This window comes from Cervus elaphus, chromosome 17, assembly GCF_910594005.1.
Source record: "Cervus elaphus chromosome 17, mCerEla1.1, whole genome shotgun sequence".
NCBI lineage: Eukaryota > Metazoa > Chordata > Mammalia > Artiodactyla > Cervidae > Cervus > Cervus elaphus.
Window position 1 is genome coordinate 8197446 of NC_057831.1, and position 142036 is coordinate 8339481.

Here is a 142036-nt window from a genome sequence, read left to right on the forward strand (position 1 = left end):
CTGGGCTTTCCCAGACACCTCAGGGAATATGATCTTTTTAACCTTTCTTGGGCTGGTAGTGCTTCAGCCAGGTCACCCTGGGTGTACACCTCACTCTGGGACTCAGGTCCGTTTCCCTCTGCTAGTGCAACCAAGGGCTTTCCAGGTGGTGCTGGTGGTAAAGAACCTGCTTGCCGACACATGTAGACATGAGAGACTCGAGCTCGATCCCTGGGTTGGGAAGAACCCTAAAGGAGGGGTTGACAACCCACTCCAGTATTCTTGCCTGGAGAATCCCATGGACAGAGGAGCCCGGCAGGCTACAGCCTGGGCTCGCAAAGAGTCGGACACGACTGAAGCGACTTAGCATGTTGTAGGACAGCCAAATAGAGAGGCTGCATTCAGACTTTAACAGGGACTTTTTGATTTCTCCAAACTGTGAGCAGTGACTTTTTATCATACCCCTTGTCATCTCAAACACCCTTCTCTTCTGTCATTTTTTTCTTCAGCTAGATCAGCTAAGAGTAACATTTAATACAATGCTTCTCTTAATGTTTTTATAGCCACTAACTATAGCTCTCTGGAAACTTTTGCCTCTGACAAACAGTATGTCAGACATTTTCCCAAACAATATTTAAAGAAAATGTTGAATGCAGCCTGTTCTATTTTTGCATATGTTTTTCTTACAGCCAATGGCTAGGATAAAGAGGATGCATAAGTTCAGTGAGACTTGAAGAAAAGAGTATTCCCTTAGACTCATTCATTTATATATAAAACAAAATGCTTTAATTCTTTGGAATATCTATTTGGAGGAAGAATCATTCCCAAATTTTATATTTTCACCCATGTATAATGATTGTGAATTAGGCCCCTATTGCTCTGTTCTATATCCTGGCAGGATGACCACAGCTGATTGATTGAACAGTCAGCTGGATTCTTGAGAGCCAGCTGGAGCCACGAAATGACAGAACTCTTACTTCTGAGATCCATATGATCACCCTAGTTTTCACTCTCCTAGTTCAGTTCAGTTCAGTTCAGTTGCTCAGTCATGTCCGACTCTCTGCCACCCCATGGACTGAAGTATGCCAGGCTTCCCTGTCCATCACTAACTCCCGGAGTTTACTCAAACTCATGTCTGTCAAGTCGGTGATGCCATCCAACCATCTCATCCTCTGGCGTGTTCACTCTTTCCTAAGGCGTTTTCAAGTCCCCTTGCTTACTCAACATATCTGAATATCCTCATTGTAAATTTCCTCTTTCAGCTCAACCAAGTAGAAGTGGATATCTGTTGCCTATAAGCTAAAGAATCTGAGTTTATTATTTAAATTTTAAAAGTTAAAGATATAAAGTATGTCAGTAATATATCAGACCTTTGTGTGTTTCTAAACATATTAAATATGGGATGAGAAAGAACATTTTTTTTCACTATAAAACCCATGCTACTTGTTTCAACAAGCAGTTCACTGCCTACAAAAATACCAGTAAAGAGAAACACTCTTATCCAGTGAATTTCTCAAAGTCACAGCTACTTCCCAGGTGGTGCAGTGGTAAAGAATCCACCCGCCAATGTAGAAGAATTGGGAGACACAGGTTCGATCTCTGGGTCAGGAAGATCCCCTGGAGTAGGAAGTGGCAACCCGCTCCAGTATTCTTGCCTGGAAAACTCCATGGACAGAGAAGCCTGGGCAGGCTACAGTCCATGGGGTTGCAAAGAGTCGGACACGACTGAGTTTACACACACAGTCCCAAAGTAACAGGGCATTTTTTAAAAAATGCCCATAACATTTCAGATTTCTTCATTTTACTCTCATCAAAATTATCTTCTTATTAAAATGACATAAATCTGTTTAATTAAAATAATAGGAGTTTCTTGTGATATTCAAGCAGCTAATAGTAAGTATAAAATTTAAAGTAGTGATATGATATACTTCTGCAAATAGGTATTATTTCTAATAATAACAGATTTTAAGCAATTTGATATACTAGGAAGTCACAGTAACTGTCTTACTTCTTTTTATAACATATACATTATGAAATTTGGCCCCAATATACTTTCTCAGTTTCTTCTCTTACTACATATGGTTCCAACATACGGTTTCTTATCTCTGTACATTTAATATTGTGGATGTGATCTAAAATTCTGTCTCTACATCTCTCCCAAGCTAATTTGCAAAGAAAATTTCTATTTTCCTGCAAGGCCCTACTTAATATCACTACCTCTGGCAAGTATTCTTCATGCACTTTCTACACCTCTTTAACCAGATTCAAGTTTTACTACTAATCTATTTTTTACCAAATCATTTTGTAAATCCTCTAGTACTTCCATGATCTTCTCTATTAGTAATTAGTTTGTCGCCTGAAATTATCCATGAATCCCTTTTGGCAAGGACTATGCCTTGTTCATATTTGTGTCTTTTTAGCAAGTACTCATCTGAACATTTCAATTCAGAAAAATGTGAGGAAAATTTGAGATGGTCTGAGTAATGATTTTGAGAATTACTAGAATGTTCTTAAATATAGTATTGGGATTTTTTATGGTTTGGATATATTTTTTTCAATTTAGGCATTTATTAAAGTTTGCTAAGAGACTTTTAAAACACTTTTAACCAAGTTCTATTCCTAGCAACAGCATATGAAACTTCCAGTTGTTCCATACCTTACCAACACTTAGTACTTTCACATTATATTTATATATTTATACATATCTACACACACACACTCTGCTTGATTTGGTTGGGCATTAAGCATTTTTGTTTCCAATGTTGTAAGTGAAACTGGCCCATATTAATTAATTTCTGCTCTTAATTTGATCATTTCCGTCATTCTATTTTCTTTGTGTACACTCTTTTTTCTAGTGTTTTATATTGGATACTTAGGTTCATACAGGTATAATACTTTATGTATATGTATATATATGCATGTATGTCTGTATGTATACAAATGTTTATATATTAGCTTGAATTATATATATAAGTAATAATGTAGTAATATATTAATAGTACTATTATTGTTATATTATTAATGGTATTATCAATATTGTATCATATATTATATATTAAAATATCTACTTTTTACTGTAGTGCATTTTACTAATACATTGATAAATAATGTAATTACTATATTAATATTAGCAGTGTTAATACTGGGCAAAATTTTTTTCTGAATAAAGAAGCTTAAGATCTGATGATATCTATTATAAAAACATAGATTATATATAAAAAGCATAATATACATTAGGTATATCTATATCATATATATATAGATAGATCTAGGATTCCCTGGTGGCTCAGATGGTAAGCATCTGCCGGCAATGCAAGAGACCTGGGTTCAATCCCTGGTTTGGGAAGATTGCATGGAGGACAGCACGGCAACCCATTTCAGTATTCATGCCTGGAGTATCCCCATGGACAGAGGATCCCGGTGGACTACAGTCCATGGGGTCACAAGGAGTCAGATGCAACTAAGCGACTAAGCACACAACATAAATATATTTCACGTGATATAAATATACATCACGAGATCTTATAGTTCTTTACTAAAAAAAAATTCTAACTGAAGATACATTTTTTTCCAATATTAACACAGCCAAATAAGTTCCCTTTTTCTTGGTAATAGCCTGATACCGTTATTTTCTCTTTAGACTTTTCTGTGTCATTATGTCTTAGGTATCTCTTTTAAAACAGAATACAATAAAATTTCTAAAATCCAATTGACAGACTAATTATCTTTGTCTTTTAACTGGAGAGTTTATTCTATTTAAAGTTTTTGAAAACAATGACAGTTTGGGAATCTTCCTATATCTGATTTTGTAATTTCGAGGTATGATACTTTTCTCCCTTCTCTTTCCATCCCACTTCCCTGATAGCTCAGTTGGTAAAGAATCCACCTGCAATGCAGGAGACCCCGGTGATCTCTGGGTCGGGAAGATCCCCTGGAGAAGGGATAGGCTACACACTCCAGTATTCTTGGGCTTCCCTTATGGCTCAGCTGGTAAAGAATCTGCAGGCAATGTGGGAGACCTGGGTTCAACCCCTCGGTTGGGAAGATGCCCTGGAGAAGGGGAAAGCTACCCACTCCAGTATTCTAGCCTGGAGAATTCCAGGGACTATATAGTCCATGGGTCGCAAAAAGCCCGACACGACTGAGTGACTTTCACTTCACTTTCCACCTCACTACTACATTCTACTGGACTGAGCAGGTTTACTAATTTTTCCTTTTCCCTTTTACTATTTTAAAATTTATACATTCTTTTTGTCTATATTGCTGGGTTTCAAGGAGGATGCTCATTACTATAAACTGTAATATCCAAAGTTATGTAAATTAGTTCAGGCACCCTCCCAAAAGACAGTCATATTCCGGGCACCCTATCTACTAGGCATGACAGGTTAGCAGGGACCGCCAGCAGAGCTTACTTAGAGTAGAGTACTGGTATTCCTGGGCTCAAGAGTTTACTTTTGTTTCTGATGTTTTGCAAAGTTTATTTTGATTCTAATTTGTGCAGGACCAATAATATTTCCCTTGCCTGCGTGCTATGTCTGTCGTATCCAACTCTGCAACCCTATGGACTGTAACCCTTCAGGCTCCTCTGTCCATAGGATTCTCCAGGCAAGAATACTGGAGTGGGTTGCCATGCCCTCAGGGGATCTCCCCTCCCCAGACATCAAACTGGAATCTCCTGCTTTGACAGGCAGGTTCTTTACCACTAGCGTCACCGTATTTCCCTTGAAAGAAAGTGAAAGTTAAGTCGCTCAGTCATGTCCGACTCTTTACGACCCCATGGACTGTAGCCTACCAGGCTCCTCTGTCCATGGGATTTTCCAAGCAAGAGTACCGGAGTGCGTTGCCATTTCCTTCTCCAGGGGATCTTCCCCACTCAGGGATCGAACTCAGGTCTCCCACATTGCCGGCGGACGCTTTACCCTCTGAGCCACCAGGGAAGCCCTTCGGTGGCAACAAACACTTAAGATCTGGTTTTATGGTCTCAGCATGTGATGAGCTCGGTCACTGAGAGATATCAAAGAGTTGTTTTTTTTTTTTTTTTCCTCCCCTTGTTTTGTCTTTTTGTGCTTCAGCTTTATGGGAAAGAAGAACACATTGCAATGTTAACAACTGTGATATAGTGTTTCTGTACTTACTTTTGACCTATTACTAAAGGTATAAAACTAGATACTAGATCTTTTCTATCTACAGTTGAGAACAGTCTTTATCTCTCAATGTAAGCATGAAATATTTTCCTACCATCACAGTCATTAATAAATTAATTTCTATAAATTAATAAATGAAAGATCTTTTAAAATAAAAATCAATTCTGATTGCTTTATAGAAAATTTAGGTGTTTACATAAATATATTATTCCTAGAATCCCACATATAAAGGAGCAGACTTCGAATACTTCAGCTGTGCTATTAAGAGAAAAATGATCCTTCCATAGCAACATTTTCTATTAAAAATGTTCATGTAATCAAGGTAATTCTTTTATGATAAATCAGACTGCTTTGGTAATTTTGGTTTAAGAATGTTTCTATGAGTTCTCTATTTTATAAGTGTGGAATATAATGCATAATGTAATTTTTTTTTTAATTTTATTTTTATTAGTTGGAGGCTAATTACTTCACAACATTTCAGTGGGTTTTGTCATACATTGATATGAATCAGCCATAGAGTTACACGTATTCCCCATCCCGATCCCCCCTCCCACCTCCCTCTCCACCCGATTCCTCTGGGTCTTCCCAGTGCACCAGGCCCGAGCACTTGTCTCATGCATCCCACCTGGGCTGGTGATCTGTTTCACCATAGATAATATACATGCTGTTCTTTTGAAACATCCCACCCTCACCTTCTCCCACAGAGTTCAAAAGTCTGTTCTGTACTTCTGTGTCTCTTTTTCTGTTTTGCATATAGGGTTATCGTTACCATCTTTCTAAATTCCATATATATGTGTTAGTATGCTGTAATGTTCTTTATCTTTCTGGCTTACTTCACTCTGTATAATGGGCTCCAGTTTCATCCATCTCATTAGAACTGATTCAAATGAATTCTTTTTAACGGCTGAGTAATATTCCATGGTGTATATGTACCACAGCTTCCTTATCCATTCATCTGCTGATGGGCATCTAGGTTGCTTCCATGTCCTGGCTATTATAAATAGTGCTGCAATGAACATTGGGGTGCACGTGTCTCTTTCAGATCTGGTTTCCTCAGTGTGTATGCCCAGAATAAACTCAAAATGGACTAAAGATCTAAATGTAAGACCAGAAGCTATAAAACTCCTAGAGGAGAACATAGGCAAAACACTCTCCGACATAAATCACAGCAAGATCCTCTATGACCCACCTCCCAGAATATTGGAAATAAAAGCAAAACTAAACAAATGGGACCTAATGAAACTTAAAAGCTTTTGCACTACAAAGGAAACTATAAGTAAGGTGAAAAGACAGCCCTCAGATTGGGAGAAAATAATAGCAAATGAAGAAACAGACAAAGGATTAATCTCAAAAATATACAAGCAACTCCTGAAGCTCAATTCCAGAAAAATAAATGACCCAATCAAAAAATGGGCCAAAGAACTAAACAGACATTTCTCCAAAGAAGACATACAGATAGCTAACACATGAAAAGATGCTCAACATCACTCATTATTAGAGAAATGCAAATCAAAACCACAATGAGGTACCATTACACGCCAGTCAGGATGGCTGCTATCCAAAAGTCTACAAGCAATAAATGCTGGAGAGGGTGTGGAGAAAAGGGAACCCTCTTACACTGTTGGTGGGAATGCAAACTAGTACAGCCACTATGGAGAACAATGTGGAGGTTTCTTAAAAACTGGAAATAGAACTGCCATATGACCCAGCAATCCCACTTCTGGGCATAATGTAATTTTTAAATAGGTCTTATATGTGCTTTCTTATGAAGAGACCAGTTGACCTGAACTTCCTAAAGCTTTCACATCAGTTTACTGATCAGACAAGGTAGCATCATTTGCACAGTGTTCAAGATGATGGAAAATATAAAAGTGTATTTACCTAATACCTAGAAATGGGAGATCTGTACATTGAAAACTACATAACATTAAGGACAAAACTGAAGTAAACAGAAACAAGTGAAAAGTTACTCCATGCTTATGAAGTAGAAGAATTAATAGTGTTACTATATCCATACTAACCACAGCATTCTACAGATTCAGTGCAATCCCTATCAAAACACAGTAAGTCCCCTGCATACGAATGAGTTCCATACCAAGAGCACGTTCGTAAATCAAAGTTGCTCACAAGTCCAACAAAGTGAGCCTGGGTGCCCAGCTGACAAAACTGGCGCACAGTGTGCTGACTTACGTGACTGGGCGTGCAAACACACGTTCACACCTGCGAAAGTTCGCAGCCGAGGCTTCGTGTGTAGGAGATCTACTGTACAGATGGCATTCTTCACAGAAGAAGAAGAAATAATTACAAAATTTGCACGAAACACTAAAGACGAGAATAGCCAAAACAATCATGAGAGAGAACAAATCAAATTGGAGGCAACATGCTTCCTGAGCTCACAAATTACCGAGACATTCAGAAGTACCTCAGCAAGTTGGAAAGCAAGATAGACGGAGGGCAGAATACAGGTTCCACCACTTACCAAAGAAGTGTTTCCGTTAATTCATCTCTAAACAGGCTAATAACGCCTACTTTGCTGTGGGGTTGTAAGTTCTGAGATTACATGTGAGAAGCATGGTGATCGGTGGTGGTGAAAGTAATGCAAAGAAAAAACTGTATTTAACTAAACTGAAATATAACTCTGACACACTTTTTTTTATCGGTAGTAATTATACTCAGTGGCATATCTGCTTAGATATAATTTCCAGGTTTTTTAGTTAACTTTAAGACCAGTACTAATATTGGATTATTTAATAAATAATCTTTGAATACTTAATTTCTATATGAAATAGAATACTGAAATATTAGTCCCAATATTTGCTTATTATTCATGTATTTACATTTTTCTTATTATTCACATTTCTTATTATGTACATATGCATGCTCATTTGCTCAGTCATGTACGACTCTTTGCAACCCCTTGGACTGTAGCCTGCCAGGCTCCTCTATCCATGGAATTTTCTAGGCAAGAATACTAGATTGGGTTGTCATTTTTTACTCCAGGGGAATCTTCCCAGGGATTGAATCCAAGTCTCCTGCTTGGCAGGCGGATTCTTTATCACTGAGCCACCTGGGAAGCCCCCTTCAGTTCAGTTCAGTTAATTCAGTCACTCAGTCATGTCTGACTCTTTGCGACCCCATGGACTGCAGCATGCCAGGCCTCCCTATCGCCCCCTTATTTACATATAAAATACTTTTTATTTACTGAACATGTCTATTTTTGCCACTTTATGGAGTTGTAAAAATGATAGCTGTAGGTAATTGCTTTATGTGTGCTCATGAAATTTGCTGGTATGCTACCAAGATTGTGTATGCAACAGTTATTCCTTATCTTTCAATTTTCTGTGTGGAAAATAAATTGGATATTTAGGTTGAAAATTCATGCTGGAGCAATCTTGGGAGCAATGATTAAAAGATTAAATGTGTAGACAAAGTAATGGGATGCACTTTTGCTTATCAGTGGGAAAACAGAGTAATTTCTTCTTAAAGCAAATACTCTGTACAGCAAGAAGATAGTTAAAAAAAAAAAAAAAAAAAACTTGTATGGACAGAGAAAGTTTAGACAGTTTCAAGAAAATTAACTTTGTCTTAGGATACCTTCCCAGATGATGCTAGTGGTAAAGAACCTGCCTGCCAATGCAGAAGACACAAAAGGCTCAGGTTTGATCCCTGGGTCAGGAAGGTCCCCTGCAGAAGGGCATGGCATCTCATTCCAGTATTCATGCTTGAGGGTCCCATGGACAGAGGATCCTGGTGGGCTATAGTCCACTGGGTTGCAAAGAGTCAGACAAAACTGAACAACTAACACTTTACTTTTACTTTTAGTTTATAATAACTGCAAATGATCAGTCTCAGTTCAGTTCAGTCGCTCAGTCATCTCCAACTCTTTGCAGTCGCATGGACTGCAGCACACGAGGCTTCCTGTCCATCACCAACTTCCGGAGTTGGCTCAAACTCATGTCCATTGAGTCGGTGATGCCATCCAACCATCTCCTCCTGCCGTCAATCTTTCCCAGCATCAGGGTCTTTTCAAATGAGTCAGTACTTTACATCAGGTGGCCGAAGTACTGGAGTTTCAGTTTCAACATCAGGCCTTCCAATGAATATTCAGGACTGAGTTTCTATATCGTCAAACTCTCACATCCATACATGACCACTGGAAAAACCATAGCTTTGACTAGACGAACCTTTGTTGGCAAAGTAATGTCTCTGCTTTTTAATAAACTATCTAGGTTGGTCATAACTTTTCTTCCAAGGAGCAAGAGTCTTTCAATTTCATGGCTGCAGTCACCATCTGCAGTGATTTTGTTGCCCAGAAAAATAAAGTCTGTCACTGTTTCATTGTTTCCCCATCCATTTGCCATGAAGTGATGGGACTGGATGCCATGATCTTAGTTTTCTAAATGTTGAGTTTTAAGCCAACTTTTTCACTCTCCTCTTTCACTTTCCTCAAGAGGCTCTTTAGTTCTTCTTCACTTTCTGCCATAAGGGTGGTGTCATCTGCATATCTGAGGTTATTGATATTTCTCCCTGCAATCTTGATTCCAGCTTGTGCTTCATTCAGTCCAGAATTTCTCATGATGTATTCTGCATATAAGTTAAATAAGCAGGGTGACAGTATACAGCATTGACATACTCCTTTCCTGATTTGGAACCAGTTTGTTGTTCCATGTCCGGTTCTGTTGCTTCCTGACCTGCATACAGATTTCTCAGGCGGCAGGTCAGGTGATCTGGTATTCCCATCTCTTTCAGAATTTTCCACAGTTTGCTGTGACCCACACAGTCAAAGGCTTTGGTGTAGTCAATGAAGCAGAAGTAGATGTTTTTCTGGAACTCTCTTGCTTTTTTGATGATCCAGTGGATGTTGGCAACTTGATCTCTGGTTCCTCTGCCTTTTCTAAATCCAGGTTGAACATCTGGAAATTTATGGTTCACGAACTGTTGAAACCTGGCTTGGAGAATTTTGAGCATTACTTTGCTAGTGTGTGGGATGAGTGCAATTCTGCAGTAGTTTGAACATTCCTTGGCATTGCCTTTCTTTGGGGTTGGAATGAAAACTGACCTTTTCCAGTTCTGTGGCCCCTGCTGAGTTTTCCAACCTTGCTGGCATATTCAGTGCAGCACTTTCAAAGCATCATCTTTTAGGATTTGAAACAGCTTAACTGGAATTCCATCACCTCCATTAGCTTTGTTTGCAGTTCTGCTTGGCTCTAGGTGAGTGACCACACCATTGTGATTATCTGGGTCATGTCTGAAGAGAAGCAGTGAAAGCCATTAAAATGTTGGTAAAGTAGCCTCAACTTTTATGAGTTTATTTATAAGATAAAAAGAAAAACTTCAAGAATTCTTCACTGCTAAAATATTAGATTAACATAGTTCTAGAATGTTGCTTTCTATCCAAATGCATATTTGTATAGGAGTATTCAGTCTGCTTGTAGAAGAGGTAGTTGTTTGTTACCTTCTATGCAACCTGCCTGGACAGATGAGTCTTTTTCTTACAAGATTAGGCAGCATATAAGTGGGTCTTGTTTTCTTTTATCCATTCAGTCAGTATATGTCTTTTGATTGGACAAATTAGCCCTTTCACATTTAAAATAATTATTAATAGGGGTGTACTAATTGCCATTTTATTAAATTTTTTTCTCACTGTTTTGTAGTTCATCTCTGTTTTGTTTGTTTTTTTTCAGGTTTCTTGCTTTCTTCCCTCGTTGTTTGATGACTTTCTGTAGTGTTACGCTTCGATTCCTTTCTCATTATCTTCTGTGCATCTATTAGAGCTTTGTGCGTTATGGTTACCATGAGGCTCACAGATAACAGTCTCTGCATACCATTGTTGTTGTTCAGTCACTCAGTCGTGTCTGACTCTTTGTGACTCCATGGACTGCAGCACGCCAGGCTTCCCTATCCTTCACCAGCTCCCAGAGCTTGCTCAAACTCACATCCACCGAGTTGGTGATGCCATCCAATCATCTCATCCTCTGTCGTCCCCTCTCCTCTGCCTTCAGTCTTTTCCAGCATCAGGGTCTTTTCTAGTGAGTCGACTCTTCACATCAGGTGGTCAAATAATTGGAGATTCAGCTTCAGCATCAGTCCTTCCAATGAATATTCAGGATTGAATTCCTTAGGATTGACTGGTTTGATCTTGCAGCCCAAGGGACTCTCAAGAGTCTTCTCCAACACCACAGTTCAAAAGCATCAATTCTTCAGTGTTCAGCCTTCTTTATGGTCCAACTTTCACATCCATACATGACTACTGGAAAAACCATAGCTTTGACTAGACAGACCTTTGTTGGCAAAGTAATGTCTCTGCTTTTTAATAAATGTACAATAGTTTAAATTGATAGCAAATTTGAATACATTCTACAAGCCTGCATTCTTGCACTCACCTTCATATTTTATATTTTTGATATCATATTTTACAGTCTTACAAGTTTGTGAATCCCTAATTAACTAATTATGTAATTAGGGTTATTTTTACTACTTTTCTCTTTTAACATTCATACTAGTTTTATAAGTAATTAGTCTACTTCCTGTACTATATATTATCTCAACTGCTGAGATTTTTACTTTCTTATGTTTTCTAGTTACTAATTAATGCCTTTTCTTTTCACCTTAAAGAAGATCCCTTTAACACTTCTTGTATAGCCAGTTTAGCATTGATGAACTTCCTTAGCTTTTGCTCATTTAGAAAACTTTTGATATCTTCTTCAAATGTGAATGATAATCCTGCATGATCAGAAGTATTTTCCTTTAAGTAGTTTCTATATATCATGCCACTCCCTTCTGACCTGCAAGGTTTCACCTGAGAAATCTGCTGTTCATGTTATGGGTGTTCCCTTATGCAAAATACCTTGTTTCTCTCTTGCTGCTTTTAAGATTCCCTCTTTAACTTTTGGCATTTTAATTACTCTGTGTCTTGGTGTGAGTCTCTTTGGGTTCTTCTTGTTTGGAATTCTCTGGGCTTCCTGAATCTAGATATTTGTTTCCTTAGCATTGTTAGGGAAGTTTTCAGCCATAATTTTTTCAAGTTAAGTTTTCTGTTCCTATCCCTGCCTTTTGTCCTTCTAGGACTCCTATAATATAGATATTATTTTTCTTGATGTTGTCCCACAGGTCCCTTAAGCAGTCTTTACTTTTTTTGTTTTTTGCTTCTCTGTCTGGGTGAGTTCCACTTCCTTGTCTCCCAGATCCCTAATTTTTTTTTTCTTCTGCTTCATTCAAGTCCACTATTGAACCCTTCTAAGTACATTTTCAGTTCAGTTATTGTATTCTTCAGTTTTGTGACTTCTGTTTGGTGTTTATTTTCTATCCCTTTATCAAAGCTCTCTCTGTTCATCCATTCTCTTCCTGAGTTCAGTGAGCATCTTTATGACTACTACTTTGAATTCCTTATTATGCAAGTTACTCATCTCATTAACTTTTTTTTCTGAAGACTTAGCTTGCTCTTCTTTTTCCTACTTTTCTATTTCCTCATTTTGCTTGACTCTTCATGTTTGTTCTATACATTAGGTAAAACAGCTCTCTCTCCCAGTCTTAAAGAGGTGGCCCCTGTAGGCCATGAGCTTTATTGTTTAATCCTGCACTGGTACTTGGATGTCTCTTGAAGTCTCCCTCTGTTTGAGAACTACAGGCTCTGAAACACAGTCCGCCCAGCCATGAGAGCCCAGTGTTCAAGGGGCATATTCTGTGTGTGCTGCATGTGCCCACTGGCTCTGGGGGTCTGTGGGGGAGGCAGGATACTCACCCACCACCTCCAATGAAGTGACTGGAACATACATGAGGGGTGAGGCACTTGCCCATCACCTCCAGGAGGACTGTGGCAGAGACACAAGGGGATAGAGCACTCACCTGCTGCCTCTGGCAGGGCTGCGACGGCATCGCGAGGAGGTGGGCGCTAGCAAGTTAGAATACACAAATGGCGCCCACTAGCACGTCCAGCCCTGGAAAGAGTCTCAGCAAGCTCGTGTCCCTCTGGCAGATGCTTTAAGATCAGCAAATGAATCTCCTTCACATACGGCCTGGGCACTTTTCAAATTGCTGTTTGTGGACTGAGTGCCAGGGTTAAGTGAATCTGCACATCAGTTCTTCAAGAGCAGATTCTCCATTCCCTATGGCCCTATGTCTCCTCAGGATGTAAGCCCTGTAGGTTTTTGAAGCCAGATGTTTTTGGGGTGTTGGCAGTGAAAACATAAGGGCTTTTCTTATGCTTTCTTTCTATTTTATTGGTGAAATAAGGTCAACAGATATGCGTGAGAAAAGGGGATAGAATTCTGGGTGTTTGAAGAAAGAGAAGATCTTTTAGGGAATGTGAGGGAAGACTGACAAAGGAAGGATTACTGGACTTCTGGGCTTAACTGGGTGCTCCTTTGAGATCTGTTGTCATAAATTTAATATTGCGGTCTTGTGGCTATAAACTGTGCACCGTGAATGCAGCTGTGATTGTGTATTTTTTCCAGCCTCAATGAGCAAGTCTGTTGTAGGTATGCAAAATGTAAAATGGTAGGTTTAACAAAGGTTAAATTTGTGCCAGGCAACTAAGACTTAGGGATAGAGAAGTAAGATGGTCAAGGCTATGAGAAAGAGATGAAGTATAATACTGGATCATGAGGGCAGGTGAGTAGGGAAAAAAGCTATCTTTTGTGGTAACTGAACTTTATGTCAGAAATGTTACAAATTTGGGCAAAAGCTTTGACAGTAACGATCAAAACAAAATGCTCAAGCCAGGAAACCTAGAGTAATCTTACCAGCAAGCAACAGGAAGGTAGAATAGGTAGGACAAAAGGAGGTCAGTGATGAAAGAGAGAATAAAGCAGCAAAACTGACCAGCTTGAAGAGGCAGTGAACTTCAGTCAGCCAAAAATCAACTAGGTTTTGGTTAGGGATAATAGTGAAATAAAACAGCTCACCCTGGGAAGTGTTATGCTAACATAGTGAGTTACCAAATAATGTCTTTCAATGGGGTGTCCCAGGGTATCTCTGAGAACCCAAGTGGTCCATCCTGGCCCTAAAACAGCTAAGCCATCAAAAATTCAATCCCAGTGAAGAATAAACCTTAACACAGTTCTCTCTTGCTGGCTCATGGGACAGCCTTAAGCTTCCACGGTAGATCAAGGACCTTGCCACAAGCTTAATGAGAGCTAAATTTCCAAAATATCTGGGGTGGTGACAGTGTGCCCCCAAGGCTGCAACAAGGGTTCCCGTAGCTGTGTATTTGACAGGGTTGCTCACAAGTCTGTTCTCTTCTGAGACAAAAGAGAAGTACCCCCAAAACAGTTCTTTTCCTATCGTTTGCCCTTGAGGATGCATATTTTATCTTTTCCATACACACTCTTAATTGGAAGAGTGAATCATTTTGAGTGGGAAACTCTTTTCATGTTGTACAAGCATATCATTTGTTAATTGTTTATATGTCTGACTACACTAAATTCCCTACATAGTCTCATTTATTTATCTCAAAATGTCTCTGAAATAGGTATCATCACGACTATATTTTCACATATGAGGCAACCAAAGCCAGCAAAGTATAACTGACCTGCCCAGAATCACATGACCCATAGAGGTAGAAGCCAGTACTTAAACCTAGAACTTTTTCCAAAATCCTTGCTCTTAAACTGATTCACACGCTTAGGCCAAGAATATGCACTGGAAAGCAGGAGGGGACTGATACAATCCATGCGAAATAGAAGAATACTCTAGCTTCCACCTTCTCGTTCACATGTTCATCTAAGTCCATTATACTGAAATAAAAAATTCCCCATTGCAGGATTGTGGGAGCCCTCCAGGGATTCTTTTATCTACCAGCAAACTTTTCAGCAATGGTGGGGATAACTTTTAAAAAATAAAAAGGAAGAGAAAAGTGAGCACTGAAAATGGCAAGTGAAACTAGTGTTCTTCCCTCATACCTGTTATCCCTGTAAGAGGACTAGAAATAATCAGGGGAGAACAGCCTACTCAATCTTCTGCATCCTGTGCTTACTTGATTGGCATTGTCCTATAGCAAATAAATTACGCTGACTACAGAAGGAACAGCTTTACTGGAGTATCAGCCGAGCAATAATAACAAAACAGGAAGAATAATGGCAAAAAAAAACCCCATATTAACCACTGTGGATTTGCCTACTGGATTGCTCAGGAATGTGAGGACCGCAGTACTGGTGTGTCTTATTGTCCAATGCCTGGTCTTCTATGGTACCTATAGACCAAAAACTCTTTACTGAAAACTCATGAGAAATTTATGTACAGTAAATTCACAGACCTCTCAGTTGTTCTTTTTTTCTTAACAGAACCTAACGATCCATACTTTTAGTATAACCTAAAAGCCATACTTTATTCCTTCTTACTTGACTTTCAACATTCAATTCAGTTGCTCAGTTGAATCCAACTCTTTGCGACCCCATGGACTGCAGCACACCAAGTTTCCCTGTCCATCACCAACTCCCAGAGCTTACTCAAACTCATGTCCATCGAGTCGGTGATACCATTCAACTATCTCATCCTCTGTCCTCCCCTTCTCCCCTTGCCCTCAATCTTCCCCAGCATCAGGGTCTTTTTCAATGAGTCAGTTCTTCGCATGACATGGCCAAATTATTGGAGTTTCAGCTTTAGCATCAGTCCTTCCAATGAATATACAGGATTGATTTCCTTTAAGACTGACTGGTTTGATCTCCTTGAAGCCCAAGGGACTCTCAAGAGTCTTCTCCAACAACACAGTTCAAAAGCATCAAATCTTCTGCACTCTGCTTTCTTTACAGTCCAGCCTTCACATCCATACAACACTGTATTATGCAGGGACCTCAAACATCACTTATAATGTACATATGGTTGGAGAAATTAACAAGTTATATTTTTATTTACTTGTACCTGGCTCAACATACCAAATTTGAAACATCTCAGAATAATCCTTATTAACTAGAATCCTCAGTTTTTTAATTATACATTTGATCAGGTACTAATTGCCATATTATAATCATTCTTTGAACAGCTGCTTTTTTTTTTTTTTTTGGTGTCTTTTGGTTTCTTGTATACTCAAAATTAGTGCATTTTATTTCTCTTGAATAGGGAAATCTAATTCATTATTTTACTCTTTTTAAAAATAAGTTAGGACACATTAGCTCTGTAAAAATATTATTTCTAATTACCTGCTAAGTATACTTCCTTTCTTTTCTTTCACCTCTAACAGAAAAAACTCAATCTTTATGCAAAGATGTAATATGGAACATATGTAATATAGGTTTTATAGAATACCTTGCCATTTCATTGCATAATCCATTTCAGTGCTTTTATTTATCAAAATACAGTATTCATCTGAAGTTTCTCTAATACTTTTCTTTCTCCTTTTGAATAGACATATATAAATGAAGTAATTGCCTTAGACAAAATGTAATTGGGCTGACTTATTTATTTGTGTTTGGGGATTTATACACTGATTTGTCTCCAAAGAGCAACTGAAGTAATTTTAAAAGCTGGAAAATATAAAAATGTTAACAAGAAGACTAGAGGAAAGGTTTTAATTAAGGAGAGTGCTGATAAATTGTCCTAGTGATGACAACTCTGACATCATTACATTTCTCTGGGAGGACATAAGAGAAGGGATAGGAGGGTGCCTTTAGAAAATCGTAGTTGTTATTACTCAAGGCAATGAACTGTTAAGTACAAGCTTAATTACGACCTCTGTTTGTCATCTTGATACTTAATAATGCAACAGATGCGCTTTTCCTGTGCCGTCAATTGCCTGCTCTGTCAGTTGTCTGAGTATTTGCTGCCAAATGTGTGGCTGCCTTCCATCTCCTGAGGAGATAGATGGTTTACCACATCTAGGCTCCAGGCAGGAACCAACTCATTTTCTTCTCAAAATATCTTGTTTCCTGGAAAAGGCTGCACCAGAAATTAGACTGGAAATTTGTTTGCTTACTTACTACATCTTAGATCAGAAAAAAAGAGAAGAAAAAAAAAATCCCTCATTTCTGACTGTTCTCATGATAAATGATTGAGCTGTGTCAGATGACAGAATAATTTGAAAGGAAAACAACTGAGATTTTTCAGATCAACTAGCTCTGGAAGTTAATGAAACAACTGTGTCCTTCACAGAGACAGCAAAGAGTACCACTAGCCCAGGGCCTGCTCTGCAGCTAACAATGTTTTGAAACTTTTCATTTATTTCTCAGAAGAGATGAGTTCAAATTGAATATAGAATTGTACTTTTTTTTGAAAATACAGAGAACAGGAGGTTATGAAAAAAAGTATTTTAGATTCTTGTAGATGAAAAGATGCAAATTATTTTTCTTAAATTTCAAATTATCAAAGAGTAAAGATTAACATTAAATTTAAAATTTTCTGAAGCATTCTTCAACTGAATCATTCTTCAACTATTTCAGATGCTCACCATTCTTCAACGATTTCAGGTTTTATTTTTTTATTTTTTGGAGTATAGCTGATTAATGATATTGTGACAGTCTCAGGTGTGCAGCAAAGTGACTCAGTTATACATGCACATGTACCTTCTCTATTTCACATTATTTTCCTATTTAGGTTGTTACATAATACTGAGCAGAGTTCTCTGAGTTTTTATTTTATAGAAAATTTAGAACCATAGTTTAGGTAAATCAGCAGCCTTACAACTTTTTGTTTTGCTTTGTTTTAGTTAGGTAAACTATTCTTTTCATGCATAACTCCAAAACTCAAGAGTTAGTTTTCAGTGTTGCGCTGACAAATATGGCCTAGGTAACATATACAATTATTTTTGCCTTTCAGAGTAAAGGAGCTTTGTTCTTCAGCAGTTATACACACACACACTCTCTCTCTCTCTCTCTCACAACTTGGAAACTGAGCTGCTGTCAGGTCCCTCTGCCATCTGCCCATGTAAGAGATCAGTCATTTGATAGGCTGTATCATATAGACGGACCATCTGCAATCCTGCTAGCAGTATTTAGCTCTGAGATCCCACCAGGAAACCTCTTTAAAGATGGGTTCATGCATCAAACCTGGTGCACTAGGATGACCCAGAGGGAAGGGATGGGGAGGGAGGTGCGAGGGGGGTTCAGGATGGGGAACACACGTAAATCCATGGCTGATTCATATCAATGTATGGAAAAAAACACTACAATATTGTAAAGTAATTAGCCTCCAACTAATATAAATAAATGAAAAAAAACCAACAAAAAATAAAGCTTCTGGGGAAATATTTTAAAACCATATAAAAAAAAGATGGGTTCACTGCGTTATGTTTTCAACTGTTTTAAAACTAAATAAAAAGAGAAACCTTGGTTATAATGGTAGATATTTCTTTTCCAAACAGAGAATGATCCAAGTAAGCACATTTGAAGTTTATATCCAGTTGCATGCAATTAGACACTGTGCATTTTTTGGAAAAATATAAGATTAGTTGGAGATATCAGTAAACAGGATTTGTAAAAAGTTATGTTCCACAAATACAGACACTGACTTTGGCATATTCATTGGATAAATATCTTTTTGGATATAATATTAGATAAAAAATTAAGTTTACATAGTTACTTTCAGTAAATTTAATCACTGGAACAGAAATAAAGCTTCCTATGCAGCATTATTAAATAGAGCACTTATAATGTATTGCTAGCCTAAGTAGAATGTGCTAGGGAAAATAAAATTAGAAGATAACTTTGTAAAGAGTTCCATGGCAAAATTAATTTCCACAAATCACAGAAAGAACTAACAGTTTCCTCTCATAAATGTACAGTGAAAATAGTTGGTTTAAGTTGTCAAAGACACACACAAAGGCTGTCCATTAAATATTTGATTAAAGTAAAGTAAAGTTGCTCAGTCATGTCCGACTCTTTGCGACCCCATGGACTGTAGCCTACCAGGCTCCTCTGTCCATGGGATTTTCCAGGCAAGAGTACTAGAGTGGGCTGCCATTTCCTTCTCCAGGGGATCTTCCTGACCCAGGGATCGAACCTGTGTCTCCTGCATTGTAGGCAGACGCTTTACCATCTGAGCCACCAGGGAAGCCCAAATATTTGATTAAGTATACAGTATACTTTACAGATACATTTCTATGTCTAGTAACTAATTTAGTAGTATAAAAATGACTTAGTGTTCTCCAATCTTATAAAACTTAGTATTCAAGAATTGGTTTGATTTCACTGTTTGTTCTCCATGTTTAAAAAAAAGAAGAAGGTCAAACAATCCAAACATATTCCTTATATTATTAGGCATTCTGGAAACACTGAGGCATCTGTGGCTCCAACAATCCTTTCTAACTCGAGGCACCTACATGCTGTAGACAGTGCAGAATGCAGCAGACAGTAAAGACTTGTTTTTCAGGATCAGTGATCATGTATCCTGGAGCCCTTCTGAGCAACTCGCTTCCTCTCTGGATCCTACCTTCTTTTTCTCTGCTCCTCCCTACCTCAGCCAAATTCCCCGATTGTTGCTTAAACATTTTAGATCTTCCAGCTCTCTCCTCTCATCTAGATTTCCTGTAGGACCCTCTTGACCATCTTGCCCAACTGTCACTTAATACCTCAGGATTACAATCTGTGTCTTCTCTCTCCTACAAGACTCAAAGGTCCTCAAGAGTGTACACCACATTTTATGCCTCACTGTGATCTCATGTAACCATACAAAGTATTCTGATGAGTAAATTCTTCAGTGAATTTATGTTAAGTTGATCTCTAGGGCCATCCTATTTTGGCATCAGGTTTACTGGACTACATCAAAAATAGAAGATTTTAAATTGCAGGACCCTCTGGTTTATTGGTATTAGCTGTCTGAAAAGTTGTGTGGAAAAAGATTGGGTAGCAATATTTGCTGTGTTTGTTTATAATGACACATATGCAAGTATTTGCTCCCAAGTACATGCATCATCTTGGCATGAATTAAGTCCAAAAAATTGCATCTTCTCATCTAATTGTTTTTAAAAGATTCTGCAGAAGAAGGTCTTTGACTGTAATATGTGTCCCTGGTTATGCTCTGCTTCTACTGAAATAAACATTTTCTTCAGATGAGTATGCATTTCACTCAGACCACTTGGTCAGACTCTGCTCAGGACTCTGGGAAATGGGCTGCATACAGTGCAAAATGAATGCTTGCTTTTGGGGGTGCAGATCTTTCTCAGTGCTCAGTTGTGTCCAACTCTTTGCGATCCTGTGGACTACAGCCCACCAGGCTCCTCTGTCAATGGGATTTCCCAGGCAAGAATACTGGAGTGGGTTGCCATTTCCTACTCCAGAGGATCTTCCCAAACCAGGCATCAAACCTGCATCTCCTACATCTTCTGCTAGGGCAGGCAGATTCTTTACCACTAGCACCTACTTCTGTCAGTCAGTTCAGTCACTCAGTCGTGTCTGACTCTTCGCAATCCCATGGACTGCAGCATGCCAGGCCTCCCTGTCTGTCACCTTAGACCTGCATAATACTATCCTTTATAATTACCCCCACTCCTGCTCTAAAGATAGGCCATGTCAAAGAACATACAGCGTCCACAAGAAACTGACTTGCCTGTTTCAGATTTTCATGTTAACAGCCATAATAATAACAATTTCTTGATTCAGAAAACTATTTCCTTTAAGTTTTATTTTATCATATTTAATAGCAATTATTGAAAATTTTATGACATAAAACTAGAAGCCAAGGCAAGTAGACTTGCTTGTATAAGCTCTGAAATTAAATGGTACTTTGCTCTTCCCAGAACTTCCCAATCCCACACACACTCAAGGATCCCGAGTGTCACCGAACAAGGGGCTTGAGCTCTCACCTCTCCATCTCACTCCCTTCGTTGCTCTGACAGAGCCAATCTTGATAAAAGATCCTTATTAGTGTGTTCTCATCACAAAACACCATACGCCACACTAAACAGCCAAGAAGTCAGCCAAGTTACCATTTGCCTTTCATCACTGTCTTAAATCTTGGAAGTTTAGATTTCAGAAGACCAAACAGCACTGCACTGGAATTATAAAGCATTACGTAACCAATTCCATTACCTAAGAAAGAAAAAGCTAACGTGACAGTTGCCTACTTGTGCCCAACGACCTACAGGTGCTTTAATTTCACTTGATTTACTTTTAGGATCTCTCAGTTGCTGTTTCTCAAGAGTTGCTAGGAACACCGTTTCTGCTAAAACTACAGAGCTCTTAATATATGTGTAGAATTTTCTTTCTACATGTACAGTAAAGAAACTAGATAATCAACATCAAGCTCTTTACTGATGGAAGCACTATTATAGACAAATTAAACATAAAGTTTCACACTTCGAGAAATAATTATTTATGAGTGTAAGGAAAAACAAACACATAAAAAGTAAAAAAAAAATAATGTATAGAAATTTAAAATACTAACAGCATGTGTAAACAAATGGTTTAGCCCATATTGTGAAGTGGTAAATGGACTGAACAAAAAATGACATGTTCCATTTTCTTTTATCTACACTCTTCATCTCCTAAAGGAGATCAGTCCTAGATGTTCATTGGAGGGACTGATGTTGAAGCTGAAACTCCAATACTTTGGCCACCTGATGTGGAGAGCTGACTCATTTGAAAAGACCCTGATGCTGGGAAAGATTGAAGGCGGGAGGAGAAGGGGACGACAGAGGATGAGATGGTTGGATGGCATCACCAACACAATGGACATGGGTTTGGGTGGACTCCGGGAGTTGGTGATGGACAGGGAGGCCTGGCGTGCTGCGGTTCATGGGGTCACAAAGAGTCAGACACGACTGAGTGACTGAACTGAACTGAACACTCTTCAAAGTTAATGTTGTGTATAAACTTTTGGCTATTTTATATTTTTTGTAAAAAAAGACCTCTGCACACTTTTTTGTGTCCTTTTTCCTGTTTGTTTGTTTTTTTTTTTCTTAATAGACAGGAGGCTTCATATATACATTTTGCTATTTTTCTCTGTCAATAGTTTCTCTTCAGGTCAGTATAACAATAGAATGATTTGGTCTTTCTTAAAAAGTACTTTTAAATAAAATTTTTATTTCATTTCTTTATGAAGGAGTTGGCACAAGAGGTTTAGAAAAATTAAACATATATCCTTTGATATATTGATATAGTTTTATTTCTCTTTTGTTACACAGGACTAAGAGCTATTTAAACACTCAAATGGGTGATCCAGTGGATGATACGATGATAAATGCCTTTTTAAACAGACTTCTTGCTGGTGCTTAACTTTTCAGGGGAAGTACTAAACTGAAGGCAGAGAATCGCATTCCATTTTCAACACATGCATTAAGAAGTGATTGTACATCATACCCTCCAGAATCTTTCCAGTTTCATGGCCCTGTCATTAAAAATGTGCAAAGTATGGTTTCTCAGCTTAAATCTAAGACACACATATATTTATTCATTTTTGTTATCACTGTACCACTCATGTCCTACCTCTCCCACTAAACAGCTTACAGGAGGTTAATTTTTACCCTGAATGTTTGTACTTTGTAACCATGTGACTTTAATTTTGTAGAAAAGAAGATGATTTAATATTCTCTCTCGTAGAGTGGGGGAGGGGACAGGAGATGTGAAAAATATCTTTTCCAAAATGGATTCAAGTTTATCTTGCACCTTGGAACATACCAAAGCATCCTGAAAACTTACCGAGTCCCACTTGCATTGAAGGGACCTAGGTATTCTCTGATGAAGAACTGTCAGGTAAGTTTGATTTGGATTCAAATACATTTTGCAAGTGAGTATTTGCAAATATGAATGATTCCATAATATACAGAGTTACACTACATATGGAAAAACTTTAAATCATGAATTGCAGTACACTTTGATATATTAATAACTATCAGAATATTTGTAAATTGAGTTTCAACTTTTTCAGATTTAACAGTATCTGTCTCAGTATCTATAATTTTAACTATCACTGAGCAGACTAAGCAAGTATTATAATAAAATGTTAGAAAAATTGTTACACTCTTCTGTAAACAATGTAACTTGTTTTAGATGTATCTTGTACATGAAGAAGATGCTTCACCTGTTCCCTTTTTTATCCCACTGTTTTAATCCTGAGGATGCTTTGACATTATTTTTAATATATGTAAATATTTAAATAAGAATTTTTGTCTACATTGGAAATTCATTTGAAAATATTCACCAGGTATCAACTACTTTATATAAACATTTTATATCACATTTTCCTCTGAGTAATCAGCCTATTTATTTTTCATGTCCACTTTTACACTTTATAGCTTTTGCCTTTTTGAGTGTTTTTTGCAGTCACAAACCTATTAAATCCAATTTCTCCACTCAAATTTTGTAGTTTTGTTGTGTGCAGTTTTTACTGTCAATTTAAGTTAGTGCTGTTTATTTCTTCTATTAACATTTACTGTGAATTTTCTCATATAACTGAAGATTTCCATATTGGTCCAGGATGAATCTACTATAAAACTATTTAATACAGCCTACCAATTGTAAACATAAACTTTTGGAAAAAAGTAATTTTTTCATAGTGACATAAAATTTTGTTGTCTTAGACTGATTCTTTTTAGAGTCAGTGGAACAGTAATTTAATTTTTCAAACACTGTGCTCACTTTGGGTTTAATGGACAAACTTGTGAAGTGAACAAGTGAAGATCAAAAGCACAGGTGCAAAGTGCATTCAGAGTCAAATCACTAGTCAAATTTGCAGGTGTCCTTTCCCCCTTCTCTATGGCTTCTGCCATGCAGCTAGGAGAGGTTTGTCCTCCCTCTCTCATGTCATTTAGGCTCCACTCAAACTCACATCAGTCAACTGAAATAGTTTTCAAATACTCAAAGAATCACCTTCTTGCATCCTGTGTGCATGCACGCTCAGTCACTTCAGTCGTGTCCGACTCTGCGACCTACGGACTATAGCCCGCCAGGTGCCTCTGTCCATGGGAATCTCCAGCAAGAATACTGGAGTGAGTTGCAGTACCCTCCTCCAGGATATCTTCCCGACCCAGGAAGAAACCAAATCGTCTGTGTCTCCTGCATTGCAGACAGGTTCTTTACCCACTGATCTACCTGGGAAGCCCCTTTTGCTGGGACTATTTTCCTTCTGGTCAATTATCTAAAAGAAATTATTCCTGGGCATACACACCAAGGAAACTAGAATCGAAAGAGACACATGTACCCCAATGTTCATCGAAGCACTGTTTATAATAGCCAGGACATGGAAGCAACCTAGATGCCCATCAGCAGACGAACGGATAAGGAAGCTGTGGTACATATACACAATGGAATATTACTCAGCCATTAAAAAGAATTCATTTGAATCAGTTCTAATGAGATGGATGAAACTGGAGCCCATTATACAGAGTGAAGTAAGCCAGGTAAAGATAAAGACCAATACAGTATACTAACACATATATATGGAATTTTAAAAGATGATAACGATAACCCTATATGCAGAACAGAAAAAGAGACACAGATGTACAGAACAGACTTTTGAACTCTGTGGGAGAAGGCAAGGGTGGGATGTTCTGAGAGAATAACATTGAAACAAGTATACTATCAAGGGTGAAACAGATCACCAGCCCAGATTGGATGCATGAGACAAGTGCTCAGGGCTGGTGCACTGGGAAGACCCAGAGAGATGGGATGGGGAGGGAAGCGGGAGAGGGGATCGGGATGGGGAACACATGTAAATCCATAGCTGATTCATGTCAATGTATGGCAAAAACCACTACAATATTGTAAAGTAATTAGCCTCCAATGAATAAAAATAAATGGAAAAAAAAATTATTCTGCCCCAGCCTAGTGCAAGACACAGAGCATGAGCTAAATAAATATTTTTAAGTCTATCCTTGAGACGTAAGGGACTACAGAAACTAGCAATTTTCTAAAGCAAGATACATTGTGTACACTTAAACATTAGATCTGTCTGGAAATACCATGTCATCTCAACACTCTGCAAGCCTTTAAATAAGCATTTTGGATTTCTTAACGCTGATTTCCACACTCCCAGTCTATTGATGCATCTGTGAAAAACTTGTTGATAACGATAATCTACATTTCATTTGTGTATACTTTAAGTAAAATTAAAGGAGTCATTCAACAGTTCTAGGAGCTCAGTCAATACACTGGAAGCAGTTGGAGGGTACCCAGTTGATACCAACAGCATCCTTTAATAGAGAATTATTCCTTCATAGCACAGAAAAGAGATAGAAAGAGAAATGATAGAAAACTCCTCAAACCCATTGTCTCTGGAAGATTGTGTCAATTGTCTAGACCAGGATAATTTAAAACCAAGTTAGCCCCTCCCTGATGTTGTTTCTCTGCATGTGTGTACACACACAAGACAAGTCAGACAGATGGCAATTTGTTTTTCCCCTGTTTAGAAAAAAAATGGGTAAAAAACAGATTTTTTTCGAAAAGCAAGTTAGACTATTTGCAATGAGTAGCAAAGAACTCCTAAAGACACAACTCCCTAGAGGGTTAATGTCCCTGAGTGTGGAAGGAAACAAACTGGACCAACTCTAAGAAAATAGCTTGAGAGATGGAAGAATGATAAACAAATGAAAAATTTTGGAGAGAGAGAGAAAGATGATGATGACAGGGGGAGCTAAGAAAAACAAAGTAAATTATGCATATGTTAGAGAGACTTTTGTTAATTCTTGCTTTCTTTTTAAGATAAAATATTTCACAGGTAATATGTATATAGGAAAATTAGTAGAGGTTTATCATTTTGACAAACCACTTCTGAAAATGTTACTAAAATAGCCCCTCTGCACGTGATGCTTGTCACTCAGTCATGTCAAACTCTTTGCGACCCCATAGACTGCAGCTTGCCAGGCTTCTCTTCCATTGAATTTTTCCAGGCAAGAATACCAGAGTGGGTTGCCATTTCCTATTCCAGGGCATCTCCCCAACCCAGGGATAAAACCTGCATCTCTTGTGTTTCCTGCATTGTGGGTGGATTCTTTACCACTGTGTCACCTGGGAAACCCAATACCCCTCCACATTTTTCAAAAAAGACAAGATGTACTGGGGACAATTTTTTAACATCTATGTGAACTTTAAGTTCTGATCACGATAGACTACAACCAGAGACAACAACAGAACTTGAAAAACTATGTAAAGCAATTGTTTTCAGGCAATGTACAACAGAAAGAACTAGATGTAATCCCTCTGAAAAGAGAAATTCATGAGGTAAGCTATACATTCATCCTTATTTTGTCCTCTTTCCAAAATGAAGTGGAGACAAGTAGAGTCCAAAAAAAGCAAGGCATGATCATTCTGACTGAAGGAAACAGAAATCAATGTTTGGGGCTGCTGTAGTAACTGGAATTTGCTGGAAAGGTACCAGAAAGATGTTCAGAAAAGAAACAACAGAAATCTTCACAGGATTCCACAGACTTTGGACCAAATACTACTTTGTACTACATACAGGACAAAATTTTACAAGGACTAGAACAGAACAGTTACTGGGTGACAGTGAGTTGAATAATAATTCTGGAGATAATATGGTGCTAGGAAAAACTGGAATTTCAATCATCTACAGTGGAGAGAACTTGTTGAACATTCTGGGCATCTAGTTGAGAGCCTAAAAAGGATTTGCTTCAGAAGAATCACAGAAAGGCCATCCTAAACACAACCAAATTAAGTCTTAAACCAGTGCTCAACAAGACCAAGCTGATACTCTAGTAAATTAACTGTCCATTAGTATAAAACGCAATGATCTTTAGGGAAACAAAGAAAACCTAAATTTTCAAAAACAAAGCATCTACAATACTCTGCAGACTATCAAAAATGACTAAATGTGTGAAGATACAAGAACATATAACATGTAACCATGAAGAAAAATAGACAAAAGAAATAATCTCAAAGATGACACATGCTGGCACTGGGAAATAAAGTCTTTAAAGTAGCCATTGTAAACATACAAAAGGTTAAAAATGTACATTCCAAGATGCTAAAGAGTCAGTTATTAAGAAGTCATAATCCTCTTCCAATGTACCTAATAACAGGGTTTCAAACTACATAAAGAAAAACCTGAAAAAATTAAAGAGAAGAACTGACAAAGCCACAATTATAGTTGGATATTTTAACACTCCTTTCTCAGTCACTGTTAGAATAAACAAACTGAGAAATCCGGAAGAATGTAAGACTTAACACTGCCAAGCAATTTAATCTAACTGCTTGTTTTTATGGATACTACACCCAGCACCTAGAGAATACTTACTCTTTTAAAATGCACATGTAATAGTCACCAAGATAAATCATGTACTGAACAACAACAAAAAAGGAGTCTCAAAATGTAACAGGATTAAAATCATGTGAATTATGTTTTTTGATCTTAATAAAAATTAAAGTAAAAGTCAATGAACAAAAAATATCAAATATTTGAAAATATCGAAATGTTTGAAAGTAAAGCAATACATTTATAAATAATTGATAGGTCCAAAAAGAAAACATAGACTAATTAGGAAACACTTTTAACTAAATAATAATGAAATCACAACAGATATAAGTTTGTGTGATACTGTAAAAGTGGTGGTTAAAGGGAGCTTTGCAGCTCTATATTGGAAAAGAAGAACTAAACTAAGTTTCAACTAAAGCTATAAAAAGATTAAATTAAATTCAAATAAATAAAAGGAATAAAATAATAAATATAAAAGCAGCAATCAGAATATAAACAAAAAGTAAAATGGAATATAAACATTAAAGTCAAAGTCAAAAGTGGATTCCTTGAAAGGATTAATAAAATTGATAAACCTGTAACTAGACTGATCAACAATAAAAGAGGGGAAAATATTAGTATAAAGAATGAAAGAGGGTATCACTAGGGAAACTGCAGACATTAAATTTCAAAAAGATAGTATCATTAAAATTTTTATGTTATTTTTTTAAACTGGACAGGGACTTCCCTAGTAGTCCAGTGGTTAAGAATCCACCTTCCAATGCAGGGGACACAGGTTTCCCTGCTTGGGGAAATAAAATCCTACATGCTATGGGGTGACCAAGCCAGCATGCCTGAACTGCTGAGCCCACTTGCCACGACAAAAGATTCCACATGATGCATGGAAGATCCCGTGTGTCACAACCAAGATCCAATACGTCCAACAATAAATAAATAATACTAAAAGACAAGCAAAAACTGGACAACTCGGGGAAAATGCAAGAAAATAATTGGGGGAAGGAGACACAAACTGCCAAAACAGATATAAGAAGTTAGAAAATCTGACTATTACAATATTTCTTTCAATTTGTAATCAGAAGCTTTCCCTCAAGGGAAATTCCAGGCTAATCTGGAGTGTCTAATGAATGCTCCTAGCAAATAAAGAAGAAATAATACTAATTCTGCACAATTTTTTTCAGAAAATAGGAGAAAAACACTTTGCAATACATTTTATAAGGTTACGACAATCTTGATCCCAAAACCAGATAAGGACATTACAAAAATAAATTTACAAACCAATATCTCTCATGAATATAGACATAAAATTCCCTAACAAACTATTAGTAATTTAAATCTAATAATGTATAAAAAAGAAATACAGCCAAGTGAAATTTTTCACAGGAAGGCACAGTTAGTTCAACATTTAAAAATCAATGGATACAGTTAACCACATAAGCATGAAAAGAGAAAATTATATGATCACTTCAATAAAATCACTTAAAAAAAAAAATCAACACGTCTTCATGATTTAAAAAAAAAAAAAAAATTAACAGGGTTTCCCTGATGGCTCAGTGGTAAAGAGTCAGAGGTAAAGAGCCAATGCAGGAGACACGGGTTGGATGATGGGCAAAGACGTCACATGCTGTGGGGCAACTGAGTCTGTGTGCCACAACTACTGAGCCTGTGCTCTCGGCCCTGGAGCCACAAGTCCTGAGCCCACGGGTCACGGCCACCGGAGCCCACGCACCTGCGCTCTGCAGCGAGAGAGAAGCCGCCACACTAGAGGCCCGGGCCACCGCTATTGAGCAGCCCCTGCTTGCCCCAGCCAAGGAAAAGCCTACGCAGCAACAGTGACCCAGCAGAGCCCAGAATTAAAGACGTGACTTTTAAAAACTAGTACATTAGGAACAGACTTTAATAAGAGACATTTGTAGAAAACCTACAGTTAAAATTATGTTTGCTGGTAAAAAACTGAATGCTTTCTTAATATTGGGAACAAGCAAGGATGTTCACTCACCACTTCTAGTCAACATTTTTCTTGAGATTCTAGTCAATGAGACAATGCAAAACAAAAATATGTAAGTACTGGAAAAAAACTAAAACTCTTCCATATTTAAATATAATAAATTATTTACACTGAAAATACCAAAAAATCTACAAAACAACTCCTAGAATTATTAAGTACTTTTAGAAAGATTTACAGGATACCAACACAAGTCAAATACAAAAATCAATTGTTTTTTTCCAGATTTTAGCAATGAGTACTTAGAAAATGAAACATAAAACCATCCTAAATAATAATATGAAAAGTATGGTACTCAGAGAATAGCAATAGCATAAGTGTAAGAGCTCTTCACTAAACTATTAATCATAGCTGAGAAAAAATTAAAGAACACCTGAACTAAGAGAAATATACATCAATAAATTGGAAAACTTAATATTGTTAAAATGTTATGTTTTCCCAAATTGATCTGTAAATTGAATGCAACCCCAATCACGATCTCAGCAGGATTTTTAAAGTTTGTTTTGCTTTTAGAAACTGGTAAGTTGATTCCAAAATGTATATGAAAATACAAAATACCTAGAAAACTAATCTTGAAAAAGGAGAAATAGATTGGAGAGTTTACACTACTTGATTTCAAGAAATAGCATAACTTTATAGTAATCAAGCTAGGGTAGTACTGGCAAAAGGACAGATAAGCTGATCAACCAAAAAGCACAGAAATTTCAGAAATAAACCCACACTGACTTAAGATCATAAACCTAAAAGCGAAGGCTAAAATGTTAATACATCTAGGGAAATTTGAGGATAATTTCTTTGCCAACTTGAGTTAGGCAAACACTTCTTAGGAAACAGAAATCACTAGCTATATAAAAAAAAATGACAACTTAGATTTCACTGGAAGGACTAATGCTGAAGATGAAACTCCAATACTTTGGGCACCAGATGTGAAGAACTGCTTCACTGGAAAAGACCCTGATGCTGTGAAAGACTGAAGGCAGGAGGAGAAGGGGACAACAAAGGATGAGACGGTTGGATGGCATCACCGACTCAGTGGACATGAATTTGAGTAAGCTCTGGGAGCTGGTGATGGACAGGGCAGCCTGGCGTGCTGCAGTCCATGGGGTCGCAAAGAGTCAGACATGACTCAGGGACTAAACTGAACTGAACCGATGCCCCATCAATTTCCTGGTGGGAGGGCGGGGGGAGCGTGTATGTGTGTGTGTGGGCACGCACACGTGTGCACGTGCACTCAGTTGTGTCCTATTCTTTGCAACCCCATAGACTGTAGCCTGCCAGGCTCCACTGTCCACGGAATTCTCCAGGTAGGAATATTGGAGCAGGTTGCCATTTCCTACCCCAGGGGATTTTCCCAATCAAACCCATGGCTCTTGCATGCTGCTTTGGCAAGTGGATTCTTTACCACTGCACCACCTAGGTATATACCTGAGATTAAAGTAAACATATGTCCAGGCTTCCCTAGTGGCTCAGTGGTAAAGAGTCCACCTGCCTGCCAATGCAAGAGACACGGGTTCAATCCCTGATCCAGGAAGATCCTACAAGCCCATGTGCCACAATTACTCAAACCCATGCTCCACAACGACAGAAGTCACCACAATGAGAAGACCATGTACTGCCAACAAAGAGTAGCCCCGACTCACTGCAACTAGAGAAAAGCCCTCGCAGCAACGAAGACCAAGCACAGCCAAAAACAAATAGATAAATAAAATTATATAAAAAATAAATGTATATCCACAAATATTTGTACAATAAAGTTCATAGTAAATTTATTCATAAGTTGATATGAAGTTAATAATTTGTATTATTTATTTATAGTATTAATAAGTCTTAAATGGAAACAATCCAAATGCATGTCGAAATGAAAATGAGTAAATAAATTATGGTATATTTGGACAACAGACTACTCTGAAGTGACATGAAGGCGTGAACCACTGCAATATGCAACAACATGGATGAATCCCCAAACTATGCTGAGCAACAGAAACCAGACACCAAATTATGCTTACTGTATAATTTAATTTCTATGAAGATCTAAAACAGGCAAAACTACTTTATGGATTTAGATTTCACAGCAGTAGCTTCCTGTGGGAGAGGGAGCCAACTGGGAATGGACAAGAAGGAACTGTCTGGGAGGAAGGGAAAATTCTATCATCTGGAAAATGTTGTAGATTAGATTCATGTGAATTTTTCAAAATCTTCAAATTATACCCTTAAGATTTTTTTGCATTTCACTGTGTGTAAATTTTGCATTAATATAATTTTAAAAAAGGAAATTTTGCCTATGCTTCATTTGCTCTAAGACCAGTTCTTTCTGAAAAACTAACAGTGTCACTGCAGGCTCAGACAAGGTGCTTTGTTCATTTCTTTCAAGGCTTTGGTTTTGCACTGGTACCTGACCTTAACCATATTTTGTACAATCCATTAACAAATGTTTTTGAAACATTACTAATTGTTTCCCTAAATTATTTGACTTTTGTCACATTTTTCTACCACTTGATGAATAACAACTTTTTCTTTCTGTCAAGAATCTGGTTGGTAGCAAGAAGTGCTTTTAGTGAGGGTTAGTCCTTTCCTGAGGCATTAACTAACTCATCTCTGCATATCCCACAGTTAAGTAATAAATCTCTGCCATTAAAGCATAATTTCCTATGTCCTTGAGCTTGGGCAGTTTTCACCTCTGTATTTTGATTTGCATTTTGCCCACAATCTAAAACAACTTCTCCATTTTTGCACTTCTCATTCATTCAACAAATATTTATTGCACAGCAACCATGGGTCAGGTGGTGGGTGAGTGTATGCAGGGTGGTAAGCATCCAATGGGAAAAAAACAGATAATGTCTCATCTTTCTTTGAGTTTACAGTCTGGAGTATCTGGGTTCAGACAGATCAAATAATCACACAGGGACATGTGTCATTAGATCTGTGAAACAGCACAATGCAGGTACTGGAATAAAAGTGAAGCAGTACATGACAGCATTTAACCAGCGGATGGCATTTACACTGTAACAAGCAGACTTAGATGAGATTCACTTTTAACTGAAATCAAGAGACTTTGTAGGTGCAAATTAGGAAATACAGATGAGATGGTGTGTAGGTGGGTTTCAGGCAGAGAGAGTGGCATGTCCAAAGCCGCTAGACCTGGAGGGAGCCCAGCATCACACAGGAACCCAGAGAAGGCCAGAGTACAGGTGAGCAGAGAGTGCAGGGTAAGATAAAGCTGGATAAGCAGACATGCTGGGTATTTCAGTCTTTGTCTCTACCAGCAGGAAGCCACCCAGGGGATTTAAGCATATGTGTGGGGATAAGCAAGAATTTTTAAATAGATTTGAAAATATCACTTTATCAGTCACACTTCTTCAAGGTTGTTTTACATACTTTGTTGGTGGTGTTTAGCCACAAAGTCATGTCTGACTCTTTTGAGACCCCATAAACTGTAGCCTGCCAGGCTCCTCTCTCCATGAGACTTCCCAAGCAAGAATACTGGAGTAGGTTGCTATCTCCTTCTCCAGGGGATTCTCCCAACCCAGGTATCAAACTTGCATCTCCTGCATTGGCAAGAGGATTCTTTACTACTGAGCCATTTTACCTACTATCTCCTCCATTAAGTCTTCTCCCTCAAGCAGAGGCAATTTCTGTTTCCTCTGAATACCCACAGACATTTTCTGTATCCCTTACTTCTGTAACACTTACACCAGTCTTGTACTATTGCTTACTTGTTTCTTATCTCTGGTGGCTCAGAAGGTAAAGAATCTGCCTGCACCTCAGGAGACTTGAGTTTGATCACTGGGTCAGGAAATCCCCTGGAGAAGGGAATGGCTATGCAGTCCAGTATTCTTGCCTGGAGAATTCCATAGAAAGAGAAGCCTGAAGGGCTACAGTCCACACAGTCCATGGAGTCACAACCAGTCAGACACAGCTGAGTGACTAACACTTTCACTTTCACTTATCTCTACACCATAAAATGTTCCAAGTCTGAGAATTCTATCACCTTAATACCTCACTGTCCTAACAGTATCCGAGGGGTCCAATGTATTTGTTGTCAAATCTATGAAAAACAGTAGGGAGAGATGTACTGGTTTATTCTTATCTGATGCTCATGTTAGGTAGTTAGAATAGAAAACAGGAGTCCAGAATGGTGATGGCTAAAAGACAAGGAAGAAAAAAGCCTGCAAAAATAGAACAAAAGAAGGTCCGAGGACCAGAGTGAGGACCTCAGGTAGAACAAGCAACACTCCTGACTAGCCCAATTTACATAGGGCAGGCCTAGGGGGAGGAAAAAACATGTAAAAAGAGGAGCCAAAGGGCTGGGTCTCTCTCTCTCTCCCCCCGCGTGCTGGGGTGCTCTTCTCTTCGCGTCTTTGGGTTGACATGCCCTCATGCCTTGAAGATGGATTTTCCTGCTATTTTCTAAATAAAATAGAACTGTAACACGGAGCTGTAACACTGATTTGTCTAAGAGCTATAGCATGGTCTGTTCGAGACCCGAGAGCTATAACACAGTCTGTCCAAGACCCGAGAGCTGTGACATGCCGAGAGCTTTAATGTCCGTCACGCCAAATCTTTGTTGTGACGAGACAGAACTGAGGAGATTACACTCCCCTGATATCTATGGTGCCGTGACTCGGATTTAACCTGGCTGAAACCACCTCGGCGTGGCCCCCACAAGGAGGAGGCCAAGCACAGCAGGAGCCCAACTCGGCAAAGCTCCTCGGATAGAAGCAGAACTCGAAGAAAACCCAGCACAGGGGAAGTGCCCGTCGTGCTGGAAACTGGGACAGCGAAAAACAAACTCAGCAGAAAGCTCACGGGACTCAGTCTCAGATTCCAGAAGACCTCCTGTTAAGGTAGGAGGGGTCCTCGCTCCCATGGCTGTAGGGACATATGCCTAACGAAATCTTAATTCCTTTACAATCTCTTGTTTCTTGTTTCCTCGAATTCCCTGCAAACAGGCGAGCGGCAGTGGGTGCAACTGAGGGACTCTGGAGAGGCTACTCTTTGGTATGTCCCAAAGGCACTATCTGCTGAGCTCCAGTAGCTGTTACCCAAGCTGGTGGGGGTTCTTCTGTCCTTACTCTTCTCTGTGCCAAGGATCAGGCCAATGAAAACTGTGAGCACCAGTGAGATATTTAGCGAATTTTCCAGGAGGCTATGAAGGCAATTCCTTGGCACGTTTGTCCCACTGCTTTTTCCTCCTGTCCTTCAGCTCTCTCTACCGGGACTCAAGCCCCACCAAAACCCAGGATGCCCAGCTTCAGGACCTAACGAAGCTCAGGATCTGATATCTCACTGCAAAAATTCAGTGAGAGACAAAGCTACAGGTAAGAGGTAGATTGGTTAGGATTCAGAAAGAAGCACACTCTGAAGGGTGCAGGCCATGGAATGCGGCCTGGCTAGGTTTTGCTGGCAGGGTGAATTCATATGCTGATGAGTGGCAGGATCATCCCAGCCACTGGGGAACCACCCACTTCTCTGTCTTTTGACAGTGCATTGAGATCAGTGGAGAAATAACTCCAGAAAGAACGAAGGGATGGAGCCAAAGCAAAAACAATGCCCAGGTGTGGATGTGACTGATGATAGAAGCAAGGTCCCATGCTGTAAAGAGCAATATTGCATAGGAATCTGGAATGTTAGGTCCATGAATCAAGGCAAATTGGAAGTGGTCAAACAGCAGATGGCAAGAGTGAATGTCGACATTTTAGGAATCAGCAAACTAAGATGGACTGAAATGGGTGAATTTAACTCAGATGACCATTATATATACTACTGTGGGCAGGAATACCTTAGAAGAAATGGAGTAGCCATCATGGTCAACAAAAGAGTCTGAAATGCAGTACTTGGATGCAATCTCAAAAACAACAGAATGATTTCTGTTCGTTTCCAAGGCAAACCATTCAATATCACAGTAATCCAAGCCTATGCCTCAACCAGTAAGGCTGAAGAAGCTGAAGTTGAACGGTTCTATGAAGACCTACAAGACCTTCTAGAACTAACAGTCAAAAAAGATGTCCTTTTCATTATAGGGGACTGGAATACAAAAGGAGGAAGTCAAGAAACACCTGGAGTAACAGGCAAATTCGGCCTTGGAGTACAGAAAGAAGCAGGCAAAGGCTAATAGAGTTTTGCCAAGAGAACGCACTGGTCAGAGCAAACACCTTCTTCCAACAACATAAGAGAAGACTCCACACATGGACATCACCAGATGGTCAACACCGAAATGAGATTGATTATATTCTTTGCAGCCGGAGATGGAGAAGCTCTATACAGTCAGCAAAAACAAGACCAGGAGCTGACTGTGGCTCAGATCATGAACTCATTATTGCCAAATTCAGACTTAAATTGAAGAAAGTAGAGAAAACCACTAGACCATTCAGGTATGACCTAAATCAAATCCCTTATGAATATACAGTGGAAGTGAGAAATAGATTTAAGGGACTAGATCTGATAGACAGAGTCCCTGATGAACTATGGACGGAGGTTCATGACATTATACAGGAGACAGGGATCAAGACCATCCCCACGGAGAAGAAATGCAAAAAGGCAAAATGGTTGTCTGAGAAGGCCTAACAAATAGCTGTGAAAAGAAGAGAAGCGAAAGGCAAAGGAGAGAAGGAAAGATATACTCATGTGAATACAGAGTTCCAAAGAATGGCAAGGAGAGATAAGAAATCCTTCCTCAGAGATCAGTGCAAAGAAATAGAGGAAAACAATAGAATGGGAAAGACTAGAGATCTCTTCAAGAAAATTAGAGGTACCAAAGAAACATTTCATGCAAAGATGGGCTCGATAAAGGACAGAAACGGTATGGACCTAACAGAAACAAAAGATATTACGAAGAGGTGGAAGGAATGCACAGAAGAGCTATACTAAAAAGATCTTCATCACCCAGATAATCCTGATGATGTGATCACTCAACTAGAGCCAGACATCCTGGAATGTGAAGTCAAGTGGGCCTTAGAAAGCATCACTACAAGCAAAGCTAGTGAAGGTACTGGAATTCCAGTAGAGCTATTTAAAATCCTGAAAGATGATGCTGTGAAAGTGCTGCACTCAATATGCCAGCAAATTTGGAAAACTCAGCAGTGGCCACAGGACTGGAAAAGGTCAGTTTTCATTCCAGTCCCTAAGAAAGGCAATCCCAAAGAATGCTCAAACTACCGCACAATTGCACTCATCTCACACGCTAGTAAAGTAATGCTCAAAATTCTCCAAGCCAGGCTTCAGCAATACGTAAACTGTGAACTTCCAGATGTACAAGCTGGGTTTAGAAAAGGCAGAGGAACCAGAGATCAAATTGCCAACATCTGCTGGATCATCAAAAAAGCAAGAGAGTTCCAGAAAAACATCTATTTCTGCTTTATTGACTATGCCAAAGCCTTTGACTGTGTGGATCACAAGAAACTCTGGAAAATTCTGAAAGAGATGGGAATACCAGACCACCTGACCTGCTTCTTGACAAACCTATATGCAGGTCAGGAAGCAACAGTTAGAACTGGACATGGAACAACAGGCTGGTTCCAAATAGGAAAAGGAGTATGTCAAGGCTGTATATTGTCACCCTGCTTATTTAACTTACATGCAGAGTACATCATGAGAAATGCTGGGCTGGAGGAAGCACTAGCTGGAATCAAGATTGCCGGGAGAAATATTAATATCCTCAGATATGCAGATGACACCATCCTTATGGCAGAAAGTGAAGAAGAACTAAAAAGCCTCTTGATCAAAGTGAAAGAGGAGAGTGGAAAAGTTGACTTAAAGCTCAACATTCAGAAAACTAAGATCATGGCATCTTGTCCTATCACTTCATAGCAAATAGACGGGGAGACAGTGGAAACACTGTCAGACATTATTTTTTGGGGCTCCAAAATCACTGCAGATGGTGATTGCAACCATGAAATTAAAAGACGCTTACTCTTCGGAAGGAAAGTTATGACGAACGTAGAGAGCATATTAAAAAGCAGAGCGATTAGTTTGCCAACAAGTGCCCGTCTAGTCAAGGCTATGGTTTTTCCAGTGGTCATGTATGGATGTGAGAGTTGGACTGTGAAGAAAGCTGAGCGCTGAAGAATTGATGCTTTTGAACTGTGGTGTTGGAGAATTCTCTTGAGAGTCCCTTGGACTGCAAGGAGATCCAACCAGTCCATACTAAAAGAGATCAGTCCTGGATGTTCATTGGAAAGACCGATGCTGAAGCTGAAACTCCAATACTTTGGCCACCTCATGCGAAGAGTTGACTCATTGGAAAAGACCCTGATGCTGCGAGGGATTGGGGGCAGGAGGAGAAGGGGACGACAGAGGATGAAATGGCTGGATGGCATCACCGATTCGATGGACATGAGTTTGAGTAAACTCCGGGAGTTGGTGATGGACAGGGAGGCCTGGCATGCTGCGATTCATGGGGTCGTGAAGAGTCGGACACGACTGAGCGACTGAACTAGAGCTGTCCTGCCTCCTCTGGGTGCGTCTTCCGGCTCACAGATTGGGGAGTAAGGTTTCCTTGAGTCTGACGTGTCATCTTGGGCCCAGCTGACTTTAACTGGTACACGCTAAGCCCTCGGGCTACGCCTTTCTTTCAAAGGTTGTGCTCTGACCTCTCCCTCCTGTTTCATGCTTCTTCCTGAGCCACATCCAGGCCCACAGTGTCGCCTCTACAACCTTCTAGACAGACAACCAGAAAGTAGCTGGCCCTTAGGAGGGAAATGCTGTAGAATATTCAACCCCTCCAGATATTCAGGTCTTCACCTTCCATATTCCCTACAACACGTGCAACAGCAGTATACCTCAGGGGACCCACTAGGGCAGGTGACAGGCACACAATGCCTGCGAGAAGTCCCTCTGTTGGTGGCATCCCTTCAAAGGCAATTTGGCTTCCAGGGATAATGTTTGCCACTTTGGGAGTTAGCCCTGAAGGCCGTTTGGGTCCAAACCCTTACCACCCTTCTCCTAAAGCTACAAATGCACCCCTGGATCAAATCTCCACTCCACTTTTATGGAACTGTTGGTCTGTTGCCTCTTAACAAATTTGTTCTTAAGCCACTTACTAACTCCTACAACCAGGACTCTGCCCTCTTGTAGGCAACACTGCTCCACCCAGCCTATTATTAAAATACCTTAATGTCCCTAATAGGGCCAGATAACCCGCTCCTTTATCGGTACTTCTGTTATTACCTAAAGGGTCTATGACAAGGAAATGGTTACCACTGGAGACACCCTAACCTACTCTTATGGAGGACTAAGGAAGAAATCAGTGACTTACAATCCCTTAGAGTAAGAGGATAAGGCTTATGACTGTTACACTGTTTCTCAGTCTCAGGGTACAGGATTGGAGTGCTTTACATCATATCTATTCCCATCCACGGTGGACAAACCAGCAATGAGTTAAGATTACAACCCTTCAATCCTACCCAGCACTGGTCATGCTGGAGATCTTGGGGATGCCCACCTCCAGTCCAGGGGTCCTAGGAGGTCAACCTGCCTTGACCTACCTAGGGATCTGGTCCTCAAAAGGTTGTCATGCCTCAGCCTGCTCAGGAATCCGCCAGTCCAGGGATCCCAGGAGGTCGTCATACCTCGACCTGCCCAGGGACCCAATTCTCAGGAGGCCATCATGCCTCAACCTGCCTGGGGATTCAATCTCTAGGAAGCTGTCATGCCTCAGCCTGCCTGGGGATCTGCACCCTGACCCAGGGACGCCTGGCTCTCTGGTTGCAACAGTACTGCGTAGGATAAGCTTCAGAAAGACTCACCCCTAAGGAAGTCCACCGACGGAAATAGAGGGAAGCCTATTACTTGCGGGACTGTGCCCAGTCTCAGCAAAAACTCAGGAGCCCAATGAGAACCCCACTGCCTTTCTGGAAAGGCTAAAGGAGGCCCTCCAAAAGTTTACCAATCTGGACTTAGACTCTTAGGAGGGACAGGTGATTTTAAAGGACAAATTCCTATCCCAATGTGCATCAGATATCAGAATTAAGTTACAACAGCTACAGCAGCAGGACCCTCCTGCCTCTTTAGATGAGATGGTCCAGACAGCCACCAGTACCTTTTATAACAGAGAACAGGAGAAGGAGGCCAAGGCCAATGAGAGGGAGAGAAGGAAAGAGACAAGGCCTGCCCAGATGCTGGCCACCCTCCAGGGAAGCCCTATGGCACACCCCGAGCCCTTGAATGACAAGGCACGAGGCAAATGCCTAACCTGTAGACAGGCGGGGCATTGGGCCAAAGAGTGTCCTAAGCGTGACAAGTCTCCTAGAACAGCTTGCCACAAATGCCATCAACTGGGACATTGGGCGGCACTCTGCCCTCGGGACCCAAGAGCCTCAAGATCAAGGGCCAAGCCTTCCCTCATGGTGGTTCAAGAGGACTGAAGTGGCCCTCTCCAGCCAGCCCGCCTGTCACAGATAACCATCACGTGGCTGGGGCCAAGGGTGCAACTGGATGTGGCAGGTAGATCCGAGAATTTCTTGGTTGACACAGGGGCTACCTGCTCTGTCTTGATCTCCTACTCCGGAGCCTTCTCCTCCCAAACTTGTACCATTTTGGGTGCTACAGGAAAAGCAACTACTAGAAGATTCACCCAAGCACTTCTTTGTTGCTGGGATGGACAGATATTTTCCCACCAGTTCCTGGTGGTCCCTGACTGTCCTACTCCCTTAATGGGAAGAGACGTACTCACTAAACTGGGGACCACCCTTGTGACGGGAAGCTTTTCAGCCCCTAGGGCCCTACAGCTTCTGGTTAGTACTGAAGAACCCATTACACCTTCTCCAATAGAGAGGGACCAAAAACTATGGGAAGACAAAATTAACCTCCAGGTGTGGGACCAGGGAATTCCTGGACGAGCCCACCGAGCTGAACCGGTCATCATTGTCCTCTGAGATCCCACTCGGTTTCCTAGCCAGAAACAATATCCCCTCAAAAGGGAGGCTCGAGAGGGACTACAGCCTTCAATAAATAAATTCCTTGCTTGTGGGCTATTGGTCCCCACCAATTCGCCATGCAACACCCCAATCCTCTCAGTAAAGAAAAAAGACGGAACCTGGCGAATGGTTCAAGATCTCTATATCATATATGAAGTTGTAGTCCCCCTCCATCCCACAGTACCCAATCCCTATGTAATCTTGGGAGAAATACCACCCAGTGCCAAGTCATTTACAGTCTTGGCTCTCAAAGATGCATTTTTTTTGCATACCACTGGCTAAAGAATCCCAATATCTTTTTGCCTTTGAGTGGGAGGCCTCAGGAGAAAAACACCAACAGGTGACTTGGACAATATTACCTCAGGGTTTCAGAGATAGCCCCCACTTGTTTGGACAGGCCCTTAGCTGGGATCTCCTAGATCTGGACCTGGGACCTAATGGGAAAATATTACAATTCATAGATAACCTACTAATCTGCTCTCCAGATGAAAAAAAATGCCCAACGACATAAAATTCAGGTTCTAAACTTTTTGGCAGAAAGGGGATATAAAGTCTCCCGTGCTAAGGCACAGATGGTTGCGACAAAGGTCACTTACCTGGGAGTTCAGGTTACACACGGGTCCAGGAGGCTGTCCTCTGATTGGGTACAAGGAATCCTCTAGTTGCCCTCCCCCACGACTCGAAAACAATTGCCAGCTTTCCTTGGGCTAACTGGGTATTGTAGAAACTGGATACCCAACTATGGTCTAATTGCCCAGCCCTTATATGAAAGCTTAAAGGGATGAGATGATTCAATCCCACTGATGTGGGGAACTCCTCAAAAGAAGGCAGAGGCTATACTAAAACAGGCCTTAACTTAGGCACCTGCCTTGAGGTTGCCAGAACCAGAAAAAGCATTCCAACTTTATGTCCATGAAAGAGAGGGAACAGCCTTGAGAGTGTTCACTCAAACGTTGGGATCTGAGCCCCAGCCTATAGCTTACTTAGCCAAGAGGCTCAATCCAACCGCCCGAGGCTGGCCCCCCTGCCTTCGAAATCTTGCAGCTGTTGCAATCATGATAGAACAGGCTTTAAAACTCTCCTCTGGGGACAAACTAACTATTTTTACCAGCCACCAAGTAAAACAACTCCTAAATGGGAAAGGCCATTTATGGATGTCTGATCAAAGAATCTTCAGATATCAAGAAATGCTGATGGAAAATCCAGGCCTCACTGTATCCCCTTGTGAGGTTCTTAACCCAGCCACCCTCCTGCCTACCCCCAAGGGCTCTCTTCCCTTTCACTCTTGCCTAGAAACCTTGGACCACTGGACAAAACCCCGAGAGGGATTGTCGGAAGATCCTCTGGCCAATCCTGAGGAAATCTGGTACGTTGATGGAAGCAGCTTTGTCTTGGATGGAAAAAGAAGAGCTGGATATGCAGTGGTCTCCAATTTTGAGATCATAGAGGTTAAGCATCTGCCACCAGGTACTTCAGCCCAATTGGCTGAGCTCATAGCCCTGACTCGAGCTTTAGAGCTAGGAAAAGGAAAAAGAGTAACCATTTACCCTGACTCCAAGTATGCCTTTCTGGTGCTACATGCACGTGCTGCTATTTGGAAAGAAAGGGGCCACTTGACCACCCGAGGGTCCCCAATCAAATATGGTGATCAAATTCTTAGACTCTTGGAGGCAGTCCATCTGCCCACTGAGGTTTCAGTCTCCCACACTACAGGGCACCAAAAAGGGAGCACTGAAGTGGCACGAGGGAACCAAGCAGCTGAGCAGGCAGCTAAGAGAGCAGCATTACAGAACCATGACCTTAGTTCCACAGACTAATTTGCCAGAAACTCCTTCATATACTGAAGGTGAGACTCTTAAAGCTAAGAGTGAGGGCTTTCAAGAAGATCATATGAGGTGGTTCCAAAAGGAGGGACTCCTTTTTCTGCCTGGAAACCTCCAATGGAAGTTGGTTAACTCCTTACCTGCCACTACTCATTTAGGGGAAAAGGCCCTCCAAAGATTACTAGAAAGTTCCTTAAAAGGAACAGGCCTTCAAACAATTATAAGGCAAGTGGTCTCCTTTTGTCCCACTTGCCAATTAAACAGCCCCCAAGGAGCTTGAAGACTCCAGCTAGCCCAGCCCATCCAAAGACGTGAGGCCTGCCCAGGAGAGGACTGGCAGATGGACTTCACCCAGATGCCAGTTTCTCAAGGATATAAATACCTATTAGCCATGATAGATTCATTCACAGGATGGATTGAAGGCTTCCCCCCTGAACTGAGAAGGGTGAGGAGGTGGTAAAAAAGCTGTTCCATGAAATCATTCCAAGATTTGGTCTGCCCAGATCATTACAAAGTGACAATGGGACATCATTTATTTCTAAGGTCACTCAAAGGGTCTCTAAAGCATTGGTCATTACTTATTAACTCCATTGTGCTTGGAGGCCTCAGTCTTCAGGAAAAGTAGAAAGAGCCAACCAATTCTTAAAATCAGCAATAAAAAAGATAACCCAGGAGAACTCCCTGGGTGGAAGGAGGCTTTACCAATAGCTCTCCTCTGCACTCGTATTGCCCCTAAGGAACAGGTTGGTCTTAGTCCTTATGAGATGCTATATGGGAGACCTTTTGTTTATATCAATGACCTCTTCCTAGATCCAGAGGTGCAGACCCTCCAGTCTTATACCATGGCCTTTGGGCAATTCCAACAGGATATACACTTACGGGGTGTCAACCAGAACCCCAAAGATTCTAAGGAGTCACCACTATATGCTCCAGGAACTCAAGTCCTAATTAAAGTCTGGAAAGATGGGTCCCCAAAGGCTCAACTCCAGCCCACATGGAAGGGCCCCTACCTTGTAATACTTTCTACCCCCACAGCAGTCAAGGTACCAGAACATGACTCCTGGATTCACTACTCACGAGTCAAGCTGTGGAAGAAAACAGAAGAGGACACTCAGTACACCTGTGAGCACCTGGGAGATCTCAGATGCCTATTCAGGATGACAAATGAGTGCCATTTAACGAACATCCCAAATATTAAGTTTCTGGAGATAAGATTTCTCAGGATAACTCTAAAGAGCCTACACAGCTTGGTAGGGATCATACTCCAAAACAGACAGGAGATAGATCTTCTGATCCCTGAACAAGAAGGGACTTGAGCCATCCTGGTGATGTGAATTTGGAATTGGTTAATGCCCCTACTAGCCCTTGTTATGCCATGTTGATGCTCCTTATGACTGTTCCATGTACTGTCAATTGTCTAACCTGTCTTGTCTCTGCCCAGGTCAAGCTACGACATGCAGCGCCCGTTCAACAAAGATACAAAGCTACAGTAGACCACGGAAAATACCACTCACCCTTAGATGGACTCTGCTATAAGACTCTGAGTCTTGAGACTAGCAAGAGGGGGAGGCCCAATGCCCCTCGCCATCCCAGTTCAGCAGGAAGTAGCCAGAAAGACCTTGACGCCCCTATTCCCAAATAATTGGGCCTCCCATCTCTTGAGGGGGGGGAATGTTAGGTGGTTAGAATAGAAAACAGGAGTACAGAATGGCGGTGGCTAAAAGACAAGGAAGAAAAAAGCCTGCAAAACTAGAACAAAAGAAGGCCTGAGGACCGGAGTGAGGACCTCAGGTAGAACAAACAACACTCCTGGCTAGCCCAATTTACATAGGGCAGGCCCAGGGGGAGAAAACAATATATAAAAAGAGGAGCCAAAGGGCTGGGGGTCTCTCTCTCTCTCTCTCCCCCGCACGCTGGGGCACTCTTCTCTTTGCGTCTGTGGGTCGACATGCCCTCACGCCTCGAAGATGGATTTTCCTGCTATTTTCTAAATAAAATAGAACTGTAACACGGAGCTGTAACACTGATTTGTCTAAGAGCTATAACATGGTCTGTTCGAGACCTGAGAGCTATAACACGGTCTGTCCAAGACCCGAGAGCCGTGACATGCCGAGAGCTTTAATGTCCATCACTCCAAATCTTTGTTGTGAAGAAACAGAACCATGGAGTGTACACTCGCCTGATGCTCAAACTCAGGATAATGAGCCAGAGCACGCCCTTACCTGGGGTCATAAGTGTTGCAGTGAGAAGGGAGCGTAAGGCAGTGAGGTCGGTTATCTCTCATGAGAGGTCTGCTGTCCTCCCAACAGACCCACAGTCAAGAGGACCTCAGGCCATCATCTCATTTCAGTTAAGCTCTGGGTGTCTGGGACTTTGATTTCTGGTACATGCAAGGGAATCAGACTCTGGGGAGCTAACTCACTGTAACCTAATGCAGAATTTTTTTTTTTTTTAAGATGCTAGTTTCATTTACAAAAACCAGTTACGACTTGTGTTCACTGATTGGTAGATTGGTGAATGTATTTTAGGTGAAAATGCCCAGGAAACCAAATCATAGGCAGTAAAGCAAAAGTATCAGAGAAAAATAAGCTAATTGTCTCCTCTGAATGGCCAGAGTTACCAAGCTGTCCCACTAGGTATGTAACAAGGGCCACATCACGACAATTGTTAGCAAAGGCAGATTGGTTCAAGATTGTGGAGTGGAAGGACATGTGTTCATCTCCCTGAGAGAGCATCAAAATCGCAACTAGCTATTGAACCACCATCAAGAGAAAGATGCTGGAACCCACGAAAAACGGATGCCCCACGTCCAAAGACAAAGAAGAAGCCTCAATGAGACAGTAGGACAGATGCAATCACAATAAAATCAAATCCCATACCTGCCAGGTGGGTGACCCACAAACTGGAGAACAACAATACCAAAGAAGTTCTCCCACTGTTGTGAAGGGTCTTAGCCCCATGTCAAGCTTCCCAGTCTGGGGATCTGCTAAAGGGACTAGGAATCTCCAGGAAATCTGACTTTGAAGGCCAGTGATTTGATCTCAGGGCTTTCACAGGACTGGGGGAAACAGAGACTCCACTCTTGGAGGGTACAAAGAAAATCTTGCGTGCTCTAGGACCTGGGGGAAAGGGGCAGTGACCAGACAGGAGACTGAATCAGACCTATCTGCTGATACTGGAGGGTTTCCTATGGAGCCACAGTTGACAGTGGCTCGCTGCAGGGAGGTGAATACTGGCAGCAGCAATCCTGGGAGGTCCCCCGTGGTATCAGCCCTCTTGAAACCACAGAACCTGTAGACGCCAGGACTGGGTTGCCTCAGGCCAAGCAACTAAAAGGGGGAGAGAGTGCAGCCCCACTCATCGGCAGACAATTCAATTATAGTTTTACTGAGCACAGCTCTGCTCACCAGAGCAAAACCCCGTTTTCCCCAGCACCAGTCCCTTCCGTCAGGGAGCATACACAAGACTCTCAGCCTCATCTACCAGAGGGCAGACAGAAAAAGCAAGAAAAACTACAATCCTGCAGCCTCCAGAATGAAAACCACATCACAGAAAGTTATTAAATTGTTAGAGTTAAAATGTAAATACAGAGAATTATGTCCCAGATGAAGGGACAAGATAAAATCCTAGAGAAACAACTAAATGAAGGGGAGATAGGCAACCTTTTAGAAAAAGAATTCAGAATAATGATAGTGAAGATGATCCAGGATCTCAGGAAAATAATGGAGAAGATGCAAGAAATGTTTACCAAAGACCTAGAAGAACTAAGGAACAAACAGAGATGAACAATAATCGAGAAGGAATCAATAACAGAATAACTGAGGCAGAGGAATGGATAAGTGACCTGGAAGACAGAAAGGTGGAAACCACTGCCACAAAACAGAATACAGATGTAAGAGTGAAAAAAAAACGAAGACAGCCTAAGAGACCGCTGGGACAACATTAAACGTAGCAACATTATCATTATGGAGTCCCAGAAGGAGACGAGAGAGAGAAAGGATTTGAGAAAATATTTGAAGAGATAATAGCTGAAAACTTCCCTAGTATGGGAGAAGTGAATTCTTGAATATCTCTTTTTCTGATCCGGTATGAACTGATTTAATAATTTATCTCTGAGAGGCAATCTTATTTCTTTACTTCCACGTTCTTGAGCATAGAGAAGTTTCCTCACTATTCTTTATTAGAAGAAAGCTATACTTATTCTGAGTAGAGAAAGCTATACTTATTTTGAGTAGCTGTAGCATCTTTTTGAAGAAGGCAATGGAGACCCACTCCAGTACTCAAGCCTGGAAAATCCCATGGAGAGAGGAGCCTGGCAGGCTGCAGTCCATGGGGTCGCACAGAGTCGGACACGACTGAAGCGACTAAGCATGCGTGCATGCACTGGAGAAGGAAACGGCAACCCACTCCAGTGTTCTTGCCTGGAGAATCCCAGGGATGGTGGAGCCTGGTGGGCTTTCGTCTATGGGGTCGAACAGAGTTGGACACAACTGAAGCGACTTAGCAGCAGCAGCAGCAGAATCTTTTCAGTAGTCACTTCAAGCAGTATTTCCTAAAAGTGCAATAAAATGTCTCAATACTCAAAAGAGTTAATTAAGAATCCTAGAGCCTAAATTATTTCCCCTTAAATTAATTCAATCTTTATTAGGAAGCATCTCAATGGGAACATAAGGTTCTGAGAGCCACAGTTTTAACCTTCAGCATATGGAGGTTAAACTCACACACTTTATGAACTATCTGGCATCAGTTACAGTGTCAGCATATCTGTAGGTCAATTAGAACAAGCTTGTTTACTTTGTTGTTCATTTCTCTGAGAAGCTAGTAATTACAGATACATGTCAACATATTACACTATGTGGTAATATGTGAGTGTGTGCTAAGTTGCTTTGGTTATGACTGACTTTTTGCAACCCTTTGGACTACAGCCTGCCAGGCTTTTCTGTCCATGAGATTCTCCAGGCAAGAATACTGGAGTGAGTTGCCATGCCCTCCTTCAGGGGATCTTCCCGATCCAGAAATTGAACCTGCATCTCTTACGTCTCCTGTTTTGGCAGGCAGGTTCTTTACCACTAGTGCCACTGGGAAGCCCTTATGGTAATACATTTCACTATCATTATGTCTTTGTTAAATTTGTCTTTATATATTGAGATGATAGTTTATTAGGTTCATTATAAATTTAGGATTATTAGACATTCCTGAAGAATATTAACCATAATATTGTTACTCTCTTTATATTTAGTAATGCATTTTGCCTTAAAGCCTACCTAGCCTGATTCTAACAACACATGCATATTTTTTGGTCTATCTTCTGTCACCCTAGTAAATACTTTCAACTTACACTTTAGACATTTTTCTTATGAATGGCACATAACTGTGCTTTTAATCTAGTCATATAATCTTATTCTCAAAGTATGATTTTCAAATTGTAGTCTGAACCCCTGAGAGTACCCAAGAAACTTTGGTTATCGGTATCTTGGTCCATTTGAACTGCTGTAACAAAAATACCATACACAGATGGCTTTAATAGCAAACATTTATTTCCCACAGTTATGGAGTCTGGAAGTCCAAGATCAATGTCCCAAAAGATTTAGTGTCGGGCGAGAGCTCACTTGCTGTGTCCTGCATGGTATAGAGCTTTCTGAGGTATCCTTTATAAGAGCACTAATCCCATTCATCAGGACTCCATGCTGACGATTTAATCACCTTTCAAAGCTAAAAGCTCTTAATACCATCACATTGGGTTAGAATGTCAACATGTAAATTTGGGGGAGACAAACATTCAGTCCATAACAGTAAGGTAGGTGAAATTAAAATTACATTCTTTTCTCCAGCTTTTCTGAGATATAATTGATACATAACAATGGATAATTTTAAAGTGTGCAATGTGATAACCATCACATTTAATACACATGCATTGCAAAATGTTCATCACAATAAGGTTAACTAACACATCCTTCACCTCACATAAGTACCATTTTGTTGTGGTGGTGGTGGTGATGATGAGAACATTTAAGATATGCTTTCTTGGCAAATTTCAGGCATACAATACAGTATTGGAAACCATAGTCACCATGTTGCACATTACAGCCTCAGAATGTACCCCTCTTACAATGGGAAGTTCACACTCTTTAACCAATATCCCCTCATTTCCCCCAACCCCAGCCCTTGGCAGCCACCACTCTATTCTCTGTTTCTATGACTTCAACCTCTTTAGATGCCACATGTAAGTGACCTCATACAGCATTTGTTTTCGTCTGAATTATTTCACTTAGCTTAATGCCCTCAAGTTTCATCTACACAGTCACAAATGGCAAGATCTCCTTTTTTAACAGCTGAATAATATTCTGTTGAATACACATACCACATTTTATTTAAGCATTACTCCATTTAAGGACACAGGTTGTTTCCATGTCTTGGAATAATTGTGAATAATGCTACAATATACATGGGAGTTCAGATATCTAAAAGAGTGCTTTCATTTCCTTTGAATAAATACCCAGAAGTGAAACTGCTGGATCATGTGGTAGTTGTATCTTTCTTTACCAAATTTTTTTTTTTTTTGAGGAACCTCCATAGTAGAGTCTTTCTGTAATGGCAGTACCGACTTATATTTCCAACAAGTGCAGTGGCATTACATAAATTCTCAGTGTTGGGTGAACTACTGTTATGCTCAAAACATTTTGCCTCCAGCCATTCTGTATCCATTAAACAATAACTCTCCCTTCCCTACTCCGCCAACCTCTGTTAACCTCTATTCTACTTCCTATCTCAATGAATTTGCCTATTCTAGATACCTCATATAAATGGAGGTATAAATGGAGGAATCATACAATATTTGCCTTTCTATGTATGGCTTATTACACTTAAAATATTATCAGTGTCTATCCATGTTGTAGCATATATCAAGATTTCATCCCTTTCCATAGTGGAGTATAAATCACATTTTGTTTATCCATCCATTTGTTGATAGACACTTGGGTTGTTTCTACCTTTCAGCTGTTTTGCACAATGCTGTATCACTGTGAACAAAGCTAGTGGGGGTGATGGAATTCCGGTTGAGCTATTTCAAATCCTAAAAGATGATGCTGTGAAAGCACTGCACTCAATATGTCAACAAATTTGGAAAACTCAGCAGTGGCCACAGGACTGGAAAAGGTCAGTTTTCATTCCAATCCCAAAGAAAGGCAATGCCGAAGAATGCTCAAACTACCACAGAATTACACTCATCTCACACGCTAGCAAAGTATGCTCAAAATTCTCCAAGCCAGGCTTCAGCAATACGTGAACCGTGAACTTTCAGATGTTCAAGCTGGTTTTAGAAAAGGCAGAGGAACCAGAGATCAAATTGCCAACATCTGCTGGATCATCAAAAGAGCAAGAGAGTTCCAGAAAAACATCTATTTATGCTTTATTGACTATGCCAAAGCCTTTGACTGTGTGGATCACAAGAAACTCAGGAAAATTCTGAAAGAGATGGGAATACCAGACCACCTGACCTGCCTCTTGAGAAACCTGTATGCAGGTCAGGAAGCAACAGTTAGAACTAGACATGGAACAACAGACTATTTCCAAATAGGAAAAGGAGTATGTCAAGGCTGTATATTGTCACCCTGCTTATTTAACTTATATGCAGAGTACATCATGAGAAAAGCTGGGCTGGATGAAGCACTTGCTGGAATCAAGATTGCTAGGAGAAATATCAATAACCTCAGATATGCAGATGACACCATCCTTATGGCAGAAAGTGAAGAAGAACTAAAAAGCCTCTTGATGAAAGTGAAAGAGGAGAGTGAAAAAGTTGGCTTAAGGCTCAACATTCAGGAAACTAACATTACAGCATCTGGTCCCATCACTTCCTGGCAAATAATGGGGAAACTGTGGAAACAGTGACAGACTTTATTTTTGGGGGCCCCTAAATCACTGCAGATGGTGATTGCAGCCATGAAATAAAAAGATGCTTACTCCTTGGAAGAAAAGTTACGACCAACCTAGACAGCTTATTAAAAAGCAGAGACATTACTTTGCCAACAAAGCTCCGTCTAGTCAAGGCTATGGTTTTTCCAGTGGTCATGTATGGATGTGAGAGTTGGACTATAAAGAAAGCTGAGCACCGAAGAATTGATGCGTTTTGAACTGTGATGTTGGAGCAGACTCTTAAGAGTTCCTTGCACTGCAAGGAGATCCAACTAGTCCATCCTCAAGGAAATCAGTCCTGAATATTCATTTGAAGGACTGATGTTGAAGCTGAAAGTCCAATACTTTGGCCACCTGATGAGAAGAACTAACTCATTTGAAAAGACTCTGATGCTGGGAAAGATTGAAGGCAGGAAGAGAAGGGGATGACAGAAGATGAGATGGTTGGATGGCATCACCAACTCAATGGACATGAGTCTGATTCAACTCCGGGAGTTGGTGATGGACAAGGAGGCCTGGCGTGCTGCAGTCCATGGGGTCACAAAGAGTTGGACACAACTGAGCGACTGAACTGAACTGTTATGAAAACTGGTGTACAAATACTTATGTCCCGGCTTTTCATTTGTTTAGACGCATACCTAGGAAGGGAATTGCTGGGCCAGATGGCAATTTCGTGTTTAACTTTTTGAGGAACCAACACACAGTTTACCTTAGCAGCTCCATAATTTTATATCCCCACAATACATGAGGTTTCCAGTTTCTCCACATCCTGGCTAACAGTTGTTACTTTCTGTTTTATTGATTATAGCCATCCTAGTAGGTGTGAAGTAAAGACCACTTGTTCTGTTAATTTGTTAGCTTGGGGTTTCCTGGACCTCACAGGTACTCAAAACCTAAACTTGTATGGGTTGATCCATGTTAACAAATCCTCAGCAAATCAGGTTATTTCCATACAGGGCCGATGACTACTCCAACAAGCTTCCTATCATCACACTGTCCAAGTGAGTAGATTTCTCTCAGCCACCATTTCCCTGAAGGGTAGACCTCCAAAAGCCCTGATATACACAGAGTATGATTCTATACACTCATCATGAGAAGAACCTATAGCTGGATCACCATTAAAACCCAAACTAACTCCCTACTTTTCCCTTAGCCCTCCTTTTCCAGCGCTCCAACAAAATCAGCTCTCAGATTTTCCCCTAGGCTTCACCTATCTACAACCTCAATCCAAGAAAGCCTGCTTCACATGCCACCTTTCTCTGTGACCCAAAAGGACTTCCCTCACTTTACTGTAATTCCAGCTATTCTTTCAAATATATTCATCTTATTTTGCTTCAAATTTGGCATTTTTATTGGGAGGATTTTCAGATTACCTAATCTACCTATTGTTAAAATATCCTCCAAAATATTACATTCAGTCTTCAGGCTTTATTTTTAGAAGCTAATCTTACTACGTGATTGGAGAATAAAAAAATTCGGAAATAATTCTACCTGTTCACCTTTTAAAGTTATGTTCAATTGTTTGATCCAAATATTTGCAAATCCATAGAAGTAAATTGGAAGTTATATCATGATAAAAGTTCATATTATTGGGCTTCCCTGGTGGCTCAGTGGTGAAGAATCCCAATGCTAGAGACATGGGTTCAGTCCCTGGTCTCGGACGATCCCACATGCCTAAGAGAAACTAAGCCTGTAGATGACAATTAGCTAGAGCCTGTGCCCTAGAGCCCACAAGCTGCAACTACTGAGCCCACGCGTCACAAATACTGAGGCCCATGTACCCTATAATCCACGCTCCACAGCAAGGGAAGCCACCACTGTGCACTGCAATCAGATAGCCCCTTCTCACCACAGCTATGAAAGACCCATAAAGCAATGAAGACCCAGCACAGCCAAAAATTAATAAGTAAGTACATATTACTACATTAGCTTTAGATTACTGACATACTGCAATATTTCTTACAGTGAGTTTGGTTAAATGATTTCCAAAATCAACTAATATGTTAATTATTAAAATAACTGTTTCAATATCAAGTTAGTAAAGTATTATATTAAACTAGATTAAACAGCTTTCATAACTATAAGACATATATAACATACAAGCTGAATTTCTAAGAATGCATTTCTCAAATTTATCTTCTTGGAGCATTATGTGGTACTAAATATTCAGACATATCACTTCTGGGAACTTTGATTTCCACATTTAAAATCCAAACTTCCAAGGTAACGATAACCCTATATGCAAAACGGAAAAAGAGACACAGAAATACAGAACAGACTTTTGAACTCTGTGGGAGAAGGTGAGGGTGGGATATTTCAAAAGAACAGCATGTATACTATTTATGGTGAAACAGATCACCAGCCCAGGTGGGATGCATGAGACAAATGCTCGGGCCTGGTGCACTGGGAAGACCCAGAGGAATCGGGTGGAGAGGGAGGTGGGAGGGGGGATCGGGATGGGGAATACGTGTAAATCTATGGCTGATTCATATCAATGTATGACGAAAAAATAAATAAATAAAAATTAAAAAAAAAATTCAAACTTCCAATTTTTCTATCAAGTTATATAAATCAGGCCATTATTATATTTGGATTATGACATACAAACGTTTTAGTAGTTTATAGAATTAATGGTGGGCTCTGATTCTTGGTAGCTACAATACTGTTACCTTTAAAAAGCTAAACTTTTACTTCTTCTTCATTTTTAATTTTAATTACCATAATCTCTGATACATATTTTACATATCAATAATCATAACAGAAAAGTGTTAGAATACTTATAGTCTTTGATATGTTATATTATGGGAGTATGGAAAAGGAATTAAGAGATCTCAATATAGAAGGGAAAATGCACATTTAAGGAGTAAGTTTTCCATAGCAACAGAGTCATATTTGTCCCATAGTGATTGTACCAAAATAACTTATTTAAAAGCCCTGGACACTTCAAGTTAATGGAAAAATTGAAGAGAACATTAAAGTCTCGTTACCCTACATAGTGATTTATGAATTAGGTTTAATAGCCTAAGTATTCTCTCATCTGCTGAAAAATATATCTCTAGAGATTAATATTAATTTTAATAATTCCAGTTCTGAATGAAGTTTTTCACAGAACATGCTAAAAAAATGCAATACTTCTGTGAATAAAAATCTTTAAAGTTTTATATGATTGAAATTGCTCAGAAATATAAAAACAAAGAACCATTAAAATACATGTAAATACCTGATAGCTCAGTGGTAAAGAATCTGCCTGCAATGCAGTAGACCATGGTTTGATTCCTGGGTCGGGAAGATCCCCTGGAGAAGGGATAGGGTACCCACTCCAGTATTCTTGGACTTTCCTTGTGGCTCAGCTGGTAAAGACTGCCTGCAATGAAGGAGACCTGGGTTCGATCCCTGGGTTGGAAAGATCCCCTGGAGAAGGGAAAGGCTACCCACTCCAGTATTCTAGCCTGGAGAATTCCATGGACTGTATAGTCCACGGGGTTGCAAAGAGTTGGACACAGCTGAGTGACTTTCACTTTCACCAAAGGAATGGAAATAACTTCACAAGAAATTACACAGTTTATTATCTACTAAAGGACTGATTTTTCAGTTTATAAATTATGGAATTTATCTAGAAATCTAGGAATTTCTAGATTCTTCTGAATTTTTTTCCTACCATCTACTCATATCTCTGTCAGTTAACTGTTTCAAAGTGTGAACAAAACTGAACATTTTTTAAATCACAAAATACTTGAATGGGAAAAGTCCTCAGGGGGATCTATTAAAACAACTTAACTACCAATGAGGAACTGATGCTAGCTTTTGCACTGTTTAAATTTTTATAAATTTCATTATCACAGATGACTAAAATTCATGCTGTGTGGGCTTTCTCTAGTTGCAATAAGCAGGGGCTCAGTAGCTTTAGTTTTAATCAGGAATTCAACATACATACATAATGGAGCAACTGCTATATACTGGTCACTGGGATAGTTGTTTGTGAGTATCAAAATTAATAAGAAATTCTCCTTTTCCTCAGAAAACTGAGAAATCTATTACAACAACTGAGCTCAGTACTGTAGAGGAAATACAATAGAAATGAATAAAGCTGGAGTACAGTTCAGGGAGACCTCAGCCTGCTTGTAGGTAGAAGGAGAAATCAGGCCTGAGGAGCAACTAGTCAATTCAAGGGCTGGCAGAAAGAAGAACATTCTGTCTTGGGATATGCAGAGATATGACATAAGGTATTATGAAATACATGGGCAAGTATGACAGTGCAAGCCAGGGGGATATATGGGAACTTGAGGCAATTATTGTGGAGATCTGTTGATCTTCCTTACTTTCAGTGGAACTTCTTTCTGATGAGAATCAGAGGGGTTCAGGGAAGAAGCTTGCCACATGTAAATTTAAAAACAATTAGCTATAAATTTCAATATGGATTATTAAATAAAGAAAGCAAAGTGGTAAGCTGATCAGGACAGACCATAAAAGAGCAAGAAGGATTAAAACACAGACAGGCACACTCATTGAAATATAGTAGTTGCAGAGGTACTGGAGCAACTAGGAAGGAACATTTAAGTAAAGAAAAGCATGTCAGAGGACTGACACTATCTGCCTTCAAAACTTACTATAAAGTTGCAGTGATCAAGACAGTAAGATATTGGCAAGAGAAGAAACAAACAGATCTATGAAACAGAATAGAGAACCAAGAAATAGACCTAGACAAACACAGTCAATTAATCTTTGACAAGGAGCAAAGGCAAATCAGTGGAAAAAAGATAATCTTTTCAATAAATGGTGCTAGAACAACTAGACATCCACATGAAAAAAAAAAAAAAAAAAAGAATCTTTGCAGACTTTACACCGTCCAAAAAGATTAACTCAAACAGATCCTAGATATAAATTAAAAATGCGAAACTACAGAACTCCTGGGACTTCCCTGGTGGTCCAAGGCTTAGACTCTGCACCTCCACTGCCGAGGGTGCAGGTTCAGTACCTGGGGGGGAAACCAAGACCCTGCATTCTGTGCAGCCCAGCCAAAGAAAGCAGACTCATTATGCTGTTCATGCTAAATTTTGTATACCAACTTGTCTGAATACAGCTTAAAAAATCTGTAGTGCTTTAAAAAAGAAACTATAGAACTCCCAGAAAAACATAGAAGAAAATCTAGACGACAGACATGGTGATGATATTTTAAATACAATACCCAAAGTACTGTGCTTGAAAGAAACAACTGATACTTGGACTTCATTATAATTAAGAACTTCTGCTCTGGAGGGAGGGGTATATATATACACACTTAAGGCCGATTTGATTTGTTGCATGGCAGAAACCAACACAACACTGTAAAATAATTACCCTCCAATTTAAAAATAATTTTGCTCTGCAACAGACAATGTCAAAAGAAGGAGAAGATAACCAACAGATTGGGAGAAAATACTTAGAAAAGACATATCTGATAAAGGACTATCATCCATTTACAAGAATTCTTAAAACTCAAAAAGAAAATCAATAATCTCATGTTTAAAAATGGGCGAAAGGTCTTAACAGACACCTCACTAAAGAAGACATACAGATGGCAAGTAAACATATGAAAAGATGTTCAACATCATATGTCATTAGCAAACTGAGAATTAAAACAAAGAGATACCATTATATATCCATTAGAATGGCCAGAATCCAAAATACTGACAACAAAAGCTGGAGAGGATGCAGAGCAACCCAAATTCACACACTGCAAACGGGAATGTTAAGATAATATAGCCACTTTGGAAGATGGTCTGGCAGTTTCATACAAAACAAACTGTACTCTTACAATACAATCTAGTAATCACAATCCTTGGTATTTACTCAAATGTTGATATCTATGTCCACATGAAAATCTGAACATGGAAGCTTATATCAACTTAATTTGTAACTGCCAAAATTTGGAAGCATTCAAGATATCCTTTAGAAAGTGAAAGGATAAATACACTGTGGTGTAAATAGACAATGGAGTATTATTCAGAGCTAAAAATGAGCTATCAATCCATGAGAAGACACGAAGAAACCTTAAGCACATATTACTAGGTGAAATAAGCCAGTGTGAAAGGGCTACCTACATACCATATGATTCCAACTACTCAAATTCTGGAAAAGGTAAAACTATGGAGACGGCAAAAAGATCAGTGGTTGCCAGTGTTGTGGGGAGGCAGAACACAGAGGATTTTGGGGGTAGTGAAAATACTTTGTGTGATCCTACAATGGTGGATACATGCCATTATCAGTTCAGTTCAGCTCAGTCGCTCAGTTGTGTCTGACTCTTTGTGACCCCATGGACTGCAGCACACCAGGCTTCCCTGTCCATCACCAACTCCTGGAGCTTACTCAAACTAATGCCCATTGAGTCAGTGATGCCATCCAACCATCTCCTCCTGCCTTCAATCTTTCCCAGCATCAGGGCCTTCTCCAGTGAGTCAGGCTGGATGAAGCACAAGCTGGATTCAAGATTGCTGGGAGAAATATCAATAACCTCAGATATGCAGATGACACCACCCTTATGGCAGAGAGCAAAGAACTGAAGAGCCTCTTGATGAGAGTGAAAGAGGAGAGTGAAAAAGTTGGCTTAAAGCTCAACATTCAGAAAACTAAGATCATGGCATCTGGTCCCATCACTTCATGGGAAATAGATGGGGAAACAGTGGAAAGAGTGTCAGACTTTATTTTGGGGGGCTCCAAAATCACTGCAGATGGTGACTGCAGCCATGAAATAAAAAGATGCTTACTCCTTGGAAGGAAAGCTATGACCAACCTAGACAACATATTAAAAAGCAGAGACATTACTTTGCCAACAAAGGTCCATCTAGTCAAGGCTATGGTTTTTCCGCTAGTCATGTATGGATGTGAGAGTTGGACTATAAAAAAAGCTGAGTGCCAAAGATTTGATGCTTTTGAACTGTGGTGTTGGAGAAGACTCTTGAGAGTCCCTTGGACTGCAAGGAGATCCAACCAGTCCATCCTAAAGGAAACAGTCCTGAATATTCATTGAAAGGACTGATGTTGAAACTGAAACTCCAATACTTTGGCCACCTGGTGCAAAGAACTGACTCATTGGAAAAGACTCTGATGCTGGGAAAGTTTGAAGGCGGGAGGAGAAGGGGACAACAGAGGATGAGATGGTTGGATGGCATCACCGACTTGATGAACATGAGTTTGAATAAGCTCTGGGAGCTGGTGATGGACAGGGAACCTGGCATGCTGCAGTCCATGGGGTCGCAAAAAGTTGGACACGGCTGAGTGACTGAACTGAACAATACCTGTGTATTTAACTATAAAGTTCAAAACTGAAGACCAAATAATGGTAAATAGCACATGCTCAGTTGCTCAGCTGTGTCTGACTCTGCGACCCCATGGATTGTAGCCTGCCAGGCTCCTCTGTCCATGGAATTTTCCAGGCAAGAATACTGGAGTGGGTTGCCATTTCCTACTCCAGGAGACCTTCCTGACCAGGGATCAAACCCATGTCACTTGCATCTCCTGCAGTGGCAGGAAGATTATATATTTATAATTGTTTAAAGTTAGTATTTCTTTTCAATATGACCTCTGTGCCTTGGCTTAAAATATTGTCATCTTCCAATAATAATGATGATAATAATAATAATGTGATAATATAATGATATGTGATAATATGATATGATATAGTATATAATATAATATAATGATAATATGTGATAATATGATAATAAAATGTGATAGTAACAATAATGTGATCCATTATGGCAGACCAAATTACAAGGACCGAGAGTCAGAAGAAAGACACGCAGAGAAGCGTGCCTAGAAAGTCCCACTTAGTGTCTCCTAATCCCACCAGAGGTGATGACAAGCTGAGTAATGCTTTTGGCAGCCTCTTGGGCCATGTGGATAGCACAAGAAATCAGTGTGATTTTTGGAAGAAGGGAAGGAGTAGGAGTTAAAAGGGGGCAATGATCTTTTTATTAACCTCCGTAGTGGTTATACAGGTGCTTACTTTACCATAACTCATTGAGCAACACAACAGTATTTTGTGCAGTAGTCTGTATGTGTATATTCCAAAGTAAACAAGCAAAAATGATATCATAGTAAGAAATGTCAATGTATCTTATGCCCTTAATTCACTTCACCAAACATATCAAGTATCTCTCCATTCTAATCACTGGACTAAGTGATTATACTGCATTACAGCTTCAAATAAGACCTGTACCTTCCTTTATCAAGCCTACAGTTACACTTACACTGACTAACTTAATAACTCCCTGACTAATTTAGTAAAGGAAGATAATGTCAGTTCTAAAGAATAAGCAAAATCCCAATTTACAAATTTGCTATTCAGGTCTTTATGGTCATAATTTAGCAGTGACTTTTAAACATGTTAAACTGTAAACTCCTCGAGGTTAGAGGCCATGTTTTATTCATCTCTGAATCCTCTGTTGCCTGCACAAGGTCTAGCTAAGAGATGTAAATGACTAGGTTGAATGAAGAAATGTCAAGATATATTGAATGTCTTCTTTAATGGATCTGGTGACCTATTTGACTTTTCATTTTTAAATGTAAGCTGGTTCAAAGAAGACACTTAATTTTTTAAATTTTATAGAAAAATATTGCCATGCATAATTTAGTGCTTAATAATTCTTTTATGATTGTTAAAAAGCTATTGTTCCACTTTCAATTTTTAATCTTAGACAGATTTACATCAATCAAATAATAACTGAAATTTTTAGCATTGCAAGAATTTGTAATTTAGTCCATGATTTTCATTTCACAGGTGAGGTAAATGAAGTCCTGAGAAGTTTAATGACTTGCCTAAACTTATAAACTAAGGCATAATACTTAAACAACTCTGACCTACAAATTCTGTCTTCATATTAAAAAAAAGAAACTTTAGATGAGATCCCTTTATTTCTCCCCAAATCTATACTGCTTGGTGGTTGCTCAAGTCAAAAAAGGAAAATAATTCATATTCACTGTAAGAAAAGCTGTGTGATTCTGTTAAACAGGAAGGAAAAAGGAAGGGGCAAATATGTATTACTTATGTGAAAAAAATAAAGGTCTACAAAGGTCAGGTGAATCACAAGCTGGAATCAAGATTGCCAGGAGAAATATCAAGAACCTCAGATACGCAAATGATACCACTTTAATGACAGAAAGTAAAGAGGAACTAAACAGTCTCTTGCTGAGGGTAAAGGAGGAGAGTGGAAAAGCTGGCTTAAAACACAAAATTCAAAAAACTAAGATCATAGCCTCTGGTCCCATCACTTCATGGCAAATAGATGGATAAAAAGTGAAAACAGTGACAGATTTTATTTTCCTGGGCTCCAAAATCAGGGCTTCCCTGGTGGCTCAGAGAGTAAAGTGTCTGCCTGCAATGAGGGAGACTTGGGTTCGATCCCAGGGTTGGGAAGATCCCCTGGAGAAGGGAAAGGTTACCCACCCCAGTATTCTTGCCTGGAGAATTCCACGGACAGAAGAGCTTGGTAGGCTACAGTCCACGGGATCACAAAGAGTCAGACATGACTGAGCAACTTCACAAAATCACGGCAGTGACTGCAGCCATGAAATTAAAAGACACTTACTCCTGGGAAGAAAAACTATGACAAACCTAGATAGCATATTACAAAGCAAAGACATCACTTTGCTGACAAACATCTATATAGTCAAAGCTATGGTTTTTCCAGTAGTCAGGTACGGATGTGAGAGTTGGACCATAAAGAAAGCTGAATGACAAAGAATTGATGTTTTTGAACTGCAGGGCTGGAGAAGACTCTTGAGAGTCCCTCGGACAGCAAAGAGATCAAATCAGTCAATCTTAAAGGAAATCAACCCTAAATATTCATTGGAAGGACTGATACTGAAGCTGAAGCTCCAATACATTGGCCACCTGATGTGAAGAGCTGACGCATTGGGAAAAAAAAGATACTGATGTTGGAAAAAACTGAGGGCAAGAGGAGAAGGGAACAACAGAGGATGAGATGGTTGGATGGCATCACCAACTCAATGCACTTGCGTTTGAGCAAACTCCGGGAGATAGTGAAGGACCGGGGAGGCCTGGTGGGCTGCAGTTCAAGCAGTCATAAAGAGTCAGACACAACTTAGCAACTGAACAACAACAACAATAAAGTATGTGTATTTACTGTAACACCAATAAATGGTTTCAATAGAGTCAATGGTATTTTCTGGGGATCGGCAACTGCAACTTAAAAAAAAAAGTCATGTCTATTACTGTAAAATTTGGAAAATAATCCACTTTCACAATCATGTTCTACTTGTAACAGCGAAGTTTAGAGTCTACGTAACCACAGATTTCACATTTTGTAATTATTGTTGTTTTAATGGTAGCATCATCAGTTTGAGGTATGTGGTGGTAGCTCAGTGGCTAAGTCATGTCTGACTCTTTGCGACCCCGTGGACTGTACCCTGCCAGGCTCCTCTGTCCATGGGATTCTCCAGGAGAGAATACTGGAGTGGGTTGCTATTTCCTTCTCCAGCATATCTTCCCAACCCAAAAATCGAACTCAGGTCTCCTGCATTGCAGAAAGATTCTTTACTGAGCTATTAGCGAAACCCCATTACTTTGAGGAGATCCAACCAAAGAGCCGAATCTCTGGCTTGAACTGTCTTATACTCAAAAAGAGAAGTGAAATAGACAACCAAATACATTATATTAGACTCTTGGAATATGTGATCACTTTCTATAAGAAAAACCACATTACATTCACAAAGAAGAGAAGGTTTTAGCTTAGAAGATTTTAGCTTAGAAGATTTTTTTCACAAGACAGGACTGAGAACTGATAGTGAGGGCCTCTAGAGACCATATTGCTCATTAATCTTTCTGTTATCCAGAGGTTTGTTTTCTATATTGGGATATGCATGTGTGCATGCTCAGTCACTCAGTCATGTCTGATTCTTTGTGACCCCATGGACTGCAGTCAGCCAGCTTCCTCTGTCTATGGAATTTTCCATGAAAGAATACTGGAGTGGGTTACCATTTCCTTCTCCATGGGATCTTTCCAACCAAGGGATTGAATCCACGTCTCTTGCATCTCCTCCACTGGCAGGTAGATTCTTTACCATTGTGCTACCTGGGAAGCCATATTTGGGTATATAAATAGGTTAAAAAAAAATTCTGACGATAGATTCATTTCTAAGCTGTTATGCTAAATAATAAAACTGGTCATGATTCAATATATCATTTATTCTTACCAAGAAGCTACTTTAGAGATTTGAGATGATGGATGAATGACATATATTTAGAAATTATGGTGACCATGGGTTTAATTACGAGCATATGAAAAAGGAATGTTTGATTATTAAATTTTTTTTCTAAAATTGCAGATTATACATTTTCTTGGGTACTTAATCTTTTTAATCAAATTCTTTTAACCAAAACTGAATAATAAGTCATTCAAAGTGAAAAATTCCTGTGCCAAAGGGATAATTTTCCTAGGGCTCAAATGTCTCTTAGGGTTAAAGGTTGAGTTAGAAAGAGATAAACATTTCATGAAGACAAACCAAATTATAAATTCAGAGAAAACTACTGCTTTGCCAATACACTGTAATCTAGAAATGAAAACAAGTATATGAAATATTTTTACATAAAAAATTATGAGTTTTCATCTACTTTCTTGTGCACTACATTAGCTCCGAAGTGTTCTTAGCAACCACATTATTTCACATTATCCTTCTAAAATGACTATTTTGATATTTAATATTTAGAAGAACTATGTTAGTTTCATGTTTTTCAGGTATAACATTCAGAGGACGTAAAGCTGAAAACTTCATAATCAAAATCCTTACTCTCTGATATATCTGGAACAATGTTTCTTTTTTTTTCTTAGGCAAATACATTTTTATTTCTTCTAATAATACAAAAATGATAGAGAATTCCTTGAATGTAATGATGATTAGAAAACAGATGAAGAAGCAGAACACTTAGCAAAAGGAGTAAATCTGTACGTGCAGCCTAACATTTAAAAATGGAGAGTGGAAAGTTTGAAGAAATTAAAGATTCTCTGCTTATTTTAAAGACTGCTTGGAACAATGTTTCTTTGAGTTATATTCTGGTCCCAAGAAAGAGTTCTAGAGGAAAAAAAAAAAAAACAAATACAGGCAAGAGTTTTAACAGAAAGAAACTACAGTCACCCCTTAATAGCCCTGGGCTATGGTTACCAAAATCCATGGTTGCTAAAGTCTTATATAAAATGGAATATGCAGTACAATGAATACTATATGCAAGACTCTCTGAGAGCCCTGCTACTTTTAAGATAACTAAAACTCCATCCCACTCTGGGAAAACTCAGAAGAGCAGGGGTATTGCCTGAAAATAGCAGTAGTCAACAAGGATAACGCTCCCACTCCCGGCCTGTACGGTACGTAAGGGGAGTCAGTGTCCCCTGTCAAGGCAAAGACAAAGCAAGCAAGCAGAGATAACACTGAAAGATATGGCTGAAGACTTTTAACCAGAAAAAATGAATTCCCTAAGATACAGTAATGGAATTTTAAAGGGAAAGATGAGGTGGAAGGATAAATAAGAGGTAAACAAATACAGAGAAAAGATGATAGAATCATGTGAATGACGGTTCCATAGAGTTGAGGAGGGTAGTGATTAAAACTGGGCTTTGTCTGATGAGGGCCTCCCTGGTGGCTCAGATGGGAAAGAGTCCGCCTGAAAGCAGCAGACCGGGTTCGATCCCTGGGTGGGGAAAATCCCCTAGAGAAGGGAATGGCTATCCACTCCAGTGTTCTTGCTTGGAGAAGTCAATGGACAGAGGAGCCTGGCGGGCTACAGTCCATGGGGTCTCATAGAGTTGCACATGAGAACAATTTTAAGAAGCATAGTAGAATTAGTCTACTAAGCCTTTCCCTATATTAGTTTACCCATGCTTACTTCCTCTTAATTTTTCCATCCGTCTCAATCTAGCCTCCCTGTCCACAGTCCATTGAAACTACTTTTGCTAAATTCATCAGTGCCTTCCACATTGCCAAACCCAGTGAAACTTTTCTTGCACATAATCTAATCCTCAGCAGGCTTAGGCACGTTCTACCTTGCTTAGTTTCCTGGCTTTCCTGCGTCACACATTCCTGCATTTCCTCTTGTTCTATGAACTGCTCTTTCCCAGGCTCCTTTATTGACTTCTCCTCTTACCCTAACATGAGATTTCCTTCTCTCTGTCTATCCTCTTCCTAGATAATACCAAGCAATTTCATGACTTTAAATATTATTATGTCTTAATGATCTCCAATTTGTATCTTCAGCCCAAACTTCTGAGCTTAAGTTACATTTATCCAACAGCTTACTTAGCATTGATCACTGAATGTCAAATTGGCACCTCAAAACATTTTTTCAGTAAGTTATTTATCTTTATTTTACTTTGGTGTATGGTTGATTAACAATGTTGTGTTTGTTCTAGGTGTACAACAAAGTGATTCAGTTATACATGTACATGTTAATGTGATTCTCACTTCCATCCTCCCTTCGGAATTACAATAATGTCAGTAGAATAAGTAACTGAGAAGAAAAATTACTGAATTTACAAGGTATATTGTGTTTCTTCCTGATTTTAATGTGATAAATTTACTTCCTGCATGCTTAGTCACTCAATTGTGTCTGACTTTTTTTGACCTTTTGCACTGTATCCGGCCAGGCTCCTCTGTCCATGGGACTCTCCAGGCAAGAATATTGAAGTGGGTTGCCATTTCTTCCTTCAGACGGATCTTCCTGACCCAGGGATCGAACCTGAGTCTCCTGTGTTGCAGGCAGATTCTTTACCGCTGAGCCATCCAGGAAACCCCTTTAGTCATCTTTATTTTACTCTTTTCTCTATATAAGCCAAATAAGTTAAAATCTGACAATAATACTGATCCATGTCAATAAATCAGAGCCCCATGACCTTGAATCACTTGGTTTGGCTATGTTCTTTTATCCTCACTTCTTTTTCTTCTTTTATTTGAGAGCAATTTCATATTTTTCTGCAGAATTCTCTTATAGTAGCAACAATTTAGAGTGGTAGTTAAGCTTATGGACTCCAGAACCAGACTGTCTGGATGCAAAGCCCAGTTCTATAATTTATCAGCCCCATGACTTGCCTCTATTCCTTCTTCTATGAAATGGGGATGATAATAATTGTATTTACTTTACAGAGCTGCTCTGAAGATGAATTAATACCATACAGCTTATGAAAGTGGGTCTGACACAGAGTAAGTACCCCTAATGTTCATTACTCGTTCTTTCTTTGACCCTCATACGCCAGTGAAAGGAGAAGCTCAGCCTAGACTCGCATTCATTTTAGTTGCTTTCAAACGAGCAGCACCGTCGTTACTAGCACTGCTCTCAGCTCCTTCTCATAGCTACAGTTCTTGGGAAAGATCAGTAACTTGCTCTTTCAGAAGGGACACACTCTTCTGAGGAACAACAAAAACAACTTAATCCATCATGTATAAATCAAACTCATCTTACTTCAAATTAGTGAGAAAAGCAGGTAACTTGCTATAATTTTCAGACCTCCCTTTGAGTAAGGGAATTCTTCTGGGAGTTATTTATTCAGACCATACAAATTAGGTTCAATGAAAGAAAAAAAACATAGTTACAAGATTGAGTTGCAACACACAGTTACAATATCCATCTATACTACTTTGAAAAGAAGTTTTAAATAGTGCCTTGCAAAAGTTAACTGAAAACTTTTCTCAAACATAGACTGAATGATCTCAAGTCTAATTGCTAAAAATTATACAAAGCTATTTGAATAGTAAAGTCAGTTTCCTCCTTCTTTATTTTGATTTCATTTGTAAAACCAAAAGTCCTCAGGTTTTAACACTGTATTCTTGTCAGAATCATGCAAATTTAAAACATCCATATTAAACTGAACTAAAAACAGAAATCACAGGATAGTTTTGAAAACATAAACTTATCTTTTACCAAGTAAGGTCCAAGGAACATTTAAGCAAGGCTAGGCTCAGGTACCATTTTAAAATAGTTTTGGCACAACAACTGGAGAAACTGAAGTGCAGAACTGACTGTGTCACATGCAGTGCCAGTAAGCTTTCATTCTGCCTAAGTGCACAGATGATAATCAGCGGGATTATTCTAATAAGAATTCCACACACAAAAACATAAGTTCTTTTAAGGTTCTATAAAATTTCACTAGCTTTAAAAATGTTACATGGATTCTCTGGATCCACCTATCAATTGTTAAACTGAAATATGAGTAATTAGAGTATGATGTACTTCAGTCCTGTTGGTTTCCCCTCTCTTAAATGCACACAACATAAAGTTAGTGCTCTCATCAGACATACAAGACACTGTAGGTTCTAGAGTTTAAGAGTTGTGATAAAGATAAATTTTTCTTATGAAGGTAATAATCAATTAGGAGAGGAGTCTGGAAAATGCATAAAAGGATTATGTATAGCGTGAATTTACTGTGACTAAATTCTAAATAACTGCTAATAACCAAACACACTAGAATAACTACTAGTCATTAATACATTTAAATTTTATTGTCAAAGATAATTGCTTGCTGTCATGAAAACATTCTGCATTCATAAAAATAATGCTTAAAATAATTATGGGAAGCTTATTAAATATATTCTAATTTTACACACTCAAGTAGTCATAGTAATAAGTACTCTCATAAATTGAAGGACAAGGCTTCATTTCTTACCCTCTAAAGTCAATTTTAAAAAAGTCTTCTGAATTAAAAGAGTACACTTAATAAACAATTCAATTATCTGCCTTCAGAAACCTCACTCTAACTGCATATTTTAAAGACAAAAAAATTACAAGACAAACAAGAGAGGTAACAACAGCAACAAACTTTTGGAACCCAGAAAAACAGATGGGAGTTAGAATACCTAATCTAAAATAAGCAGTAGCAAAATCTGAGACTTAGGTTTTAGTTTACAAAGAAGAATCCTCAGAAGGTTCAACATTTGTAACAACAGGTTTTTCTGAAATTTATAGTGCAAACGTTAGTCACTCAGACATGCCGACTCTTTGCAACCCCATGGATCATGACCTGCCAGGAGCCTGCGTCCATGGAGTTCTCCACGGAAGAATATCTGGTGTGTTGCCACAGCCTTCTCCAGGGGATCAAAGCCTGGTCTCCTGCACTGCAGGCAGATTCTTTACCATCTGAGCCACCATGGAAACCTAAAGGGTTTCGAGGTTAAAATAAGGAGGACTGGGTAAAAGATGTGTAACAAATTAGGGTTTCCCTAGACACACTTTCCTCTTCATAATCTGATAGCTACCCTTCCTCAGTACTGACTGAATACTGGAGAATTCTTCTCTGGAGAAGTGAAGGACTGAATGACTCAGATTAACTGGATTAAATGTTGAAAGTTGAGACACATAACCTGTTTTCCCACTTGACCACCAGAGCACTGAGCTTTGCATTCCAAAAAGTAATCTGTGCTATAAAAGAAAACTCTCTTAGAAATCCACAGTCTTAGGAAAATCTTAAAGTATTGGGATACTGGGGTTCTCCAGAAAAAAAATCCCATTTAGATCATTCTAGAGAAGACAGTAACTTCCACCTGTATTTTCAGAGTTTCCAATGACCATTTTCACCCAAAGCTTTTAATTATGAGGTTAATACTAAAGACACCAGAAATCTGAGTAAAGTCTTCCACATGATTTCAAACAAAGTAATTTTTAAGAAACTGACATTACAGAAGAACAAAATTTCAAAGTCTATCATTAATAAACAAGAAAACATGTTACAACCATGAAACAAGAAAGGGATGGATTAAAAAAAAATCAGAGACATAAAAGAAGTTTTTAAAATAAATATCCTGAAATGGAAAATTCAATAGAAAGGCTGAAAATGCAGTTTAAAAAGTCTCCAAAAAAGGAAACAAAATGACAAAGAAATAGAAAACAAGGAAAAACAGAGAAAATTAGAGAACAAGGGCAAAATAGCTAACACCTGGATAACAAAGACCGAAAAGAACGAAGGAGTGGGTAACAAAGATGTGGTACACATACACAACAGAATATTACTCAGCCATAAAAAAGAATGAAATAATGCCATTTATAGCAACGTGATGGGCCTAGAGATTATCATACTGAGTGAAGTCAGATGGAGAGAGACAAATATAGGATATTGCTTAAATGTGGAATCTAAAAAAAAAAAAAAAGACGTAAAGGAACTTATTTACAAAACAGAAAAGAGTCACAGGTGCAGAAAACAAATTCATGGTTACAAGTGGTGAAAGGTTTGATGGGGGATAAAGTGGGAAATTGAGAGTGACACGTGCATGCTGCTGTATCTAAAACAGGAAACTAATAAGGGCCTGCTGCACAGCACAGGGGACTGGAGTTGTTCCCCGTGATGGCCCATGTGGGAAAGTAACCTGAACAAGAGGATATATAACTGATTCACTTTCCTGTACACCTGAAACCAACACAACTTTATAAATCAACTGTGCCTCCTGAGAAACCTGTATGCAGGTCAAGAAGCTACAATTAGAACTGGACATGGAACAACAGACTGGTTCCAAATCTGTTCCAAATCCCTGACAGTCCAATATACAGTCAAGGCTGTATATTGATACCCTGCTTATTTAACTTATATGCAGAGCGCCTCATGAGAAATGCCAGACAGGATGAAGCACAAGCTGGAATCAAGATTGCCAGGAGAAATATCAATAACCTCAGATATGCAGATGACACCACCCTTATGGCAGAAAGTGAAGAGGAGCTAAAGAGCCTCTTGATGAACGTGAAAGAGGAGAGGGAAAAAGTTGGCTTAAAACTCAGCATTCTGATACGAGTATTGCGACTCCTGCTTTCTTTTGGTCTCCATTTGCGTGAAATATTTTTTTCACTTTTAGTCTGTATGTGTCTCTTGTTTTGAGGTGGGTCTCTTGTAGACAGCATATATAGGGGTCTTGTTTTTGTATCCATTCAGCCAATCTTTGTCTTTTGGTTGGGGCATTCAACCCATTTACATTTAAGGTAATTATTGATAGGTGTGGTCCCGTTGCCATTTACTTTGCTGTTTTGGGTTCACGTTTATACAGCCTTTCTGTGTTTCCTGTCCAGAGAAGATCCTTTAGCATTTGTTGAAGAGCTGGTTTGGTGGTGCTGAATTCTCTCAGCTTTTGCTTGTCTGTAAAGCTTTTGAATTCTCCTTCATATCTGAATGAGATCCTTGCTGGGTACAGTAATCTAGGTTGTAGGTTATTCTCTTTCATTACTTTAAGTATGTCCTGCCATTCCCTTCTGGCCTGGAGGGTTTCTATTGATAGATCAGCTGTTATCCTTATGGGAATCCCTTTGTGTGTCATTTGTTGTTTCTCCCTTGCTGCTTTTAGTATTTGTTCTTTGTGTTTGATCTTTGTTAATTTGATTAATATGTGTCTTGGGGTGTTTTGCCTTGGGTTTATCCTGTTTGGGACTCTCTGGGTTTCTTGGACTTGGATGGCTATTTCCTTCCCCATTTTAGGGAAGTTTTCAGCTATTATCTCCTCGAGTATTTTCTCATGGCCTTTCTTTTTGTCTTCTTCTTCTGGGACTCCTATGATTCGAATGTTGGGGCGTTTCACAGTGTCCCAGAGGTCCCTGAGGTTGTCCTCATTTCTTTTGATCCTTTTTTCTTTTTTCCTCTCTGCTTCATTTATTTCCACCATTTTATCTTCTACCTCACTTATCCTATCTTCTGTCTCTGTTATTCTACTGTTGGTTCCCTCCAGAGTGTTTTTGATCTCATTCATTGCATTATTCATTTTTAATTGATTCTTTTTTATTTCTTCTAGGTCTTTATTAAACATTTCTTGCATCTTTTCAATCTTTGTCTCCAGGGTATTTATCTGTTTTCAAGATTTTGGATCATTTTTATTATCATTATTCTAAATTCTTTTTCAGGTAGATTTCCTATCTCCTCCTCTTTTGTTTGACTTGGTGGGCATTTTTCATGTTCCTTTACCCAAATAAAGGATGTGAAAAGAGACAAAGAAGGACACTACATAATGATCAAAGGATCAATCAAAGAAGAAGATATAACAATTATAAATATATATGCACCCAACATAGGAGCATCGCAATATGTGCTGCAAACGCTAATGGGTATGAAAGAGGAAATTAATAGTAACACAATAATAGTGGGAGACTTTAATACCCCACTCACAACTATGGATAGATCAACTAAACAGAAAATTAACAAGGAAACACAAACCTTAAATGACACAATGGACCAGCTAGACCTAATTGATATCTATAGGACATTTCACTCCAAAACAATCAACTTCACCTTTTTCTTAAGTGCACACGGAACCTTCTCCAGAATAGATCACATCCTGGGCCATAAATCTGGTCTTGGAAAATTCAAAAAAATTGAAATCATTCCAGTCATCTTTTCTGACCACAGTGCAGTAAGATTAGATCTCAACTACAGGAAAAAAATTGTTAAAAATTCAAACATATGGAGGCTAAATAACACGCTTCTGAATAACCAACAAGTCATAGAAGAAATCAAAAAAGAAATCAAAATATGTATAGAAATGAATGAAAATGAAAACACAACAACCCAAAACCTATGGGACACTGTAAAAGCAGTGCTAAGGGGAAGGTTCATAGCATTACAGGCTTACATCAAGAAACAAGAAAAAAGCCAAATAAATAACCTAAGTCTACACCTAAAGCAATTAGAGAAGGAAGAAATGAAGAACCCCAGGGTTAGCAGAAGGAAAGAAATCGTAAAACTCAGGGCAGAAATAAATGCAAAAGAAACTAAAGAGACCATAGCAAAAATCAACAAGGCTAAAAGCTGGTTTTTTGAAAAAATAAACAAAATTGACAAACCATTAGCAAGACTCATTAAGAAGCAAAGAGAGAAGAACCAAATTAACAAAATTAGAAATGAAAATGGAGAGATCACAACAGACAACACTGAAATACAAAGGATCATAAGAGACTACTACCAGCAGCTCTATGCCAATAAAATGGACAACTTGGATGAAATGGACAAATTCTTAGAAAAGTATAACTTTCCAAAACTGAACCAGGAAGAAATAGAAGATCTTAACAGACCCATCACAAGCAAGGAAATCGAAACTGTAATCAAAAATCTTCCAGCGAACAAAAGCCCAGGACCAGATGGCTTCACAGCTGAATTCTACCAAAAATTTAGAGAAGAGCTAACACCTATCTTATTCAAACTCTTTCAGAAAATTGCAGATGAAGGTAAGCTTCCAAACTCATTCTGTGAGGCCACCATCACCCTAATTCCAAAACCGGACAAAGATGCCACAAAAAAAGAAAACTACAGGCCAATATCACGGATGAACATAGATGCAAAAATCCTTAACAAAATTCTAGCAAACAGAATCCAGCAACATATTAAAAAAATCATACACCATGACCAAGTGGGCTTTATCCCAGGAATGCAAGGATTCTTTAATATCCGCAAATCAATCAATGTACTACACCACATTAACAAATTGAAAGATAAAAACCATTTGATTATCTCAATAGATGCAGAGAAAGCCTTTGACAAAATTGAACACTCATTTATGATTAAAACTCTCCAGAAAGCAGGAATAGAAGGAACATACCTCAACATAATAAAAGCTATATATGACAAACCCACAGCAAGCATCACCCTCAATGGTGAAAAACTGAAAGCATTTCCCCTGAAATCAGGAACAAGACAAGGGTGCCCACTCTCACCACTACTATTCAACATAGTGTTGGAAGTTTTGGCCACAGCAATCAGAGCAGAAAAAGAAGTAAAAGGAATCCAGATAGGAAAAGAAGTGAAACTCTCGCTGTTTGCAGATGACATGATCCTCTACATAGAAAGCCCTAAAGACTGTACCAGAAAATTACTAGAGCTAATCAATGAATATAGTAAAGTTGCAGGATATAAAATTAACACACAGAAATCCCTTGCATTCCTATATACTAACAATGAAAAAACAGAAAGAGAAATTAAGGAAACAATACCATTCACCATTGCAACAAAAAGAATAAAATACTTAGGAGTACATCTACCTAAAGAAACAAAAGACCTATACATAGAAAACTATAAAACACTGATGAAAGAAATCAAAGAGGACACAAACAGATGGAGAAATATACCGTGTTCATTGATTGGAAGAATCAATATTGTCAAAATGGCTATTCTACCCAAAGCAATCTATAGATTCAATGCAATCCCTATCAATCTACCAATGGTATTTTTCACAGAACTAGACCAAATAATTTCACAATTTGTATAGAAATACAAAAAACCTCGAATAGCCAAAGTAATCTTGAGAAAGAAGAATGGAACTGGAGGAATCAACCTGCCTGACTTCAGACTCTACTACAAAGCCACAGTCATCAAGACAGTATGGTACTGGCACAAAGACAGAAATATAGATCAATGGAACAGAATAGAAAGCCCAGAGATAAATGCACGAACCTATGGACACCTTATGTTTGACAAAGGAGGCAAGGATATACAATGGAAAAAAGACAACCTCTTTAACAAGTGGTGCTGGGAAAACTGGTCAACCACTTGTAAAAGAATGAAACTAGAACACTTTCTAACACCATACACAAAAATAAACTCAAAATGGATTAAAGATCTAAATGTAAGACCAGAAACTATAAAACTCCTAGAGGAGAACATAGGCAAAACACTCTCCAACATAAATCACAGCAAGATCCTCTATGACCCACCTCCCAGAATATTGGAAATAAAAGCAAAACTAAACAAATGGGACCTAATGAAACTTAAAAGCTTTTGCACTACAAAGGAAACTATAAGTAAGGTGAAAAGACAGCCCTCAGATTGGGAGAAAATAACAGCAAATGAAGAAACAGACAAAGGATTAATCTCAAAAATATACAAGCAACTCCTGAAGCTCAATCCCAGAAAAATCAATGACCCAATCAAAAAATGGGCCAAAGAACTAAACAGACATTTCTCCAAGGAAGAAATACAGATGGCTAACAAATACATGAAAAGATGCTCAACATCACTCATTATCAGAGAAATGCAAATCAAAACCACAATGAGGTACCATTACACGCCAGTCAGGATGGCTGCTATCCAAAAGTCTACAAGCAATAAATGCTGGAGAGGGTGTGGAGAAAAGGGAACCCCCTTACACTGTTGGTGGGAATGCAAACTAGTACAGCCGCTATGGAGAACAGTGTGGAGATTTCTTAAAAAACTGGAAATAGAACTGCCATATGACCCAGCAATCCCACTTCTGGGCATACACACTGAGGAAACCAGATCTGAAAGAGACACGTGCACCCCAATGTTCATCGCAGCACTGTTTATAATAGCCAGGACATGGAAGCAACCTAGATGCCCATCAGCAGATGAATGGATAAGGAAGCTGTGGTACATATACACCATGGAATATTACTCAGCCGTTAAAAAGAATTCATTTGAATCAGTTCCAATGAGATGGATGAAACTGGAGCCCATTATACAGAGTGAAGTAAGCCAGAAAGATAAAGAACATTACAGCATACTAACACATATATATGGAATTTAGAAAGATGGTAACGATAACCCTATATGCAAAACAGAAAAAGAGACACAGAAATACAGAACAGACTTTCGAACTCTGTGGGAGAAGGTGAGGGTGGGATGTTTCGAAAGAACAGCATGTATACTATCTATGGTGAAACAGATCACCAGCCCAGGTGGGATGCATGAGACAAGTGCTCGGGCCTGGTGCACTGGGAAGACCCAGAGGAATCGGGTGGAGAGGGAGGTGGGAGAGGGGACTGGGATGGGGAATACGTGTAAATCTATGGCTGATTCATATCAATGTATGACAAAACCCACTGAAATGTTGTGAAGTAATTAGCCTCCAACTAATAAAAATTAAAAAATAAATAAATAAATAAATAAATAAACTATCACAAATTGATGACCTCAAAAAAAAAAAAATCTCAAGGTGATCTTATAGAACAAGTTTTGAAAAAGGTCTGCCTAGAAGATAATATCCAGACCGAACAACTCGACATGCAAAACTTGCCAGAACCTTGACTTAATATTCTTGAAAAGTGGTAAGAGTGCAGGCTCAAGAATCAGGCCGATCCCAGTTCAAATCCCAATACTGCCATTTAATCCTGTGAAACCTTGGCCTTGATTACTCTCCTATTACATGCCACAGGTTCCTTATCTATAAATGGCAATGACTGTGCCTTCCTTGAAGGGTTATTATAAAGGATTGCATGAGAGAACCAATGAAAAAGAAAAAAAAAGAAAAAAAAAAAGACTCAGCATTCAGGAAATGAAGATCATGGCATCTGGTCCCATCACTTCATGGCAAATAGATGGGGAAACAGTGGGAACAGTGACATACTTCATTTTTGGGGGCTCCAAAGTCACTGCAGATGGTGACTGCAGCCATGAAATGGAAAGCACCCTGCTTCTTGGAAGACAAGCTATGACCGACCTAGATAGCACATAAAGCATAAAAAGCAGCGACATGACTTTGCCAACAAAGGTCCGTCTAGTCAAAGCTATGGCTTTTCCAGTAGTCATGTATGGATGGGAGAGTTGGACTATCAAGAAAGCTGGGCACCAAAGAATTGATGCTTTTGAACTGTGGTGTTGGAGAGGACTCTTGAGAGTCTCTTGGACTGTGAGGAGATCCAACCTGTCAATCCTAAAGGAAATCAGTCCTGAATGTTCATTGGAAGGACTGATGCTGAAGCTGAAACTCCGGTACTTTGGCCACCTGATGCAAAGAGCCGACTCATTGGAGGGGACCCTGATGCTGGGAAAGACTGAAGGTGGGAGGAGAGGGGGATGGCAGAGGATGAGATGGTTGGATGGCATCACCAACTCAATGGACATGAGTTTGAGTAGGCTCCAGGAGTTGGTGATGGACAGGGAAGCCTGGCATGTTGCAGTCCATGGGGTCGCAAAGAGTTGGCCATGACTGAGCGACTGGTGAACTGGTGAACATCTATAATTCAATAGTTGGTGTCATTTCTAGACTATACTTGATTTATAAAAGTATTATTTTGTTAGGCTTGAAAGATCAACACCATCATCTAAGCTATAGCGTAGAAGATAATGACTTTCTCCACTACAACTTGGTAATATTAATGGCAAAAAATATAGGCTTTGGTAAATCGTGTAGTAATTCATATATAGCCATGAATGTCCCACTGAAGCTCCTCCTGCTTGTGATATCTGAGTAGCTAGCCACAGAGGATTTTCCACAATATTAGCAGAATTGTAAAGTTTCCTCTGATGGAAAGAAGCTTACATGGTTGGTCAAGGATGGCAATTGCCCAGTGAAATGTGTAAATAATGAAATGTGCTAGAGGAGTTGAGGTGTCTTCTTCATTTGGACCTGATAACCAGTTTTGCTTTTCCCTAGCTACACATTGACAACAGTGTATTGGGAAATCAGAATCAGTTTTATGTGATTATTGTGTATATATCACCCAAGGAATGCCTGCATATCTTATTGGTGTACATAAATCTACTTTCAAATTAGACTGATAGAGTTGCTTATAGAACACATGAGAATATGTAATATTTTTATGGGTCATACTGAATATGTAAATGATATGAAAAGAGATTGTGTGGATACTATTAAAATAATCAAGTCTACAAAAGTCTTAAATCACTGAATATTTATGCTTCTTAAGGTAGTATTTTTGCCCTTGAGGTTTTATTTTTAAGAAACCAGAATAAATAAGAGTCCCTGTTTGGCGTTTAAAAAAAAAAAAGAAAGCTGAGTGCCAAAGAACTGATGCTTTTGAAACTGTGGTGTTGGAGAAGACTCTTAAGACTCCCTTGGACTGTAAGGAGATCCAACCAGTCCATCCTAAAGGAAATCAGTCCTGAATATTCATTGGAAGGACTGATGCTGAAGCTGAAGCTCCAATACTTTGGCCATGTGATGCAAAGAACTCATTTGAAAATATCCTGATGCTGGGAAAGATTGAGGGTGAGAGGAGAAGAGGATGACAGAGGATGAGATGGTTGGATGACATCACCAGCTCAATGCACATGAGTATGAGTAAGCTCTGAGAGTTGGTGATGGACAGGGAAACTGGCACGCTGCAGTCCATGGGGTTGCAAAGAATCAGACACAACTGAGCGACCGAACTGAACTGATACTCCAATGATTTTTTTTAATGAAGTCATATGGTATGTATTCTTTGTGTTTAGCTTTTTTCACACAAATAATATTTCAAAGATTCGCTAATGTGATTGTGTCTGTGGTTTATTACTACTTTCACTACGCCCATAGTGTCTCATTATATGAAATTAACTACAATTTGTTTTCACATTTCCTGTTGATGAACTTTTGGGTTATTTCCAGTCTTTTATGAGTTGTTTGTAGTCTGACATTTTCTTCCTTAAATTGTGAAGTCCGATTTGGGTTGTTGAATTGTTATCAATCAGAATTGTACCACTGTGTTCTGACTATCTAGAAGAGGCAGGGGTGAGGGAACTTTTTCCAGTTCCTGTTCTTCCCACAATGTCAACCTTTTCTCTTGAGTCAGTGCTTGCTCTCAGATCCTTGGAGACCAGAGGGCTATCTGAGCTGTACTTGCAGTTCACATTGTTAAAGGAAGTGGTTCCACTGTCGGGCCAAAGGTGGACAAACTTCAGTTCCAAGGGCGCTTCTTTCTCAGATGGCATGCTAAGTCACTTCAGTCATGTCCAACTCTTTGTGACCCCATGGACTTTAGCCCACTAGGATCCTCTGTCCATGGGATTCTCTGGGCAACAATACTGGAATGGGTTGCCATGCCCTCCTCCAGGGGATCTTCCTGACCCAAAGATCAAACCTGCGTCTTCTCCATCTCCTGCATTGTCAGGACTCTTTACCGCTAGCGTCAATTTAATCACCCTTTCTACTGAAATCATTATATTCTCAACTTCCGTGCTTTGCCTGATGCTCTACTGGAACAAAACTAATGTAAGCGTTCTTTTTATACAAAACTTTTTGTGAACTTGTGAACTAATTTGGGGGATGGGGTGGGGATATACCTAGATGTACACTTGCAAAGTCAAAGGTGAAACTGAAGTCGCTCAGTCGTGTTTGACTCTGCGACCCCATGGCCTGGTGCCTACCAGGTTCCACCATCCATGGGATTTTCCAGGCAAGAATACTGGAGTGGATTGCCATTTCCTTCTCCAGGAGGTCTTCCCGACCCAGGGATTGAACCCGGGTCTCCTTCATTGTAGGCACTGTAGGCAGACGCTTTACTGTCTGAGTCACAAAGGGAACTAACAAGTCAAAGGTATGTGTATGTTTAAACATTACAGTTCAGTTCAGTCAGTTTATTGACGGAATAAACTGCAAAATGCAGAAAATGTCAGCTTGGACTTAAAAGCAAGACCCAGTAATACAATTTATAATTGGGTCTTGTTTTATAAGCAACCTGACATTAAGCCATTAAAAATTACGATGCAGAGGACTTCCCTGGTAGTGCAGTTGATAAGAATGCACCTGCCAATGCAGGGGACAGCAGTTTGATCCCTGGTCTAAGAAGATTCCACATGCTATGGAGAAACTAAGCCTCGATATTTGTATAATTATAAAATTATAATTATAATCTATCAATATTTATATAATTATTGATATAACTGATTTATGACTTTCATTTTTATATTTATCCACGTGTTCATCCTTTTCTGTGTTCTTTGTTTTCTTACTAAATATCCAACTTTCCAACTGGGAAAATTCTCTTCATTCTAAAAAAAACTTCTTTAACCTACTGTTCAGGCATGTCTGCTAGTGAAGAATAACCTCGTAATTTTTCTGAAGCCATTTTTACTTCATTTTAATTGTAGTAGATATTTTTATTAGGTAAAGAATTGTGAATTGACATCCTTTTAGCATTTAAAAGATGTTATTCCATTTCTCTAGCTTCTGTGTATTTAGTCAATCATCCATCTTTCTTAATCAGGACTATTTCTAGGGTTTTTCTCTTTATCTTTAGTTTTCAACAGCTTGACTATGATTTACCTTGGCAAGATTTTCTTTGTGTTTATCCTGCCTGGTATTCAGCAGGCTTCTTAATTCTGGGGTGTGAGACTTTAATCAGCTTTGAAAACGTCTAGGCTATTTTCTCTTCATATTTTATTTTCCTGCCCATTCTCCTTCTTTCTTGGGACATAAATTACATGCACACTAGGCCAGGTTATATTTTCCTCCCAGATCTTGCTTTTCTATTCAGTAATTTTTTAGTTGTCTTATCCTACATGCTTTAGATTATTTCTATTGATCTGTTACTAATGCTTTCTTCTGTTTCAGTTACCCTGGTGTAAATCCAATCCAATTAATTCTGCATGTCACTTCTCTTAAATTAATAAACTTTGTTTTCTAGGGCAGTTTTAAGTTCACAGCAAAATTGAGCTTATTCAGTAAAATTCCCACAGAGGAGAACCGGGGAGAGTGGAATTCTCCTTCAGATTCAGATGTAACATGTCCACCCCAGTGTGGCTGTTTTACCCTTGTCCTCACAGTTTTTCTTTGACCATGACAAGCCTATTACATTTGCTAGCAATTCACAGACTAACCCAGAAATGCAAGCTGGCACTGACTTGTCAAAGACAGAGAAGGTCTGTCTATGTTTGGAATTTATTTAGACTTACTTGACTCTACAACTTTTTGATAGCTTAAAATACAAACACTAATTTTTAGTTTATCCATTCTCACCTATATGGTGAAATCAGTGGTCTTTTAAACCCTCTACAACCTCACCAGAAATGTAAAACAGTGTTTGATACACTTGACCACTTACTCATCTTTCCTAGCACATACGATGTCAATTGATGAAAATATTCAAATTTTCCTTTGCCCGTACTTTTCACTTTTCCTAATGTTGTTATTCCTCAGGGCTCTTTCTTCTACCCTATCCTTTTCTCATTATCTTTTCTCTCTCAGAATGATCTTATTGACTCTCATCCATTCGTGATCCCAAAAGCCATTCTCTGCCTAAGTTGAGGGACCACATAATAGCTTTAAGCCTTTCTGAAACACAGAATAGCTTTTCAGATTAGAGACTTTAAAGACCACAGAATAAATGACTCCAGTTTCTGAAGAACTGTAAAGAGTAAGATTTTAGGGCAGAGGAAAAAATAGTTCATACTAATTGAAAATCATCTCTTTAAAAATTTCACCATAATTTTTATTATAAGGAATCACTCACAAATTTTATACAGATTCCTTAATCATCATATGATTTAGAAATATAATTTCCTTTTAAGGAGAGAATCATAGTTTTACAAATGAAAAAGTGAGGTCTTAGAGTGGTTAAAGCACCTTTGTGAATAATTTTCAAGAATCACATTAAAAATTGCAATTGGTCCATGAAACTATATGCATGATGCAACACAGATTTAGTAAACTGGAGCATAATACAATAACTATTTCTTAGGAAAACAAGTATAATGAAGATAAAATGATACCTTTTTTTAGACCATAAACCTGTTTCTTGTTAGACCTGCCATTATGTTTAGACCCTGGAAGTATATACTAATGCTTAATATTATAGAAAAGGAACTTCTACTATTTTATTGTCATTTGTGAAACTCAAATCAAATTCTGCAGTAAAGCTTCCCATCCACTAGATAATTTTGTCTCTCTTATAGATCAGAATAATCAAACATTCAAAATTTTAAAATTTAAGCATAAATGCCTCACATACATTACAAATGAATTATTAAAAATATATGCCATCTCAACTTTTGAAAGTTATATTGCATAAGTCTGCCCAGTGAAAATATCCAAGCAGGGTCCTACATAATCTCAGATTCAAAGCCATCCAAACAAACATAAAACAGTGACCTTGTTATGTAAATACGAAGTCTAGTAAATTCATTACTAGACTCTCCTTTCAAATATACTCAGACCAAACAGTTAGACCAAATAGACTCAGAAATTCTGGAGCTACTATTTCACAGTCGTTTTGCTTTCCAACTCTGATACAAAACTATATTTAATTATTGATATTGCTTAAACTTAACTAATATTTGAATCACAGAATTCCTGAGCCTGAACTTCTAAAACCATGAACATTTATAATCCCTGAAAATTTCAGAATAACAAAACACCTTAAATTTGCATTAAAGTATTTAAACAGAAATAACATATAATATGTGTTATTTAGCTTCAATTATACCTTGGTGGTGGTTTAGCCACTAAGTCATATCCAACTCTTGTGATTCCGTGGCCTGTAGCCTGCCAGGCTCCTCTGTCCATGGGATTCTCCAGGCAAGAATACTGGAGTGGGTTGCCATTTCCTTCTCCAGGGGATCTTCCCAACCCAGGAATCGAACCCAGGTCTCCTGCATTGCAGGCAGATGATTTACCAACTGAGCTATGAGGGAAGCCCAATTACACCTTAAATTTAATCAATTATCTAATTGAAAATTCACATTCCAGGGATAGTCACCTAGCATTATATGAGAAAGATCACACTTTAGAGACAGCTATTCTACAAACTTCAGCTTTCTTTCTTTGTGACCAATACTAGATTTTTAATGATTAAAATAATGAGTAACAAAGCAGGGTCTCATTTGTGAAATGAATCCTTGTGTTGTCAGCATGATAGATATTAAAAATGTGTTTTCAATGGTAACAATAGTGGTATTCCAGACATGTGGGTTACCTAAACTTTTAAGACACTCCTGCACTTGCATAAAAGTATAGTAATCTAGGAAGCCCTAGTACCTGAATCTTGGGATACAGAGCTTAAGGCTTAGTTATTAATTGCTCTGGGATCCAGACCCTAGAGTGAAGAATTCTGTTTTCCTTTCATCAGATATAAAATCAGCCAAATCCTACCTTCGGCACATTCTTGCAACTGTTTTAAGCAAATGACTCATTTGAAAAGACCCTGATGATGGGGAAGATTGAAGGCAGGAGGAGAAGGGGATAACAGGGGATGAGATGGTTGGATGGCATCACCAACTCGATGAACATGAGTTTGAGTAAGCTCCAGGAGTTGGTGATGGAGGGAAGCCAGGTGTGCTGCAGTCCCTGGTCGCAAAGAGTCGGACACGACTGAGCAACTGAGCTGAACTGAACTGAAATGCTTTATTGAAGATGGTCTTGAAAGTGAGAGTGTTAGTCACTCAGTCGTGACCCCATGGGCTGCAGCCTACCAGGCTCCTCTGTCCATGGAACTCTCCAGGCAAGAATACTGGAGTGGGTTGCCATTAGGACACCTAAAAAAGAGAGCAGGAACATAATCAAACTGACAGAAAATGCTGTATATACAGTTTTGTTCACACGTGGTAATCTATATCTGTTCAATAATTTAGTTTAAGATTTGCATTCACTATAATTCAGTAATGCTGCTGCTGTTAAGTGGCTTCAGTCATGTCCGACTCTGTGGGACCCCATAGACGGCAGCCCACCAGGCTCCCCTGTCCCTGGGATTCTCCAGGCAAGAACACTGGAGTGAAAGTGAAGTCACTCAGTCCTGTCCGACTCGTAGCGACCCCATGGATTGCAGCCTACCAGGCTCCTCCGTCCATGGGGATTTCCAGGCAAGAGTACTGGAGTGGGGTGCCATTGCCTTCTCCAAATTCAGTAATGAGGTCAGGGGGAAAAAGCTGAACATCACCTCACCAAAAACTTTCTGACAGTTATCAATGTGTTCTAAAGGAGACTTAATAACTGAACTCTGTCAATTCTGTTTGCATCAATATAGTTCCAGCAGTGGAAGCTTTCATAAGACTCACTTCTTAAGCTTCTATGAGAAGCTACGAACTAACACATAGAGAGGCTCTAGCAACTAAGCACTACTTATGAAGGTGTAAAGGTTTTCAGCAGTAAAGACAACATGTTAAGTGGGAGTTCAGGGGCCTCCGTAGCCTTAATTTTGCACATAAACTATGAATGAAGACAGCACGCACAATATAGGAGGGGACAGTGAAAGGAGTAAAGGAGAGCAACAGATCTATGCATTATAGACTGTTTGAAATTCACAAATGGGTTTTAAGTTAAGGATAGAATACCTACATAGAAACACTTTCCCTTACGCTATAGGCTGTTTATAATAGCCAGGACATGGAAGCAACCTAGATGCCCATCAGCAGATGAATGGATAAAGAAGCTGTGGTACATATACACCATGGAATATTACTCAGCCGTTAAAAAGAATTCATTTGAATCAGTTCTAATGAGATGGATGAAACTGGAGCCCATTATACAGAGTGAAGTAAGCCAGAAAGATAAAGAACATTACAGCATACTAACATATATATATGGAATTTAGAAAGATGGTAACGACAACCCTATATGCAAAACAGAAAAAGAGACACAGAAGTACAGAACAGACTTTTGAACTCTGTGGGAGAAGGTGAGGGTGGGATGTTTCGAAAGAACAGCATGTATACTATCTATGGTGAAACAGATCACCAGCCCAGGTGGGATGCATGAGACAAGTGCTCGAACCTGGTGCACTGGGAAGACCCAGAGGAATCGGGTGGAGAGGGAGGTGGGAGGGGGGATCGGGATGGGGAATACGTGTAAATCTATTGCTGATTCATGTCAATGTATGACAAAACCCACTGAAAACAAACAAACAAACAAACAAACAAAAACTTATAAATAGCTTGACAAATCACAAAAAGAAACTGTACACTGATGCCCTCAAAAGCAAGCAGAATTTTCCTGAAGTCATTTAACTTTCAGAAATCCATACTATGTGTTTAGTCACAGCTGTTTACAGAGCATTTAGTCATAGAAGGCCTACACTGAACATTCTGCTTCCCGACACAGTACCTGAACATTTTCCTTCAAGCACCAGTATTACCTAATATCCAGACTGTGATTTCTCTCTAGTCCTCTTCTTTCTTTGGGTTTCTGTTTTAGAGCAGTGATAGTTAAAGCCTTTTCTACAATGGTCTTTGAGCAATTGGTTTAATTTCTCTCACAGGAACATGAAATGGAAAAGGGGAAAAGAAGAACAGGACTTTGCTTCAAGTAGAGAATCAAAAATAATTACTATTATGATATTTTCTTTGTGTCCAAGAGTATATAAAGCAATTCCAAAAAGATATATTCTGTACTTTTTTATCGTTCAAAAGAAAAAAAAAAATTCTGATTAACTTATGCTCCCCCTCCCACACAACAAAAGAAAAGGAAAGAATCTTATCTCACTATACCAGAGGTAGAGCTCAACAAACTTCAAGAAGAGGGGGGATTTTCCTGGTGGTACAATGGTTAAGACTTTGTTTTCTAATGCAGGGGGTATGGGTTCAGTCTCTGGTTGGGGAGCTAAGATCCCGCACGATGCAAGGTCAAAAAACCAAAACATAAAACAGAAATAATATTGTAACAATAAAGACTTTAAAAAATGGTCCTCATCAAAAAGGAAATCTTGAAAAAAAATAAGAGGGGACCTTAGTAGAAGGTGTTTATGAAGTCTTAATCAGAGTCACACTGTCATAAATTACTCCGTTTTAGCTACTTTCTTTCTTGTGCGTATCCACTAGAGATTCATATTTTTAAAGTGAAGAATCATTTTGTTGGCATTGATGAGGTCATTTATCCATTCCTATGATGTGATGGTGGGGCATGTTTTATGCTAGGCAAACAAAAACAAGAGCTCCCACCCACGTACTGAAGGGAGAGAAAGACAACATGCTTGTACACAAATTCAAGTGTATCCGAAAAAAAACAAAAGCAAAACGTGGATGTATAGTCATACCATCTAGTCAACTGTTAAAAATATTTGACTAAAGACAGAGAAGTGTTTTGTTGACATCTTTAGTCCTTGATTATAAATCTCCCTAAACAGTTGAAGTTAAGATGGAGAGACATTTGCCATTATGGATCCTAGATCAAACTGATTAGTGTGTGCTTTTGAATTTGAAAATTTTAAGTCAAATCTTTAGGTTTATTTTTAAACACTGAAAAAAAAGGGAAAATCAGTGTTACTAAGAGTGTTTCATGCATTTTAAGAACAGATATTGGGTTTTATAATATCTCACAAGGAAACTGCTATAATGATGATGAAATGGCAACTCAAGAAAATAAATTCTGCAGATTCTCACTGAATACTTTTAATCTATACAAGGCACTACAAATAAGCAAAAGCTGTCTCTTGAAACACTTAAAACATAATGAGAAGTATAAACTAGAGTCTCAAATAATCATGAAAGTGAAAGTGAAGTCGCTCAGTCGTGTCCGACTCTGCAATCCCATAGACTGTAGCCCACCAGGCTCCTCCATCCATGGGATTCTCCAGGCAAGAATACTGGAGTGGGTTTCCATTTCCTTCTCCAGGGGATCTTCTCGACCCAGGGATTGAACCCAGGTCTTCTGCATTGCAGGCAGACACTTTAACCTCTGAGCCACCAGGGTAGAAACTTATAAATAAAATGGCATATTGGAAAAAAAAATAGGGAACGATTAAAAATAATTAAGAGTCCTAATTTAATTTAGGAGTGAGAAAAATGTAAAATCAAGAGTTAAACAAACCATCAACATTTTCTTATTACCTACTCTTTATTGGGACTTTATATTTATCACCACATTTAATCCTTGACACCATACTTTTGATAGATACTTTTGTCCCAAATTCACAAACTGAGGCACACAGTGACCCAACAACTTACCCAATGTCACCCAGTTGTCAAGTTGCCTAGTTCTCCCTGATTATTAAACTTCTCACTGGTTCCTGGAGATAGAGTTTGAAATACATGATAACAGAAAGTCTGTGCTTTTAAATAAGGGTTCAACAAAATCTACCCTATATTTCAGTGCTTGGGTTTGCTATCAGAGAGTTACAAAGAGTAAGACAGAATTGTAAACCAAGTATGTTTTTGTCTTTTACTAAAAGAAACCAAATTGGAAGAACTTCTGGTTAGAAAGGTTGGATGAAAAAGCAGCTATCAACAATTATTTCATTCAAAGCCCAGTTGAAACAAAGAACAAATTTTTTAAAAATAAGGGAGGAATTTCTGATTGTCTTATTAATAGAGTAAGACCCTAGCAGGCAATCTCCTCAGAAAACAACTGTAAAACCCTACAGAAAGCAATTATCTGAAGGCACTGAGAACGAACAGGACAGAGACTCTTGTGCTATATAAGCACCCGAAGGAGGAGAGAGAAGCTACACCCAGAAAATTTCCACTTTTCTGGTCCGTTATCAAGAAGCTATCTGAGCATCTCATAACAGGACAGCTGCCAGCGGACAGAATTTAGCTCTTTCTGGCCAAGCGAACAAGAAAACGGAAGTCATGCAAATAACGGACGCTGAGGAAAGTGGAAACAGATGAGTGGGAAAGTGGGAATTATATATGTGAACCAGTTACCTACTGCTATGTATTAAATTACCTCAAAACTTAACTGCTGAAAAAAGCTAACATCCATTACCTCACACAATTTCTGAGTCACATATGTCTTATTCAGTGAGAGAGGGAACTAAACAAGTGTGGAAATGCAAGGGAGTGAGAATCATTGGAGGCCATGTTGGCAGCTGGCTACATTATGTGTTCATTTCCTCATCTTTCAGAACAGGGAATTTATTAATAGTGTCCAAAGTTGAAGCAGGAGGTTACATTATAACAACTCCAAATTTAAAATAGTTTTTAAATAGCCAGGAAGTAATAAAGAGGCTTATTTTCAAGTGTATGTAATTCATTTTGGTAACTAAATCAGAATCATTTGTGTCATTTATCAATAATTTATACCAAAGTTATTTGATACTGTAACAAGTTGTCTCAGTAAATTGTATGGTTTTTATGGAATGATGTGACATATTATAGAATTTCTCTATGGAAATTAATCTTGTTTTATAAATATAATATCTAGTCTTTTATTTTAGCATCAATGTGAAGAATGATAAATCTTTAAAATCTATTTTACAAACTTTAAGATTAAGAAACTTACAATTATGGAGAATGTGTGGAAATAATTTAGGGCACTGACATGTCAAGGCAAAAATAGGAAAAGGAAAAGTCACTCTTCTGCAGTATGAAAAAAATTCCCTTTGTCTGACATCTGAACTCTTCCATTCTCTACATGGATCCTATCATCCCATCACATTTCCCATTTTTTCCCAAAAGAGGTCTTCATTCTTTGAGATCAATGTCCTTCTGTCAGAAACATGCTATTTATCAGGATGGGGAACACATGTAAAACCATGGTTGACTCATGTCAATGTACGGCAAAAACCACTACAATAATGTCAAGTAATTAGCCTCCAACTAATAAAAATAAATGAAAAACAATTTATTAAAATTTTGGAGTTGTTAAATAATGTAACCCCATGTTTAAACTCTGGAAAGTATTAACAAATCCCTTGATGTGAAGGATGAGAAAATGAACACAGAGCATAGCCAGCTGCCAAAATGGTCTTCCAATTTTCTACATCGGTTCATGTTACATCCTTTAAAGGAATCTGATTTAAAGTATGGACCTTCTCCCTTAATTTTTCTTAACATCTCTTCCTCTCCCAAAGCCTTAGGTTCTTACTATAGAATCTTCCCTATTCACCCTTCTCCAACTTACGGGTTTTCCAAAGCAAAAGTAATATTCTTAACCACCACTTGCTTAAATGAGAGAAAGGGTATGACTTTTGACCAAAAGGACCCTATCACAACAGAAATACCCTGCGTGTCAGACAAATATAAGGAACCTTTGCACCTTTTCATCTTGCTACATCCCTGCTACAGTCATCCAAGATTCTGCCTGTGAAGCATACTTAAGGGAGAGAACTCAGAGGCTGGTCTCATAGGATGAAGTGATAGTCTCTAAAGTCCATTGGTTTTGATTAGCTTTCTACTTTCTACTGCCCTGAAAGGTTGTTATTTCATTAAAAAAAAAAAAATTTAAATAATTTCTCCTCTGGTTACTAGCAAGCAAGAAAAGTGTGGTAAAGTCATATATTACCTGGATTTTATGCAATGGAATGTTACAGAACTTAACATTTATCCATTCAGTCATTCCATAAAAATTTATTGACAATGACTTTGTGCCAATCACTATACTAAATCCTGAAACTCACTGATAGACAACAGAAGAAAAATCTCTGTTCTCACAGAATTTGTACTCTGATGAACGGTTCATTCCCCTAGCAATATCAACTGGTGTTCCAACTATACATTCTGGAATAAATAAAACACCTGTGGGAGGATTTATTTTTCAAAGATGGCTCCAACGCTGTCTCCCACTTTTAATAAAATGTGACTCTGATACTCCTCCAGAACAGGAGGTTTAGTAGGGTGACCAATTCATCCTGGTCTGCCTGGAATTTGTCTGGTTTTACCACTGAAAGCCTTGTGCCCAAGAAATCCTTTAACCCATGCAAAACAAACAGACAAACAAAAACAAACCTGAGGCCTTGGTCACCTGAGATTTGTCTTTCCTCCCCTTGATCTAGACAGCCTATGACTACATCAAAAAGAACATGCGTGATTTACAAAACTAAGACATAGAGACAACAGAGCATTCACTCACTTGGAACCTGGTACCAAGCTCTGAGGAAGCCCAAACCAGCCCACGTGAAGAGACCTCATGGAAAGATCACAAAGCTACACAGATGCCAGTCAACAGATCAGCTGAGGTCCTGGCTAACAGTCCAAATCAACCACCAAAAGCATAAGTTTTCATATGACTCAAGCCCTCAGCCATCAAGTCACTCCCGGCTTTCAAGTATTCCCAGTTCAGACATTGTAGAGCAGTGAGAAGTCAGTCCAGCTGTGGCCTTTCAACTTCCTGACCCAAACAGACACAGAAAGATAATGGTTGCTGTCATTTTAAGTCACTAAGTACAGGGATTATTTGCCATTCAGGAATAGAGAAGTGAGACACTTTCCCAAACTAGGTGACTTAAGAACACAGTCACTTACATATAACTGTCAATTTTATGGACCAAGAATTTAAGACGACTTCAGTCAGGTGAGGGTTCTACTCCTCATAGCGTTGACTGAGGTACTCAGTGATAGTCAGCTAGCTAATACTCTGCTTTGAAGAGTTCAAGCCAGCTTCACTTACGTGTCTGACATCCTGGAAGCTATGGCTGGAAGCAGGGCTAGCTGGGACTGTCAGCTGGAGCACTCCTGCAGCATGGCAGACTCGGCTGAGGCAAACTTCTTAGGTGGCAGCTCAGAGGTTCCAGAGGGTGCTCTGTAGGACTGCATAACAGTTACAGAGCTTCTTAGGATCTAGCCTCAAAAGTCCCAGAAAGTATTCTTTATCATGTTCTATCAGTTAAGCAAGTCAATAAAACTATCTAAAATTCCCAGAGAGGAACTTTCCTCAACAGGAAGAGCTGAAATCAATTTGCAACCATGTTGAATCTTTCATAGTTGGTATCACAAGAACCATACATGAACACAAACAGTTAAGCTGATAAGATTGAGAGTTTAAAGGCAAGTGTGCATCCCTCTTCTTTATTTTTTGGTTTAGACACACACCTCAATAGCTATTTGGACTCTCAATCAAATGTTTTGTTTATCTATTCAGAGGCCATTATATTGCCATTTGATTAAGGTCAATTGTTGCTGTCATGTCCAACTGTTTGCAATCCCATAGACTGCAGCACCCAGGCTTCCCTGTCCTTCACTATCTCCCCTAGTTTGCTCAAATTCTTCCCTTGTGGCTCAGCTGGTGAAGAATCAGCCTGCAATGCAGGAGACCTGGGTTCGATCCCTGGGTTGGGAAAATCCCCTGGAGAAGGGAAAGGCTACCCACTCCAGTATTCTGGCCTAGAGAATTCCATGGACTATACAGTCCTTGGGGTTGCAAAGAGTCGGACACGACTGAGCAACTTTCACTTTCACATGTCCATTGAGTCAGTGATGCCATCCAAGGTCACGGTGTTATGCTTATCATCTAAAAATGGCAAACATCAAACTTGTGTATGTAGGTGTTAGGAATTTAAAGCATAGTATCTGGACTACTATTTTCAGTATATATTACTTTTGTATTAAGGAAAAGCGTCATTTTTTAAAGTAGGGCTGAATCTATAGGGCTTCTCCTATGGCTAAGGTGGGAATGAATCTGTCTAGAATGCAGGAGATCAGAGTTCAATCCCTGGGTCAGGAAGATCCCCTGCAGAAGGGAATGGGTACCCACTCCAGTATTCTTGCCTGGAGAATCCCAAGGACAGAGGAGCCTGGTGGGCTATAGTCCATGGGGTCGCAAAGAGTGGGACATGACTGAGCAACTAACACTCCTTTCTCAATCTATAGCTAATCTTTATTAATAGTCTGGGGAAATAATGTAAATTTTAAATGAATGTAAGAATCAGTGGAAATTTCAAGTATAAGGCAAAGGATGAGTGTTCTATATAAAATGAATTTTGGATTTGATATTTTCACACATATTGTTGCAACATATTTTGCTTTGTATTATAATTGCTAGTAGGATTCTGCCAAGGAGTTATTACAAGAAAATTTAACATTAAGCAATGACTTTCACATCAGCAGCTGCCTTCCAAAAGCTTCCTGTCTTAGACATACGGAGCCAGTGCTTATGTCAATGAATTATAATCTTCAGCAACTTAGTAATCAATAGATAGCTGTTGGATCTGCACTTCTTGATTTTGGTAATTTCAAAACCTCCTCTTTGTAATCTGTGATTCAATTTAACACTTATTTCTCTCTTCTAAGAATTCAATTTTAAACTTGACTTTTTTTTTCTTAAATCTAGAATATCTTCCCAGATTAAGATTTTTAAAAATTTAGAGATGGTGAAACTAATCAGAGATATTCCTCACAAAGTCTCTCTTCTTCTTTTAGGGTCTAATTTTTCTTTATCATTAGTAATGTACACTGACTTAAGGCCCACTATATGCAGGGCACAGTGGACAACATGTCATGATTTCAAAAACATAGAAAGCAAAGCCTACATTCAAAAGCTTTACAATTTTGTTGAGGACATGTGACATACAGATTTAAGATAACAATACAAGGTAATTTGGGGCTGGATGTCAGAAAGACAGGTGTTAAGACCCCTTGAATACCCTTGAACTTGAATCATGTTCTCTAATCTAAGAAACCATGATCAGAGATATTACTCTTCCCTTTTGGAGACTGTTCTGGTTCCCTGACAACTCTGTGGTCACTCAGACCCCCAAGGACATCATTCAGGACATCCGCAGAATTAACCTTCTGCTACGATTCACTCCTTATGAAAGAATCCTCTTATCTAACTCCCTAGAAGACTACCACACAAGAAGTTTGCCTCTGATAACAGACTGTTGAAAGAAGCTATTATTTTAAAACTAAGAAATTTATATCAACAGGAAAAAATGGGAGACAGACAGAGATAAAATATACCAAAACGAGGCTGGAAATGGTATGGTTCAGGCATAGGAGGAGGAGAAAGAGTAAAAAAGGATGTACTACCAAGGGAACAAAACTCCCTCAGGTAAGTGTGAGGTATCTAATAAAACCATAATAATAATATGTAACAAATAATCACAAAACCTCAGTGACATAAAATAAGTATTTTACTATTTGCACAAGTGGGAATCAGGCAGTTCTACTGATCTTTCCTAGTCGTGCTCACAAGGTATCTGAGGATAGGCTGGCTGTCACCTGATATACAATGACCTTGGCTGCCGCAGCTAAAGTAAGCTAACATCGCATTTTCCAGCAGACCAGACCAGCATATTCTTTTCGTCACAATAGAAGAAGGCAGGTGACCAAGCTCAACTGCACAAGAATTTTACAAGACTCTCCAGTAGAAACAGGAAGTCTGAGCAAGAGAAAATCACGACAGTATACATTATCCTCCGTGACCTGAGGCCCTGCAGAAATCTTGGTGAGGACAAGAGATCTGTCCTTATAAACCTGACAATTTGTGATTTGTCCTTGTCACCATAAACAAGAGGACTCCAGGCTTATCTTGACCTTAAAGGCAGAGAAATTCCAGCTAACACCTACTGTATTAGTTTTCTGTTGCTGCTATAACAAATTGCCACGAGTTTAGGAGCTTAACAACAATTTAACAACACAAAGATATTATCTCACAGTTCTGTAGGTCAGAAGTCTGGTTGGTCCTACTGGTTCCTCTGTTCTGGTTTCACAAGGTCAAAATCAAAGTGCTGACTAGCTAGTTTCTAGGTTGCTCTAGGAAATGTTCCTTTCCAAGGTCATTCAGGTTATCAGCAGAATCGAGTTCCTCGTGGCTTTAAGACTAAGGTCTTTGCTCTGTTAGCTAGCGGTTACTTTCAGTATCCAGAGGCCACCTACCTTCCTTCATCTTCAAAGTGAGCTACAGTGGATTGAGTCCTTCCCATTATCTGAGTTTCTCTGACCTTATCCTTTGGTTTACCTCTACTACCTCCAGCTAGATAAAGTTCTTGTGAACTTCCAGATATTCAAGCTGGATTTAGAAAAGGCAGAAGAACCAGAGATCAAATTGCCAACATTCGCTGGGTCACTGAAAAAGCCAAAGAGCCCCAGAGAAACATCTACTTTTGCTTTATTGACTACGCCAAAGCCTTTGACTGTGTGGATCACAACAAACTGTGGAATATTCTTAAAGAGATGGGAATACCAGACCACCTGACCTGCTTCTTGAGAAACCTGTATGCAGGTCAGGAAGCAACAGTTAGAATTGGACATGGAACAACAGACAGTTCCAAATCAGAAAAGGAGTATGTCAAGGCTGTATATTGTCTCCCTGTTTATTTATCTTATATGCAGAGTACATCATGCGAAATGCCGGGCTGAATGAAGCACAAGCTGGAATCAAGATTGCTGGGAGAAATATCAATAAACTCAGATACGCAGATGACACCACCCTTATGGCAGAAAGTGAAGAAGAATTAAAGAGCCTCTTGATGAAAGTGAAAGAGGAGAGTGAAAAAGTTGGCTTAAAACTCAACATTCAGAAAACGAAGATCATGGCATCTGGTCCCATCACTTCATGGCAAATAGATGGGGAAACAATGAAAACAATGACTTTATTTTCTTGGGCTCCAAAATCACTGCAGATGGTGACTGCAGCCATGAAATTAAAAGACTCTTGCTTCTTGGAAGAATAGCTATGACCAACCTAGACAGCATATTAAAAAGTAGATACATTACTTTACCAACAAAGGTCCGTCTAGTCAAAGCTATGGTTTTCCAGTAGTCATATATGGATGTGAGAGTTGGACTATAAAGAAAGCTGAGCGCTGAAGAATTGATGCCTTTGAACTGTGGTGTTGGAAAAGACTCTTGAGAGTCCCTTGGACTGCAAGGAGATCCAACCTGACAATCCTAAAGGAAATCAGTCCTTAATATTCATTGGAAGGACTGATGCTGAAACTGAAACTCCAATACATTGGCCACCTGATGAAAAGAACCGACTCATCTGAAAAAAACCCTGATGCTGGGAAAGATTGAAGGTGGGAGGAGAAGGGGATGACAGAGGATGAGATGGTTGATGGCATCACTGACACGATGGACATGAGTTTGAGTAGGCTCCGGGAGTTGATGGACAGGGAAGCCTGGCGTGCCGCAGTCCTGGCGTACTGTGGTCCATGGGGTCGCAAAGAGTCAGACAAGACTTAGCGACTGAACTGAATTGAACTGAGATAAAGTTCTCATCTGGGTCACATGGGTAATCCAGCATAATCTCCTTATTTTAAGGTCCCTAATCCTAATTACATCTGAAAAATTCATTTTGCTGTGAAATACATTCACAAACTTAGGTTGTTAGATGTTTTGAGGTACTGATCACCTACCATACCATGGATCAAAAGCAATCCTTTCACATGAATAGCCTACCACAAATGAGGCCAAGACTGGCCCCAATTTTGTATACTTTATCAATCATCACTTAGTCTGTTATAAACCATGTGCTCTCATTTGGATTAATATATATATATATATTATATGATGTCACATATATGATGACTATAACTGGGGAGCATCTGTTCACTTCGTGATCACTCTTTCCCCTCACCACTAGTTAAAGGAATATCTAGAGCAGAGCTAATTAAGAGACAAAAACTTAATTATCCTAGAGCACTTCATCTTCAAAGACAGCGCTGTACTACCCCCACCATAGCCCCAGATTCTCAGACCAAGAATTCTAATTCATCTCTAGGTCTTCAACATGTCCAACTGTTATGGATTGAATTGTGTCCTACAAAGTTCTTATGTTGAAGTCCTAATTCCCAGTCCCTCATTATGTGGTCTTACTTGCAAATAGGGTCACTGTAAGTGTGATTAGTTAGGATGAGGTCATAATTGGCATAGAAGTGAAGTTGCTCAGTCGTGTCCGACTCTCTGCCACCCCATGGACTGTAGTCTACCAGGTTCCACCATTCCTAGGATTTTCCAGGCAACAATACTGGAGTGGGTTGCCATTTCCTTCTCCAGGAGATCTTCCCAACCCAGGGATTGAACCTGGGTCTCCCGCACTGTAGGCAGACGCTTCACCGGATCTGAGCCACCAGGGAATTGGTGTAGGGACTGTGCTTAGTCACTTCAGTCATATTCGACTCTTTTCGATCCTATGGACTGTAGCCCGCCAGGCTCCTCTGTCCATGGAACTTTCAGGCAAGAATACTGGAGTGGGTTGCCATGCCCTTCTCTAGGGAATATTCCAAACCCAGGGATCAAATCCATGTCTCTTCCATCTCCTGCATTGGCAGGCAGGTTCTTTACTACTAGCACCACCTGGGAAGCCCGGCAAAGGGACTATATACCCCAATTTACTAGAATGAGTCTCTACTCCAATATGACTGATAAACTTATAAAAAGGGATATCTGGACAGACATACATACAGGAAGAACACCATGTGAATATGAGGGCAGAGACCTACAAACCAAACAATGCCAAAGATGGACAACCACCCACTTGAAGCTAGAGAGAGACATGGAACAGACTCTCCCTTACAGTCCTTAGGAGGAATTAGCCTTACCAACACCTTCATCTTGGTTTTTTAGCTTCCAGAACCATGAGACAATAAATTTCTGTTGTTAAGCCACTCAATTTGTGGTATTTTATAATAACAGCCCTGGCAAATAAATACACTAATTAGTTTCAATGAACCTGTAGTGAAAACTTGGGCATAAATACAATGTTTTTAAAGAAATGCACACTGGCTACTTTTGATTATAGCCAGTAGCTTTTAAAGAAATGCATTACTTAGTACCACTATAAACGAAAGAGCTGGAAGGGACTATGCTATGTTATGAGCAGGAATAAAACCATATTGACACTTATGCCAGACTGTTAGGAATACTGACCTACATCTGCTCATGCAGAAATTAAGCCCCTCCCTAACCCCCTTCTCCGTCTCACAATCTCCCTGATGTATCTCTGAGTCTTGGGTGTTATCTTGCATTTTCCTGTGATCACTCTGTTTGTGCCCCTCCTCTCTGGCCTCTTCATCTAGGTACGTCTTCATTGATTCTGTTTCTGGAACCATGTGTGGGAACACAGCCTGGCATGCTCAAAAGTTTCACAGCAATGGCCTCCCGAATCTTAGGGTGAAAAGGGAGGGGGAAGACGTAGGGCTGGGGATGTTCTTCTCATCAGATCTGTGCTAGCATTCTCATGGGTCCTGAAGCAGCACTGCTTCTATTCAATGTCTTACTGAGTCTTTTATAACTATGATTCCTCCAGCCTTCACCTCTCTCTCCCTGGAGCTCAAAACCTACCCTAAAAGCTAATAAAGAAAAAATTCAACCTCATCCCCTACACTGGCATCATATTTTTACTATCCAAGTTCCACAAACACTTGCCTCCTTCTTACCCCTCGCCACCCCCAAAAAAGACTGACAATTCAATTCCTGCATATAGACCCTGAAATGATCATCAGTCTACCAGTTCCACAAACAGCCTCACTCTATTTCCCCTTCTCTGTGTGTGTGTTTCTGTTGCTCTGTTGTGTCCGACTTTGCGACCCCACGGGCTATAGCCTGCCAGGCTCCTGTGTCCATGGGATTTCCCAGGCAAGAATACTGGAGTGGGTTGCCATTTCCTTCTCCAAGAGATCTTCCCAACCCAGGGATTAAACCCAAGGGTTCCACACTGCAGGCAGATTCTTTACCACTGAGCCATTGGAGAAGCCCTATTCGGGTTAAGCTAAAAAGAGTAGTTCAGGAAAGTTAGAGAAGGGAGAGCTTACTGAAAAAAAGGTCAGAGAGAGAAACTTAACAAAAAAGATATGTTTTTAACAAGATATTGTGGGATTTAAGTAAATGGAGAGATGGGAGGTATTCTAGGCCACTAATAAAGAGAAAAGAGAGACATGAATTTGGCTGAACAAAGGCAAAGCTAAGATTCATTTCAGTCAGTTGTTATGATTTTTCAGGGGTATCCAGTAGAAGAAATTAACTCAACCCACAGAAATCTCCTTTCACTGCTTCTATTCTCAGAAAGAAAGTCTACACTCCTGGGAATAATTTAGATTAAAAAACTAAAAAATATTCCTGTCTCATTCTCTTACAATTAGAATTTTTTGTTTGTTGGTTGGTTGGTTTAATTTTTAACCCAGATGACTCACAGCAGTTTTCTCTACAATAATAACTTCACTTTGCTTCACTTCACCTATGCCACAATTTTTTTTTCTGATGAGTTTCTATGCCCTCCCTCAGGAAAACTTGTTTTTCTTTTTTTTCCTTATGAGCACTATCATAAGCTCCACATGGCTCTTTCCACCTCTCTGAAAACCTGTATGGAGTAGAAAATGTCCCCCCCCCCCGCCCCGCCCACATTAGCTCTTCCTAGCCACTTGTCTTGCTACTAGAGGTCTCAGTGGCAGCAGGACAAACAAGCCACCTGCTATTCACACTCAAGGCAGGTGCACCATATCTGGGAAGAAACATGTCTTTTCGCCACATCTCAGGTTACTTGTACAAGCTAGAGTAAATGCCCAAGGATCCAAGCCACTGCAAATTCAGAGCTGGTTTCCATCCTTGATGGAATTGCATCCTTGATGCAATCATGACAGCCACCAAACAGGTTGAGGTCTATGCCACCAGAAGAGAGGGAAATGGAACCTGAAGAGGTCTACGCCACCTGAAGAGAGATGAAGGAAATGTTCCAGATTTCACATGCTAGCAAGGTAGTGTTCTAAATCCTTCAAGCTAGGCTCCAACGGTATGTGAACTGAGAACTTTCAGATATATAAGCTGGATTTAGAAAAGGCAGACAAACCAGAGATCAAATTGCCAACATCCATTGGATCATAGAGAAAGCAAGGGAATTCCAGAAAAACCTCTACTTTGGCTTCATTGAGTATGCTAAAAACCTTTGACTGTGTGGATCACAACAAACTGGAATATTCTTAAAGAGATGGGAATACCAGACCACTTTTCCTGCCTCCTGAGAAACCTGTATGAAGGCCCAAAAGCAACAATGAGAACCTGGAACATGGAACAAATGGACTGGTTCAAAATTGGGCAAGGAGTACCTCAAGGCTGTATATTGTCACAATACTTACCTAACATCTATACAGAATGAATCATGTGAAATACCAGGCTGGATGAATCACAAGATGGAATCAAGATTGCTGGAAGAAATATCAACAACCTCATATATGCAGATAACATCACTCAAATGGCAGAAAACAAAGTGGAACTAAAGAGCTTCTTGATGAAAATGAAAGAGGAGAATGAAAAAGTTGTCTTAAAACTCAATATTCGAAAAACGAAGATCATAGCATCTCATCGCTTCATGGCAAACAGAGAAAAAGTGGAAGCAGTGACAGATTTTATTTTCTTAGGCTCCAAAATCACTGTGAAAGCTGACTGCAGCCATGAAGAGAAAAGATGCTTGCTCCTTGGAAGAAAAGCTATGACAAACTTAGATAGTATATTAAAAAGTAGAGACATCACTTTGCTGACAAAGGTCCATATAGTCTAAGTTATGGTTTTTCCAGTGGTCATGTATGGATGTGAGATCTGGACCATAAAGAAGGCTGAGCGCCAAAGAGTTGATGCTTTCAAATTGATGGTGGTGGAGACTCTTGAAAATCCCTTAAACAGCATGGAGATCAAACTAGTCAATCCTGAAGGAAATCAACCTTGAATATTCACTGGAAGGACTGATGCTAAAGCTCCAATACTTTGTCCACCTGATGTGAAGAGCCAACCCACTGGAAAAGACCCAGATGCTGGGGAAGACTAAGGGAAGGAGGAAAAGGGGGCAACAGAGAATGAGATGGTTGGATGGCATCACTGACACAATGGGTGTGAGTTTGAGCAAATTCAGGGAGATAGTGAAGGACAGGGAAACCTGGCATGCTGCAGTCCACAAGGTCACAAAGAGTTGGACATAACAACTGAACAACTACATCAACTTGTTCTTCATCAGAACACATAGGTTATACAGATCAGATATTAATCCCAGGGATTATTTTATTGTGACTCATTTTATGGGTGTGGTTTGGTCTCAAAGGGACATATTTTAGTGAGTAGAGTTTACTAAGGACTTAAATTTCTCTAGTCATTTAGTGTATCAAGTATTCTTGCTCCAAGAAAGGGAAGGTTACTTGTCTATTAAGAAAGCAAGCATTACAATTGGCTGATAAAATTGTATCAGCCAACTGGAATTGGTTACGAAAGGTCATCTAAACAGATACATTTTAGGGTAGGGCTTTTAAAACTCCAAAATGTCTATATATAGTAAAATAATCCTAGTGTAATACAGCAGCATTTCAAAGTCTTGTTTAAGAGTCTGTTTAATGTAAAAGAGATTAAATTAACTCATGCTGAAAAGGTGATTAAATACACTCTAATCTATCACTGAAAACTCAACAAGTAAGAACTTCAGTCTGTTACATTTCAATAGTGATTTTTTTGCAGTCACTGAAACACACTTGGATCAAAAGTATGTATGGTAATCTGTGACTGTCACAGTTGTTAGGGTACTGCTGGATCTTGTTTAAAGCTTCCAAAAGAGTTTTTAAAAAATTTTTTCCAGTAAGCGCTGCTTGGAACAAAATGACACTTATTCTTCAGAAATGTTAACATTTTGTTGTTGTGACTTCTGTAAATAATTCAGCTAAAGCTATAAAATGTTGGTAGAAAAGGGAAGCAGCCTTTTCTGAAGGTCTACAATGTCTAGAGTGCTTTGCCATGAAGAGTTTTAACTTTCACACCGGGTTTCAGCTTGCGTGAGTGCATGCTAAGTTGCTCCGGTCATGTCTAACTCATAGGTAGGCAACCTGTGACCTGTAGCCCACCAGGCTCCTCTCTCCATGGGGACTCTCCAGGAAAGAATACTGGACGGTTGCCATGCCCTCCTCCAGGGGCTCTTCCCAATCCAGGATCAAACCCACATTTCTTGCATTGGCGGGAGGGTTCTTTACCACTGGAGCCACCTGGGAAGCCCTGACTTTCAACACACGCATTGTTATTTTGATTTTATGAATGTGAAATTAGGTAAAACGGTTTACCCACTTGTGTTTAGAAATCAGTGTGTGTGTATTCAAGCCTAGATCTCAGGTGCAGATTCTTTCCCAAATCAGAGCTTTTGCTTCCGTGGTTTATCGGTCTGAAAGACCCCTCTTCCGGGTCTGGACTCTCCTCCTGACCTCAGCCAGTGTTGCCTAACTGGTGCCCTCTCCAATGGGAAGTCAGCTCCCCCGGCATCCCACACTCCAGTGCACACTTGTTCACTCGGCCGTTTGTTTAGCTGGTTAGTTTTCTGCCTAACACTTTCTCTAAAATGTCAGCTCAATGAGAACAGGGAACCATATCTGTCTAACTCCTTTGAGACAGTGAAAGTTTAGCAAAGATTTGACATATAATAGACAATCCAGTAAATATCAGTTGATTAGATGACTCCCAACTTTTTTCACTCTCTACATTGCCTTTCATGGACCATTAACTGCACTGAAAAAAATTGTTCTCATTAATTCTCAAAATACTGTTAAAGATAAAATAATAAGAACAAAATGTCCTGACTCGATATTTTATGGTCCCATGTCACGGTTTCCATACAAACCTTTCTGGTTTCTTATGCCACTTGAAAATCAAGACGTTTCCGCACCCTAGCGATAAAGTGAAAAAGATAAACCCGAATAATCAAGACCATCTTGGCAGAGCTATATGTTTTATGAAGGGTTCAGAGTTCTGTATTCACGGCACTATTTTTATCTTTTCCATGACAGAAGCTGGCAGAACTGCCTTTGTGTGTGCCATAAACATGTGTGAAGTGACATTATGTTGTTCTTGGGCAACAGACATAAGCTAGGCATTGTTCTCTACCTGTGCATTCAAAGTACCATTAGGATACAATTTCTGTCCTTAAAGAACTCACAATTAAGTAAATTAGTTTATGTTGATGTTAGTTTTCATGTTTCTACCTACGAAATAAGGTTGACACTGACAGTCACCTACACACCAGAGATTAGGTTTGGGGTGTGGAAAGGAGAAGAAGGAGAAAACAGCAATAAGGTTACAAGTCTTTGTTTATTTCTTCTGTATTATTATTAGCTGCAGTGCAACACATGTGCATAGCTGACCTTAAGAAAGGATTTGATTTGTGAGAATTTGTCATTTATTTCTCATTGTTTCCCATTGCTGGTTGCCTAGTCATGGTCTAACTTTGCTTAAAGCCCAAGGGAAGTTAAGAAAGCATATTTCATTTCTCACTCCATTAACAGGAAGGGAAAGCTATGGGAAAGTAGATATAACATTTGTTGCTAAAAGTACAAATGATCATAAAACATGATCATACCCAGGTGGGAGCTCCACAAACATGCATGATCAAGTGTCATTTTTAATTGCAGATGTAATTTACTTAGGTTTGCCCAACTTACGACAAATTTCACTGAAGCAGCTTATCCAGTTTTACAGCATTCAAGTCCAGAAGAAGTGGTTTTCGTGTAATACTCTCTCGTGTTATTTCGTACAATTCTTAAGAAAAAGAAGCAGATACTCATAGAAGCAAGCATAGATAGCGGTTTCAGTTGTTTACTGAATTTTGCAGTAACATCGGCATACTGTTATAATTATAACCCCAAGAATGTTGTCTCCAAATCTGAATATCATGAAGAAAAATTGGAATTTACTATCTACAGAGATGTATAGATTTGAACCAAAGCCTTAAAGAGATATTGCCCAATACTTCCTTTCCTCTCTTCATTTCCTTTTCTTTCATTCTTATCTTTCTTCTATACATTAAAATATAATATAGTAAAAATTTTAATTTTTTTAATTTTTAATTTTTTAACATATAGAAAAAGTAATAACCATTTTTAAAGTAAGAAATTCAAATCAGATTGCCCTAGTGTTCACTTTAGAGACAACTCCAATTAATACATTGTTACACTCACTGGTGAATTGAAATCCTCTGTCCTGAATTACAAAGTTCTAAGGATACTTGTGATTTTCTTTAACTTCCTATAACACGCTGATACTCAAGTTGTGTGGAAGTGTTAGAGGTGACGTTAACAGCTGCACAGGTCATGCAAGACACCACACCCGACTAGCACCTGTCTGAAATTTAAAAAAGCAAAAACCACACTACCACTGAGATTATGAATAAAGACATGTTTCCTGCAGGTTTAAAGGAAAGGGCTACAGCATAAGGCCGTCACGCAAGAGTCGGCAGTCTTGGCTCCTTCCACAGGAGCGCTAACAGGAGAGCCACCTCAAAATTTTGTTAAGACATGAATTCCCTACATATAATCATCTGTCTGTCTGTCCTCTCCTTCGCTCTTTCCCTTTTCTTTCCTGACTGAAGATATTTTCCATCCAATAAACAAATTCAGCTTTGTTTCTGTTTTGCTTTCCATAACTCAAGATTGTTTAGCTAAAAAGTTATTAGTTTACCTATTTAATCTTTATTTTCTTGCTGCTGCTGCTATGTCACTTCAGTCATGTCCGACTCTGTGCGACCCCACAGACGGCAGCCCACCAGGCTCCCCCATCCCTGGGATTCTCCAGGCAAGAACACTGGAGTGGGTTGCCATTTCCTTCTCCAGTGCATGAAAGTGAAAGGTGAAAGTTGCTCAGTCGTGTCCGACTCTTAGCGACCCCATGGACTGCAGCCCACCAGGCTCCTCCGTCCATGGGATTTTCCAGGCAAGAGCACTGGAGTAGGGTGCCATTGCCTTCTCCGATTTTCTTGCTAGTTTACTTTGAAAACATTTTATACCTACAATTTGGTATCTATTTATTTTTACCCCCCAACTTTTTTTTCCAGTCTCCATTCTTCACCTCTGATTTTATCAACCTTTTAACAGCCTTATGTGGCTAGTAAGAAGGTTCGTATCAATCAGACCCTCATTTCCTTGTAAATCGTCTGTTTTCCTTACAGAAAGTTTTAGGGTTTTTTGTTCCTCATGTACTAAACCCTCTCTACCATGTATCTGTGTGTGTGTGTGTGTGTGTGTGTGTGTGTGTGTGTTTTGAATACATCCTGCTTAAGATTTGGGTTTTTTCTTTCTTTTTACATGTGTACAGCTAACATTTATTGAGTGTTTACTGTGTGCTCAGCACTGTGTAGAATGCGTTCCATGTATTATTTCATTTACTCCTCACAATAATTCTTTTTTCTTTTCAATCTCAAGGATCACTGTGATTTTATTCTTTGTTTGAGAGGTCAGCATAATAAGTCATTTTAACAATGAGCCCCCATGTAGGCCCTGTCAGTATATATATTTTTTAATTTAATTTTTAAAAATTATTTATTTATTTTACTTTACAACATTGTATTGGTTGGGGTTTTTCTTTATTTCAGTAACCATATCTTTCTGTCTGGAAATTCTCTTTCCCTTCCCCTAAATATCATGTCTATTTTATTTTCTCCATCTGGCACTCATTTTGATAGATCCTGGAATATTTAATATCATCCCTATCTCAACTTTTCTCTTACATTTTTGCTCCTTTAACCCTTTTAGCTGTGTGCCATTTTATGTCATTTCTCACATTTCCAGCTCATTAATTTCTTCTTCGCTTGATTTTGTGCTCTTCCGGAAGTAAAGAGATTTTAATGTTAATAATTATACCATACTCCTTAAGTCATATTTTCTGATTTTGCCATTACTATTTATTCTTTTTTATTGATATGTAATTGACATATAACATTATTGTTACCATCTACTCTTGTTTCAGTAAATCCCTAATCATATTCTTTGGCTGTGATAGCTTTGTTTATCACTCTTAGGACATATGTGGTATTATTTTAGTTCCCTGAACTAGTATTTCTATTAAATCTCTTTCCCTTTGAGTTTGCAACCTCCCTTTCATGTAACCAGTGGTCTGTGGGACCTGACTGGCTCTTTGTCACCAGGACATCTGCAGGAACTGAGGATAAGAGCTTTTCTTTTCTACTTGAGTTTTCACTTACACTTCTCTGACCTGGAAGAAGATATGTGATGTTCACTGCCTGGCTAGAGGGAATGGGTGGTGGGAGGCAGAGACCCAAAGCTTGCCTGCATGGCCACTCCACAGCACATCCCTGGGTAACTGGCCTGGCAGATATCCTTCAGAACACATCTGCTCCTGGCTTCTGTTCCTGGCACCATGAAGAGCACTCCTCCCAAATGAAATTATTCCATTAGTCCACATGGACCATCAGCTGGACCCTACACCAAAGCATATGACTTAAAAGTAACACACCTGGATTTATGAGTGGTGGATATCAGGATGTAACTCTGTTCATATGTCTGTAAGTGTGTGTATGAACATACTACAAGTACATTGATACATTTGACTCTATATTTTAAAAATCCAAATTTTTAACAATGAGTCCTCCTGGAAAGAGGAAGTGGGTTTTGTTTTAATTTACTACTTGAATTTTTTATATACATATATCATATATAAATTTAAAACAATTATTAAAATGGAAAGAAATATATTTTGCAACAAATACTATTTATCTGAATACTCAAATTTTACAAACCAGTAAGAGCCTGCACCTGAACTGCTTCATTCTAGCCCCTGCTGGAATAAATTTTATATGATTACTTTTTGGTGTTATGCCACAGAATTTTATTAAAAGAAGCTACACAAAATTTTCTCTGTGAAAATTATTTTACTTACATTACAAATGCTGTTAGGAAAACAAGTCATTACATTTTAATCAGGTTTTTCTAGTACCAGGAATATTATACAGGTCTCCTGAGCAGTGGCTTTATTTATATCTTAATAAGTTTGTGAATCTTGCAGCTAATTACATTTGCTTCTTTCCACTGGCTACTAGAAAATCTGAGCCAAACAGCTAGCCCTCTTTAAGCAAGTAGACAGAATTCTGCAGCAAGCATTTGTTAAATTCTTTCCCCCTGTGCTTCATCTTGTTTTTCCAAAATATTTTCCCTTTATCTCAATTTCCCCACTTACTTGTTTTTATTTTGTGTGTTTTTGTAAGTTGCCTGAAATCCTTTTCAAAACAAAGTAGGGTATAAATAACTAAAATCATAAATATGCAAAGCAAACCTTGCCAGAACACTGTGACATTTCCATTTATGACCTAAATATTACTAGTTTTACTCTGGCTTAAAACCCATAATACTTTTGTTTCCCTTCCACAGCCGGGGGGAACCCAATTATTCTTAATATACTGTTGAGTCTCTAAGTATCCAAAGGTGTTTTGAAGGGAAGATTGGTCAACAAAGAAGCAAAATTTCACCGTTTTCAATGGATCCCCAGATAAGAAGTTTCTTCGGGAGAATTATACAAAGTGGTTTAAGTTGTCAGTTGCAACTTAATGCCATTTTCCATTAATTAGATCCCAAACTAGATCATCATCCATTTAGTTACCAAATTTATTCTCTTTATGTTGTTGTTATTAGGCAAATGTTATTTGCACTAACATGCAAAAGGAGTCAAAAGCACATTAGGAAAAAGGAACCTGAGGGGAGTTCCCTGAGGCCTCATGGTTGGGACCAGCCCTTTCACTGCCGTGGCCTGGGCTCAGCTCCTGCTCCGGGCACTGGGAGCCTGCAGGCTGCACAGCGCAGTCAGTCCAATTTAAAAAAGGAACTTGACTTTTATTATCACTACTCTAAAAGAGAGAAAAATCTAAAATATTCCTTCCATTCTCTCTCCTATTCCCAAACTTCTGCCAAGACATGTCATGATAAAGCTGTTTTTATTACACTATGCTAGCTAAGCCTACAAAACAACAAAGAACAAAACGCAGAATAGAAAAATCTGATAAAACTAGGAATGGTCATAATCCCAAGCCATAAATTGTGAAGGCTATTTGCCAAATCCAGAGAGGATATACAGCTAACTTACACCTCTCCAGAGTTCCTGCAGGAAAAGGAGTTCTTGAAATGTAAGTGACAGAGCCCAGGAAGCCTCATCAACAATTGTTTACTTGCTTTAAAAAGTTCTACAGGCACCCAGTTCTACACACATAGAACCATAGAATTGAAGGGACCAAAGGAGAAACCATTAATACTTGCCACATATATTTCCTGAGATATAGCCTCCTAACTCAGAAGTTAGAGTGGGGATGAAGCAAAAAGTATAATCATATTTACAGCAGATAACAGAGTCAGCTAATAAGAGAACTAAAGACAAATTCACAATTTGGAAAGCCACTGAGATATATATAGATATAGATATAGCATCTCTCTGTCTTGTTTGTCCAAGTGAAGGAGAGCGTGCCCCAGGAGCAGGCAGGGACTGTGTGAGAAATGTCTCAGGATGATGCTCACAGACTGACCCTGGCAGCTGCCCTAGCTCATGCTACCCGCGTGTCTCCACAGATTTTCTTAGTAAACAGCTTATACATTCAAAACAGAGTAACAGACAAATAGAAACCATAACAATATCTAATTACAGATACAAACAACAACAACAAAGAGAAAAAGTAGGAGAAAGAAAAGTGTGTGGCAATTAAAACTCCATTGAAAAACATACTAATAGTAGATTGATCCACTCAACCTCTATTTGGATCTTTCTCTAGTGTACAACAGAGTCTGGAAAAATAACAGCTATACTTCCCAGATGAACTTACAGAGGAAGTTCCAGTATGATTTAGGTTCCACCAACTGAGGCATTTGTGTGTGTGTGAGTGTGAGTGTGTGTGTGTGTGTGTGTGTGAGAAATGAATTCAGAACTGAGGAAGTGAGAAGAGAATCACAGAATGAAGCACATCTTCTGCTGGTGTGGGTCATACCAGCTGCAGCATGGCTCTGGAGCGAGCAACCATAGCAACAGTTTCCCAGCATCCTCATTTCAACAAGAATATGCTGACCCAGGAGACATGGCTTCAATCCCTGGATCAGGAAGATCTTCTGGAGAAGGAAATGACAACCCACTCCAGTATTCTTGCCTGAGAAATCACGCGGACTGAGGAGCCAGGCAGGCTAAGCCCACAGAGTCACAGAAGAGTTCAACACAACTTACTGACTAAACAACAGCCAACTATGCTGGCAACCATTTGCATTCTGTGGCTTTGGGAATTGTTTCTGGAAGTTCATCCTGAAACTTGCTTCTTCAACCCCTCCAATATTTCTGTAACCCACGTATGTGTCTGCACGCTAAGTCACTTGAGTCCTGTCGTATATACATACATCTCTTTATTAATCAGGCTACATTCTGCCCTCTACAACTATGTATCGCCACAACATAGTATCAAAGAAACGAAAATCCAGGGCTATATGATCTAAATAGATCTCAACAGAGAAAATATCCTACAAGAACTAAATGGTGGAATCTAGGAAAATCTGGCTTCCCTTGTGGCTCAGATGGTAAAGAATCCACCCGCAATGCGGGAGACCTAGGTTCAATCCCTGGGTTGGGAAGATCCCCTGGAGAAGGGAACAGCTACCCACTCCAGTATTCTGGCCTGGAGAATTCCATGGACTGTATAGTCCATGGGGTCACAAAGAGTTAGACATGACTGAGCGACTTTCATAGGAAAATCCATGATATGCAGAGGTAAAATAGTTATTTAGATTATCACCTGTGATCACTCAGAATGAGGCACATTTTGGAGTCAATGCTTGGACAAACCAAGCAAGCAAGCAAGCAAAGTTGCTCAGTCATGTCGGACTCTTTGTGACCCCATGGGCTGTGGCCTACCAGGCTCCTCCGTCCATGGGACTTTCCAGGTAAGAATACTCAAGTGGGTTGCCATTTCCTTCTCCAGGGGATCTTCCCAACCCAGGGATCGAACCCAGGTCTCCCACATTGCAGGCAGACGCTTTACCTCTGAGCCACCAGGGAAGCCCCAAGTGGCTGCTATAATAAAATAGGATGGCAAAAATTACAAATGTGAAGTTCATGGGGACCATCAATAATGTCTTCTGACTACATTGCTGAGGCTAATAAAAAGGAAAATAACCAGTGCAGGATTTTAAGTTCCCAGTTCAAGTTATGGTGAATATATGTCAAATTTTAACCTCATTGAGTGTTCTGGAAAATTCAGGACATTGTCTGGGACAGAGTGGTAGCTTGGTAATTCGAAGGGAGACACTTGGACAGACTCAGATAACTCTGCATATGCCAGATCCCTAACTCCTGGGGAGCTACCCTGGTCAGCGGAAGCAATTCCTTCTTCCCTGTCTGATGAGTAGAGAGCTACCAGACCTACGATCCTCTATGGCTTCATCTGAGCAGAAAACCTTTCAAAAGCATGACAAATTTCCTTGTGTTCCACTCCTTGCATCTTTCATTGTCTCAAGATTGTTAGCTAGAATTAAATTCAAACACGTCATGGTGAGGATGGTACAAAATCTAATTCAGAAAGTGAACAAGTTACACACCAAAGTAATTAAAATATGTTGTTATTAATTCTACATTGTGGTTAACCTGGGGAAATAGATTCTACAAGTGTTAGACCATGGAGAGAGGAACAAAATTATAGACCAGGATGAATTTATAGATAAGGTCACACTTTCATTAAATGAACTTGGTGTGCAAAAAATATCCTTGAGACACTGTTCAGCAAGAAATCCAAAGATTAAGAAGACAGAAATGTTGGAAGAGATAGACTAATTAAGTACAATCAACTCCTAACTAAATCCCCTGAGATGGCTCAGAGTATAAGGCCCATACCAAACTATTGAGAAATATACTGCTTTAGACAATATTCAGTCAAGACTGAAGCACCATCTTCCCCAAAAACGTCTGTAGTTCTGTAGTAGTTGTCCTTCTAGATAAAAAGATGCTGCTGTTTAGTCTTTCTGATTTCAATGAGCTGATAAAGCATGTCACTTAACCAGGAAAAGCAAGACGGGCAAGATGACATGATGGACAGTAGGGCCAGGGTGACTATCAAAATGGTTTGACCTCCAAGGACCTTTGGTATAGGCTAATGAGTGAAGAACTGAGATAAATGGCTAGTTTTAGTAAGGTTCTGCTTGATTTATGTGACATTAATACAAAACCAATATCTGGCAAACAGAGACCTGACTTCAGTCAACATAAAAGACTTAAGGTCTTTCATCCAATTTTAGGCCTGAGTCAGCAAACACAACCACAGCCCCTGAATGAAGGTGAGGCCAGCTATATTTCAGGAGGGACCCTGGAATAATGGGGCTTCCCTGGTGGCTCAGAGGTAAAGCCTCTGCCTGCAATGCAGGAGACCTGGGTTTGATCCCTAGGTCAGGAAGATCCCCTGGAGGAGGAAATGGCAACCCACTCCAGTACTCTTGCCTGGAAAATTCCATGGGCTATAATCCATGGAGCCGCAAAGAGTCGGACATGACTGAGCGACTTCACTTTCACTTTCCTGGAATAATTCCACAAGTATAAATGTTCTTAGAAGATTCCTAGGAGCCTACTCCCAAGGGAATAGGACCATTTGTTAGGATGTGATGCTTAATTTTACATCTAAAGATGACTGGGCTAAGGAATCCCCAGATAGCTGATAAAATATTATTTTTCCAGGTGTTTCTGTGAGGATATTTCCAGAAGAGTTAAGCATTTGAATCATACAGACTGAGTAAAAAAGATCTGCCCTAACCAATGAGGGCTGGCATCATCCAGTCTGTTGAAAGACCAAACAGAAACAAAAACGTCAACAGAGGGTTAATTCTCTTTCTTCTTGAGCTGTGACATCTATCTTCTCCTGCCCTTGGACACTGGAGTTCTTGTTTTTCAGGCTTTCAGACTCCAGGACTGAATGCCAGTGTATTATTGGTTCTCAAGCCGTTAGCCAGGATCGCTGGACACAGAGATATACTACTGACTTCCCTGGCGCTCCAGCTTGCAGATGGCAGACTGTGGCGTATCTCAGGCCCATAACCATGTGAGCCAATTCCCATAATAAACCTCATTGTATATACCTATTTCTGTACCTCCTATTGGTTCTGTTTCTTTTGCAGTTGCTGTCATTGTTCAGTCACTTAGTCATGTCTGACTCTTTGTGACCCCATGGACTACAGCATGCCAGGCTCCCCTGTCCTTCACCATCTTCCAGAGTTTTCTCAAATTCATGTCCATTGAGTCGGTGATGCTATCTAACCATCTTATCCTCTGCCACCATCTTCTCTTTTTGCTTCAATCTTTCCCAGCATCACTACGAACAAAGCTAGTGGAGGTGATGGAATTCCAGTTGAGCTATTTCAAATCCTGAAAGATGATGCTGTGAAAGTGCTGCACTCAATATGCCAGCACATTTGGAAAACTCAGCAGTGGCCACAGGACTGGAAAAGGTCAATTTTCATTCCAATCCCAAAGAAAGGTAATATCAAAGAATGTTCAACCTACTGCAAAATTACACCCATGTCACATTTGAGCAAAAGAATGCTCAAAATTCTCCAAGCCAGGCTTCAACAGTACGTGAACCGTGAACTTCCAGATTTAGAAATGACAGGATTTAGAAATGACAGAGGAACCAGAGATCAAATTGTCAACATCTGCTGGATCATCAAAAAAGCAAGAGAGTTCCAGAAAAACACCTACTTCTGCTTTATTGACTATGCGAAAGCCTTTGACTGTGTGGGTCACAACAAACTGTTGTTTTAGAACATTCTGAAAGAGATGGGAATACCAGACCACCTGACCTGCCTCCTGAGAAATCTGCATGCAGATCAAGAAGCAACAGTTAGAACTGGACATGGAATGACAGACTGGTTCCAAATCAGGAAAGGAGTACATCAAGGTTGTATACTGTCACCCTGCTTATTTAACTTATATGCAGAGTATATAATGAGAAATGCCAGGCTAGATGAAGCACAAGCTGGAATCAAGATTGTCAGGAGAAATATCAATAACCTCAGATATGCAGATGACACCACCCTCATGGCAGAAAGTGAAGAAGAACTAAAGAGCCTCTTGATGAAAGTGAAAGTAGAGAGTGAAAAAGTTGGCTTAAAGCTCAACATTTAGAAAACTAAGAGCATGGCATCCGGTCCCATCACTTCATGGCAAATAGATGGGGAAACAATGGAAACAGTGACAGATTTTATTTTGGGGGGCTCCAAAATCATTGCTGATGGTGACGGCAGCCATAAGATTAAAAGAAACTTGTTCCTTGGAAAGAAGAAAGCTTGGAAGAAAAGCTTTGACCAACCTAGACAGCATATTAAAAAATACAGACACTACTTTGCCAATGATGGTCCATCTAACCAAAGTTACGGTTTTTCCAGTGGTCATGTATGGATGTGAGAGCTGGACTATAAAGAAAGTTGAGTGCCAAAGAATTGATGCTTTTGAACTGTGGTGTTGGAGAAGACTCTTGAGAGTCCCTTGGACTGCAAGGAGATCCAACCAGGCCATCCTAAAGGAAATCAGTCCTCAATATTATTGGGAAGGACTGATGTTGAAGCTGAAACTCCAATACTTTGGCCACCTGGTGTAAAGAACCGACTCATTTGAAAAGACCCTGATTCTGGGAAAGATTGAAGGCGGGAGGAGAAAGGGATGACAGAGGATGAGATGGTTCGATGGCATCACCGATGGGATGGACATGAGTTTGAGTAAGCTCCAAGAGTTGGTGATGGACAGGGAAGCCTGGCATGCTGCACTCCATGGGGTCGCAAAGAGTCGGACATGACTGACGGACTGAACTGAACTGAACTTCCCAGCATCTTTTCAAATGAGTCCAGCTCTCTGCATAAGGTGGTCAAAGTATTGGAGCTTCAGCTTCATCATCATGGATATTCAGGATGGATTTCCTTTGTTTCTCCGGAGAACCCTAACACACAGGGATACAATGTGCTAAGAAAGAAGCTACACATACCTACCAGTAACATCTGGATAGTGCCTCTGAGATGACATAAACCCCCACGGATCCAGGATGCCACTGTTTTCTAGGAGTTAGAAAGGATTTACTTAGGGGATGATTTATAACTGGATCTTTGGCTCAACTCCATCTCAGCATAGGCCTAGTACATCTGAGAACATGCCTGTGGTCATTTCCTCAGTTGTGAAAGCTCAGTTGGAACAGGGATACTCAGCAACTGACAGGGTTATAACACTGGAATCCTGAACTATGAAGTAAAGGATATAATGACAGAAACAGCAAAGTGTAAGTCTCAGGGACAAAGCCTTTCTCCCAAAGTAGTAAGTTAGTATCAGTTCTGTACTCCTGAGGAAATTTCACAGTACTACCTCCATTGAATACTTGAAAAATACTGAGATTGTAAATCTTCCATTCCTATTTAACTGGCCCATTTGTCCCATGTATATAACAGACTGACTCCTTAGAAAAAATCAAAAAAGACTGTTGTTAATCTAACCATGGTTGCTGATCTTCATGAAGATTCTTCACTAGAACAAAGCAATATGACCCCTGGTACCCTGTATACTCCAAGTCTCTCTCTCTCTCTTTTACACACACACACACACACACACACAGAGGTACAGAAGTATTCTCCGCCAGCCAGCAAGGGCAGGAGATTAGGATCATAGTTGTTTCTCCTCAACGCTTGGCTCTGTGCCACAGTTTAGTCTGCAAACACTCATATCATCACACCATTCCAAAGGCCATCTTGCTGATCCCACATATTGATGACATAATTCTGACAGAATCTGGCTAGCAGGAGTGTAAACAGGAACTTTAGACATATAGAGAGATTATTCCTAGGAAAGTCAGCATCCTTCCAACTCTGAAGTTTTAGGGAGTCCAGAGTCCACGACATATCAGTATATGACTGTCTCCTCCAAATGAAAGACAAGGTGCTGGATTTTGCTTGCTTATCACTAAGGCAGAGATGTAACATTTCAGGGAGATTTTCTATATGCTTCCTCCACCAACTTACTAAATAAATAATTTGCCAGGTTGACAATCTTAAGTTGATGCCAGAATACAATAAGATATTGCAGCTAACCCACTCTGCAGCATGAGCAATTTCATAACCGACCAATTGAAGTGGGAATCTGGAAGAATGACTGTTGATCAAAACATCTGTAGCAAACAAACTGTTGCAAGGACCCAACAGCAAGCCCTGATTGAAGATTTACAGACAAACCTCTAGGATTTAGGAGACATGCCAGCGCACTTAAAGAGGATAAACACTCTCCTTTTATAAAACAGATGTTCTCTTGCCACTTGGCTCCTTGGTGCAGGCTGAGACTTAACTCTGGGATACCAAGTAACAGGAGATGTGACTGTTCATCAAGAACTGGGTATTATCTAATCCAGGAAGCCATAAAGCTGGCATGTGAAAACGACATGTACAAGATTGGACTAGCAGAAACTAAAGGCACAAGTAAACGACTTCACTTCCACTTTTCACTTTCATGCACTGGAGAAGGAAATGGCAACCCACTCCAGTGTTCTTGCCCGGAGAATCCCAGGGACGGGGGAGCCTGGTGGGCTGCCGTCTATGGGGTCACACAGACTCGGACATGACTGACGCGACTTAGCAGCAGCAGCAGCAGCAGACTGTAGGAACATGTGGGCCCTGCCTGTTCCTGCTGGACTGTTACTTCTCCTCTCAGTGATACCACTTACAGACTCCTAGGGATTTCTCCAGGGCCAGCTGACTCAGGAAGGAAAAAGCTGAGCCTGGTCTATAGGAGGTTCTGCATGATACACCACACTAACCAGAGTGATCTCCTGAAGCATTAAATATTTTATGCTCACACTCAAAACACTGAATATCATTGAAGACAAAAAAAACCCCAAAAGAATAGAAAAACTGGGACATACTTCTGCTCTCTGAGAATATGTACTCTGCACAGAGTCCTATGCATTAAAATAATAATTACTGAAACTGGGAAGCCAAAAATGTAAACCAAAAATGTAATTGCTGTAAGTTTTAGAAACATTTACTTCTTTTTGGCTGTGCTGGGTCTTTGCTGATGTGCAGGCTTTTCTCTAGTTGTGGGGGGCCAGGGCTACTCTTTGTTGCAGTGCACAGGCTGCTAATTGCAGGGGCTTCTCTTGTTTCAGAGCATGGGCTCTAGGGCGCACAGGCTTCATTGCAGCCTCAGCTCTAGAGCACAGACTCAGTAATTGTGGCACACACGCTTTGTTGCTCTGAATGTGGGATCAGATGTGGGATCTTCCCAGATCAGGGATCAAACTCACGTCTCCTGCATTGGCAGGCAGATTCTTTACCAATGAGACACCAAGGAAGCTCCTATATTTTTTTAAAGGATAGCAAAAAAAAAATGCTTTAAAGTTTTTGTCATGATAAGAAGTGTAAAATTATCAATACGTTGCTAAATCTTTGCAATCCACATGACACTCTGGTTCAGAAGCTTTGGCCTACAAGATGCGCTGAGAGGAACTCAGTTGCAATGGGAGCCTATCAAGGCCATAGAATCACAGCGACATAAGGTACTTGGGAATGTGAGGTACTGCAGAAAGTGAAAGTGAGACACGGCACTGAAAAATCAGCAAACTATCTGAAAATTTGTATATACAAAAAAATCAACTCCCAACTCTACTCCTCCTCCCCTTGTAGACACATAAATACAAGAGTTATATTTCTGTTTCCATGCAAAGAATTAGAGGGTTCCTCTCAAAGAACTGATCCTAAGCAAATACCTCCACATAATGACAGAGTAGGGTTGTAAAAAAAATACTTACACTAAAAATACATTTATTGTGTTAAAAAAATAAAATTCAACCCAGTAAATTTGAAGATCTAATTGGCTTTATTCAACAATTCATGGATCAAGCAGCATCCCATCTAGCAACTAGAAGGACACTCAAAGGGGTTGTACAAAATCTAAAGTTTTTATACGAAGAAGGGTAGGGTAAAAGAGCTACTAGACAAAAGAAAGAGTTATTTTTAGGCCAGGACATATTATTAGGGGGAAAGAACCAGCAGGGTTTTACCATGCAGATGGCCTCTTCTTCCTCTGAGATGGAAAAGCACCCATGTGACAGATCATCACATTAGTGTTGACCAGAAAATTCCAAACTGGTTAAGGTTACAATTCTAGAGATTTCCCTGGTGGTCCACTGACTAGGACCCCATGCTCCCAATGCAGTAGCCCCAGATTCGACCCCTGATCAGGGAACTAGATCCTACACGCCAGAACTGAGAGTCTGCATGATGCAGCTAAGGGTCACACACACCACAGCTGAAGACCCTGGGTGCTGAAATGGGGGCTCAGCACAGCCAAATAAATGAACAAATATTTTTTAAAAAAAAAGATTACACTTATGGTGAAGGCAGAACAAGTGATACTGTATTAGGCCTGTGGTTTTTTCTTTTATTGGCTATATAAACTAAAATTCAAACAACTGCATGTCCCATATTTTTACTTGCTAAATCTGTCAATTGTAATTTAGAGGTTTCATTTAATACCAGCCTTCCTGCCTGACCATCTACACCCTAAGCCAAGCCCATGCTGTGGACAAATTTCTTACAAAATGAACAGAAGTCCCATCAGCACATTTTATTGCTTAATTATAGTAAATTAGTAGATAACCAGGGATCCCCAGATGTCAGAGGTAAGCTTCAGGATCAAAGTTTAAGAGTCCCAGATTAAAAAAAAATAGATTGGAACTTCCCCAGTGGCCCAGTGGTTAAGAATCATCACTTTCACTGCAAGAGGGACAGCTTCATCCCTGGTTGGGGAAGTTCCACATGTCACTCGATGTGGCCAAAATAAATGAACAGAAAAACAGATGGCAGTTGCCAGAGACAGGGTTTGTGAGGGGGGCAAAACTGGGTGGAGGGAGTCAAAAGGCACAAATTCCAGTTGCAAAAGAAATAAGTCATGGGGATGCAATGTACAGCATGTTGACTATAGTTAACAATATTGTATTCATATTTGAAAGTTGCTAAGAGACTAGGCAATAAGGAGTTCATGATCTGAGCCACAGTCAGCACCCAGTCTTAACTTCATATTTAAATTGAAGAAAGCAGGGAAAATCACTAGACCATCCAGGTATGACCTAAATAAAATCCCTTACGATTATACAGTGGAAGTGAAAATAGATTTAAGGGATTATATCTAATAGAACTGAATGCCTGAAGAACTATGGACTGAGGTTTGGGACACTGTTTAGCAGGCAGTGATTATGACTATACTCAAGAAAAAGAAATGCAGAAAGACAACAGGTTGTCTGAGGAGGCCTTACAAATAGCTGATAAAAGAAGAGAAGTGAAAGGCAAAGGAGAAAAGGAAAGATGTACCTAGCTGAATGCAGAGTTCCAAAGAATAGCAAGGAGAGATAAGAAATCCTTCCTCAGTGATCAATGCAGACAAATAGGAAACAATAGACTGGGAAAGACTAGAGATCTCTTCAAGAAAATTAGAGGTACCAAGGGAACATTTCAGGCAAAGATGGGTTTGATAAAGGACAGAAATGGTATGGACCTAACAGAAGCAGAAGATATTAAGAAGAGGTGGCAAGAATACACAGAAGAACTATACAAAAGAGATCTTCATGACCCAGATAACCATGATGATGTGGTCACTCACCTAGAGCCAGACATCCTGGAATGTGAAGTGAAGTGGGCCTTAAGAAGCATCACTATGCACAAAGCTGGTGGAGGTGATGGAATTCCAGTTGAGCTATTTCAAAACTTAAAAGATGATGCTGTGAAAGTGCTGTGCTCAATATGCCAGCAAACTTGGAAAACTCAGCAGTGGCTACAAGACTGGAAAAGGTGAGTTTTCATTCCAATCCCAAAGAAAGACAATGTCAAAGAATGTTCAAACTACTGCAAAATTGCACTTATCTCACACACGAGCAAAGGAATGATCAAAATTCTCCAAGCCAGGCTTCAACAGTACATGAACCGTGAACTTCCAGAGGTTCAAGCTGGATTTAGAAATGACAGAGGAACTAGAGATCAAATTGCCAACATCCTCTGGAGCATCAAAAAAGCAAGAGAGTTCCAGAAAAACACCTACTTCTGCTTTATTGACTATGCCAAAGCCTTTGACTCTGTGGATCAAAACAAACTGTGGAACATTCTTCAGGAGATGGGAATTCCAGACCACTTGACTTGCCTCCTGAGAAATCTGTATTCTGGTCAAGAACCAACAGTTAGAACCAGACATGGAACAATAGACTGGTTCCAAATCAGGAAAGGAGTGCGTTAAGGTTGCATAGTGTCACCCTGCCTATTTAAATTATATGCAGAGTATATCATGAGAAGTGCCAGGCTGGATGCAGCATAAGCTGGAACCAAGATTGCGGGGAGAAATACCAATAACTCAGATACGCAGATGACACCACCCTTAGGGCAGAAAGTGAAGAACTAAAGAGCTTCTGGACGAAAGTGAAAGAGGAGAGTGAAAAAGTTGGCTTAAAAGTCAACATTCAGAAAACAAAGATCATGGCATCCAGTCCCATCACTTCGTGGCAAACAGGTGGGGAAACAAGGGAAACAGTGACAGAATTTATTTTCTTGGGCTCCAAAATCACTGCAGATGGTGACTGCAGTCATGAAATTAAAAGACACTTCCTCCTTGGGAGAAAAGCTATGACAAATCTAGATGGCATATTACAAAGCAGAGACATTACTTTGCTGACAAACGTCCAGGTAGTCAAAGATATGGTTTTTCCAGTAGTTGTGTATGGCTGTGAGAGTCAGACTATAAAGAAAGCTGAGCACAGAAGAAATGTTGTCGACCTGTTGTATTGGAGAAGACTCTTGAGAGTCCCTTGGAATGCAAGGAGATCCAACTAGTCCATCCTCAAGGAAATCAGTCCTCAACATTCACTGGAAGGACTGATGCTAAAACTGAAACTCCAACACTTTGGCCACCTGATGCGAAGAGCTGACTCATTTGAAAAGACCCTGATGCTGGGAAAGATTGAAGGCAGGAGGAGAAGGGGACGACAGAGGATGAGATGGTTGGATGGCATCACCGACTCAATGGACATGAGTTTGAGTAAACTCCGGGGTTGGTAATGGACAGGGAGGCCTGGCGTGCTGAAGTCCATAAGGTCACAAAGAGTCAGATACAACTGAGTGACTGAACTAAAATGAACTGGACTATACATACAGTCCATGGAATTCTCCAGGCCAGAGTACTGGAGAGGGTAGCTTTTCCCTTCTTCAGGGGGTCTTCCCAAACCAGGCATCAAACCCAGGTCTACTGCGTTGCAGGCCGATTCTTCACCAGCTGAGCCACAAGCGTAACCGCTGCCCCTCTCCAAAACCTGTCAGTGCATCAACAGGATTTCAGTACAATAAAACGGAATTACAACCGAGAGAGTTGCAGGACACAGACTACATTTAAAAAGGAATTCTTGGGGAAATCCAAAGAGAACTAGGTGGGGGGTGAAGGACAAAGAAACTAAAGGGAACTGAAACCTCTGGCACTTAGAGCTAAGAAAAATTAAACACAGTCAGCACCTAGCCAGATTAACACAAAACCTAACACTAAACGCCTAGTTACCCGTTAGATCCTAATACTTGCTAGACCATGTCCAGTTTTCAACAAAAAATTACAAGGAATGCTAAGGCAAGAGAAAACAGTCTGAAGAGACTCAGCAGGCATCAGAATAAGGATCAGCTATTTTGTAATTATTAGAGCAGGCTGAGTGCTGAAGAACTGATGCTTTTGAACTGTGGTGTTGGAGAAAACTCTTGAGAGTCCCTTGGACAACAAGGAGATCAAACCAGTCAATCCTAAAGGAAATCAACCCTGAATATTTACTGGAAGTACTGATGTTGAAGCTAATACTCCAATATTTTGGCTACCCGATATGAAGAGCCAAGTCATTGGAAAAGACCCTGATGCTGGGCAAGACTGAAAGCAGGAGGAGAAGGGGACGACAGAGGATGAGATGGTTGGATGGCATCACTGACTCAATGCATGTGAGTTTAAGTAAACTCCGGGGGATGGTGAAAGACAGGGAAGCCTGGAGTGCTACAGTCCATGGGGTCACAGAGTTGGACACAACTGAGGGACTGAAGATGAACAACGACAAAAGAATGTCTTTGCTCATTAGTAGAATAGTGATAGAACCAGTCTCATAAAAGACATGTCAACAGAAGCTTCCCAAACAGAAATGCAAACATAAAAATTAATGGAAAAAGAAACAGAATAGTATATCCAGGAACTATGTGATAATTAACAAGAGATGTAAATTGTGCATGATATGAAGGCCTGTACATGATACTTACATGAAAAGAAACAAGAAATATTTGAAGTAATAATGGCTGAGAATGTTCCCAAACTAATGGCATACACTAAAGAACACACACATGAAGCTCAGAGAACACCAAGCAGAATAAATACTAAAAAAAAAAAAAATCTCCTCCCAGGCACAACATACTCAAAGTATAGAAAGCCAAAGACAAAAAAACAAAGAAAACATCTTGAAAGACTCCAGAGAACAAATATATTTTCCCTACAGAAGCCAAAGTACTTGTTATTCTTATAAATTTCCTTTCTTCAATAAATTCTCCGGTGAATTTCGGCATTTTGCTTATGTGGACTGGATGCTGAGAGGGAGGTCCACAGGCTAGTGGAATGTGCCATTACATCATGGTTTATTATCCTAATCTTTCTCAATATACTGAGAAAGCATCAGGAAAATTCCCATTGAATGGTCAGTGAACATATTTACACTTATTAGGTAATATTTTTTTCTTATATTTGCTTTTACTCTCTGACATTTATCCCCCTTTAGGCAGCAGCTGGAGTGTTCTATGTCTCCAGAAGAGGATAATGCAGAAGAATCTACAGGAATAAAAAAATGTCAATTTTTTGGCTTTTTGTATTCAATGCAAAAGCCCAAGTATAAGGCAAACATTTTATGAGAAGAAATGACCAGATAGAGCCATGCTGATAACCAAAGAAATAAAAAGAATGAAAAGGTAGGGACCAGTATAGAAAGATGACTGTGATCCAGATGAAATGCCCTTAACACTATTCAGCCTCCCAGAACTCAGGGATAAGCAGGACAATGGGAGCTCCATGAAGAAGTTAAACTGAGGTACAAAAGTTCAAGTGAGATATTTTCATAACCAGAGGTTTTTATTTGAAATTTGGATTCAGTATGTATTACTTGATTGATATAATAAAGGTCTGGCAGGACACACAAGAAACAGTCAACAGAGTTTATCTTAGGGAGTTATAATAGGAAGTCAATAGGAGACATTAAGATTTTTTACTTATCTCTTAGAAACTTTTTTAATGTTCATATATTTTTAATTTATTTATTCAATAGAGTTGCATTGCTTTTATGAAAGTATAATTAACAATGAACAGAAAGAACAAAAAAGTACACGTGAAGAAAATTATTTAAGGGAAATTTTGCTTGGCTCTCTGAGAATGACTAAAAATAAACAAAAAGAAGATTCAGTAGGAAAAGAAAGCAATGGAGAAGGCAAAAAAGAGATAAGGACACACAGAGAGTCAGCAAAAGTGAAAGAGAAACATCAGCTTCTTGCACAAATAATTCAAGGGCAAGGGCTTCAAAAATAAATGTGTCTCTAGCCATTGTATTACTAGAAACACATTGAGGAAACCCTCCAAAAGGAAAGAAACAGGCTAGCTAAGGAACTGCTAGCCACTTATTCCTTACTGGCTAAGGAAAAACAAGTTGATATTTAAAAATGAGCTAAGAAGCCTTATGAAAGACTGTAGCCACCTCCTCCTGCAAATAAATGAACATTCATCAATTGGCAGAGAGATTAGGCTTAATTTTTTGCCTCTGGAGTAACGAATTAAAAACTAAAGTATCAACTAAAAGGAAGCAGCTTTATATTCTCGTGAGTTTCCTTAACATCAGATACATTAATCGGCTTCCCTAGTGGCTCAGGCTGTACAAAATCTGCCTGCAATGCGGGAGACAGGTTCCATCCCTGAGTTGAGAAGATCCCCTGTGGGAGGAAATGGCAACCCACTCCAGTATTCTTCCCTGGAGAATCCCATGGACAGAGAAGCCTGGCGGGCTACAGTTCATGGGGTCACACAGAGTTGGTCACGACTGAGCAACTCACACTTTCACACTTTCATCAATTGGCAGAAAGATTAGGCTAAATTTTTGCCTCTGTAGTAAAGAATTAAAACGAAAAGTATCAACTAAAAGGAAGCAGATTTATATTCTCTAGAGTTTCCATAACATTAGATACATTAATTAAAAAACAATCCTGAACCTTCTGGGGAGTAAAGGACCAGAAGAGTTCTGAACTGTTAATACTTCTGCTTTGCTTTGTACTTGATAGCAAAAGTAGCAGCATGTACGCAGAAAGAACACTGTTACAATCAATACCTTGCCTGAAAAGTGAAGGTGAGCCCAGCGCAGAGGGGGAGCAGTCTTCCATTTGCCAGGCAGAAAAGAACCAGCTGCTTTTATAAAGAGCTGTAACAAGCTTTGAGTAACCAGGGCAGCGTGGCTACAGGAATCTAGGAGAAAAAATTCTTCAGAGAGGGTGTTCAAGGGATAGAAGGGTAAAGACAGCTGAGAAACATGTGAAGATTAACCTGACCTGCTTTACAGCTTTGCCTCAGGCCAGACTCTCCACTCCATTTATGCCTTCCTTTTTTCCTCCCCTTATTATCACATCTGCCACGGAGCAAATATGAGCCTTAACTTGGAATGCCAGTCCTCAATATTTATGTATTAGCACAGCTCCCACGCATGAGAGGTCTGATGGCTAAGCGGTGTTCAGAATAGCTTAGCATGATAATCAAATGTCAGCTTTATTTTAGTATGGCAAAGTAATAGTCCAAAAATAATCTATGTTCCAGTTACTTGTAAACAGTAAACACAAGAAAATGAGTATTTGTAATTATCCTTAATTTAGGAAGGAATTCATAAATGACAGCTTGTTATTTACAGGTCAGAATCGAGACAGCACATACTATTTAACAATGTGGAGGTCAGAAAATTAAACTGATGGGAAGGAGAGAGAGACTCGATACAAGTTAAACTGGTAGCTGTTTCCTTATTAGGTGTTTGTAAGGAGCACTTCTAACTTAACAGCAAAGGTCTTTATTAAAACAAGAAAGGCTCTTCACACCTATTTACTGGGAACTAAACAGTAGTTCAAAGACTTGAAGTGTTTCCCTCAGAGTCAGAGGCAGCATCAATGATTGTTAAAGAATCCTAAGTCTAAGTAGTCATGGCTATTACTATATAGTTCTACACAATTTGTGCAACACATTCTCATATGTTAACTCATATAATCCCCATAAGAAGTTTTCTGTCCTCACTCTCTTTCCTAAACACCCTCTTCAAATCAGAGGTGAAGAAACCAAGGTTTGCAAGTCAGTATCTTAGCCAATGCCAACAGTGCCAACAATGTAAAGGAGCTAAAACAGAGTTCAACACAGGTGTGACCTCAAAGCCATAAGCATTCACCTTTGAACACTGCCTCCCTCTCTAAAATACTGGTTCTGCCATTAACAAGCTCTATGATGTCAGATAAATTGATTGATTTCTCTGGACTTTGGTCTCTTTCTATGTAAAATTCCTTTACTGAATTACATGAATTCCAAATCCTCTTTCTTATCTAACATTCATAATTCCTCTATTAAAAGCATATCATAAAGCTGGAAGTAAAGATGTGATTTGCACTGGTAAGTTGCTTAAATAAAGGGTGATTATTCCCCTGGGAGATGTAAATGCTACCTGAAGAACCAATAAGTAATTTTATTAAATCAATACTTATCAAGAGCTGACTCTGTACCAGAAGACCAGAATGATGCCTGTGATTGACATGGAGGATGCAATGATAAAAATAAAATGATAATAATAATCTCTGTGCTCACAAGTTCAGAGATAACTGGAGGAAGTTGCACGTCAAGAAACAATTGCAGCACCATATGTTAGGGCATGAAACTGGGCATGATAAAACAGGCATATAGTAGAGACCAGAAAGTCAGGAAAAGCTCCTTGCAAACCAGCATGTTAAAATGCAGCTTGAAGGAATGAGAGATGATCTAGGCAAATAAACTAGAAAGAGAAAGATGTTTTATGTAGACAGCTGCTGCTGCTGCTGCTAAGTCGCTTCAGTCGTGTCCGACTCTCTGCAACCCCATAGATGGCAGCCCACCAGGCTCCCCCGCCCCTGGGATTCTCCAGCCAAGAACACTGGAGTGGGTTGCCATTGTAGACAGAGCTGCAGATAAAGAAAGAGTAGTAAACTAATATCCTAAAAGCTAAATTGCCTACTGTAACTATTCAACTTCCAAAATGTATCCATAATTGCCATTTAAGCCACAGGGGCTAATGTAGAAGTCATCCTAAATATAAGTTTCTCCTGTTATGCAAAGTGATCTTCATAGCTATTAAGCAACATAATAAGGCAACTGCGTCTGATTCCAAAGCATGAAGCCTGTGTTCTTTACCTCTAACATTGCTACCTTCCTGTACTTTTTTTTTTTTTGAAGGTCAACTGAGCAGAAATGACTCTGGTGCATAAACACATTTTAGGACACGGGGCAACCAAAGCAATACTGGGTAATTTAAGAGAAGCTACAAAAAGATATAAGCTCAGCTGAAGAACCAGATATGAACCTGCTCTAAATCCATTTGGAAAGGTCTCCCTGAATCTATATCCCAGCCATGTACCAAAGGCATCTCAAAGAACAAGACTTTCTGCAAAACTGTAGAGTGGAATTTTCTTCCCTCTAAGGTTTAAGAGAGCAAGTCATCAAGCCCACAAAACTCTAAAAGTACAATCAGATTCATTTTGTATAAGCAAGAGCATAATTTCACTTGTGGTTTGGCAGTAACTGGTAATTTATGGATTTAAATATTTTAACAATGTATTAACATCCTATAACTTTTAAACCAAAAAGGTTAAAGAGTTTGAGTTGTCACTGCTCATTTTTACATCTCAAGGAAGGAAGACTAATGATTCACACAACATTCACTCCTTAATTGCATGTCTGGCATAATGAAAGTAATTGCCTTCAGGTGTGTGGATACTGTACTTAGCAGGTGTCTCCCCGAACTTGACTGGCTTTGAAAAAGGTACAGATCTGAGTCACACTCTCAATGATAACAAAAATAAAGAAACAATACTCCAGAGATTAAGGTCCCAAAAGAGAGCCCCCGGAATCACCTAGGAGCCCCCTTCCTCCAGGAATCCTGAGCAGAAGACCGGCTACAGGAGGGACCCAGCTCAGCTTCTCACGGCTTCACCTTCTCCTCCCACCCCGGCCGAAGCCAGTTTCCCTCACAGGATGCACAGAGTCCTGAGCCTTCCCCTGGGAAACTGACTGTGGTAACTAGAAACAGATAGTTGAAATAGAAAACACAAGATTTCCCACCATTAAAAACAGAAATCAGAAATACTCACACATTTGCTTTTTTTTAACATGTCACTAAAAATACCAAACACTTTATTTTTAACCAGTGATTACATTCTATGTATGCATTATGCGTCTGAAACTTTCTGCAGCATTCAATGCAAGATAGATATTTCTGGAAGCCCCAAAGTAACCAGTCAAGAATGTTTTCAAGATGTGAACTTAAGGTACAACTTAAAGCGATAGATGAGGCCACTGAGACTTCAGTTATACCCACCTGTCACTTCTGGAGCTGCTGCAGCTCCCAGTCCCACGGTAATCACACACGGATACAGCCCCCTTTCACTGGGCTTCCCAAGCTTCTCCCCAAAGTGTGTGAGTGCAGCTGACTCTTCCAAAGTTTGAAGCTATAAAAGTGATTTATGTCAGAACAAGTGTCTTAACACCAGATATTAGACAACTGTGTTCTCTAAAGACTTCAGCAGTCCTGCAACAAGAAACTATTACACCTCCTTAACTTGTTAAACACTTTTTTAAAGAGACCTGATTTGCACCATGTTGCATGACTGCCTTCTCCAACTTCAGATTACTATTAACATCTTATGTAAAGTATTTTATCCAGCGATTTGTTTCACTTTACTATCGTAAACCATGCCCTGATGTTTCCACCCCCCCATAGTGGACTACATAGCCATCTTTCTAGAGGAAAATTTTTCTTTCCTAAAGGAACTCTATGCTAGCTGTTAAAAAAAAAAAAAAAGAAGACGCTGAGAAAAGAATTTTTCCCACTAAAGTAACATAGTATTATTGTTAAATTTCATCAGTTTTGAGAAGTTATCAACGAACAACATTAATAAGGCAAATAAAGACCTAAGGGTCTTGTTAGTTCTGACCTAAGGGTCTTGTTAGTTCTAACCTAAGGGATGTTAGTTCTATAAAACCCTTACTTCTATCAAGTGCCTTCTCTTTTCAATATTCTATTGTGGAAGAAGAGTGATGAGACAAATACGTAAACTCTGGAGGTTATAGCCCAAAATGGGTGACAGATCTTTTTTTTGAGAACACATGAACAAAACCTGTGGTAGATGATACGAAGAAAATGACTGAGTGTGACAGTAAAGAGCAGTTAGGGAGGGACTTCTCTGGTGGTCCAATGGCTAAAATTCCATACTCCCAGTGCAGATGGCCCAGGTTCGATCCCTAGTCAGGGAACTATAGTAGATTCCATATGCTGCAAGTAAGAGTTCACTTGCCACAACTGAGAGATCCCGCAAGTGACAGCAAAGAGCAAAGATCCTGTGCGATGCAACTAATACCCAGTGCAGCCAAATAAGCAAATATTTAAGGGAAAAAAACAAGAGCAGTTAGGGGAACTTGCTTGGAGAGGATGGTCAGGAAAACTGTCTCTAAGGAAGTGACATGGGGACCAAGTCCAATGAAATGGGAAGATGGTGGACCCCATCTAAAGATTCATTCTCCGAGTATCAATAGCAGGACAGGGCTCTGGGGAGGAGAAGGAGAAAAAGAAAGCGAACCAGTCTGGCTGCCCAGCAACACTCCTGAACATAAATGCACAGACCTTTTCCTTCCTCTGCATCCACCCTTTACAACAACGATCGATGACCTTGGCCCAGAGAAAAGTGTAACACACCACCCACAGTCCTGCAACTCTGCGGACCGCCCACCTAGGAATAATTCACTTTTTGCCTATTCTCTCTTAAGCAAGGGCTCTTTTAAGTGTAAATTTTAAATACTGCATGGTGATGACACTGCAGGAAACATCCGCCAAGCCCTCAGGGTACACTGAGGAACTGTATGTAAATAGCAGTCCATCTGCAACTCATTTGCTGCCCCTTCAAAGAGGAGACTAATGACAAACTTTTGACCGATGGCTAGTTTGTTGTTGAGTTTTCTTTTTAATTCTTGCTTATTGGTAATACAGTAACCCAAAATGCTATACTTAGACAGGAGCCTGTGGCAGTTACTTGATAAAATATAGCAACTGATTTTGAGATAACAACCAAAATCACCATACAAAAGCCTTCAGAAAAACACTTATGGACATGATAGTTTCTGCAAGAAGCATTTTTATTCATAAGTTGGTGCAGTTCTGAATTGGATTTAAAGGAGTTCCCTTTAAATTGGATTTAAAGCTACTTCCCTTTCTATTCCAACTGATGAGTGACTTCTATAATGAACATCACTGACGTATCTGAACTCTATAAGCAACCTCTCTTGCACCAAAAATGAAGGTGCTATGTTGCTTCTGTCGTGTCTGACTCTGTGAGACGCCATGGACTGTAGCCCACTAGGCTCCTCTGTCCATGGGATTCTCCAGGCAATAATACTGGGGTGGGTTGCTATTTCTTCCTTCAGAGGATCTTCCCGACCCAGGGATCAAACCCGTGTCTCTTAAGTCTCCTGCACTGGCAGGCAGGGTCTTTACCACTTGCACCAACTGGGAAGCCCCAAAAGTGAAGGTAGATATGGATATACAGAACAATTCTCTTACAGGGCCAATTTAACTTTTTGTTTGTTTGTTTCAATTACAAACACTTGTCTCACCAAAATATCTTCATAAAAATGAGCAGGAGAAAGGAGATAAAACCATACTGACAGTTCATGAGAAACGCTGGGCTGGAAGAAGCACAAGCTGGAATCAAGATTGCCGGGAGAAATATCAATAACCTCAGATATGTAAATGACACCACCCTTATGGCAGAGAGTGAAGAGGAACTGAAAAGCCTATTGATGAAAGTGAAAGAGGACAGTGAAAAAGTTGGCTTAAAGCTTAACATTCAGAAAACTAAGATCATGGCATCTGGTCCCATCACTTCATTGGAAATAGGTGGGGAAATAGCTGAAACTCCAATACTTTGGCCACCTCATGCAAAGAGTTGACTCACTGGAAAAGACCTGATGCTGGGAGGGATTGGGGGCAGGAGGAGAAGGGGACAACAGAGGATGAGATGGCTGGATGGCATCACTGACTCGATGGGCATGAGTTTGAGTAAACTCACCTTCAGCATCAGTCCTTCCAATGAACACCCAGGACTCATCTCCTTTAGGATGGACTGATCGGATCTCCTTGCAGTCCAAGGGACTCTCAAAAGTCTTCTCCAACATCACAGTTCAAAAGCATCAGTTCTTCGGCGCTCAGCTTTCTTCACAGTCCAACTCTCACATCCATACATGACCCCTGGAAAAACCATAACCTTGACTAGATGGACATTTGTTGACAAAGTAATGTCTCTGCTTTTTAATATGCTCTCTAGGTTGGTCATAACTTTCCTTCCAAGGAGTAAGTGTCTTTTAATTTCATGGCTGCAATCACCATCTGCAGTGATTTTGGAACCCCAAAAAATAAAGTCTGACACTGTTTCCACTGTCTCCCCACCTATTTCCAATGAAGTGATGGGACCAGATGCCATGATCTTAGTTGCCGGGCCTGCCGGAAAAACGAACAGGTCGAGGACGCAATCACCAGAGCACCTGAGAAATAAAAGACTAGGAAAGATGGGGTTGAGAGGGACGGAGTCAGCTTGTGACTGATTCCGACGACTTAATTGAGGGGTAACATACATATATATGCTAACAGGATTCACCAAATTTTAGATCAAAGACTTGCATACGTGCAGAACTGCAGACACTAGTTTTAGCTCAGGAGTTTTATCTTAACTCCAGCAGAGCATGGCACCAGCGTCTTACAATCAGGTAAAGACTACCTAGACATAAGCCATTCACAGGAGCCCGATAATCTTATCAGAGTCAGGAAAATGGGCAAATGGTGGCTGCAGCGATTTCCTTGAGGGAGGTGAGAAAGGCCAATTTGCACTTTAATAAATCAGGGGTGGCGGGACAGAGAGGGACCTCTTGATCTCTCTCAGGGCCGAGAAGGGGCCTGAGCAGTCAGGCCGGCTCCCCGCATCTCCCCCTTTTCTTTTGACTAATGGCCATTATATCTCCCTCGAAGGAAATGGCTGCGTTTGCAAATGGGAACACATCAGCAATCTTTTATTTATCATCTCAGATAAGCATTGACAAATGCAAGGGCCAAAACACAGCAATAACAATATGCATATAATGATAAAAATTACAGATTTCCACCAATCACTATGAAACCAGGCAGATATCTGACTCCAAATGCTGGAGTCAGAAAAATCCATAGCGGCTACTTGTTGTTTCATATCTTCTAAAGCATCAGAAACATTTGAGGAATAATCAGGAATATATACACAACACTCCATTTTTATTAAGGCACATGTTCCCCCTTGAGAGGCTGTTAGAATATCTAAAGCCATACGATTTTGTAGAACAGCTTTTCTCATCTGTGTTTGTTCTTCATTAAGAGCCTCTAAAGCTCTTCTAGTATCTGTCAAAGCTTGTTTTGTAAAATTGTTCAGAGCCTCTACCCTGAGCATAATATCAGTGGCTCCTAAAGAGGGCACAAAAATTGAGGCTAAATAATCATACCAATGAAAAACAGAGCGTGACCACCAGGCTTTAACATAAGGTAAATTAACAGGTTGACTAATTTTTTGCTTATGAATTCTCCCAGGGGCAAACACAAACCCTAGGGTACATCTCCCCACCCATCCTACAGGGAGCCAGGGCCAAAGGTTGTATCCACAAATCCATCGAGTGTTATTTGGAGCTACCCATCTTATACCAGGGCTATTTTCCCAATCTGTCCCCGGCCACATAACAGACTTGTTGACAATAAACGTTACATCCATCACAGTCTTACATTTGTGGGTAGGCAATAGTCCCATATGTTTCATGTGATATCCTGGAAATTCTCGGCCTCCAAATGTTGGTACATGAGTCTTTTGCTCCCAGCAAATGTCAGCAGGGGTCAGTAGCTGTCCTTTTTCAGGGGTCATCCAGAAATATTCATCCCAAACTTGGTAGTAGTCACCCTCAAATCGATTAAAATCATTAGGAGAAGAAACAGATCTATTTTTGTAATATAAGTATGCATTAACACTCATGTATCTGCTGATTTGTCGGGAGAAGATTCTTCTGCTCTAAAGTCAGCCGACCTAATTGCTGATTCAGTAATCTCCTCCGTCTGGCGTACCAGCCTTTCCGGGAGCCAGCGCGGTGCTTTGGCATCCTGTGGAAAAACACATACATGACCCCTCCCCCAAATTAACACGGGATCTGGGCCATGCCAGTTATTATCCAGCAGGTCTTTCCACAAGACCATCGGCTTCCTGCTGGAAATCTGAGGGTCCCAAAATCTCTGCGTGGCTGAATGTCCTTCTTTATCTAAAATTAAAAAATTTAAAAAATATAAAGCGTGATTAAGGTAATTTCTGGGTAGAAGGGGGTAGAGCTCCCCCCTCTGTATTTTTTGAAGCTGTAGTTTTAAAGTTTGATTAGCACGTTCCATGATGCCTTGACCCTGTGGATTATAAGGAATGCCTGTTTTTAGGGTGATAGAAAAAGAGGAACAAAAATTTTTGAAGGCAGAGGAGACATAGCTGGGGCCATTATCAGTTTTTATAATCTTTGGCATGCCTAAAACGGAAAAAGCATAAAGACAATGTGAGATAGAATGTTTTGCGGCCTCACCAGTCTGTAAGGATGCCACAATATATCCTGAAAAGGTGTCAATAGATACATGAATGTACTTTAAACGACCAAAGGAAGGGACATGAGTGACATCCATTTGCCAAAGATAATTCGGTAGAAGCCCGCGAGGATTAACGCCAAGATGTGGAACTGGGAGAAACTTAGGGCAAACAGAACAAGATTTAACAATTTGTCGTGCAGTCTCTTGAGGAATTTGAAATTGCAAACGAAGAGTATTACTATTCTGGTGATGTAGTGCATGTGACTGCTGTGCTGCTTCCACCTGTGAAAGAAAAACTCTAGTGTGAGAATCAGCCATCTGATTTCCCATAGATAGAGGTCCAGGAAGCCCAGTGTGGGCACGTAAATGTCCAAAGAAGCAGGGTAAGGTGCGCTGTTGCAGCAGAGACTGAATTGAACGTAACAAATGTTGAATGTTAGAATTCACAGTAGAAATAAAGGGAATGGTTTCTATATATCGCAAAGCATGAGCAATGTATTTGCTATCAGTAAACAAATTAAAAGACTGTGAGGAATATCGTGAGCATACTTTATGAACGGCTGAAAGTTCTACTTCTTGAGCCGATGTATAGTTTGTCTGCCAGGAGAAAGGGGTATCATTAACCACAAAGGCAGCGGTTCCATTGGAGGATCCGTCAGTAAAGATCGTAAGAGCATCTTGAATAGGAACATTAGAAACATTCTTTGGAAAAATAAATGAATGCTGGCTGACAAAATGCAAAAGTTTATCAGATGGTAAATGATTAATAATTTGACCTGTAAAGGAGGAAAAGGCCAAAGTCCACGAGTCATTAAACTGAAAAAGCCATTCCTGCTGTTCTTTGGTATAGGGCACATAAATGTAAGCAGGATCGGCTCCCAACATTTCTCTGGAAAGACGCCTTCCTTTGGCAATGAGGAGGCTAATGAAATCAAAAAAAGGAGTAAGAACTTTTGAAGGTGATACAGGTAAATGGATCCACTGTAAGGGAGCATTTTGCTATAACACTGCCGTCGGGGTATGTTTAGAGGGAAACACATATAGTCCCCACGGTTGAGAAAAATCACAGTAGGTAGCAAAATGTTGAGAGAGGGCCTTTTCAACTAGTGCCAGAGCAGCTCGCCCCTCATCGTTTAGTATTTTAGGGGAGGAAGGGTCAGTTGTTGATTAAGGTCTCTAAATTGTCTTTCCTCCATTAGCATGTCAAAAGTAACCTGCAGCCCATTACGGCGGTTACGGTCTTCAATGATGTTACAGACCTCGCCGTATTCTGAGTGCCACAAGAGATAATCACCTCCTGAGAGACAGGCTCGCGCAACAGCCTTCCAATCGTTAGGAGGCAAGTATTGAGATGAAAGACTTTCAATTACGGCTAGAGTAAACGGCGCAGTAGGCCCGTATTGAGCGCAAGCTTGTTTCAGTTCTTTCAGTTGTTTAAAAGGCAGGGGCTCATGATACCTCCGATGATTAGCATCTTGAAAGACAGGGAAAATCATGGAATATCCCTCAAGATTTTCACCCTGTTCTCGGGCTGTTTTCACAGCCATTTGTAGTGGTGAAAGTACTGGCCTTTTTAGGCTAGATGGAACATATAGAGGCGCTGTTGGAATCAAAGGCGCTTCTGCGAGAGGAAGGGGAGGGAGCGGGACGGGCGGCGGCAGTGGGTCAGGAGCTAAACCGGCTATAACAGATGGCGTTTTAGAATGCAACGGCTTAGTTGTATTTATGGGCGATAAGTCTAGTTGTTCCATTCTCTGAGATATGGATGTTAGCATCTCTCTAAGTTCAGAAAAAGGGGAGCCTTGGTCTTTATTCTTTTGTTGAGTTACTATAAAGGCATCCCATCCTTCTTTGTCATGCTCAAAAGCCTGCTCTTTTAAATTGTCTTCCTCATCAGGAGAAAGTTCCGAATCTGAGTCTTGTTCGAAAGCAGTAGTCTCATTATCATTTTTTCTGGAACCTGAAACAATTGGGGAGTCATATATGTGCTCCGCTACCCATTGGGGGGGCACCTGAACACTTGGGTGTTATAAGTTTCAAGGCTGTTTCAAGTTTCCTACTCTCGTGTTCTGGGTTTAAACAATCTCTTATTAGAGTCCATAGAGAATAAGCATCAAGAGGAACTTTGTCTGGTCCACAGAGGGTATAAACTGTTCGAATTTGTTCTCCCACCTTTACCCAAGTTTCAAGGCTAACAGTTCCTTCCTCTGGGAACCAAGGACAAGTTTCCTCCACAAAGACAAGAAATCTTTCTAGTTTCTGTTTAGACACAGAAATTCCTCTAGCTTTTAGCATAGTTTTTAACATAAAAACAAAGAACTGCCTACTATTACTTTGCCCCATAATTTTTACTCTCAACTATACCCTCTCCACCCACAGTTTTTCAACGATACCTGAATAGATGAGGTTTTCTCCCGGGATCACTTTCAATATTTCGGGTGGCTGTGCGCTGGGATCCGCCCACGTCCCTGTTCGGGCGCCACTTGCCGGGCCTGCCGGCAAAACGAACAGGTCGAGGACGCAATCACCAGAGCACCTGAGAAATAAAAGACTAGGAAAGATGGGGTTGAGAGGGACGGAGTCAGCTTGTGACTGATTCCGACGACTTTATTGAGGGGTAACATACATATATATGCTAACAGGATTCACCAAATTTTAGATCAAAGACTTGCATACGTGCAGAACTGCAGACACTAGTTTTAGCTCAGGAGTTTTATCTTAACTCCAGCAGAGCATGGCACCAGCGTCTTACAATCAGGTAAAGACTACCTAGACATAAGCCATTCACAGGAGCCCGATAATCTTATCAGAGTCAGGAAAATGGGCAAATGGTGGCTGCAGCGATTTCCTTGAGGGAGGTGAGAAAGGCCAATTTGCACTTTAATAAATCAGGGGTGGCGGGACAGAGAGGGACCTCTTGATCTCTCTCAGGGCCGAGAAGGGGCCTGAGCAGTCAGGCCGGCTCCGCGCACTTAGTTTTCTGAATGTTAAGCTTTAAGCCAACTTTTTCACTCTCCTCTTTCACTTTCATCAAGAGGCTCTTTAGTTCTTCTTCACTATCTGCCATAAGGGTGGTGTCATCTGCGTATCTGAGGTTATTGACATTTCTCTCGGCAATCTTGATTCCAGCTTGTGCTTCTTCCAGCCCAGCGTTTCTCATGATGTACTCTGCATATAAGTTAAGTAAGCAGGGTGACAATATACAGCCTTGACGTACTCCTTTTCCTATTTGGAACCAGTCTGGTGTTCCATGTCCAGTTCTAACTGTTGCTTCCTCATCTGCATACAGGTATCTCAAGAGGCAGGTCAGGTGGTCTGGTATGCCCATCTCTTTCAGAATTTTCCACAGTTTATTGTGATCCACACGGTCAAATGCTTTGGCATAATGAATAAAGCAGAAGTAGATGTTTTTCTGGAACTCTCTTGCTTTTTTGATGATCCAGCGGATGTTGGCAATTTGATCTCTGGTTCCTCTGCCTTTTCTAAATCCAGCTTGAACATCTGGAAGTTCATGGTTCACATATTGCTAAAGCCTGGCTTGGAGAATTTTGAACATTACTTTACTAGCGTGTGAGATGAGTGCAATTGTGCTTTAGTTTGAGCATTCTTTGGGACTGCCTTTCTTTGGGATTGGAATGAAAACTGACCTTTTCCAGTCCTGTGGCCACTGCTGAGTTGTGCAAATTTGCTGGCATATTGAGTACAGCACTTTCACAGCATCATCTTTCAGGACTTGAAATAGCTCAACTGGAATTCCATCACCTCCACTAGCTTTGTTCATAGTGGTGCTTGCTAAGGCCCCCCTGACTTCACACTCCAGGACGTCTGGCTCTAGGTGAGTGATCACACCATCGTGATTATCTGGGTCGTGAAGATCTTTTTTGTACAGTTCTTCTGTGTACTCCTGCCACCTTTTCTTAATATCTTCTGCTTCTCTTAGGTCCATACCATTTCTGTCCTTTATCAAACCCATCTTTGCGTGAAATGTTCCCTTGGTATCTCTAATTTTCTTGAAGAGATCTCTAGTCTTTCCCATTCTGTCGTTTTCCTCTATTTCTTTGCATTGTTCACTGGACTACAGGCCTGTTAAAAAAATCATGGAACATAAGGAAGGAGCTCAAATGCACTGGAGAAGTTGAGATCGGGAAATTGTTACTTCTTCTAATGAAGCCCTCAACAACTCTCCTAAGTTTTATTTTTGAATATGAGGTGGGTATGTATATATTACCTGAAAAGCAAATCAAATTCCATGTTTTTCTCTACCTGTCCTTATCTGTCAAAGGGAAAAGTTGACACCTTTAAAAGTAGAGTCTGCCCTTAAGTGAGCATATCCACTCACAGATGAGATTCTTCCAGGTGTTATCTCCCAGACTGCTTGTGTGTGGTGTGTGCCAAGTTGCTTCAGCTGCATCCGACTCTACGACCCTATGGACTGTAGCCCACCAGGCTCCTCTGTCCATGGGATTCTCCAGGCAAGAATACTGGGGTGGGTTGCTATCTCCTTCTCCAGGGGATCTTCCTGACCCAGGGATCAAACCTGTTTCTGATGCCTCTTGCATTGGTAGGTGAGTTCTTTACCACGAGTGCCACCTGGGCCCACCAGACCGCTTCTTAATTGTTATTACGTATGTTTTGCTTGTTTTGGCCACATTGAGTAGCTTGTGGGATCTTAAGTCTCCCAATCAGGGATCAAAACCACACCCTCAAAAGGGAACTCACAGGATCCTAACCACTGTACAACAGGGAATTCCCAACTATCATAGTTTATAACAAATATATCAATATCTTGGCTTGAAAATGTTTTCACAGTGACCACCAATAAGAAACCCATGCCGCTACTCAAATGGCAATTAAGTCTAGCCTATCCGTTCACACAAAACAGAGAAGGAGGCTATTCAGGTGGAAGGAAGGAGAGACCTAGGGATCCTGAGAGGAGCATCACTAAAATTCCTTGACTCTGGGAAGGTGCACTCAAGTTTAGCAGGTCCTGGTGCAAGTGGGAAGCTGGGGACTCGCTAAGAGTATCCTTCGCCCATAGGAGGAGGAGCCAAACAGCAGCTGAGACCCTCCGTAGGCTGGGCCCTCCAGCGTCAGTGCAGAGTGAAGCAGTGGTCACCCTTCCAGAAAACCAGAGCCCATGTTATAGAGCTCCTGTTGCATTCTGATAAAGCAGAGGTTATCTTTCAACCTTGGAGAGAGGAAGACCTAGTTTGGATTGGAGTGGCAAGAAAGGGTCACCAACTAAGCCCTAGTAGGAGACACAACAGACTCGGGAAATACAACACTGAAGAGGACGAAGTAATTCTAGCCTCAGCTCTAGTGCCTCCCTGCTGTGTGACCTGCGGCAGCATAACTCAGCTCTCAGTCTGCATTCCCCATCTGCCAGTGGGGCCCACTAGTAACATCCACAAAGAGCCAGTGCATGTAAAGTCATTCTTTTGAACACTGCCCTCCAAAAAATAATAGTCATTATTTGGGAGGTCTTTAGCATGTACCCAGCATACAGCTGAGCAGTTTACATGAGTGATTATCTCACTTAACCCTCGTACATATTTTAGGGTCTATAGACATTTAGAAATCAGGAAACTGAGGCACAGAGACGCAAGCTAATTTGCTTAAAGACACACAATCAGCCGTCAGTCTGATCGTTGCTCTTATGTTCTCAATCACGATGATGCAATGATACAGCTAATTCTCAGGGTTGATCCTTACTAGCATTTCCGTGGCCAAAGGTCTCACTGGTTTGCTTTTATTCATAAAACAGTAAATTGCACTGGCTACAAAAATAGTATTTTTAAATGAGGTTCAAATCTATTTTTCTTTCAATTGGGGGAAAGTAACACATAAAATTTTTCCTGAAAAAATTCTTTATCCAAAAGATTAGGCACCTTTAACACATATTGTCTTGCTATAACATCACAACAAATCTATAATGCAGGAGAGGAGACTAAGTCTTGAAGATTTTAACAGTAACACTAGTAACATTTACTGACATGCTATTCAAGCACTGTTTCAGGTCAAGTCTAACCCCCATGATAACATGAGGAAGTGTCACCCTCACTTTCAGAAATACAGAACATTATAACTTGTAAACAGCTCAAATCCTGAAGTGATGAAGCTGGAGTTCAAATTCAGGTCTTTCTCACCCTTCAAGCTGTACTTTTTCTGGTTCAACAAAAGCACTGTCATAAACAGATGCCTCCTTACTCTCTCCTAATTGTGCCCTCCCTCTCCCTAACTCTATCATCGCCAAGTTCCAGTCATGCCTGACTGAAGCATTAAAAATGCCTCTGGATTTGCTTCCTTTAAATACACCCTCCACACTGCCACCAGAGTTACATGAGTGTCAACTGGACTATGAATGCTGTTCTCTGCATACTTCAAGTCTTCAAATACAGCAGCCTATGAAGCCCTCCAGAGCTAGCCCTGCTCAAGCTCCCAGAAACCTAACACCTCATATTTTACTATTAATACAGGATAATATAGGGTTCCCCCCACTCACCCTGTTGTTCATTCAGCACTACCTTTATGCTCTCTATGGCAGGAACCATCTTCTGACCAGTCATTACCTTCTCTCCACCCAAACCTGGCCACACATGTTCCTCCCTTAAGGAACATCTTAGACATCTCCTCCTTCAGAAGCCGTGCCCACCCTTTATTGCTCAAGCCAAATAAGGAGAATCTCTTTCAAACTCACAGTACCCTGTATATATTAAGACTTCTCTCACATTATTTCAAAATATTCGATGTACATCTATATTTCTCTGGGACTGTATTTCATTGAGCTTTGTTTCTCTGGTACTTGGTAATAGCAGGAATTCAGTAAAGAATTTGTTGAAATAAACTGAATCAACCTGCCCAAGTATAATATTTAAGAAACAGAAGAAGAAGGGCTTTAACTTGTTGTGTCCACTGCTCTGTTACATCCAAACATAAACACATCTATGCAGTATAGGATTATACTACACAGTCTTTCTTGAAACAGAGATTGCAATTATTGTCCCCTTGGCAACAAATGACAAAGAAATATTTTTAGACAAATTGTAAACCTCTGGTATCAACCTGTGGTAAATCCATGCTAACTCCTAGTGTTCAGTTCACCTCAGTTGCTCAGTCATGTCCAATTCTTTGTGACCCATGGACGGCAGCACGCCAGGCTTCCCTGTCCATCACCAGCTCCTGGGTTTTGCTCAAACTCTTCGAGTCAGTAGTGCCATTTCTAGTGTGAATCAGTGTATTTCTCAAATGTCTGTGATACAGCAGTAAAAGTCTGCATCTAAATGAAATATGTTCATACTAACAATGACCTTTAGTAATGGTATAATTACTGTACTGCCTGGTACTATTTATAGACATCCAGTTGTGAAATACAGATTCAGAAGCAAGGGAGGAAATAACAACCTTCCTTGGTAGATAGAGACATAAAGATTTAAACAAAAACCCAAAACATAAAAGACCTTCCACAAAACAACCAGTTATGCATATCTTAAATGAATTTTACCTTCTAACTTGGAATCAGGAAAATGAAGAATATTTTATCTACTACCTGTAAGGGGTAAACACATGTGAAATACTGGAAAAAATAACTTTAAGTCAACTCCTCGATTCCAATACTGTCTCCATGCTGGATTTCAAATTAAAACACTTTCCCCGTTGTGGGAAATGCCTCTCTGTACTTCACTGAATTCTCTTTTCCCTAGCTCTTACATGTGAGTGTAACCTGAATGAAGAACGGACAAAGGACTTGAACAACTTTAAAAACAAAACAGACAAATTATGAACAGATGTGTGAAAACATGCTCAAAATCACTGATCATTAGGGAAACACAAACCAAAACCAAATGAGTTACCACTTCATACCTGTTAGGATGACTATTATCAAAAATACAAAAAAATACCAAGTGCCAGAGAGCGTGGGGAGGCACAGGCACCCGTGTTCACTATTGGTGGAAATGTAAAATGGTACAAGCACTAGGTAAATTGGTATGAAAGTGAAAGCGAAAGTCGCTCAGGCTTTATGACCCCATGGACTATACAGTGCATGGAGTTCTCCAGGCCGGAATACTAGAATGGGTAACCTTTCCCTTCTCCAGGGGACCTTCCCAGCAGGGGAAGATCTTCTCCAGGGGATTGAACCCAGGTCTCCCACATTGCAGGCAGATTCTTTACCAACTGAGCTATCATGGAAGGTAAAATGGTATAGAGGCTGCTAAAAAAAACTAGAAATAGAACTACCATACAATCCAGCAATCTCACTTTTAGGTATATACTCAAAAGAACTGAAATCAGCATCCTAAAGAGATACTTACATTCCCATGTCCTCTGCAGCATTATTCATAACAACCAGGAGATGGAAGTAACTTAAATATCTATTATGTGGGGGTGTGTATGTGCTCGGTTGCTTCATTCACGTCTGACTCCTTGCAACCTCATGGACTATAGCCTGTCACGCTCCTCTGTCCATGAGATTCTCCAGGCCAGAACACCAGAGTGGGTTGCCGTGCTATCCTCCAGGGGATCTTCCTGGCCCAGGGATCGAACTTGCGTCTCCTGCATTGCAGGTTGATTCCCTACTGCTGAGCCACTGGGAAAGCCCAATTTAAGTGTCTATCAACAGATAAATGGATAAAGAAAAGTGGTATGTATGTATGTTTATACACATATACACACATACAATGAAATATTATTCATCCTGAAAAAAGGAGAAAATTCTGCCATATCCAACAATGTGGACAAACCTAGAGAATATTATACTAATACTAGTTATATATTATTATATAAGCTAGACGGAGAAGGACAATTCATGGTTGCATTTATAAAAGAGATCCAAAATACTTAAAGTGATTGAAGCAGAGAGCAGAATGGCAGTTGTTAGGGGCTGGGAGGAGGCAGAAACAGGGAACTGTTCAGGGGAGATAGAGTTTGAGTTGTGCTGCATGAACAGGTTCTGGGGAACCGCTGTACAACACAGTGCCCGTAGTCAGCAGTTAACACTGCTACGGTCTCATGTTACGTGTCCTTACCACAGTAAGCTTGTAACAAAGGATCACATTATTCCCAAGTTTGTGACTTTAACCCATTTGTCACGTCTCTTCTTCATTCTCTTACAAATGCCTTTTAGTCAACAGGAGGTGGACATAAAAGAAGTACCTTAGCTGCAGCTTCCCAGGTGGCTCAGAGGTTAAAAAAAAAAAAATCTGCCTGCCAGTGCAAGGGCCACAGGGGACGCTGGTTCAGTCGCTAGATCAGGAACTACAAAGCCTGTGGGCCACAACTACTGAACCCACATGTTGCAACTACTGAAGCCCATACGCCTACAGTCTGTGCTCTGCAACAAAAGAAGCCAGCACAGTGAGAAGCCTGTGCATGGAAACAAAAGGAGCGCCTGCTAGCACAGCAACTAGAGGAAGCCTATGCACAGCAAGGAAGACTCGGCACAACTGAAAATACATAAATAAAATTATTTTTAAAAAACCAACACAAGTAGATAAAAATAGAAGTTCTGTTAGAATATTGGCTCATATTTCTTTGAACTACTTCTAACTTCATGATCAAAAAAAAAAAAAATCACATAATCTATTACTAAAGGGTCCTCTTTTTTTAAGCAATAAGCTAAAAGCTCAATTAGGTTCCCCTTCAATTTTATGGAAAGCAAAATGTTAGGAACTGTTTGATATGCAAATACACTTTTACCCATTATACTAAAATATAAATCATATGTACCGTCTCAAATTCTCTTGTCTACTTCCTCCTTTCCATGCCTTGGTCAACACTTTACTTACATAAAGTCAGTCCTCCACTTTCGTATTTGGATGAAATACTACACTGCAAGGCATGGAACCTGGTTTTCTGAGCAGCCACTGAGATGCAACCAAGAAGTGAGATCATAATCGAGGTAAACCTTGACCAAGGGGAAGAGGATATGGGAAGAGGTCAAGGAGAAATTGTCCCCCTCCTTTCACTTTTTCTTATGGTCTACTTTGAGTGGAAGTTCCTTCTTTCAATCTTTCTAGAAAAGTCTACAACACTGAGTGAACAGTGACTAATAATGCCTCCTTTGCGGTTCTTTATAGTAAAGAGCAAGGCAATGCACATGTCTTTGCCTCACTGCTCCTTTTCCCTTACCTCCACTGTCTTAGGCTTGTACTTCCCAAATACAGTATTAGCCCGAAGAACTGCGAAGGGTCTTACCTTGCTTGTGAGCTAACAAGTGAACCTGCCATGGTTACACAGATGCTGAGGGAAGGCATGAGGGCCTTGGTGGGACACAAAGGACTTTATTATCACAGCAGGCAACAGGAGCTCTATGGTTATATGCTCCCCTTGCCAACCAAGCCACATGCAGACACTCTGCACACAGAATATTTGTGGCACAGCTGAGAAAAAGCAAGTTGCTCAGTCGTGTCTGACTCTTTGCGATCCCAAGGACTGCAGCACGCCAGGCTTCCCTGTCCATCACAAACTCCCAGAGTTTACTCAAACTCATGTCCATTGAGTCAGTAATGCCATCCAACCATCGTACCCTCTGTTGCCCCCTTCTCCTCCTGCCCTCAATCTTTCCCAGCATCAGAGTCTTTTCAAATGACTCAGTTCTTTGCATCAGGTGGCCAAAGTATTGGAGTTTCAGTTTCAACATGAGTCCTTGCAATGAACACCCAGGACTGATCTCCTTTAGGATGGACTGGTTGGATCTCCTTGCAGTCCAAGGGACTCTCAAGAGTCTTCTCCAACACCTCAGTTCAAAAGCATCAGTTCTTCGGTGCTCAGCTTTCTTTATAGTGCAACTCTCACATCCGTACATGACCAGTGGAAAATCCATAGCCTTGACTAGACGGACCTTTGTTGGCAAAGTAATGTCTCTACTTTTTAATATGCTGTCTAGGTTGGTCATAGCTTTTCTCCCAAGGAACAAGCATCTTTTAATTTCATGGTTGCAGTCACCATCTGCAGTAATTCTGGAGACCAAAAAAATAAAGTCTGTCACTGTTTCCCCAATCTATTTGCGATAAAGTGATGGGACCGGATGCCATGATCTTAGTTTTCTGAATGTTGAGCTTTAAGTCAGCTTTTTCACTCTCCTCTTTTACTTTCATCAAGAGGCTCTTTAGCTCTTTGCTTTCTGCCATAAGGGTGGTGTCATTTGCATATCTGAGGTTATTGGTATTTCTCCCAGCAATCTTGATTCCAGCTAGTGCTTCATCCAGTCCAGCATTTCTCATGATGTACTCTGCATAGAAGTTAAGTAAACATATAAGTTAAAAATTATCTTTACTATCATGACATTATTCCTATCTGCCAAGGTTGTCTGCTACACAAACATCCTTCAAAACATAATCTTGGACAAAAGCTGTCACAGTTGTGTAGAAACACCATGGATGATTAGCTGCCAAAAAGCAGTCTTTTACTCTTTGCCTTCAGATTCATTTTTTAAAGGACCCAGCTAAGATATACAATCATTTTCTGTTGTTGTTCAGGTGTTCATTAGAGTCATTCATTTTCTGCATTTCTAGGTGTTTCCCAAATCTTCTTCTGCATTCTCACTTAACCATTTTTCACTTTCTTCTATTCTCTGGGAGCTTGACCCATAAGATCCTTTTACATCCAAGTATGTTCAGCCAATGAGAGGCACATCTTCAGGTCTGAGGGAGGGGATTTAGGTCAGAGTAATTTCTTCCCTGTCCCCTCTCTGCTGTGTCAGAGTATTGGCTTCTCTCAGGTGGTAACTGATCTAACAGCTAGTCTACAATGTTACCTTCTGTCATAGGACATAGAAAGCATTTAATTTTTTATTCAAACAAGGTGAGGAGTACTGGTAATTAGAATAAATTTACATGACATGGGCTTCCCTGGTAGCTCAGCTGGTAAAGAATCCGCCTGCAATGTGGGAAACCTGGGTTCGATTCCTGGGTTGGGACGATCCCCTGGAGAAGGGAACAGCTACCCACTCCAGTATTCTGGCCTGGAGAACTCCACGGGCTGTGTATTCCATGGGGTCACAAAGAGTCAGACAGGACTGAATGACTTTCACTTTCACTTTATATGACCTGACTTAGAAAAAATAGATTTTAATTACTTTAGTTGATGATATATATTAAATCTAAAAGAAACCACATTAAAGTTTTTTTTTTAATGTTTCCAATATGTTTTGAAAATTTTCATATGTCCAGAAAACATACAATTGCATTGCTTAAAAAGCTTCCTTCTCCATATTTTGACTGTTCTTACTTGATTTCAGATACCAAAGAATGATATTGAGACAATCGGAAAAGGGTTTCCATAATTGAAGTATGCAGAAAAGATCATTTTTAAGCATTTAATATTTGTTAGTAATATTTTTTCCTCAATGGACTCTTTCATGGAAGCCATGAATTCTTTGGAAATGAAAAAAGCAAAGTTGAGTAAATAAAAATTGGTGTTAGTTTCTTACCCTCTATACCACATGTGTGAATTCACCTCATTTTTAAGTGGCAGAAATAGAAGTTTCTATCATTAGGCTTTCTCCTTAAGAGAAATATGTGCAAATTTAGGAAAGACTCAAAGCCCTGTAGGTTCATAGTGTTGTGATTAGTCATTGCCAGAGGCTTCACCTTCGTTAGATACCCAGAGAGGTTTACTCTTCAGGCAATACACTCAGGTAAGAAATAAGGTGACTGAGGAAATTTCATATTCTCTATAAAGACAGGCTCTTATGAAGTAGGAGTGTTTTCTGACATCAGTTTTCAGGGAAAACTTCACATGAAAATAAAGTGTCAGAAAATTTATTGCTATAAGACCATTCAAGCTTAGGTATCTTGGAAAGTCTTCCCATTCTCCCAGGGAGATGACCGCTACACCATGATATACTGTACTTCTAAATACTGGGAGGGAGGCTAAAAGCTAATGAAAAATCTTGAGTTATTAGGTTATTGATTCACAAAAGCTCAGAACTACCTCAGTAAAAGGATAAAATCTATTCTTAATCTTCCTGCTGAAAAACAATGTTCTAAACTAAAATGGGGCGGGGCGGTGGCGTGCATAACTGAATGTGGTAGGGGTTGTACACCTGTCTTGCTGTCTCTTTATTTACCCTAGGTAATAAGACCATGCAGTCAAGAAAAACAAAGAATGCTCCTTTTTCTGCCCAACTGAAATATTGAGCATCAACTGTATTCAATGTACGGTTACTGGTTTTTTAAAACACGGATGGATTTTAACTTAGTTGCTTTTATTTCATTGTGGAAATGTTTAGGGTATAAGTTAGCATGTTTCAGAGGTTCCAAGTATAGCATCTCAGTGTCTGAAAGGCAGAGTCCACATTCAGAGCCTCACAATCCCAGCTAAGACACACGGTGACTGTGCACCACTCAAACCCTCTCAGCCCCTAACGGGGATAGACTGCCACCAGGGGCAGAGGAGTGCCTTCATTTCTGAACCAAGCTTACTGGAAAAATCAGTGCTACTAGTTTGCTTTTTTATTAAAGTTTACACTCAATATTAAATAATGAAGACTCAAGTTAATGTGTTAGTTAATGGTTTTCAGCACTACTTGACATAAATTGCTCTTCCTCTCTTTATCTGTTTGGCATCTGGGGGGTCCTCAAGACCCTGATTTTAGAGGCTTCATAAAGTCAGAACATTTTCTCAATATTGCTAAGACATTATTTGCCCTTTTCATTCTCATTTTCTTTCAAGTGTACAGACAGTAGAGTTTTCCACAGGCTAAACAACATGAGATAAGATTATCATCCTGATAGCTAAAGAAAGGTATTATTATTGTATGTTTGTATTTTAAGTTTATTCACTTTTAATTTTTAATTTCCAATGTGGTAAATACTAATATTAGCTATATAAACAGAAGTTCTTTGGGATCCTCAACAATTTTTTAAGAGTCAAAAGGAGTCCTGATAATTTTTAAAAATTGAGCAATTTACTTAATTAGCTCAATTGAAGGTTCATATATTTTCCTCTCTTTTTTTTTAAACATTTTTATGTCTTTATCAAATTTGTTACAATATTGCTTCTGTTTTATGCTTTGGTTTTTTGGCTCTGAGATATGTGGGATCTTAGCCTCACAGCCAAGTACTGAATCCTCACTTCCTGCACTGAAAGATGGAGTCTTAACCACTAGACAGGCAGGAAGTCCCTTTCTATCTCTTTGGAGGACAGGAATCATGCTTATTTTTGGACCCCTGAAAAACTAGCATTAACCATGCATACTGCTGCTGCTAAGTCCCTTCAGTCGTGCCCGACTCTGTGCGATCCCATCCCTGGGATTCTCCTGGCAAGAACACTGGAGTGGGTTGCCATTTCCTTCTCCAATGCATAAAAGTGAAAAGTGAAGTCGCTCAGTCATGTCTGACTCTTCGCGACCCCATGGACTGCAGCCTACCAGGCTCCTCCGTCCGTGGGATTTTCCAGGCAAGAGTACTGGAGTGGGGTGCCATTGCCTTCTCCGTAACCATGCATAATAGATACTCAATAAACGCTAAAAAACAAACTATTAATAAATAGGAGATGTGATTAAAATGAAACAGGTATTAATGGAGGATACAGTTTCAAACTTTACTTATTAAAATTAAATAATAAAACATTTAATTCAAATATAAATCTTCAGGTATAATCTTAAACCAAATATCATTTGGTTCCTTTCTATTATTAGTAGAGATTGTATTAAAGAATATATGTCTTTGCTTCAAAAACAAAGATTTTAAAAGACAGTTTTCATATTTGTTAGAATTTACTTTCCTGTATGTAACCTGAAAACGTCAAGTGTTGGTCCCACACCATCTCTAAGTTTCTTCCTAACATCCAGTTACAATAAGATACCATGTAACTTCTTCTTCAGATATCAGTTTCTTACCAATTCTTATTCTAAAATGCTAGTCTGTCACTTTTTTGAAAGTAAAATACAACAGCACCTTTATATGGTTAGTATGATCTTGATGCCCTGAAAATTTGTATCTTTGAGGCCAACTCATTTCTTTTAAGTTGCCACACTGCACCATGGAGCATCATATTCTGAACAGCTTTTTAATCTATAAAAGTTACAGATTTTTACACAAAAATTTTAAGAAAAACTATTACAATCACTTAGTTCTAATGAAAATATACCAGCAACCATCAAAACTGAACAGGAAATTATGTTTAATTATTCACTGAAGACACAAGAAGTATTTAAAGGATGTGAAAGATATCCTTATAACACAGCATCATGTGAAATTGGAAACTGATGGCTTAAAACTGTAAGTATAG

General features: G+C 39.8%; 1 long non-coding RNA gene across 1 annotated transcript; it reads right to left on the reverse strand.

Moving 5' to 3' along the window:
- Window positions 1-46363: 46363 nt before the first annotated feature.
- LOC122673621 lies at window positions 46364-121613 on the reverse strand. Its single transcript, XR_006334754.1, has 3 exons — window positions 121505-121613; window positions 86780-86919; window positions 46364-46487 (listed from the first exon to the last, which is right to left on the reverse strand). It is a non-coding gene; the product is annotated as an uncharacterized LOC122673621 (long non-coding RNA).
- Window positions 121614-142036: the final 20423 nt, after the last annotated feature.